Source organism: Delphinus delphis, chromosome 9 (assembly GCF_949987515.2).
Source record: "Delphinus delphis chromosome 9, mDelDel1.2, whole genome shotgun sequence".
NCBI classification, from domain to species: Eukaryota; Metazoa; Chordata; class Mammalia; order Artiodactyla; family Delphinidae; genus Delphinus; species Delphinus delphis.
In genome coordinates, this window is record NC_082691.1 from 49,689,183 (window position 1) to 49,833,361 (window position 144,179).

Genomic DNA, 144,179 nt, shown 5'->3' on the forward strand with positions numbered 1-144,179 from the left:
TCCGCGCTTTTAGCCACGGCTCGCGCCCGTCTCTGGCTTTCCTTTAAGCAGCGCTCTTAGTCTCCTCTCCTCGCGCACCATTAAACAAAGAGGGAAGAAAAAGTCTCTTGCCTCTTTGGCAGCTCCAGACCTTTCCCGGACTCCCTCCCGGCTAGCCGTGGTGCACTAACCCCTTCAGGCTGTGTTCACGCAGCCAACCCCAGTCCTCTCCCCGCGCTCCAACCAAAGCCCGAGCCTCAGCTCGTAGCCCCGCCCACCCCGGCAGGTGAGCAGACAAGCCTCTCGGGCTGGTGAGTGCCGGTCGGCACTGATCCTCTGTGCAGGAATCTCCCTGCTTTGCCCTCCGCACCCCTGTTGCTGTGCTCTCCTCCACGGCCCCGAAGTTCCCCCCTCCGCCACCCGCAGTCTCCGCCCGCGAAGGGGCTTCCTAGTGTGTGGAAACCTTTCCTCCATCACAGCTCCCTCCCACTGGTGCAGGTCCCGTCCCTATTCTTTTGTCTGTTTTTTCTTTTTTTCTTTTGCCCTACCTAGGTACATGGGGAGTTTCTTGCCTTTTGGGAGGTCTGAGGTCTTCTGCCAGCATTCAGTAGGTGTTCTGTAGGAGTTGTTCCACGTGTAGGTGTATTTCTGGTGTATCTGTGGGGAGGAAGGTGATATCTGCGTCTTACTCTTCTGCCATCTTCAGAACCCCCTCATTATAGTTTTGATTTGCATTTCTCTAATATTAGCGAAATTGAGCATCTTTTCACCATCTGTATGTCTTCTTTGGCAAAATGTCTTTTTAGGTCTTCTGCCCATTTTTTGATTGGGTCTTCTTGTTTAGTTTTATGAGCTGCTTGTGTGTTTTGGAAATATATCATTTGCAGATATTTTCTCCCAGTCCATAGGTTGTCTTTTAGTTTTGTTTGTAGTTTCCTTTGCTGTGTAAAAGCTTATAAGCTTGATTAGGTCCCATTTGTTTATTTTTACTTTTATATCTATTGCCTTTGCAGACTGACCTAAGAAAACATTTATATGATTTATGTCATAATGTTTTGCCTATGTTCTCTTCTAGGAGTTTTATGGTGTCATGTCTTATATTTAAGTCTTTAAGCCATTTTGAGTTTATTTTTGTATATGGTGTGACGGTGTGTTCTAACTTCATTGATTTACATGTGGCTGTGCAGCTTTTCCAACACTTGCTGGAGAGACCCTCTTTTCTCCATTGTCTATTCTTGCCACCTTTGTTGAAGATTAGTTGATTGTAAGTGTGTTGGTTTATTTCTGGGCTCTCTATTCTGTTCCATTGATCCATATGTCTGTTTTTGTCCAATACAACACTGTTTTGATTACTGTAGCTTTGTGCTATTGTCTGAAGTCTGAGAGGGTTATGCCTCCTGCTTTGTTCTTTTTCCTCAAGATTGCTTTGGTAGTTCTGGGTCTTTTATGCTTCCATGTAAATTTTAGTATCCTAGTTCTGTGAAGAATGTCATGGGTAATTTGCTAGAGCTCACATTAAATCTGTAGATTGCTTTGGGTAGTATGGCCAATTTAACAATATTAATTCTTGCAGTCCAAAAGCATGGGATATCTTTCCATTTCTTGGAATCATCTTCAATTTCCTTACTGTTTTACAGTTCTCAGCATATAAATCTTTCACCTCCCTGGTCAGGTTTATTCCTAAGTATTTTATTTTTTTGATGTGATTTTAAAAGGGATTTTGTTTGTTTGTTTTACTTTCCCTTTCTGATATTTCATTGTTAGTATAAAGAAATGCAACCGATTTCTGTATGTTAATCTTGTATCCTGTTACCTTGCTGAATTTGTTTATCAGTTCTAGTAGTTTTTGTGTGGAGTCATTAGGGTTTTCTATATATAATATCATGTCATTTGCATATAATGACAATTTTACCTCTTCTCTTCCAGTTTGGATATGTTTTTATTTCTTGTCTGTTTGCTGTGACTAGGACTTCCAATACTATGTTGAATAGAAGTGATGAGAGTGGGCATCCTTGTCTTGTTCCAGATTTTAGCAAGAAGGCTTTCAGCTTTCCACCATTGAGTATTATGTTGGCTGTGGGTTTGTTATAAATGGCCTTTATTATGTTGAGATATGTTCCCTCTATAAGGAGGGAAGAGTTTTTTTTTAATCATAAATGGATGTTGAATTTTATCAAATGCTTTTTCTGCATCTATTGAGATAATCATATGCTTTTTTGTCTTTTGTTGATGTGGGGTAGCACATTGATTTATGTTGAACCATCCTTGTGGCGCTGGGATGAATCCAACTTTATTGTGGTGTATGATTTTTATGTGTTGTTGGATTTGGTTTGCTAATATTTTGTTGAGAATTTTTGCATCTATATTCATCAAAGATATTGGCTTGTAATTTTCTTTTTTTGGTATTGTCTGTCTGGTTTTTGTATCAGGGTGATGGTGGCTTCATAGAATGACTTTGGGAGTGTTCCCTCTTCAATCTTTAGGAAGAGTTCAAGAAGGCTCAAAAGAAGTTCTTTGTATGTTAAGTAGAATTCCCCAGTGAAGCCATCTGGTCCTGGACTTTTGTTTACAGGGAGTTTTTTTTTTTTTTTTTTAAATTACAGATTGTATTTCACTTCTAGTGATTGATCTGTTCAAATTATCTATTTCTTTTTGATTCAGTTTTGATGAGCTGTGTGTTTCTAGAAACTTATCCATTTCTCCTAGACTGTCCAACTTCTTGGCATATAATTTTTCAAAATTTTTCATAGTATTCTGTTATTTTTTATTTTTATTTTTTTGTATTTCTGTTGTATTGGTTATTTAACCTCTTTCATTTCTTACTTTGTTTATTTGGGTCCTCTTTTCTTCTTGATGGGTCTGGCCAGAGGTTTGTCGATTTTTGTTTATCCTTTCAAGGAACTAGCTCTTGATTTTATGGATTTTTTTTTCTATTTTTAAATCTCTATTTCCTCTCTGATCTTTATTCCCTTCCTTTTGTTTACTTTAGAAAAAGAGTGACAAAACCTAATTCTTTTAGGTGGTAGGTTAGGTTGTATATTTGAGATTTTTCTTGTTTTTTGAAGAATGCCTGCATTGCTATTAACTTCTCTCTTAGGACTGCTTTTGCTGTATCCCATAGATTTTGTATTGTTGTGTTTTCATTGTAATTTGTCTAAAGGTATTTTTAAATTTCCTCTTTGATTTCATCATTGAGCCATTGGTTTTTTCAGTAGCATGTTGTTTGGTTTCCATGTAATTATCTTTTCCCTCATTTCTCTTTCTGTGGTTGATTTCCAGTTTCATGCCATTGTGTTCAGAAAAGATGCTTGAAATAATTTCTATCCTTAAATTTGTTGAGGCTTGTTTTGTGTTCTAGTATGTGGTCAATCCTAGAGAATGTTTCATATGCATTTGAAAAGAATGTGTATATATCCAAAAAAAAATCTGAAATGTCTTAATTGATATTTTTAAGTCTAACTATTCTATTGTGTAACTTAATATCTTTGTTGCCTTATGGGTTTTCTGTCTGGAAGATCTGTCCATTGATGTGAGTAGGGTGTTAAAGTCTCCTATATTACTGTATTCCTGTCAACTTCTCCCTTTATGTTTGTTAATCTTGCTGGGTAGAGTATTAATAAATATTATCATTTAGAATAGAAAGTGAGAATTTCTCAGACAAGCAAGAACTAAAAGAATACAGCAATACTAAACATATCCTAAAGGAAATAGTGAAAGGTCTTCTCTAAATAGAAAAGAAGCAAGAACCTATAGGAAAGAGAAAATAACAATTGGAAAGTAAATGACTTAAATAAGCCAGTATACAGATTTAAAAAGAAAATCAAAAAAGTTTTTGTGGAAGCAATGATAACTACAATGAAGAGCAAAAGGAAAACAAGAAAATGTAAAAGAGGACAGCAAAATCATAAAATGTGGGGGAGGAGAGTAAGAAAATGTACTTTTTTTTTTTTTTAGAATGTGTTTGAGCCTATAGGACTACCAGTCTAAAGCAAATAGATATAGTAATGGGTTAACAAACTTGAAAAGCAGGGTTACCACAAATCAAAAACATACAATAGATTCACAAAAACCAAAAAGAAAACACAAGCATAATACAAAAGAAAACCATCAAACCACAAAAGGGAAAACAAAGAAAGGAACAAAGAATACAAAATCAACTGGAAAACAAGATATATATTTGCCATTTTAAATCTATCAATAATTACTTTAAATGTCAATGGACTAAATGCTCCAATCAAGAGTGGCAGATTTGATTAAAAAACATAAAACAGAAGACTACAATATGCTGCTTACAAGAGACTCACTTTAGGGCAAAGGACACACATAGATTGAAAGTGAGGGGGTAGAAGAAGATATTTCAGGTAAATAAATGACAAGAAAGCGGGGGTAGCGGCACTCGTATCAGACAAAATAGACTTTAAAACAAAGGCCATAAAGAAAGATAAAGAAGGACACTATATAATGATAAAACGATCAATACAAGAAGAGGATATTACATTCATTAACATATGCACCCAACATAGGAGCACCTAAATACATAAAACAAATATTAACAGAAATGCCACTCTTCTGGTAGTGGCGCTGGATTCCTGGGAGGTGAGTAACCTGAAGAGAGGTAAGCCACCACTGGGGAAGGAACAATGCGCTTACTGTAAGGAGGAAGGACATTGGATTGCCATAAGCTAAAACATAAGAACAATAAAAGACGGGAGCCTCTCATATGGTAGAAAGAGAGGGACACTCTGATGAATGAAGAGGCCCAGGGGCTCCCTTGGACTTGAGGCATCTAATTCCCATTTCCCGATAGGAGTCCTGGGGAATGAGCTGATTGACTTTCTGATAGATACGGGTGCAACGTAGCCTGTGGTAGACATCAAAGTGGCACAGAAAACATCTCAATCTGTCCTGGTCACGGGAGTATCTGGAGGAGTACGAAATCATTCATTCTTACAATCTCTAGAATGCCAACTAGGAGACCTCACCCCGAAACAAAAATTCTTATATATGTCAGAGTTTCCAATCCCTCTTTTGGGCCAAGATCTCCTTTGTAGAAAAGGACAAAGAGGGGGCCAAAGAATGGGGTTTCACTCTTGATCACACCTTGCTTGGCTGGAAATGTAGTGCACAAGGAATTGTTTTGATCCCTGAGACACTCTTGGACACTGTGCTGCAGCACATTCATAATAGTACCCATTATGAGAGATGCCACCTTACATGGACTAAAAAGTATATAATGGGGTCTAACCTACAAAAGATAATCCAGCAAGTCACTCAGAATTGCATGATTTGTGCTTAAAAATAACCTGAAGACTGCTGTCAGACCTCCCCAGATGGGGATTCAACACAAAGGAACCTGCCTCACCGAGGATTGGCAAATAGACTTTACTCAAATGCCTTGAGCTGCAGGAAATTTCAGATACCTGCTAGTGTTTGGATACTTTTTCAGGATGGGTGGAGGTATATCCCACCCAGACAGAAAAAGCCTCCGAGTGATTAAAGTCCTCCTTATGGAAATTATTCCCTGATTTAGATTCCCTAACACCCTTCAAAGTGACAATAGGACTGCTTTTGTCTCCAGTATAATCAAACAGGTATCTAAAGCATTGCAAATTAATTGGAAACTATGTTCATCCTGGAGACCACAATCAATAGGAAAAACCGAGAAAATGAATCATCCATTAAAAAAGAGCATTGCTAAAATGTCAAGAGACTAATTTAACTTAGGATAAGGCCTTGACAGTTGCCCTGATATGGATCAGAGTGGCTCCCAGAAGCAAGCTTAAATTAAGCCCCTTTGAAATATTGTATGGTAGACCATTCCAGGTGTCTGCTGGGTGGGAGAATCTATAAATGCTCTAAAGACCTAGCAGTTGTCTATTATGTTAAAACTTTGGGCACTATACTAACCCCTGTTCATGAATTTGCCTCCAACCGGTCTGCCTATCCAACGGAAGTAGCCTTACATCCTTTCCGACCTGGAGACTGAGTCCTCCTTAAAACCTGGAGAGAACAATGGCCTGAACATCAGCTGACTGCAGTGTGGACAGGACCACACGTGGTATTACTTACCACACATTCATCTGTCAAGTTAGCTGGAGTAAAACCGTGGATTTCATCACACTCAGATAAAAGCAGCACCACTATCATCCACTACATGACCACTACTTCTCAGAAGTAGGGTCATTTTCGGATGATAGTCTTTAAACCCTTTAATCATCTTAAATATCTTTTAGTATCCGGAGTAAGAAAGGGAATTTACTGCCCCCACTCCCATAATTAAGCAATTGTCTGAGGACCATTTAAAGACTATGTCTATCTTTCCTTAGTAATGTGAAATCAAATATTACCTTACTCTAATTGTTGGAATTAAAATGTTTTTGTTTCATATTCTGTCAATCTATATATTCTTGCATCTATCCCACACTGATAACTGTAGCTTAATGTGTCTATACATCTAATTGTACAAGTCCTACCCCTTTCATTACTCTATTTGAACTCTTTTTTGGATAGCCGTGCCCATGTATTACTTCTCTATAGTTTCCATTTTTAATTTTGTAGTCTGTAAGTGCTCCAGCTCTGTGTCCCTTGTGTACGAATGTGTTTTGAAAGTGCTGGACCCCTTGGCCTTCAACCAAATGTTTTTCCATCATTTTTTTCTCTCTTAGTGATAGTGTTCCTAGGTGGGGGTGAGATGGAAGGAGATGAGGTAAGGAAAATGTGGGTTCCTAGTTCTAGTTTACTCTCTCTATACCAGAGATGGCTGTCACTATTTTTCTCCTGAATTACTTAGTTAAAACTAATCTTGCCACTCCAAACATTAATATCTAATCTAGTCTCATAGAGGAGAGTCTAATCCTTTTATTAGCAGCACCTTGACCCTATGACTTATCAGGCAAAACAAAACAAAACAAAACATACCTAGTTATGAAAAAGCTATGGTCAAAAGTCAAGAACTTTGACTAGATAGAAAGTAGAATAAAGAAGGTTAAGAATTAAAACAAAAAAAAACAAGACACAACTGCCAGATAGAGAATCAAACCTTTTTATTTTTAATGTATGAGGGTGTAAGCCTTTAATATAACATAAACATTTATAATATCGGAGATATTTTAAATTAGAAAATGGAAAATTTTTTCTTTCTTGGTTTACCTTGAATTTGGAAAAAAAATCTTGGGTACCATTCTTTACTAAGATATAAAGTGTCAGATATTTCCATTATGATGCTCAGTAAAATTTTATCTTTGAATCCTTTAAAGACAAAGTATTTCATTTTATCCTGTTCCATAGTCCCCAAAATTCTTCATAATGGATAAAATACCTGTATAATAGCTTTTATATTTTAGGACAACTATTCCTAGTATTACATAGAGTTCAGGTATTCCAAAATTTTGTCATATTTAGATTCTGGTACCATATTGAATGGCAGCCATAGAAATTCCACTTTTTTCTCATATCTCATTTTTACTATCACTATTAACATGAAAAGGTAAAACATATAGCGCTTTTATATTTTATAAGATTTAAAACCAGAAAAAGTTTTCTAGAATTTAGTCGTCAACCCTATAATTTTGGGAATGTAGTTGCCAATCGTTCCTTCTCTGGAAACCATTTTTAGCATAAGAAAATGAACCAGAATAAATGTTGCCAAATACATTTCCTCAAATCACAATTATCCTGAGAATGAATAAATTGAGTCATATATTCAGTTTTGAATGTCTTTGCAGAAAAATATTCAAACTGGTAAGACAGATTGAACTGCCAGTCAAAATTGGCCATCTTTATTTCAGTCTTTGAAATTAGGCTAATGGTCATTTTCTCTTAAATTATGTATAAAATTGAATCTCTTTCAATAGTTCTAAAGATCTCTAAGTACAATGCCATCTAACCTCCTGTCATATAGCAGGCTCCCATATGGTACATCCAATCTATCAAACAAAACACTGACCTGTCTATAAGATAACCCACAAAACACTTCCAGTTTATGATATCAATGGCTATATCCAGAATGTATTCTATTTTTAAAATTTAGCATAAAGCCATTCCCAGGGAATGAACTGAGTGGACTTAAGTTCCATGTCCTTGCAAAACATCATTAATTTCAGTCTTATTTTGTAAGTCCATGGATCATCACAATAGCACTTTCTGTTATCATACTAATTAACTTTATTAATATTAGCCTATATCAAACTTTAAGATCTCCTCAATCAAATCAGTAAATCATTTGCTTATAATGAACATGACATAGGTATGTTTCTGAGTCCGTTACATTAGAATTCTCAGTGTAAGCAAAATATAATTAACTAGGTGGTTTGCTGATACCTGTGCTCTCAACTGCAATAGAAAATGTCACAAATTACACTTTTCATAAACTTCCTCTATAAGTTCTCAGCCATATCTTGATATACCAAGGGAGATAAGTTTTCCTAGTTAGCCTTCTATTTTCAAAAGCTTATTTTTTTGGCATGTAATTTCTGCTATATTCAATGGATATGCTTTTAAAACTTACCATCTGTTAAATGTTCTGGTACAATTTATTCACTTAATATATATCTGAATTTCACAGCATTATCATTTTAAAAATTTTCATTAAAGTCCTGTTGAAATTTCAGGTTTCCATTTAATTAATCTGATTTTACTTATACTGGCACTCATATATACATTTCTAGGTACTGGCAATAGTTTTTAATATAGTTTATTTCACAACGGTTTAAGTAGTATTTTTAAGTAGTATTTTATGACATAGTCACATTTTGTCTGAACACAGAAGAATATTTTTGACTTCCACAAAAAGCACAATCTTTTTTAAAAATACATGGCTTTCTTAGTTTATCTTTTCATTTTCCAATTTTGAAAGAGATAGGATTCCAAAGAAATAATTCTCTCTACTATAACAAATAGTATAAGTACAATGACAAATTGCAGTTGACATTTTCCCCCAGCATAAAGCAAAAAAATGAAGAACGGTAGGACTCACAGCAAGTGAAAGCTTATGTTCTACCTGGTATGGCAAGCACTCAGGTCTGCAAGTAGTTTGCATCCAGGACAGAAAGACTCTTACCCTGCTGCGGAGTCACAGGTTATGTGCCATGTGACTATTTAAACTCACTCTTTATCTGGCTGCATAAGTGGGTAACATTATTCAAATCAACATGCTAACAGCCAAATAAAGTATATCTGTAGCCTCCTGTTCAAATCACTAAGAAGGCAGTTGGGAAAATAATTTTCCTTTTCATCATTTGCAGGGCTGCCCACCTGCCTTGTATGGGGTTAGTACTTGACAGTTTCTGGAGCATTTATTTATTAGTTCATTCAGCAAATAATTGAGAGGTATTGTTCTAGGAGCTGCGGATACCATAGAGAGTAAAACAGAAAAATCCCTGTCCTCAGAAAGACTACATTCTAATGGGGGGAGATGGAAGATTAAAAAAATAGGAAAATAAAAAGTGTTAAGTATGTTGGAACTACAGAGAAAAATGAAGCTGACTAGTACCATAATCCAGGAAAGAGCTGGTGGACTTCTGGAACAAGGTGATCACACAGGGGATGATGAAAAGTGGTTGAATTATTGAATTATGGATATATTTTGAAGATGAAGCTGAAAAGTTTTACTAAAATATAAGACAAAAAGTATGAGTCAAAAATTTTTTATTTGAGCACCTGAAGAATGTAGTCGCCATTTACTGAGAAAAAGACTGTGGGTGTTTTTGTTTGTGGCCAGTAGTGGGGAAGCTTAGTTTTGTTTTAGACTTGTTAAGTTTGAGATGTCTTTTAGATATTCAAATGGAGATGTTAAAGTACGCGGGTAGGTATCTGGATTTGAATTTTCGGGAAGAAGTTCAGACTAAAGACAAAAATTTGGTAGACATCAAAATATAGATAATGTTTAAAGCCATGTGACAATTCATACTCACTCCTTAAGTAATATCACCTAAAGTTCTGAGAACTGACCTCTGGGAAATTGTTTAGAGACTGAGGGTGTGAAGAGGATCCAGTATCCAGGACTGTGAAGGAATGGCTACTGAGGTAGGGAGAAAATGGGAAATGGTGATCTCCTGGAAGCATAGTGAAGGAGATGGTTGAAAAGGGAGGCATTAAATCAACTGCGTCAAATACTGCCCATAGGTCAAGTAGGGTGAAAACTCAGAACTCATCAATGGATTTAGCAGTATGGAAGCTCTTGCTGATCTTGACAAGAACAGTTCAGGTCTGGAGAAGATAAACGAAGCAGTAGCTTTGGGAATGCTAGAGATAGAGGAATTTTGTTTCTAAGATGGGAGAAAATAAAGCCAGAATCCGTTAGCTGATGGTCAAGCCTCTCTATACCTACTTTGTGTATAACACGTTACTATATCCATCTTGACTCTGGAGTTACAGTCTTACTGAATGAATGGAAGAAATGACAACATAATGGCACCAGGTAACTAATGCTAGAATAGTTTAAAAGATAAAGTATTGGTGTCACAGAAAAGGCGGAGTTTAAATTCTATGTTAAAGAAGTTGGATCTAGGTAGATGAAGAGTGGGAACAAAGGAATAGTATATTTGGGGAACAGTAAGATTGGTCTGGCTGGAATTCATATTAAAAAGGCATAAACATGGAGAACTTTTACCACGTGCTAAATTCTAGTTTATTATTTTAGAAGTGGCGATTAAAAGAAATAATCCATCTGTGGTAGCTATAGAATTTTTAAAAATTTGTTAAGTTTTATGTTCCTTTTAAGTGATTTTCATTATTAAAAAATTCTCTCAAATGTCTTCTATATAATAGGACCACTAGGTATTAGTGAAGTAAATGCTAATACAATCAGCTGAATTTAAATATCATAAAAGTTACTTTTAAGGATGAAGATTTTGCCTGCACATGACAAACACTTCTAGGTAAGCATAAATTTCCTTTTAAAATGTTGATCTACCCCATTTTTATGCTTTGGAATGGTATTTTAAAAAGTATTTTGTAAGTAATTGTGTACAGTATCACGTCATCTGCAAACAGTGACAGTTTTACTTCTTTTTAAATTTGGATCTTTTGTTTCTTCTTCTCTGATTGCCGTGGCTAGAACTTCCAGAACTATGTTGAATAAAAGTGACAAGAGTGAACATCCTTGTCTTGTTCCTGATCTTGGAGGGAACGCTTTCAGCTTTTCACCGAGTATGATGTTAGCTGTGGGTTTGTCATATATGGCCTTTATTATGGTGAGGTAGGTTCCCTTCATGCCCACTTTCTGGAGTTTTTCTCATAAATGGGTGTTGAATTTTCTCAAAAGCTTTTTCTGCATATATTGAGATGATCATATGGCGTTTATTCTTCAATTTGTTAATGTGGTGTATCACAGTGATTGATTTGCATATACTGAAGAATCCTTGCATGCCTGGGGTAAATCCCACTTGATCCTGGTTTATGATCCCTTTACAATGTTCTTGGATTCGGTTTGCTAGTATTTTGTTGAGGATTTTTGTTTTTATGTTCATCAGTGATACTGGCCTGTAATTTTTTTTTGTGGTGTGTTTGTCTGGTTTTGGTATCAGGGTGATGGTGGCCTCGTAGAATGAGCTTGGGAGTGTTCCTTCCCGTGCAATTTCCGGGAAGTTTCAGGATAGGTGTTAACTCTTCTCTAAATGTTTACTAGAATTCGCCTGTGAAGCCATCTGGTCCTGGACTTTTGTTTGTCGGAAGTTTTTTAATCACAGAAATTTAAGTCTTATTTCTTAATGTTAGATGTATTATAGCTCATAATATGTTCATCTCTACTTTTGAAAAATAAGTCTCGTTTATACTACCTTACGGCTCTTTTACGGAAGTTTTATAATTCTAATTCATATAATACAAGATGCTAGGAGGGATTTCATTAAAAGACCAATACAGATTTAAACGTGCTTTTCAAGCATGAGTATCTTAATATTTAGAATTTTTGAAGTTGTCAAGATCAATTCTGCAGGAAACTTGGAAACTACCCAAGTTGTTGTTGATGTTTTAATCAAGGGAAACTGTTAGGTTGAGCCCTATGAAACTGCCATTTTTGTAGGTCAAAATGATAGCATATTAGCGATTTAATATTGTTCAACATAAAAATTCCAACTTGGCTCTCAAGTTTACTAGACTGCCTCTTCCTCTCTTATCAATCTAAAGGGGGAGAGGCATTCTCGTAGAAATTGCATGTTCTTTGACAAACTGTTCTTACTGAGTCTGTTTTATGAAGGTTCTGCCCTAGGTCCTATGGTTTATTTGTTTAGGCTTAATAGTTTATATACTTTTTTTTTTTTTTTTGCGGTACGCGGGCCTCTCACTGTTGTGGCCTTTCCCGTTGCGGAGCACAGGCTCCGGACACGCAGGCTCAGTGGCCATTGCTCACAGGCCCAGCCGCTCCACGGCATGTGGGATCTTCCCGGACTGGGGCACAAACTCGTGTGCCCTGCATCGGCAGGCGGACTCTCAACCACTGTGCCACCAGGGAAGCCCTATATACATATTTTTACAAGGTAGTAAAAAATATACATAATCAAACACAGACATGCTTATCATTAAAGTTAATTTTACCAAGCTCAAAAGCTTACTATGCTCACTAACATTTGAAATAATATTCACCCATCTTTAAAATTTTAACTGGTTAACTTATCTTACAATGGAATGGTAGGATGTAAATGTTATCTTATACCAGCACCTAAAACAAATAATAGGATCCAGTTCATAGGTACAGAGAATGGTTTTAGGTGAAGGCTCTGAATTTTTAATGCTATGTTGGCTATCCATAAAAATGGGACCGTTTGACAAGGGAAACGGGGAAGGATTGGGTTAGAGTGAGTCAAGCAAGTACCTTTTGGGGCCAGATGATAGATTTTTCAACATGATTTATATTATAGAAAATTTGAGTTTTAGAGAATCTGTGGTTTTATCTAAATTTTAGCATATCTAAATATTCTGTTAAACATCTTTCTGAAGAATGGTATGATTAATGCAAATAATCACTATGTGAGTCAATGCAGAAAAAATATTAAAACATACCATAGATGCTATCATTGTGGTAACTAATACCACAATAACCTCTTATCCATAAAGACTCATTAAGAAAATCAAATATATTTTAATAACATGCACATTTTGATTTTAATTTTTATGTGCCACTGTTTTATTTTATACATATAAATTAAATGAGAACACGTGATGAAGAAATAGGGCTTACCAGTTCCAAGTTTTAGGAAAAAACTTTTTACTTGGCTATCACTATTAGAAGACATAAGTACTTTCAAAAACAAATAATGGTCATCTTTCTTTTTCAATTGTTTCATCAGGAGGAATCTTTCTCAGATGATAAAACTTACAAGCTAAATTAAAATGCACTCTACTCTTTGGCAAGCCACACCAGCAAGAATAATGTGATCACAGTACTTGGAAGTTTTTGATTTATAACTATACTATTCTCTACTTATAAGCCTGCAGTCTAGGAGGCAGAGCAATGAATCATTACAATTGTCTATCTGGGAAATGTCAAAAGATTAAGTAAGGGCAGAAGAAGAGAGGAAAAAGAAAGACCACACATCTGTTAGAGAAATATTCCTCAATTAATGGAAATATATCACTAGCACATAAATGCAGTGCTAAAGAAATAAATTTAAAAAATCTTTAACATGGGGGGCTTCCCTGGTGGCGCAGTGGTTGAGAGTCCGCCTGCCGATGCAGGGCACACGGGTTCGTGCCCTGGTCCGGGAGGATCCCACATGCCGCGGAGCGGCTGGGCCGGTGAGCCATGGCCGCTGAGACTGCGCGTTCGGAGTCTGTGCTCCGGAACGGGAGAGGCCATGACAGTGAGAGGCCCGCGTACTGCAAAAAAAAAAAACAAAAAAAAAAACAAAAAAAACTTTAACATTACTAATAAAACAATGTTTTAACTCATGGGCAGAAAGGCAGATTATCCTCTGAAGCACTGATAACTAAATTATTCTTTAACTGTCACAGTGACTTACCCATATATGCTAAGAGATTGAAAAAGTAAATTTAAGCTGAGGAAATGAATTAGACATTTGAACCAAGCATTAATGGATCCAGCTTTAAAAAAAAAAAGTTTAATTGATACTTTACAATACAAAAATAAGCATCCACAGAATGTTTATTTACTGTTTAAATTACTCCATATTTTCATATACTGTGAACAAAAAATATTTTACCCCATACACAGTAACAGCAAACAAGTGCAATCTTTCAAACATTAAAATTTATAATCAAATCTGTACAACAGATAAATAAATTTATACCTCTAACAGTTAGCTTGTAACAAAACCAAAAACATACATTGCCCAAGGTCACCGGTTTACTTAAAATTCTACTTATGGTTATACATCTCACACATAACTTGAATCTTTACTACACTGCACAAGTTTAGGTTGATAAATATTTTTTTAAAAATAGGAGGGAGTAATAGGAAATACCAAAATGGTTATAAAGAGCTTCCAAACATTGGAAATAATATACAAAATTAGATGGGGGAAAGCATATTCAATGGATCCACAGGGTAACTGGGATTACACTGGTATAGCTTAAAGAAAGGAAACAGGTGAATGTTTGGACTAGAAAGAAAAAAACGGCCTTTTTATAAAAAGCTACAACAGTATCAATGACAAAACCCTGTCATGGAGCCTAGAACAAATTTGAGACAAAGTGTACAAAGATTTTAGGCTTATATACCTGAAAACCATAGTTAGGAAGAAAACTCATGTCAGGAAACATAACAATCAGAACATGAACACAGAAGACATACTGTTTGTCATTCCACATCATTGCACATATAAGAAAACAATATTGCAGTCTTTCTTGAGTAAGAAAGTTTTCAACGAAATAGGAAGTTCCATGATGAATATAGGTGCATACAATTTTATTACCACAAATTTAGTAAATATCAAAACACTCAGTGGTGTCACTAAGCTAATTATCTGTATTTTTTACTGGAAAGGTAATTATTTCCCTGCCTTCATAGGTTAACTTAAAATCACTTATAAAAGGAAATACAGATCCAGTAGAAAAGACTTTTCACATGCAGTCCTATACAATACACTCTGCTTCAATTTTCTTCAGTATTTCACATCATATATGTACATTTCCAAAATATACAACCACATATGTTGAACAGATGTCACTGAGCTATCTTCTTGTCACACAAATTTTTATTTACATATACATTTGTATCTTCAGCTAGATGCTGTTCTCCTCCAGGTAGACACAAAGTTAATCTGAAGAGTTTAAGGTTTTAGTATCCTAATGTCTTGATTTATCTTGAACAGATGATAAGATGAGGAGTCCACAAAAAAATGCAGCTATACATGCCAATCTTTTCAACAGAGATGAGTTATCTTTAGGAATAATAATCTGTGCAAGATCATTAGTGATCTGAGAAATTTCATGTGCCACACAAACAAATATGAAAGTGCTGACAATGATGTTGAGCATAGGGTTTCCAGGTATGAGTACCAAGATACCCCTTGTGTCTGCTGCCAGCCATATGTGATACTGACAAATAAACAGCTGAAAGGAAAAATATGTCAAGTCAGATATGTTCAGAGGGTCCATGAATATATTACAGATTTTCCTAATTTAAACATATGATAGCGTAATTACGTCAGAAGGCTTTTCTAAAACCATTTAATTATGTTTCACTGTTGGCCTTGAAAAGTCTAGTGTCTAGTGTCCAGAACTCCTAATTGCTGAAGCACTGCTTCAAAGTCCCCAAGAAATGAACCACCAGGAACCTTATAACTTTAAAAACATTTCTTTGTCAGCTGTCTTCTACATCATGCAATGATATATGGACTTTTGTATTCAGACGCCAAATAAAGAATTACTGTGTGTGTGTGTGTGTGTGTGTGTGTGTGTGTGTACACGTCTGTACTACATGTATATTTGTGAATATACTTATGTATATGTGTATATGAATGGGAAATGGCATGTTTTTAAGATGTCCTCGTGTTTGTTCTGTACCAGACAAATGTCTTGAATTGCATTTGAATGTTTCAAAAGTGTATTTCAACTTCTATGTGAGTATACATATTAGAGGACACAATTGCTACTTTTGATTGTGATTACAAATGTGGTTCTACCATCACATTGCTTCAAAATATCAAAGATTAGGAAAATGCTTAAGCTACTTCAACAAATATCAACATGCTGAAGAATGCTAAATTCTATACAATCTCTCTTTTAAAGGAGACTTAAAAAATAGGACATTCAGAGACAAGATGGCAGAGCAGAAGGACCTTGCTCTCAGGAGAACATCAAAAAATTAAAAAGACTGGAATCTTCCAAAACACGATATTCTATTTCCAAAGACATAAAGAAGAAACCTGAGATAGTAGGAGGGGCAGTCTCATGATATAATCAAATCCCATACCACCTGGGTGGGAGGACCACAAACTGGAGAATAATTGTATCACAGACGTTTTCCCACAGGAGTGAGAGCTCTGAGCTCCACACCATGCCTAGGGGTTCAGCATTGGGAGGAGGAGCACCGACAGCAATTGGCTTTGAAGGCCAGTGGGGCTCAACTGCAGGAGCTCCACAGGATTGGGGGAAACAGAGACTTCACTCTTGGAGGATGCACACCAAGACCCAGGGCAAAAGCAGAGACTCCACAGGAGCCTGGGCCAGAATTACCTGCTGGTCTTGGAAGGTGGCAGGCATGCGGGGACCTACGTGAACTTTGGCTAGAGGCAGACATCTTGGGTCCTTTGACTAAGACCTGGTTGCACCCAACTGCCTATAAGCTCCAGGGCTGGAACACCTCAGGCCAAAAACCAAAAGGGCAGGAACACAGCCCCACCCACCAGCAGCCAGGCTGCCTAAAGACTTCTTGAGCCCACAGCCACCTCTAGACACGCCCCTTGACATGGCCCTGCCCACAAGAGGGCCAAGACCCGGCTCCACCCACCAAAGGAAGGCACTGGCCTCGCCCCCCCCCCCCCCCCCCAGGAAGCCTGCACAAGCGTCTAGACTGGACTAACCCACCAGAGGGGAGACACCAGAAGCAAGAAAACTATGATCCAGCAGCCTGTGGAACTGAGTCCGAAAACAGGTCAGAACTACCCTGGGACCAGCTGGTCCCTGGCCCTTGGGTGACAAGAGGGGAGTGTAGTGCTGGGACATACAGGACATCCCCTATAGAGGGCCACTTCTCCAAGGTCAAGAAACATAACTAAACTACAACATATATAAAAACACAAATAGGAAATTAAAATGAGATGGCAAAGGAATATGTTCCAGATGAAGGAACAAGATAAAAGTCCCAAAATAACAACTAAGTGAAGTAGCAATAACCAGTCTACCCAAGAAAGAGTTCAGAGTAATAATGGTAAAGACGATCCAATAACTTGGGAAAAGAATGATGTACAGAGTGAGAAGTTACAAGAAGTTTTTAGCAAAGAGTTAGAAAGTATAAAGAACAACCAAACAGAATCGAAGAATACAATAACTGCAATGAAAAATACACTAGAAGGAATCAATAGTACAATAAATGAGGCAGAGGAATGAATCAGTGAGCTGGAAAACAGAGTGGTGGAAATTATTGCCATGGAACAAAATAAAGAAGAAAGAATAAAATGAGTACAGTTTAAGAAACCTCTGGGACAATGTCAAACACACCAACATTTGCATTAGAGGGGTCCCAGAAGGAGAAGAGGGAGAGAAAGGACCTGAGATAATACTTGAAGAGATAATAGCTGAAAAATTCCCAAACATGGGAAAGGAAACAGTCACCCAAGTCCAGGAAATTCACAGACCCATACAGGGTTAACCCAAGGAGGAACATGGTGAGACAACAGTAATCAAATTGACAAAAATTAAAGATAATGAAAAAATATTAAAAAAAAAAGGAAAAAGCAACAAATAACATACAAGGGAATCCCCTCAGGAGTATCAGCTGATTTTTCAGCAGAAACTCTAGGCCAGAAGGGAGTGGCACAATATAAAGTGATGAAAGGGAAAAACATACAATGAAAATTACTCTACCGAGCAAGGCCCTCAGTTCAAATTAGATGGAGAAATCAAAAGCTCCACAGACAAGCAAAAGTAAAAGAATTCAGCACCACCAAACCGGCTTTACAACAAATGCTAAAGGAACTTCTCTCGGCAGAAAAGGCCACAACTAAAACAAGAACATTATGAAATGGGAAAGCTCAGCAGTAAAGGCAAACATACAGGAAACACAGGAAATCATCTACACACGAACATGATATCTAAACCAGTAACTGTGAGAGAAGGAAACTACAGAAAAGTAATGCAGGATATTTGAAATGCATTTGATATTAAGATATCAGAAACTTAAAACAATCATGTATAGACAGGTATATCAAAACCTCATGGTAACCACAAACCAAAAAGCCGTAATAGATATACACACAAAGAAATCCAAACATAACACTATAAAAATAGTCATCAAATCACAAGAGAACAAATGAGGAAAGGAAGAAAAAAGACCTACAAAAACAAATCCGAAACAAACATAATGGCAATAAGGACATACATACTGATAATTACCTTAAATGTAAGCAGAGTAATTGCTCCAAAGAAAGACATAGATTGGCTGAATGAATGCAAACACAAGACCAGTATATATGCTGTCTACAAGAGACCCATGTCAGACCTAGAGACACATACAACTGAAAGTGAGGGGATGGAAAAAGGTATTCCATACAAATGGGAATCAATAGCAATACTCATATCAGACAAAACAGACTTTAAAATAAAGACTGTTACAAGAGACAAAGAAGGACACTACAGAATGATCAAGGGATCAATCCAGGAAGAAGACAGAACAACTGTAATATGCACCCAACACAGGAGCACCTCAATATACAAGGCAAAACGTTAACAGACATAAAAGGAGAAATTGACAGTAACACAAAAATAGTGGGAGACTTTAACACCCCACTTACATCAATGGACAGATCATCCAGACAGAAAATCAATAAGGAAACACAGGCCTTAAATGACACATTAGCCCAGAAGGACTTAAATGCTATTTATAAGGTGTGCCAATCGAAATAGCAGTAGGATACACATTCTTTTCAAGTGCACATGGAACATTCTCCAGCATAGATCACATGCTGGACCACAAAGCAAGCCTGGGTAAATTTACAAAAACTGAAATCATATCAAGCATCTTTACTGACCACAACACAGGAAAAAAGCTGTAAAAAACACAAACATGTGGAGGCTAAACAATATGGTACTAAACAACCAATGGATCACTGAAGAAATCAAAGAGGAAATAAATACCTAGAGGCAAATGAAAAATGAAAACACAACAATCCAAAACCTGTGGGAGGCAGACAAAGCAGTTCGAAGAGGGAAGTTTATAGGAATACAATCTTACCTCAGGAAAAAAGAAAAATCTCAAACAACCTAACTTTACACTTGAAGCAACTAGAGAAAGAACAAAACAAAACCCAAAGTTAGAAGAAAGAAAGAAATCATAAAGATCAGAGCAGAAATAAATGAAATAGAGATGAAGAAAATAATAGAAAAAAATCAATGACATAGAAGCTGGTTCTTTAAAAGATAAACAAAATTGATAAACCTTTAGCTAGACTCACCAAGAAAAAAGGGAGGGCTCAAATCAATAAAATTAGAAATGAGAAAGGAGAAGTTACAATGGACATCACAGAAATACAAACGATCAGAAGAGACTACTACAAATAACTATATGCCAATAAAATGGACCACCTAGAAGAAATGGACAAATTCTTAGAAAGGTACAATTTCCTAAAACTGAACCAGGAAGAAATGGAAAATATGAACAGACAAATCACAAGCACTGAAATTGAAACTGTGATTTAAAAATTCTCAACAAACAGAAGTCCAGGACCAGGTGGCTTCACAGAATTCTAGCAAACATTTAACACCTATCCTTCTGAAACTATTCCAGAAAGTTGCAGAGGAAGGAACACTTCCAAACTCATTCTATGAGGCTACCATCACCCTGATACCAAAACCAGACAAAGACACCACAAAAAAAGAAAATTACAGGCCAACACAAGTGATGAACAAAGACAAAAAAATACTCAACAAAATACTACCAAATCAAATCCAGCAATACATTAAAAGGATCACAGAATCATGATCAGGTTGGGATTTATCTCAGGGAGGCGAGGAGTCTTTGATATCCGTAAATCAATCAGTGTGATATACCACATTAACAAATTGAAAAATAAAAACCATATGATCATCTCAGTAGCTGCAGAAAGAGCTTTTGATAAAATTCACCATCCATTTATGATTAAAAAACTCTCCAGAAAGGGGGCATAGAGGAAATCTACCTCAACATAATAAAAGCCATATATGACAAACCCACAGCTAACCTCATTGGCAAAGGTGAAAAGCTGAAAGCATTTCCTGTAAGATCAGAAACAAGAAAAGGATGTCCACTATCAGCACTTTTATTCAACATAGTTTTGGACGTTCTAGCCATGGCAATGAGAAGAGAAAGAAATAAGGGATCCAAATTGGTAAAGAAGAAGTAAAGCTGTCCCTGTTTGGGGAGGACATGAGAGTATACATAGAAAATCCTAAAGATGCTACCAGAAAACTACTAGAGCTCATCCATGAATTCAGTAAAGTTGCAGAATACAAAATTAATACACAGAAATCTCTTGCATTCCTATGCTCTAACAACAAAAGATCAGAAAGAGAAATTAAGGAAACTATCCCATTTACTACTGCAACAAAAAGAATAAAATAGCTAGGAATAAACCAACCTAGGGAGGCAAAACATCTGTATTTTGAAAACTATAAGATGCTGATGAAAGAAATCGAAGATGACATACACAGATAGAAAGATATACTGTGTTCTTGGATTAGAAGAATCAATATTGTTAAAATGCCTATACTACCCAAGGTAATCTACAGATTCGATGCAATACCTATCAAGTTACCAATGGCATGTTTTGCAGATCTAGGACAAAAAAATGTTAAAATTTGTATGGAAACACAAAGGACCTCAAATAGCCAAAGCAATCTTGAGAAAGAAAATGGAGCTGGAGGAATCAGGATCCCTGACTTCAGACTATACTATAATGCTACAGTCATAAAAACAGTATCGTACTGGCACAAAAACAGAAATACAGATCAATGGAACAGGATAAAAATCCCAGAAATAAACCCACACACCTATGGTAAATTAATCTACAACAAAGGAGGCAAGAATATACAATGGAGAAAAGACAGTCTCTTCAGTAAGTGGTGCTGGGAAAACTGGACAGCTACATGTAAAAGAATGAAATTAAAACATTCTCTAACATCATGTACAAAAACAAATCCAAAATGGATTAAAGACCTAAATGTAAGACCGTATACTATAAAACTCTTAGTGGAAAATATAGGCAGGACACTGTTTGACATATATCACAGCAAGATCTTTTTGGATCTGTCTCCTAGAGTAATGGAAATAAAAATAAATGGGACTGAATTAAATAAATGCTTTTGCACAGCAAAGGAAACCATACACCAAATGAAAAGGCAACCTGTAGAATTGGAGAAAATATTTGCAAACAATGTGACTGACAAGTGATTAATCTATCAAAAAACAAAGAATGACTTCTCTAACATGGGAAACAGTCACCCAAGTCCAGGAAGCGCAGAGAGACCTGCACAGGATAAACCCAAGGGGGAACACTCCAAGACAAATATTAATCAAACTAACAAATATTAAATACAAAGAAAAAGTATTAAAAGCAACAAAGGAAAAGCAATAAATAATATACAAGGGCATCCCTATAAGGTTATCAGCTGATTTTTCGGCAGAAACTCTGCAGGCCAGAAGGGAGTGGCATGATATATTTAATGTGATGAAAGGCAAAAATCTACAACCAAGAATACTCTACCTAGCAAGGTCCTCATTCAGATTTGACGGAGAAATTGAAAGCTTTACAGACAAGCAAAAGCTAAGAGAATTCAGCATCACCAGACCAGCTTTACAACAAATGCTAAAGGAGCTTCTCAAGGCAGAAAACATAAGAGAAAAAATGAGGAAGGGAAGAAAAAAGACCAATTAAAACAAACCCAAAACAATTAAGAAAATGGAAATAGGAATGTACATATCATTATCAATAATTACCTTAAATGTAAAACAATTAAATCAATTATTACCTCAAATGTAAATGGATTAAATGCTCCAACCAAAAGACTTAGAGTGGTGGAATGCATACAAAAACAAGACCCATACATATGCTACCTACAAGAAACCCACTTCAGACCTAAGGACACGTACAGTCTGAAAGTAAGGGGATGGAAAAAGATATGCAAATGGAATCAAAAGAAAGCTGGAGTAGCAATACTCATATCAAAGTAGACTTCAAAGACAGTTACAAGAGACAAGGAAGGACACTACATAATGATCAAGGGATCAAGCCAAGAAGAAGATAGAACAATTCTAAATATATATGTACCCAGTATAGGACCCCTCAATATGTAAGGCAAATGCTATCAGCCATAAAAGGGGAAAATGACAGTAACACAATAATAATGGGGGACTTTAACACCCCACTTACACCAATGGACAGATTATCCAAACAGAAAATTAATAAGGAAACATGAACCTTAAATGACACATTAGACCAGATAAATGTAATTGATATTTATAGAACATTCCATTCGAAAGTAGCAGAATACACTTCCTTCTCAAGTGCTCATGGAACATTCTCCAGGATAGATCATATCTTGGGTCACAAATCAAGCCTTGGTAAATTTAAGAAAACTGAAGTCATATCAAGCACCTTTTCTGACCACAATGCTATGAAATTAGGAATCAATTATAGGAAAAAACCTGTAAAAAACACAAACACATGGAGGCTAAAGAATGTTACTAAATAACCAATGGATCACTGAAGAAACCAAAGAGGAAATCAAAAAATACCTAAAGACAAATGAGAACGGAAAAAGACGATCCAAAACCTATGGGATGCAGCAGTTCTAAGAGGGACGTTTAAAGCAATAGTCTTACCTCAAGAATCAAGAAAAATCTCAAACAACCTAACCTTACACCTAAAGCAATTAGAGAAAGAAGAACAAACAAAACCCAAAGTTAGCAGAAGGAAAGAAATCATAAAGATCAGAGCAGCAATAAGTGAAATAGAGACAAAGAAAACAATAGCAAAAATCAATGAAAGTAAAAGCTGGTTCTTTGAGAAGATAAACAAAATTGATAAACTTTTAGCCAGACTCATCAAGAAAAAACAGGAGAGTACTCAAATCAGTAAAATTGGAAATGAAAAAGGAGAAATGACAACAGACACCACAGAAATACAAAGGTTCATAAGAGACTACTAAAAGCAACTATACGTCAATAAAATGGACAACCTAGAAGAAATGGAAAAATTATTAGAAAGGTACAACCTTCCAAGACTGAACCAGGAAGAAATAGAAAATATGAACAGACCAATCACAAGCACTGAAAATGTAACTGTGATTAAAAATCTTCCAACAAACAGAAGTCCAGGACCAGATGGCTTCACAGAATTCTAGCAAACATTTAGAGAAGACTTAATATCTATCCTTCTAAAACTCTTCCAAAAAATCACAGAGGAAGGTACACTCCCAAGCTCATTCTATGAGGCAACCATCACCCTGATACCCAAACCAGAAAAAGATATAACAAAAAGAAAATTACAGACCAATATTGCTGATGAACGTAGACACAAAAATCCTCAATAAAATAGTAGCAAACAGAATGCAACAACACATTAAAAGGAACATACCATGATCAAGTAGGATTTATCCCAGGGATGCAAAGACTTTTCAATATCTGCAAATCACTGTGATACACCACATCAACAAACTTAGGAATAAAAACCATATGATCATCTCAATAGATACAGAAAAAGCTTCTGACAAAATTTAACACTGATTTATGATAAAAACTCTACAGAAAGTCAGCATAGAGGGAACCTACCTCAACATAATAAAGGCCATATATGACAAACCCAAAGCAAACATCATTCTCAATGGTGAAAAACTGAAAGAATTTCCTCTAAGATCAGGAATAAGACAAGGATGTCCACTCTCACCACTATTACTCAACATAGTTTTGGAAGTCCTAGCCATGGCAATCAGAGAAGAAAAAGAAATAAAAGGAATGCAAGTTGGAAAAGAAGTAAAACTGTCACTGTTTGCAGATGACATGATACTATACATAGAAAAACCTAAAGATGCTACCAGAAAACTACTAGAGATCATCAATAAATCCGGTAAAGTTGCAGGATGCAAAATTAATACACAGAAATCTGCTGCATTCCTATACACTAACAATGGACGATCATAAAGAGAAATCAAGGAAACAATCCCATTTACCATTGCATCAAAAAGAATAAAATAGGGCTTCCCCAGTGGCGCAGTGGTTGAGAGTCCGCCTGCCGATGCAGGGGATGCGGGTTCGTGCCCCGGTCTGGGAAGATCCCACATGCCGCGGAGTGGCTGGGCCCGTGAGCCATGGCCGCCGAGCCTGCACGTCCAGAGCCTGTGCTCTGCAACGGGAGAGGCCACAACAGTGAGAGGCCCATGTACCGCAAAAAAAAAAAAAAAAAAAAAAAAGAATAAAATATCTAGAAACAAACCTACCCAAGAGGTAAAAGATCTGCACTTCGAAAACTCTAAGATACTGATGAAAGAAATCAAAGATGACACAAACAGATGGAGAGATATACCATATTCTTGGATTGGAAGAACAGATATTGTGAAAATGACTATACTACCCAAAGGAATCTACAGATTCAATGCAATCCCTATCAAATCACCAATGGCATTTTTCACAGAATTAGAACAAATTTTACAATTTGTATGGAAACACAAAAGAACCCAAATAGCGAAAGCAATCTTGAAAAAGAAAAATGGAACTGGAGGAATCAGGCTCTGTGACTTCAGACTATACTACAAAGCTACAGTAATCAAAACGGTATGATAGGGCTTCCCTGGTGGCGCAGTGGTTAAGAATCCACCTGCCAATGCAGGGGACACGGGTTTGAGCCCTGGTCCAGGAAGATCCCACATGCTGCGGAGCAACTAAGCCCGTGTGCCACAACTACTGAGCCTGCGTGCCACAACTATTGAAGCCTGTGTGCCTAGAGCCTGTGCTCCACAACAAAAGACACTGCAACAAGAAGCTGATGCACCGCAACAGAGTGGCCCCCGCTCGCCACAAGTAGAGAAAGCCCATGCATAGCAACAAAGACACATTGCAGCCAAAAAAAAAAAAAAAAGTCCCATGAAAAAACAGTATGACAGTGGCACAAAAATAGAAATATAGATCAATGGAACAGGATCGACAGTCCAGAGATAAACCCACATACCTATGGTCACCTAATCTATGACAAAGGAGGCAAGAATATACAATGGAGAAAAGAGAGCCTCTTCAATAAGTGGTGCTGAGAAAACTGAATGGCTACATGTAAAAGAATGAAATTAGAACACTCCCTAACACTATACACAAAAATAAACTCAAGATGGATTAAAGACCTAAATATAAGACCACATACTATAAAACTCTTAGAGGAAAACATAGGGAGAACACCCTTTGACATAAATTGCAGCAAGATCTTTTTTGACCCACCTCCTAGAGTAATTAAAATAACACCAAAAATAAACAAATGGGACCTAATGAAACTTAAAAGCTTTTGCACAGCAAAGGAAACCATAAACAAAATAAAAAGACTACCAACAGAATGGGAGAAAATATTTGCAAATGAAGCAACCAACAAGGGATTAATCTTCAAAATATACCAACAGCTCATGGAGCTCAATATCAGAAAAACAAACAATCCAATCAAAATATGGGCAGAAGATCTAAATACACATTTCTCCAAAAAAGACATACAGATGGCTAAAAAGCACATGAAAAGATGCTCAACATCATTCATTATTAAAGACCATCATCAAAAAATCTATAAACAATAAATGCTTGGAAAGGGTGTGGAGAAAAGGTAACCCTCCTACTCTGTTGGTGGGAATGTAAACTGGTACAGCCACTATGGAGAACAGTATGAAGGTTCCTTAAAAAACTAAAAGTAGGGCTACCATATGATCCAGCAATCCCACTCCTGGGCATATATCTGCAGAAAACCGTAATTCAAAAAGATGCATGCACCCCAAGGTTCACTGCAGCACTATTTAGAACAGGCAGGACATGGAAGCAACCTAAATGCCCAGCAACAGAGGAATGGATAAAGAAGATGTGGTACATATATACAATGGAATATTACTCAGCCATGAAAAAGAATGAAATAATGCCACTTGCTGCAACATGGATGGACCTAGAGACTGTCATACAGAGTGAAGTAAGTCAGACAAAGACAAATATATGATATCGCTTATATGTGGAATCTAAAAAAAAGGGGTACAAATGAACTTAATCTATAAAACGGAAATAGAGTTACAGATGTAGAAAACAAACTTATAGTTACCAGGGGCAAGGGAGGCATAGGGATAAATTGGAAGATTGGTGTTGACGTACACACACTACTATATATAAAATAGATAACTGATAAGGACCTACTGTATAGCACAGGGAACTCTACTCAATACTCTGTAATGGCCTGTATAGAAAAAGAATCTAAAAAAGAGTGGATATATGTATATGTATAACTGATTCACTTTGCTGTACCCCTGAAACTAACATTGTAAATCAAATATACTCCAATAAAAATTAAAAAAAAAACCATAAATGACCCAATGAAAAAATGGGAAGATCTAAATAGATGTTTCTCCAAAGAAGACTTACAGATGGCCAAAAAGCATATGAAAAGATGCTTAACATCACAATTAGAGAAATGCAAATCAAAACTGCAATGAGGTAGACCTGGGGAGAGGACTGGGGTTGGCTGCACGGAGACAGCCTGAAGGGGCTGGAGTGTGGTACGGCTGCAGTAGTGGGTGTTCGAGGAAGATGCTTGGGCCTGCCATAGAAACAAAGGGCTATTGTTAAGTGGTGCGTGAAGGATGGGGCCACCATAGCAGCTCATGTGCTGGCCCCTGCCTCACCTTATTGGCCTCCAGGAGAGCGTGCCTCAGCCGCCGCTGCCTTGGCAGGCTCCCACACCAACCGCCACCTTGGCAGGCCCTGGGAGGAGATGTCACTGTGTTGCCCACAAGCAGAGGTGGGGCTGAAACCACAGCTGAGCCCCAGGGGCCATGCAACTCAGAAAGCAGGGCTGAAATCTCTCCCCGTGGCTGTGTGAGCCATGGATTAACACCTCTGCCGCTGGCTTTGTAAATTCAGTGCCTGCGGGACATCTGAACAGATAACAGGTGCCCTGTGGCTGGGAGGTATCTGGCCTTAGCAGCTGTGGGCTTTGTGGGTGTGTGTGCGTGAGGGCTTGGCCAGGCCAGGGTGTGAACTGCCTCCATAGCTCCCACAGTGGATTCATATGTGCGAGTACTGTGGTCCTGGGACCTAACTTCAGTCAATCTGCACTGGTGGCCTTGTGAAAACAACACCTGTGGGACACCAGGGCTGATTGCTCGTATTCCCAGCATTGAGGAGGGGCCAAGGGCAGCACCAACAACAGTTTACTCTGTGAGCCCGTACAGTAGGTGAAAGGTAACACAACAGAGCACATTCACTGGTGAACAGCTCCAGCAGCCGTGGAGGAAAACTCAGTGGCTCCTGTCCCAGTGGGAGTGCTCCAATCCTGACTATCTTGCACTGTAGCTCAGAAATGCAGGTCAGAAAAGGATCTGGGGGCTTCTACTCCCAACAACTAGGGAGTAGACCTTGTCCCAAACAGGGCTGTAGCAACCACAGAGCAAAGAGGAGGCCCACTGAATATCCAGTGCAGGCTCTGGTCACCACAACATCAGTCACACCTCCTGTCAAAGGGATAATGGCCAGCATACACTGAGGAAAGAGACAGCAGGCATCCATACTGAAAAGAGCCCTTGTACCAAAAAATATTAAACCCATGCAGGCTACAAAGGGATGTTCCCACATAAAAACAGCCCTCCAAGACCACAGCATATAATTGTTTCTCCTAAACTCATAGAGCAAGAGAAATATATGTAAAATGAAGCAGAGGAACCACTCCCAATTAAAAGATCAAGAGAATTCCCCTGAAAGAACAAGCAATACAATAGACCTCTTCATTTAAACACACTCTGAGTTCAAAAAGGAGATAATGAAAATACTGAAGGAATTAAGAAAGGCTACCAACAGAAATGCAGAGTACTGTAAAAAGGAATTAGAAACTAAAAGGAGGAGACAAGGCAAATTAGAAAATTCATTTGCAGAGACAAAAGCTGAGCTAAAGGCAATGAAGAGCAGAATGAATAATGCAGAAGACAGAATAAGTGATCTGGAAGACAGAATAATGGAAATCACCCAATTAGAACAGCAGACAGAAAGCCAAATGAAAAAAAATGAAAGCAATATAAGAGACCTATGGGATAATATAAAGCATGCCAATCCACACATAATAGGGATCCCAGAAGGAGAAGAAAGAGAAAACGGGATTGAAAATGTATTTGTATTGAATGTATTCTGAAAATTTTCAGAAATCATGGCTGAAAATTTCCCAAACGTAAAGAAGGAAGCAGATTTCCAGGTACAGGAACACAAACAGTCCCGAACAAGATAAATCCAAACAGACCTACACCAAGACATGTAATTAAAACAGCAAAAGTTAAAGAGAGGATTCTAAAGGCAGTAAGAGAAAAACAAAGAGTTAATTACAAGGGAACACCCAAAAGGCTATCAGCTGATTTCTCTGCAGAAATGTTGCAGGCCAGAAGGGAGTGGCAAGGTATATTGAAAGTCCTGAAAGGGAAAAATCTGCAACCTAGGATATTCTACCCAGCAAGATCATCATTTAGAATAAAAGGAGAGATAAAGAATTTCTCAGACAAGCAAAAACTAAAAGAATACAGCAATACTATACCTATACTAAAGGAAATATTGAAAGGTCTTCTCTAAATGGAAAAGAAGTAAGAATCTATAGGAAAGAAATAATCACAATTGGAAAGTAAATCTCTTAAATAAGCCTGTACACAGATTTAAAAAAAAAATTTAAAAATTTCTGAGAAAGCGATGATAACCACAATGAGCAGCAAAAGGATGAACATGAAGATGTAAGAGAGAACATCAAAATCATAAAATGTGGTGGAGGACAGTAAGAAAATGTAGACTTTTTTTTTTATAATGTGTTTGAGCCTATATGGCTACCTGTCTAAAGCAAGTAGATACAGGAAGGGGTTAACATACTTGAGAAACAACACAATAGCAAATCAAAAACATACAACAGATTCAGAAAAAACAAAAAGAAGAGAACATAAGTATACAAAAGAAAACCATCAAACCACAAAAGGAAAAACAAAAAGAAAAACAAAGGGACAAAGAAGAAATGTAAAACCAACAAGAAAACAAAGTTTAAAATGGTAATAAATATGTATCTATCAATAATAACCTTAAATGTTAATGGACTAAATGCTCTAATCAAGACACAGAGTGGCAGATTGGATAAAAAAAGAAGAGCCTACAATATGCTGTCTACAAGAGACCCACTCTTGGGCAAAGGACACTCATAGATTGAAAGTGAGGGGATGGAAAAAGATATTTCATGCAAACAGAAATGAGAAGAGAGCAGGGGTTGCAATACTCATATGAGACAAAAAAGGCTTTAAAACAAAGGACATAAAGATAAAGAAGGACAGCATATAATGATAAAAGGATCAAGGAGAGGATATTACACTTGTCGTATATGCACCCAATATAGGAGCACTCAAATACATAAAACAAATACTAACAGACATAAAGGGAGAAATCGAAGGGAATACAATAGTAGGAGACTTTAACACCCCACGCATATCAATGGACAGATCTTCGAGACAAAAAATCAATAAGGCAACAGAGATCCTAAGTGATACAATAGAACAGTTAGACTTAATTGATATTTTCAGGACATTACATCCCCAAAAAGCAGACTACACATTCTTTTCAAGGGCCCATATGATCCTGCAATCCCACTCCTCAGCCTATATCTGCAGAAAACCAGAGAAGATACACCCACCCCAAAGTTCATTGCAGCACTGTTTGCAATAGCCAAGACATGGAAGCAACCTAAATGTCCATCAACAGGTGAATGGATAAGAAGATGCAGTGTGTGTGTGTGTGTGTGTGTGTGTGTGTGTGTGTGTGTGTGTGTGTGTGTGTGTGTGTGTGTGTGTGTGTGTGTGTGTGTGTATAGTGGAATATTAGTCATAAAAAAGGATGAAATAATGCCATATGCAGCAACATGGATGGACCTAGAGATTATTATACTAAGTGAAGTAAGCCAGACAGAGAAAGACAAGCATCATATATCACTTATATGTGGAATCTTAAAAAAAAAAAAAAAAAAGAACTTATTTTCAAAACACAAAGAGATTCACAGATATAGAAAACAAACTTATGGTTACCAAAGGGGAAAGGGAGTGGAGTGATAAATTAGGAGGTTAGGATTAGGATTAACACACTACTATATATAAAATAGATAACCAACAAGGACCTACTAAATAGCAAAAGGAGCTATACTAAATATTTTGTAATAACCTATAAGAGAAGAAAATCTGAAAAAGAATGTGTGTGTGTGTGTGTGTGTATAACAATCACAGAGAAATTTTCCCAATTTTAAAGACAACTTAATAAATATTGTAACTCTAAAATGTACCTTTTATGATTATAGTATGAATTCTTCTGTTTTAAAATGTTCTATTTCAAATAATAAAACTCAGAATGTATTTCATAACCTACTTTAAATGGATTCTGTAGATAATTTCATATTAGGTATTGCACACAAAATAATGAGTTTAAAAATTTTCCCCAAACTTCCAATTGTAAGAGTGAATTTTTTTATAAGCATCAATAAACTAAATTCCAGTACTATAATATTTAATTATGAATGAACAAATCAAAATCCTCTCAACTTGATTTCATTTTTGTCTATTTACAAATTTCATTTATATCTATTTCATTTTTTTCTCTTCTGATCTCAGCATCTTGTTGTACTTGAAAGCTTAAGACAACGTAAAGAATATTTGAAAGTCATCTATGTCTAGCCATTTAAATAAGGCTTTAAATAATGTAATGTCTAGCCATTACATTCTATAATACTGCTGTTGAAGTTCTAAATTTCTTTCCTATAATTTCATAAATAACATAGCTTTGATTAAAAAAAATGTCAGACTTACACACCTATATACTCATTCACATACACACCTGCATATAACACCTGGTTGTGTAAGACAGACCAAAATATTAATGTACCAACCTCTAATGAAATTTTTCCAAACCAAGCAAAAAATGAACTGTAAACTGAACGGGCATATCCAGGGATATTCCTTATTAGGATGAAGGCTAAAATCTAAAGAAAAAACACAGAGGCAAATATTAATAATCCGCTTATTAAAATAATTTTGCTTTCTTTCAAGTAATAACTTTATTATTTGTTATTGAACTTGATACATCGACACAATGGTTTTCTTCAACAGATAAATGTTTTTTTTCAAGTTATTTTTATTTTTTTTTGCGGTACGCAGGCCTCTCACTGTTGTGGCCCCTCCCATTGAGGAGCACAGGCTCCGGACACGCAGGCTCAGCGGCCATGGCTCACGGGCCCAGCCGCTCCACGGCATGTGGGATCCCCCCGGACTGGGGCACGAACCCGTGTCCCCTGCATCGGCAGGCGGACTCTCAACCACTGTGCCACCAGGGAAGCCCCTCAAGTTATTTTTGATCCAGAGTCTACTCTAACTGGATTTCTCAGCATGTGGTCTGTATACTGCAAACAAGTGCAGGTTTTACATAGTACATGGCTGAACAGTTTTATTTTATGTATATTAGAAAAAACATAAACTCATCTTGAAGCCCTTTGTGTAGAAAATGATGTATTTATGTAGCAAAACTTAATAAAATTCCATAATACAATTTTGTATTAATGTACTAATGTACTAATCCATAAAGTATTTGCTTTTTTAGGAGCCGCCCACCCCCATCTTTTTGCTCTCTTCAAAAGTCTCCTTCTACTGGCAGCAATGTAAACGTGGGAAAAAAATAACTAAGGAAAGATATGAGCATGTGGAGTGACTAGGAGAAGAGGTGGTAAGGCTCAGGAGTGCTTGTGTTAGTGTTATTCTATGTGCAGTCACTCTCTTCCTTAGCTCCCCTTATATTGTTCGGTATTAGTGCACTGTTAGTGGAACAACCCCCTTCCTTTCATGTCATTACAAAAATGACATCAGATATGATATACAAAGTGTTATATCTGGTTGTCTGCAGAAGTCATGAAAATGTTATATGAATATAGTACAATGTTTAAAATGTCATTATCAATTGTGTTTGGAGAGTCTGTCTTATGCTTGGTTCTACTGACTATATAGAGGTTTAAGAGGGATAAAATAGTTTCTTCATTGAAGAGAACTTAAAACCTAAAACAAGATCCTCCAGAAATCCTCCCTATTCCTCTTTGTTGAACTACTCATTTTTTAGGCCTCGGCTTAGACATACTTTCTCCAAGAAACCTGCTCTGGTATCAAGATGGGTTATGAAGAAATCCCATGTGTTTCCGAAGTATCCTGTACTTGACCATCACTACACTAATCACAATACCCTATGATTACCTGCAACCAGACGTATCTCTGTAAAAGGTAAATCTGATTTGGGTTGCCCCTAGCCTCTGCCCGCCTCCTAGGCACTGCGACATACTTCTCTCGACCCTGGGTCTCTGAGCCCTAGCCTCAATGGCCTTCATTAAGTTCCTTGAATGTGAATATGCTCTTTTCTACCACAGGGCCTAAGTTCTCACTGCCTGCCTTCATTCCTCCATTCTCAGCCTAATTTTATGAGGGAAATCATCTCTGAACCCTAACTACCTTCACTCCAACTCCAACTAGATCATATCCTGTATTATATTCCCTTGTAGCATCATGTACTTCTATTTATAATTACATGGTGATTATATGATTACTATCTCTAACAGAAGAATATAGGCTCTGTGAGGGTAGGGACCATGTCTGATTTGGTCACCACTATATCCCCCAGCATAATATCTAGCACAAAGTAAGTATCAAATATTTGTTAAATGAATTTTAAAAATTGTTAAATGGGGCTTCCCTGGTGGCGCAGTGGTTGAGAGTCCGCCTGCCGATGCAGGGGACACGAGTTCGTGCCCCGGTCCGGGAAGATCCCACATGCCGTGGAGCGGCTGGGCCCGTGAGCCATGGCCACTGAGCCTGCGCGTCCGGAGCCTGTGCTCCGCAACGGGAGAGGCTACAACAGTGAGAGGCCCATGTACCACAAAAAAAAAAAAAAAAAAAATTGTTGAATGAATGTTTACTGATCCATATGTCTATTAGACTGTAAGTTCTGTGAGGGCAGGAGCTACATGTACTTTTTACATGTAGCATGGTTCTTTTTTTTTTTTTTTTTTTTTTGCAGTACGCGGGTCTCTCACTGTTGTGGCCTCTCCCATTGCGGAGCACAGGCTCCAGATGCGCAGGCTCAGTGGCCATGGCTCACGGGCCCAGCCGCTCCACGGCATGTGGGATCTTCCCGGACCGGGGCACGAACCTGTGTCCCTTGCATCGGCAGGTGGACTCTCAACCACTGCGCCACCAGGGAAGCCCAGTAGCATGGTTCTTAACACATAGTCTCATAGTTTTTAATGATCTTCTAAGTAAAAAAGTAAATGAAGAAATTTGAATAAATAAATGATGAAAAAGCAAACAGGAGAAAAGAATTAACATTTTCTGAGTGCTTATTAAGCAACAGACACTGATCATTTCCATACATTTAATAACCACCCTTTAAAAGAGATTTTAATATCTCTGTTACAGTAGAGGAAGGTAGTCCTTAGGAAGATTAAGTAATATACCTACATTTAATAGAGTTTAATCTCAAATCTCGCTGCCTCTAAAGACTCTGTTCTTATCAAAAATTAAGAAGAAAACTTTCTCTAAATAAAGATAATTACCTGTACCACAGAAACAGATGGGTGGAGTTCATTGCACTCTGCTTTGTTTTTACAACTGCTAGCCCAGATGGAATAGGTCTAAAATAAAAAATATATGCATCAGTTCACAAAAATATATATGCCTTAAAGAGGCAGCACTCAACTTTAAAAATAGTTTTATTTATAACATTATACTTCATTATGCTATTAAAAAAGCTTCAGTAAAAACTGTCCACAGGTTTGCTCATCATTCTTTTTGGTGTGCTCAAATATCAGAAAGTAGAAAGAGGGGAACATAAGTCTGTGATTTTCTGGAAGTAGTGATCATAAGGCAGTGATGGCTCTTCCTGTCAAACACCTTATGTTATATTTTTTCCCAAACTTATTACAACTTTTAAACTTCTATTTCACTGAGATCTCAGTTATTCTTCATATTTAACATATATATATTTATATTCTCTTTAGAATTTATGTTCAATTAAAAAATAAGGAGAAAAAGAATTTCAAAAGTAAAGATTTTATTTACTAAAAACAAATGATTAAACTCCTATCTCTTAGAAGTTAATTTTCTGTACTGTGGATTTGGGAAATTTAGAAAATTACATTTTGAAACTTACCAAGAAAGAAACTACTGAAATAAATAATAGAAAATTTGAAACTTTGTTTGAAAAAAGAGGTTCACCCTTTCCTTCAGAAAGTACTTGGCGCTTCTGTAAAGCCAGATAAATGAAAGCAAACAACATCCCATGAAAGACTACCTAAAAAATAAGGAGAGAAAACCTGTTTTAAACAGCTACTTTTCAATAAATAGCAAATGTAATTGGTAAAGGAGAACAGTATGTATAAAAGTATGTAGGTAAAAAGCTTAAAGGTCCAAAGTTTCTATGAAGAACTTAAACTTCAAGAAATGAAGTCAATGATTGTTGGAAACAATTTGCAATAGACAAGCAAACATCTCTTGCAATGACACAGATAAGCTAGTTTACTCCAAGCAGTCTCAGCAGCAAGTGAAGAAATAAAGACAATTTATATATCTGGAGAAAACCATAATTCGAAAAGATACATGCACCCCAACGTTCATGCAGCATTATTTACAATAGCCAGGACATGGAAGCAACCATCAACGGGTGAATGGATGATGAAGATGTGGTACATATATACTGTGGAATATTACCCAGCCATAAAAAAAGAACAAAATAATGCCACTTGCAGCAACATAGATGGACCTAGAGATTGTCATACTGAGTGAACTAAGTCAGACAGAGAAAGACAAATATCATATGATATCACTTATACATGGAATCTAAAAAAATGGTACAAATGAACTTATTTACAAAACAGAAATAGAGTCACAGATATAGAAAACAAATTTATGGTTACCATGGGAGAAGCGGGGGAGGGAAAAATTGGGAGATTGGGATTGACATATATACACTACCATATATAAAATAGATATCTGGGACTTCCCTGGTGGTGCAGTGGTTAAGAAGCCACCTGCCAATGCAGGGGACACGGGTTCGAGCCCTAGTCCGGGAAGATCCCACATGCCATGGAGCAACTAAGCCTGTGCGCCACAACTACTGAGCTTGTGCTCTAGAGCCTGTGAGCCACAACTACTGAAGCCCACGTGCCTAGAGCCCATGCTCCGCAGCAAGAGAAGCCACTGCAATGAGAAGCCTGCGTACCGCAACGAAGAGTAGCCCCCACTCGCTGCAACTAGAGAAAGCCCACGTGCAGCAATGAAGACCCAACGCAGCCAAAAATAAAATAAATTAAATAAATTTTTAAAAATAATAAAATAAAATAGATAAATAATAAGAACCTACTGTATAGCACAGGGAACTCTACCCAATACTCTGTAATGACCTATATGGGAAAAAAAAATCTAAAAAAGAGTGGATATATGTATATCTGATTCACTTTGCTGTACAGCAGAAACTAACACAACACTGTAAACCAACTATACTTCAATAAAAATGAAAAAATGATAAAAACTATTCTGAAGACACATGATAAAATTCAAATGTACTCAACCAAGATAAAATATATTTTATATTGGTACTTTCAAGCAAATAAACAGTAACATTACCAAGAGCATACTTTGAAAAAGCAGTATATGCACATAAGAATGAAAAAAAATGGTGGATCAGAAAGCACAATAGCTTTCTTTTCTTTTTTAAAAAAATTATTTATTTATTTTTGGCCACGTTGGGTCTTCATTGCAATGTGCAGGCTTTCTCTAATTGCAGCAAGCGGGGGCTACTCTTCATTGCGGTGCATGGGCTTCTCATTGTGGTGGCTTCTCTTGTTGTGGAGCATGGGTTCTAGGCACACAGGCCTGTGTGGCATGTGGGATCCCGTGGCATGTGGGATCTTCCCAGACCAGGGATGGAACCCATGTCCCCTGCACTGGCAGGCGGATTCTTAACCACTGCGCCACCAGGGAAGTTCCAGCTTTCTTTTTTAAATAAACACTTAACATGAGCTATCATAGTAGACTGCCCTAATGAGAAAGTTGAGAATTAAAAATTATTTTATGGCAAGGCTTTAACATAGCTTTTTATTCACATATGGTTTTGAAATGCAATGTACGATTAGAAAAATAAAAATAATTTTAAAAGTAAATATTTTATTTATTAAGAATAACTGGAAAGTGCATAGGTATTAGAAACCAGGAATAGCACAGAAAAGGCACTAAGAAAATATTTGTTGAATGAAAAAAGGGAAGAGTAAAAAATGGAAGTTAAAGGGAAAGAGTGAAGAGGGGTAATTAATATTTATTCAGTGTCTATTATTTTCCAAATGCTGTGCTAGATGTTTCATATTTTCTTGGCCAATTAAGTCCTAACCAGCCTTCAAGATAAAATTCATGGAATAATCCATGACATTGCTCTCTTTTCTTTGCACACTTCTATTACAAAATCCATACTGCAGAGTTTAGCACTAATTATAAGCAGTAATCCAGAGTTTTTGTTTTTTTTTTTAGTAATCCAGAGTTTTAAACTAGATTATAAGGTTTAGAAGCCTGGTGGTATGTCTTCTTTCTCTAAAATATATCCCTCATAACACCAACATCTAGAACATATATTGGAGCTTAATAAGTATTGTGTTGAATGGCTGAAGCATATATATGAGATCATCTCTAAGTCAAAATTATGACTCAAATAAAGGTCACTTTATAGATAACATTTTTATAGTATTTTCCTACTGATATATGTACACATGCATACCCTTTCTCCACTATAAAAACAGGGGAGGGCTGGACTGCTTTGATTTACCAAATCAACATGTTTCCTTATTCCAAAACTAAATAGATTAAAATTTTCCAAATAATTTTTAAAAGTATAATTTGAAATAGCAAAAGATCACAAGGTAAATACATACGTAACGATCTAACCTCCATCTGAACCACCATTCATATACATTGCCTTTCAGTTCGAAACACTTGGACAATGGCCAAAGAGAAAAGATCTTCTCAAATGCACCCTGAGAAGAGGAATCCAGAAAATAAATTAAGATGGTACAAGTTAATACTTGCCTTGCAATTCTATTACAAACTGTCATTTTCTAAAGTTAAAATTATATAAGGGTCATTCACAATTTTAAAATTCTACTTAAATACTTCATTTGAAAATGCCATTTCATTTGAAAATAAATATATTCTACTAAAGGCTATGAAAGATGATTTAAAACATTTTTGTTAACTTACTTTCACTGCATATGAAAGGCTACTGAGACTGAAAAATAAGACAAACAAACAAACCAAGCTGGTAATTGGAAAATTATTCCATTTAAGGTTTTTAATCTAGTATACAAAAGAGTTAATATTTACTGATCAAAACACAAAAATACAAAATACTTCAGCCAACACAGTATCAATAACCTAAAGGATGATGGTTAAAGTTATAGTTTTTCTTTATCTAAATGTCCTTAATAATCTATAATTAACCATTTGAGTTAAAAGAATCCTCTGAATTAGTCACCTTACTCAATCAACCATACCCAAATTCCATTACTAGCCTTTGAAACAAAGTTTACAATTTTACTCTGGTCGAGTTAGTGAATGTACCCCCTTATTAATCTGACAGCCTGGAAAATCTGGGAATGAAGGGGCAGAAGTCTTGGGTACATTCCTGCACATTAATGAAGTCTTTCAAAAAAAAAGAGAACAAAAACCTCAATTTCCAGACTAAAGAATGAAGACAAACTCTATTAAGGAAACTCCATTATTAGACATAATGCCACAGCATAAAAAAATGTTTAACATCACAACTTTTAAAAAGGCTAATAAAAATCAAAGCAAAATATGAAAATAGTATATTTTAGGTAATACCAAATCTTTAGGTCAGAAGAACTTTATTAACAAAATGCAATATTCTCCATTTAACCGCAGAATTTAAAATGCTAATAGCTTATAAAAAAAAAATGCTAATAGCTATTAAAGCTTTTGCCTCAGAAAATTAACGATGATTATTACCAAGACTTGCAATGTAAGGTATATACCTATTATATCATATTTCTATATTTTATCTATATATATTAGAGATACATGGCCCTGTAGATCATATATCACATAATGATGTATTTATAATTTAAAAATTTATTTCTCATTAAAAATTATTTTTTGATTAATAATCAAGTATTTAATGAGCACCCATTTTGTGAAAGACACTGGGCTATGTACTTTTTTTTCTTGTCCAGTGGTCAATACTGATCCTAAGCTGGAGAAACCTTCTTAATCCTTTCTATTGAACTGTTGGTCCGTGTTCCTTTCTCTCCCTCAGATGAACCAGGGGGTGTTGGGAATTTTAATGAATAATTATCAAGTAATGTGGCAGTTACCTGGCTATTTCTTTATACATTTGCCTATTGCTTATTATTTTATATATTTCCTGCAAAAAACCTTGGAAGTCAGGCAGAAATAAATATGCTTTATTTCTAAGTATAAAAATAAGTAGGAAAGCCTATAACACAAACAAAAAAAAACAGCTTTATAGGACTACACACACACACACACACACACACACACACACACACACACACGCTTATATGGCATTTTTACCTGGCACAGCCACATACAAGACAGAGAGTGTTGGAGATGGGAGTAAACTACAGAGTATCTCACAACTATAAGCATTCAAATTACAATATTTTGTTATAAATATCATGCTGACCAAATAATATGTCTGTCTGAAGGATTGACCAGCAGGTAGCAATTTGCCATCCTGCTAAAATAGCTGAGAAAAACCTCAACCATCATAATAGGGGGACAAAAGTTTAGAGATAAGAAAATGACCAAAAGTTTTATTAAGTTAAATGTACTACATATATACAAACCCTTCACTCTGAAGCTGGTTTTATTAACAGCCAAAATTTTACTCTATGCAGTTATGGAAAAATCAAGTTAAATTTTGGTGCCATGAATAATGCACAAACCAAGTTGCAAATTCTCTCAAGAGAATTTTGATCTTCACTTAGTGTCTTATAAGAGGCATTCAATAAAAATTTGATTGATCAAAGTCAACTAAAATGGATTTTGAACAATTGCCAGAGGAAGAGCTTTAAATTGCTCTTACAACAATAACAGTGGTAACAAAAGTAGATAGGTCTCAAAAGAACCACACTGAGTAGTCAGGTACAGAGTGACACTTTTATTACAGTCATTAAAAAATGAGGCTTAAAAAAAGCTCTGACTCGTCTCTCATACTTTAATAGATTTGAAATTTACAATAAAATAGAAAATATAAACCGAAAAGACTATACAAACCTGAGAATATGCCAAAAAACATATACATAACAGCAAGAAGGCTAGTTTCAACAGTAAGCCAAAATGCCAGAAACAATTTCCTAAGAGAGAAAATGTTTAATTTACTAAGAAATGTAAACTTACATTAGAAAACACATTAAATATCTCTATTTAACATATTAATACCCTGCATAGCTCTTAAAAATAATTTAAGGCTGCCTACAGGATACAAAAAATATATCTAAGTAGTATAAATTACAAGTAGGACACGAAGAAAAGGTGGAGGGTCCTTACTAGGAATGAGGCTACAACATTAACCTGATACCCCATATACCTGCTATTTATCCACTATTTTCAATATATTTGAAAATACCTCCTAGATTCAATTATACTATTCATTATTGAAAGTTACAACAAAATTTGGAACAATAGGTTCAATGTAACTCTAACAAACACTCACGTTTAATATAACTTAGATAATACTGCTTAAGCATTAAAGTTCTAAGGAGAGAGCTTAAGAACTCCTTAGTGGACTAATTTAACCATAAGATGTATTTTAACATATGCATATTTTAAATTATGTGTTCACAGTTTATACATACTGATTATCATTTTATTAATATGCTGGGTTTGTGTTGAGGAATGAAACTACAGAGCCTGTCCAAAGACACAAATGGACTTTATTGAACCCTTTCCTGAAGAATTATTTGATATTATAATAAAGTCAACAGAAAATGTTTTTTGATATACAATATTTGATTGAAAGAGTTAAGTTAAATACATTATTAAAGATAAAAAATTTTCTTTTTCTAAAAAAGGGAGGCTTTTATTTTAATGACATGATCTTGAGGGGAAAAAGCATTAAGATAAACGACTGTGACCTCACTTTGAACATTATCAGACCTGGCTATGTGAAATCTGAAGATGACACTTTCTGGGCACTTAGGTTTCCTTAAACAAAAAACAGGTTTATAATAACTGCTTAAAGGGTTGTCTAGAATCTAAACTATATTAGTGATTTTTAAGCTTGTTTGACATAGTGTTTACTCAAAATCTCAATATATATATAAGAAATCAAATAAATCAGAACTGCCAAGATTGAAGCAGGATGTATGGCCCTGGAGCCCTGTTTGGCTTTCCTCTCTTCTGGCTCTCTCCATTCTGACTCCATACAAGATAGTTTGAAAACGGCTGCACTAGTAGATATGTAAAATGGCTTTGAAAATTTAACTTTAAAAAAGAGAAAACACATACAATATAAATGCAAACTATTGTTCTGCACTGTTATACTACTTGAACTACTTAACTGTAAAATTTTAAAAACATAATTTAAGAACAAAATTTCAAAACGTCAATGCTACACATAAATTTAACCTGTCAACATGTCTCAATAAAAATAATAGCCCCTAGCAACTGAAAAGGAACTTACATTGAAAGAATATATTTATTAACATTAGTAAGAGAGTATATTTACCGTTTGCTTTCTTTTGGATTATCTGTGGCCATAGTGCTAAAGTAACATATATGACCATGAACCATACAGTGACCAAGGGGACAAAGTAATAGAATTGATAAGGCCGATCCATTACTATACATAACACCACTACCAGGAAATTGAGACGAAATAAGACCTATTAAAAAGGAGAAGAAAATGGTTTTCATTCCAGGTATGCATGAAAAGCAGACAGATTCTGACAGAGTATAAATGTTTACTTAAGACTAAAATAACTGTACAAGTATGTTTTACTAATCCCTAAAATCACATTTGTTTTAAAATCATTGTAAAGAGTTGAATATAAAATATTTATGCATCATTATATTAACTGAATCCCAGCAAAGCACCAACCTGAGCTGTCCTTTGGCTACAACTGCCATCTTGTTAAATGCAGCAAAAGAATTATAAACCTCCTTCCTAGAGCTGCAGTTCATAAACAGAGATTAGATTACCTCAACAAAAGGGTGTCCATTTCATCTCTGTCTGATGTTGATTTACCTCATTTGGTATTAAACTGAACATTTTAATAGGTACAAAAGAATATTACTCAAATTAAAAATTGTCTTTGAAAAACAAAAGTATCTTTGGGACTTTTGTAACAGTCATTTCAGACAATGTGATGTCAAAGAACACAGAATTTGAGCAGATTAATATTAGAGCTTTATCACTTACAGTGTGACCTTAGGCAAATTATTTAACCTCTCTGAGCCTCAGTGTCTTTGTCTGTAAACATAAAGATCACAACTCAGGGTTGTAATGAAGGGTAAATAAAATAATGTTTACAAACTTCCTAGCACAAGGTAGAAACAAAAAATATTAATCCTCTTCTTAGAGAAAACATAGCATGTTTTAACAATCCCATGTAACTGTACATTTCTACAAAACTAAAGTGAATCAGCAATGTTCTCCCTTTTGCTTTTATTATACATTCATCTAAATTCTATTTTTTCATCCCTCAGTAATGGAAATAACAAAACTTTAAAGTGCTATTTCATAAATTCAAATTATCCATGGCCTTAAAATGGACATATTTATAGTTTCTCCACAGTTAGGCACAAAAGCATGTTGAAATGAAAGAAAACAGATAACCGTGCATTCCTACCTGACATACTCTATGGATTCCAAAGTCTCCTTTGATCCAAAAGTATGAGAAATGCCCATACCCTGTCTGAAATAGATACGCAGCAACCAGAACCCGAATGTGCATGTACACAGGCAAAAACTGTTGACAAAAATAAACAGGTGAAATACATGCTGACACTAACTATACCTAAATTACCATAACCAGTAAATTTAACCAAGATAATGGAGCATCATTATTACTCAGCACTGGCGCAATGAAAAGATTTATTCTCGAAAATTAAGCCTTGTAGCAGGGGTTAAAAAAAGTAGACTTTGGAATTAGAGACCTAGATTCAAATTCTGGTTCTGCCACTCATTAGCTATGTGACTTTAAACTTAAATTTGAGTTTCTAAACTGCAAAATGAGACTATCTTCTCCTTCCTCAAAGGGTCTTGTGAGGAATGAATGAGTTAATAAATGTGAGGCGCTTTGTACATTTCATCCAATTTGAATTAAATATATTATATCCATAATTATTAATCACCATATATATGCTGAATACAAGGTCACTCTGGAGTTCACATTTTCTCAAGAAGATAAAAAACAAAACAAAGGGCTTCCCTGGTGGCGCAGTGGTTAAGAATCTGCCTGCCAATGCAGGGGACGTGGGTTCAAGCCCTGGTCCGGGAAGATCCCACATGCCGCAGAGCAACTAAGCCTGTGCACCACAACTACTGAGCCTACACTCTAGAGCCCACAAGCCATAACTACTGGGCCTGCGAGCCACAACTATTGAAGTCCTCATGCCTAGAGCCCGTGCTCTGCAACAAGAGAAGCCACCACAATGAAAAGCCCGCACACCACAACGAAGAGTAGCCCCCGCTCGCCACAACTAGAGAAAGCCTGCGTGCAGCAACAAAGACCCAGTGCAGCCAAAAATAAATTTAAAAAAAAACCTAAATAATTAAAAAAAAAACAACGCCCCCCAAAATCCTACATTCTTGGCCCCACTAAATATACAGAATTTAGACTTGTAAATAAAATCATCACATGACTACTTAAAATATTTGATTATTCAGCAAAAATTACATTTAAAAAACACATGCAAGCTTAATTCAGAAATATTATTTCCCTTCTTATCTTATTTTATAAAACAATTTTATTTTACACTCCTGCATGTGTTTCATCTTCACCATGAGTTTTCAGAGCATCACATCTTCACTTCTATCTAAGCTGAAAGAAATACAACATATTTCTAATCTATATTTTATGGGAGTCACTGGAAATATTATTTACAAGTCCTAACTCTCCTAACCTTAGAACACTGTCATGTGTTCTCCCCACCACCTATTAGTCCTTTAGGTGTATAGTCACGATCTCTACAACACAGGCAGTGTACTGCTTTTTAAAATGATCTTTAACAGGCTTGTTTAGTGACATCCAACCTTTGTAATTATAAAGCCATTCTTTTAGGAATAATTACTAAATCTATGTAAACATTTTTCTGGCTTCTATTTTATAGACTCATCTGATCACCTCTGTAATTATCCAGCATTAACACTGGTTATGGCTATTTTAGTTTAACATGTCTTCCCTAAGTGATACTTTGTAGGATAAAATAATTGAGCAGATGCCTTAAACTGACTTTATAAGGCCTCAAACAAATGCATCTTTTGTATATATCCTCGAATGCATTCTTGAACACATCTTTTTCTTTTCTGAGGGATAACATTTTTTTCTGGAAGGAAAACCCCCTGAATTATAATGTCATAAATTCTTCAACATAGTCTCCACTCTAGCCAAACTGTTAGATTCTCTGTCTCCTAAACTGGTCTTTCTTGTACTTTCCTGTCACCTCTCCTTTGTTTATCTGTTCTTTATACCCTGGAACGTTCTCCTAACCACATTTTGTTTATACAAATACTATCCTCCTTTAGAGCCCTGGTCAAATTTTCCATTCTTTTACTCTCAGATGAAAGTCATTTCTCCTTTTGAGTTCCTTTAAGCACCAACAATCTATATATTAGAGTTTATATTTATTGCTTTTCATCATTAGTTCTTTTTAAATGTCTTATCTCATCATTAGATCAGAAATTTTCAATGAAGGTGTAACATATTAGAATCACTGGGATGAAAGTGGGAATACAGTATTGAAATAGCCTCAAAACTTATCTAACCTAAACCTGTATCTTTACCTCATTCTTGAATGCACTCTAAAATATTCCCTTCAAGGGCCTCCCTGGTGGCACAGTGGTTGAGAGTCTGCCTGCCGATGCAGGGGACACGGGTTCGTGCCCCAGTCCAGGAAGATCCCACATGCAGCGGAGTGGCTGGGCCAGTGAGCCATGGCCGCTGGGCCTGCGCGCCCGGAGCCTGTGCTCCGCAACGGGAGCAACAGGAGAGGCCACAACAGTGAGAGGCCCGCGTACCATTAAAAAAACCAAACCAAAACAAAAATTCCCTTCAAGTATTTGAGCACCTTTTAATAGCAGAAAACACACAAATTCCCAAGGCAATCCATACCATTTTCACATGGTCATTAATTGCTATAAAGTTCCTTTTCATGAAAAGTTGAAATCAAACTCTATGTAAAAGCTACCAAATTAAGCTGTCTAGGGCAGTGCTGTGTGATGAAAATAAACTGTGAGCCACATGGTAAATTTTTAATGTGGCTGCCAGACATTTAAACAGTTAAAAGAAATAAGTGACTGCCAGGTTCCTGGGATCCAGGGACAACTTCCCCCGGAGAACGCACAGCGAGCCTCAGGCTGGTGTAACATCACGCTGGCCTCTGCCGCCGCAGGCTCGCCCTGCACTCTGCGCCCCTCCCTCCCCACCCCCCCCCCCCCGGCCTGAGTAAGCCAGAGCCCCCAGATCAGCGGCTCCTTTATCCCTGTCCTGTCTGAGCAAGAAACAGATGCCCTCCAGCGACCTACATGCAGAGGCGGGGCCAAATCCAAAGCTGAGCCCCTGGGAGCTGTGAGAACAAAGAAGAGAAAGGGGAATCTCTCCCAGTAGCCTCAGAAGCAGCGGATTGAAGTTCCACAATCAACTTGATGTCTGTGGAATACATGAATAGACAACGAATCATCCCAAATTGAGGAGGTGGACTTTGAGAGCAAGATTTATGATTTTTTCCCCTTTTCCTCTTTTTGTGAGTGTGTATGTGTATGCTTCTGTGTGAGATTTTGTCTGTATAGCTTTGCTTCCACCATTTGTCCTAAGGTTCTATCCGTCTGTTGTTTTTTTTTAAATTTTTTTCTTAATAATTATTTCTTAATTTAATAACTTTATTTTATTTTACTTTATTTTATCTTACTTTATCTTCTTTCTTTCTTTTTTCCTTCCTTCCCTCCTTCCTTCCTCCCACCGTCCCTCCCTCCCTCCTTCCTTTCTTTCTTTCCTTCTCTTTCTTTCCTTCTTTCTTTCTTTCTTCCTTCCTTCCTTCCCACCTTTCTTTCTTTCTTTCTTCCTACTTCTACTAATTCTTTCTACTTTTTCTCCCTTTTATTCTGAGCCGTGTGCAGGAAAGGCTCTTGGTGCTGCAGCCAGGAGTCAGTACTGTGCCTCTGAGGTGGGAGGGCCAACTTCAGGACACTGGTCCACAGGAGACCTCCCAGCTCCACATAATATCAAACGGTGAAAATCTCCCAGAGATCTCCATCTCAACACCAGCATCCAGCTTCACTCAACGACCAGCAAGCTACAGTGCTGGACACCCTATGCCAAACAACTAGCAAGACAGGAACACAACCCCACCCATTAGCAGAGAGGCTGCCTAAAATCATAATAAGTCCACAGACACCCCCAAACACACCACCAGACGTGGACCTGCCCACCAGAGAGACAAGATCCAGCCTCATCCACAGGAACACAGGCACTAGTCCCCTCCACCAGGAAGTCTACACAACCCAATGAACCAACCTTAGCCACTGGGAACAGACACCAAAAACAACGGGAACTACGAACCTGCAGCCTGCAAAAAGGAGACCCCAAACACAGTAAGATAAGCAAAATGAGAAGACAGAAAAACACACAGCAGATTAAGGAGCAAGATAAAAATGCACCAGACCTAACAAATGAAGAGGAAATAGGCAGTCTACCTGAAAAAGAATTCAGAATAATGATAGTAAAGATGATCCAAAATCCTGGAAATAGAATAGACAAAATGCAAGAAACATTTAACAAGGAAGTAGAAGAACTAAAGATGAAATAACAATAATGAACAACGCAATAAATGAAATGAAAAATACTCTACATGGGATCAATAGCAGAATAACTGAGGCAGAAGAACGGATAAGTGACCTGGAAGATAAAATAGTGGAAATAACTACTGCAGAGCAGAATAAAGAAAAAAGAATGAAAAGAACTGAGGACAGTCTCAGAGACCTCTGGGACAACATTAAATGCACCAACATTCAAATTATAGGGGTTCCAGAAAAAGAAGAGAAAAAGAAAGGGACTGAGAAGATATTTGAAGAGATTATAGTTGAAAACTTCCCTAATATGGGAAAGGAAATAGTGAATCAAGTCCAGGAAGCACAGAGAGTCCCATACAGGATAAATCTAAGGAGAAATACGCCAAGACACATATTAATCAAACTGTCAAAAATTAAATACAAAGAAAGCATATTAAAAGCAGCAAGTGAAAAACAACAAATACCACACAAGGGAATCCCCATAAGGTTAACAGCTGATCTCTCAGCAGAAACTCTGTAAGCCAGAAGTGAGTGGCAGGACATACTGAAAGTGATGAAGGAGAAAAACCTGCCACCAAGATTACTCTACCCAGCAAGGATATCATTCAGAATTGATGGAGAAATTAAGACCTTCACAGACAAGCAAAAGCTGAGAGAGTTCAGCACCACCAAACCAGCTCTACAACAAATACTAAAGGAACTTCTCTAGGCAAGAAACACAAGAGAAGGAAAAGACGTACAATAACGCACCCAAAACAATTTAGAAAATGGGAATAGGAACATACATATCAATAATTACCTTAAATGTAAATGGAGTAAATGCTCCCACCAAAAGACAGAGATTGGCTGAATGGATACAAAAACAAATCCCATATATATGCTGTCTACAAGAGACCCACTTCAGACCTAGAGACACATACAGACTGAAAGTAAGGGGATGGAAAAAGATATTCCATGCAAAAGAAAACCAAAAGAAAGCTGGAGTAGCAATTCTCACATCAGACAAAACAGACTTTAAAATAAAGACTATTAGACAAAGAAGGACACTACATAATGATCAAGGGATCGACCAAGAAGAAGATATAACAATTGTAAATATTTATGCACGCAACATAGGAGCACCTCAATACATAAGGCAAATACTAACAGCCATAAAAGGGGAAATCAACAGTAACACATTCATAGTAGGGGACTTTAACACCCCACTTTCACCAATGGACAGATCATCCAAAATGAAAATAAATAAGGAAACACAAGCTTTAAATGATACATTAAACAAGATGGACTTAATGGATATGTATAGGACACTCCATCCAAAAACAACAGAATACACATTTTTTTCAAGTGCTCATGGAACATTCTCCAGGATAGATCATATCTTGGGTCACAAATCAAGCCTTGGCAAATTTAAGAAAACTGAAATTCTATCAAGTTTCTTTTCCGACCACAACGCCATAAGACCAGATATCAATTACAGGAAAAGATCTGTAAAAAATACAAACACATGGAGGCTAAACAATACACTACTTAATAACGAAGTGATCACTGAAGAAATCAAAGAGGAAATAAAAAACTACCTAGAAACAGATGACAATGGAGACACGACGACCCAAAACGTATGGGATGCAGCAAAAGCAGTTCTAAGAGGCAAGTTTATAGCAATACAAGCCCACCTTAAGAAACAGGAAACGTCTCGAATAAACAACCTAACCTTGCACCTAAAGCAATTAGAGAAAGGAGAACAAAAGCCCCCAAAGTTAGCAGAAGGAAAAAAATCATAAAAATCAGATCAGAAGTAAATGAAAAAGAAATGAAGGAAACAATAGCAAAGATCAATAAAACTAAAAGCTGGTTCTTTAAGATAAACAAAATTGATAAACCATTAGCCAGACTCATCAAGAAAAAAAGGGAGAAGACTCAAATCAGTAGAATTAGAAATGAAAAAGGAGAAGTAACAACTGACACTGCAGAAATACAAAAGATCATGAGAGATTACTACAAGCAACTCTACGCCAATAAAATGGACAACCTGGAAGAAATGGACAAATTCTTAGAAAGGCACAACCTGCCAAGACTGAATCAGGAAGAAATAGAAAATATGAACAGATCAATCACAAGCACTGATATTGAAACTGTGATTAAAAATCTTCCAACAAACAAAAGCCCAGTACCAGATGGCTTCACAGGCCAATTCTATCAAACATTTAGAGAAGAGCTAATACCTATCCTTCTCCAACTCTTCCAAAATACAGCAGAGGGAGGAACACTCCCAAACTCATTCTATGAGGCCACCATCACCTTGATACCAAAACCAGACAAGGATGTCACAAAGAAAGAAAACTACAGGCCAATATCACTGATGAACATAGATGCAAAAATCCTCAACAAAATACTAGCAAACAGAATCCAACAGCACATTAAAAGGATCATACACCATGATCAAGTGGGGTTTATTCCAGGAATGCAAGGATCCTTCAATATATGGAAATCAATCAATGTGATAAACCATATTAACAAATTGAAGGAGAAAAACCATATGATCATCTCAGTAGATGCAGAGAAAGCTTTCAACAAAATTCAACACCCATTCATGATAAAAACCCTGCAGAAAGTAGGCATAGAGGGAACTTACCTCAACATAATAAAGGCCATATATGACAAACCCACACCCAATATCATCCTCAATGGTGAAAAACTGAAAGCATTTCCACTAAGATCAGGAACAAGACAAGGTTGCCCACTCTCACCACTTTTATTCAACATAGTTTTGGAAGTTTTAGCCACAGCAATCGGAGAAGAAAAGGAAATAAAAGGAATCCATATCGGAAAAGAAGAAAAAAGGTGTCACTGTTTGCAGATGACATGATACTATTCACAGAGAATCCTAAAGATGCTACCAGAAAACTACTAGAGCTAAGCATGAATTTGGTAAATTAGCAGGATACAAAATTAATGCACAGAAATCTCTGGCATTCCTATACACTAATGATGAAAAATCTAAAGTGAAATCAAGAAAACACTCCCATTTACCACTGCAACAAAAAGAATAAAATATCTAGGAATAAACATACCTAAGGAGACAAAAGACCTGTATGCACAAAATTATAAGACACTGATGAAAGAAATTAAAGATGATAGAAATAGATGGAGAGATATACCATGCTCTTGGACTGGAAGATTCAACATTATGAAAATTACTACCGAAAGCAATCTACAGATTCAATACAATCCCTATCAAACTACCACTGGCATTTTTCACAGAACTAGAACAAAAAATTTCACAATTTGTATGGAAACACAAAAGACCCCGAACAGCCAAAGCAATCTTGAGAACGAAAAACGGAGCTGGAGGAATCAGGCTCCCTGACTTCAGACTATGTTACAAAGCTACAGTAATCAAGACAGTATGGTACTGGCACAAAAACAGAAAGACAGATCAATGGAACAGGATAGAAAGCCCAGAGATAAACCCACACACATATGGTCACCTAATCTTTGATAAAGGAGGCAGGAATGTACAGTGGAGAAAGGAGAGCCTCTTCAATAAGTGGTGCTGGGAAAACTGGACAGGTACATGTAAAAGTATGAGATTAGATCACTCCCTAACACCACACAAAAATAAGCTCAAAATGGATTAAAGACCTAAATGTAAGGCCAGAAACTATCAAACTCTTAGAGGAAAACATAGGCAGAACACTGTATGACATAAATCACAGAAAGATCCTTTTTGACCCACCTCCAAGAGAAATGGAAATAAAAACAAAAATAGATAAATGGGACCTAACGAAACTTCAAAGCTTTTGCATAACAAAGGAAACCATAAACAAGACCAAAAGACAACCCTCAGAATGGGAGAAAATATTTGCAAATGAAGCAACCGACAAAGGATTAATCTCCAAAATTTATAAGCAGCTCATGCAACTCAATAACAAGAAAACAAACAACCCAATCCAAAAATGGGCAGAAGACCTAAATAGACATTTCTCCAAAGAAGATATACAGACTGCCAACAAACACATGAAAGAATGCTCAACATCATTAATCATTAGAGAAATGCAAATCAAAACTACAATGAGATATTATCTCACACCAGTCAGAATGGCCATCATCAAAAAATCTAGAAACAATAAATGCTGGAGAGGGTGTGGAGAAAAGGGAACACTCTTGCACTGCTGGTGGGAATGTGAATTGGTTCAGCCACTGTGGAGAACAGTATGGAGGTTCCTTAAAAAACTACCAATAGAACTACCATATGACCCAGCAATCCCACTACTGGGCATATATCCTGAGAAAACCATAATTCAAAAAGAGTCATGTACCAAAATGTTCATTGCAGCTCTATTTACAATAGCCCGGAGATGGAAACAACCTAAGTGCCCATCATCGGATGAATGGATAAAGAAGATGTGGCACATATATACAATGGAATATTACTCAGCCATAAAAAGAAACGAAATTGAGCTCTTTGTAATGAGGTGGATAGACCTAGAGTCTGTCATACAGAGTGAAGTAAGTCAGAAAGAAAAAGACAAATACCGTATGCTAACACATATATATGGAATTTAAGAAAAAAAAATGTCATGAAGAACCTAGGGGTAAGACAGGAATAAAGACACAGACCTACTGGAGAACGGACTTGAGGATATGGGGAGAGGGAAGGGTGAGCTGTGACAGGGCGAGGGAGAGTCATGGACATATACACACTAACAAACGTAAGGTATATAGCTAGTGGGAAGCAGCCGCATAGTACGGGGATATCAGCTCGGTGCTTTGTGACCGCTTGGAGGAGTGGGATAGGGAGGGTGGAAGGGAGGGAGACGCAAGAGGGAAGCGATATGGGAACATATGTATATGTATAACTGATTCACTTAGTTATAAAGCAGAAACTAACACACCATTGTAAAGCAATTATACCCCAATAAAGATGTTAAAAAGGAAAACAAAACAAAACAATAAACAAACAACCCAATCCAAAAATGGGCAGAAGACCTAAATAGACATTTCTCCAAAGAAGATATACAGACTGCCAACAAACATGTGAAAGAATGCTCAACATCATTAATCATTAGAGAAATGCAAATCAAAACTACAATGAGATATTATCTCACACCAGTCAGAATGGCCATCATCAAAAAATCTAGAAACAATAAATGCTGGAGAGGGTGTGGTGAAAAGGGAACGCTCCTGCACTGCTGGTGGGAATGTGAATTGGTACAGCCACTATGGAGAACAGTATGGAGGTTCCTTAAAAAACTACAAATAGAACTACCATATGACCCAGCAATCCCACTACTGGGCATATACCCTGAGAAAACCATAATTCAAAAAGTGTCATGTACCAAAATGTTCATTGCAGCTCTATTTACAATAGCCTGGAGATGGAAACAACCTAAGTGCCCATCATCGGATAAATGGATAAAGAAGATGTGGCACATATATACAATGGAATATTACTCAGCCATAAAAAGAAATGAAATTGAGCAATTTGTAATGAGGTGGATAGACCTAGAGTGTGTCATACAGAGTGAAGTAAGTCAGAAAGACAAATACCGTATGCTAACACATATATATGGAATTTAAGAAAAAAAAATGTCATGAAGAACTTAGGGGTAAGACAGGAATAAAGACAGACCTACTGGAGAACGGACTTGAGGATATGGGGAGGGGGAAGGGTAAGCTGTGACAAAGCGAGAGAGAGGCACGGACACATATACACTACCAAACATAAAATAGACAGCTAGTGGGAAGCAGCCGCATAGCACAGGGAGATCAGCTCGGTGCTTTGTGACCGCCTGGAGGGGTGGGATAGGGAGGGTGGGAGGGAGAGAGATGCAAGAGGGAAGAGATATGGGAACATATGTATATGTATAACTGATTCACTTTGTTATAAAGCAGAAACTAACACACCACTGTAAAGCAATTATACCCCAATAAAGATGTTAAAAAAATAAATAAAATAAAATGCCTATATGAAAAAAAATAAGTGAAATTAATTTTAATAAACACATTTAATTTAATTCAATATATCCAAAATATTATCATTCTGACATATACCATGATATTTCATATTCTTTCATACTAAGCTTTTGAACTTTGTATGGATTTACCATAATTAATCATACTTAATCTCATATATATTTCACATTTACCGCACATCTGAATTCTGACTAGCTACATTTCAAGTGCTCAATGGCCACATGTGGTTAGTGGCCACCAAAATGGACAGTCTAACTCTAGAGCCATATGCACGCAGTTAATCACTTTTACATCTGATAGTTCTATGAACAGCTGAAAACAGATGTCAACCGAGGCTAACCATTCCCAATTACTTGAACCACTCTCCATAACGCATGCTTTCGAGCCCCTTCAAGACTGGGTCTGGGCCTACAATGTTGAGACTTGGTTATATTTAAACAGTAAATACAACCATTTAAATTGAATTTAAACACTATCAGAACAATTTGCCAAGTTTCTACCAATGTTGGATTATTACAAATTTCATGTAATAGTTCTCCCAAGTTTTTAAGATATTTTAAACCAACAGAAAAGTTGCAAGAATAGTACAACGAACAACTATTTACCATGCTGAACTATTTAAAAGTATTTGCAGACCATGTGTCTGCAAATTTAGACCATCATCCCTAAATATCTTAGCAAGTATCACCTAAGAAGAAAGAACAGTTTCTTGTATAGTTCTTATATTATCATTATAATACCCATGAAATTAAATATAAATAAAATAGTATCTACTGTATAATCCATATATGAATTTCCTTCATTGTCCCAGTGATATCCTTTATGATTAAAAAAATTTTTTTTTCATTTAGGAACCTTGAACCAAGAATCACACATTGCATTTAGTTTTCATTCCGCTTTAGTCTCCTTTAATTCGAATTGTTTTCCTTTTTGTCTTTCAGGAGTCAAGTATTACTTACAACAAAATTTTAGTATTAAAAGTGTATTGAGAATCCAATTTCATTAGAATTAATAGGCTGACTGCTGGTTCTCTTCTTTTTCTAGCCCCAAGTATCTTCCCTTAAGACCTTTTACTAAGGTCCCTTCATGGAAGTTATTTACAAACTCTCAAAGGAGAAAAAGCCACAATGGAACACAAAATCATCTACTGTATATACCTAACTTGCTGCACTCTCTGTATTTAATTCACAATATTTTATTCATATCTGATATAAGTTATGTTTAAAAGAATGTTTACACCAACAATTGCAATCTACCAGACCATCTGGATTATTTTAATAATTCTCTGTAATTTTTGACATAGTTTCTATTTTACTATAAAAACATGGCACAACTAAAGTCTGACATATTTTACTCAAAATAAAAAAGCATTAAGATTAGGTAATTAAAATAATCATGACCATTAAAAAGTTTTTAATGAGGGTAATCCCACAAATATCCAAGAATCAAGTCCTCAAATACATTATAACCCATGCTAATAATGCTTTGCCAGTGTAGATACAGGTAATTTTTAACCACAAAATTCTATATAAACGAACAGGGATATGTTAATTAATCATAACTGATCTGTTAATGAAAAGTATGTCCTTCCAGAATATAGATGTTTTTAAACTGTAACTTAGAATGTATTGGGATATAGTCTAAGATGTATTAGAATGCTAACTTGAGAAATAATTATAATAGAATGCCAAATTGCTTTCATCCTTTTATGATCCAAATCTTTTCTGGAATCAATGAGTTAAAGAACTGAATCTGCCATTAATTCTTTCTGATTTTTTTTTTTTTACACAGTACTATTACCCTTTATATGTCAGCAATTAATTATGTCTTAAGTGGCATTCTCTTAAAACAAAACCCTCCCCCACCCCCTTCAAATTAAACTAATCTTTCTTCATATGTCAGAGATATTTCTATGATACAATATTCATCTTTACTTTTTAGAAAATCTGCTAAATTTATCCTACAAATTCTGAACTGGGCTTATGAACTAATTCTTACTATCTTCATCTCTCCTTGCTTTGGATCTCTTTTATTGTCTTGGTTCTTCCACAGTTACCTGAATTCACTAGGTCCCCTTCAGCTGCAGTGTCACAGGAGTTTTACTGTTGTCACAAATATACATATCATAGCCATACAATTTCAGTAAAAATTATACCTCTTCCTCTGCCTTTTGCCCTTCAAACGAGCCATCCATGAAATCACCAGTCATTTTTGAAAATAATAAAGAGACTTAATGAAGAATAACGTTAGTATTTTCTAATTGTTAGAGATATCTGAAAAACCCTAGTATTATTCATCTTCTTAACTGCTGCAATGGAAATTTCAAAATACTCCTTTCTGGGCAACACTCCCCTATTATCTCAACATTGACTCAATGTTAAATGGAATCACTGATTCTATGTTAAGTTACTGTTTACAGATGTGTGCTTTATATAAGCAAATAAAGCAATAAAAACCAGTTCAGTAGTTCCCAAATTATGAAAGAACTTGTTAAATTTTTAAAACATATTTTATAGAAATCAGTTTGTACCTTCCCTATAAATAAACTTGTGTGAAAGTGGTTATTAGATATCTAGGTTTACTCTTAAAAGCTTGTTTTAAATGTATGTAGCTGTATGTTACAATTCTGAACACATTTTTTCTACCCCTACCAAATCCAAGATGTCCCCAAATCATGAGAATCCAAAGTCTAAAAGACATAAAAAGACACCTACGGCTAAGGGAAAAATGATTTTGTCTAGGTACAGAGGGCACTAGGTGAGCAAAGGAAGGGTCCTCCATCTCATGGAAGTGGTAATACTTATGAAGTATGGCACATAATACATGGTCAACAACAGCAGACCATGGGTATCTGAGTACTCTGAATACTGGGGCAAGAGAGTTCTAAGTTTTTAAACTTTAAAAATATAAAAATGGTTGGTCAAACTTCCTAACATACAGTGAAGGATAGAATATAAAATATAATCATCTAATTTGATTTCTTTTAATAGTAACTTGCCTATTCTAAATCCTTTGCAATTAAGTATCATCTAGAAAGTTTCTTGATAACTTTAGTTGTTCAGAAGGACATGAAACAATACCCTTAGATTATCAGCTGTTCCTACTACCTTAAAATTAAGGCAAAGTAAATACAAATTATTGCTTTATCTTTTAAAAAATAATTATTTTGCTTTTAAGACTATACATTCTCAAAGAGTCAGATGGTAGGAGAAAAATCGGAAGACAGAAAAACTGGGTGGGAAATAAGAAGGGTCTCCAAATGGTAGAGAATATAAAACACAAAAGAATTGGTGCCCTTAAGGAAACATTAAAGTGACATTATTTCCTATATTTTCAGAACTTAAATTCAAAATACTTACTGTACTTGCTCCAGAGATATGATAAATCAAAATCACAAGTTGCATCCAGCCTTTCCATTCATCTGTTTGTTCTCTATTTAACACTTTAGTCTGTGTAAAAGAATCAAAATTTGCTTTAAAATTCATCATGAAGCTATTATTTGGACAGTATACATTAAATATGTTAACATTTTTCTCATAGGATATAAAGCTAATGCTTCTTTCAAAAGAACGTTGGGGGAAAATCAGTTAAAGATTGTCATTTTATTTCTTGATAAAAGAGATAATAAAACTATTTAAAGTATAATATGAATTTGAAAATGAACATAAAAGAGACTTTAAATATTTACGTTGATACTTACGGTTTTATATTAAGATTACTTTTAAACTATGACAGATATGTTTGTAAATCTAAAAAAATGGCATTTAATAATTTTCTTTAAGAGAATCTTAGAATTTCAGTTAGAAAAGATCTTACAGTTCTTTTATACTTTATTGTGGAAAAAAAGCTCCTTTATTATACTTTATTTTCTCTAGAATATTCCCACTGGAAATGAAGAACTGATTAATCATCCTCATATGAAAGTTATGTCTTACAATAGAATTTATTAATTCAAATAAATGACTTATAAAGGAGTTATATTAATATTCTGAGCAATTACAGTAATACTAAAATAGGAATTCAGAATATTGTGAACAGTGCCCACATTATTATGTAAGTTCTAATTTGTGTGTACATGTCTGACTATATAAACATATAAATATAAAAAGTGTTTATTAGTATAATTATATGTTTTTAACTTATAAATGATAATAGTATCTCATGTTTGAAGACCATTACAAAATTGGGAGCACCTCAACTTTCTCCATCCTCAAGCAGGCAAAATGACACCAAGTCATGATATCTTTTTCACAGGTCATTATTTTCCAACTTTTCAACAATCTTTATGAAACTATGAACTTTCTCCAAACTGTTTCAAAAAAGCAACAGTTAAGAGTCCACTAAGTGAAGTACAGCTGCAATATTCCTTCATCCTCTTCTATATATGTAAATATTTGTATATTATGGCATGATAAATGATATTATTTCATTAATCTACACTTTGTAATGAGATGAAAAGGATAACATGAACTAAAAAGAAAATGACTCTTACCTCCTTAGTATTTTCATTGTAAAATACTCCCAAAACCAAGATGTAGATAATTGGAATAAAGAAAGTTGAATGTGTATAAAATTTGTTTTCCTTCATAAATAGATTTGCACGGTCACACATATAGAAATAAGCCATGATCAGGCCAAGTTTGCAGAAAGACTGTAAAAGTATTCCTAATGGAGACACAGGGGGATTGATAATATTTTTCTTTTCTTCTCCACTTTCCAAATCAGTACAAGGCTTATTCTTCCGATGAGCGTTATGATGAATTATATAAAAAATTAAATATCCAATAATAGATAAAGTGAAAAAACAAGCAGCTAGCTTCTGTAGGAGAGTAAGAGGAGGCCGAGGTTGACAACAGGAACCATCTACAGGCTTCAAAATCCTATTGCAATACACGTTCATAAGAATCATTGCACTCTGTGAAAAAATCAAGTTATTTCATTATTATCTTGTCAGTAATGTATTTCCCATTAGATTTTCTCCTGTGAATACTACCGTTTCAGCACTAAAACCAAAATGCTTTTGTACTTTTTGCTACCATTTCCCAAACACTGATGTAAATAACGGTATTCCTTCAATCTGTAAATAACTAGTTCAGGGTTTTTCCAACTTCTTGGGTTATTAACCGTAATGAAAAATTCATTTTATAATGTGACTCAGAACACATATATGGGAAACAATATCTACCCTTACTACTTGGAATGCGTCTGACTTTTTTCCATTCTATTCTTTAAAAAAAGAAAAAAAATGCTGATTTCATGGCTGTTAATGGGCTGTGACCTTTGGTTACAAAAATACTGACAGATGTCAAGGACCAAAGAAATTTAATTAGCAGATTTTCAATACAAAAGATACCAAGATACTTAAGATAGAGTCCCAGTCTTTAGATGTGAAAAAAGAATATAAAATAACTGCCACCAAAAATAATTCTTAGCTGACAGTATTTATAATATGCCCTTCATTTGGTTTACAGTTTATGGACCACTTAGGATTCAACAGTTTTAAGATTTCTAATTTTAAATGAGGTGTAGAATCTTCAACATGGTTTCATTATAATAAAAATATTCTAGGCAAGCTGCTAAGTATTTCTAGTTGAAGGTTCAGTCAAATCTAGTTTATGAAAACTGTATAGTTTAGGTACCCCTAGAACTCTTAAGATGATTATATTATTTAAGCCTAAAACATTCAAAGTACTCAGTTATTTAGAAAATCTCATTCTCTTAGCTCTGAGACTTCAGGAGACTCTGAGCCTGGAACTCTTGCAGATACTAGCCTACAAACTCCATCCCAAGGTTCTTAACCAGTTCCAGGGAGTCCACAAAGCCCTGAAAAAATATGGAGAACTCTGTGAGAGAGAGAGAGAGAGAGAGAGAGAGAGAGAGAGAGAGAGAGAGGGAGTGTGTGTGTGTGTGTGTGTGTGTGTGTATGCAGACACGCATTTTTCTTCAGGAGAGGAATACAACCATTACTTTTAATCACATACAGGGTTATGTGATCCTCAAAAAGGTTAAGAACAACTGCTTTATAAGAAAACAATAACTCTAAGTAACATCTATTGTACTATGTGTGAAAATTTATAATTATGCAGCTCTCTTTTGTACTTAACCTAAAATCCTTTTCCACTCATCAATCTGGATTTGTTCAGTATCTACTTTGTACATTGAATCATGTTTAGGGTATCAGAACTAGAAGGAAATAATAAAGATCATTCTACGTATTAAAAAAATGTGCTCTTCACATAAGTTGTTTTTTTTTTTTTTTTTTTTTTTTTACGGTACACGGGCCTCTCACTGTTGTGGCCTCTCCCGTTGCTCCCCTTGCGGAGCACAAGCTCCGGACGCGCAGGCTCAGCGGCCATGGCTCACAGGCCCAGCCGCTCCGCGGCATGTGGGATCTTCCCGGATCGGGGCACAAACCCGTGTCCCCTGCATCGGCAGGCGGACTCTCAACCACTGCGCCACCAGAGAAGCCCTTCACAGAAGTTTAATCTTGTAAATTTAAGGTTCAAGGCTAAGAGAATATAAAGCAGTAGTTTTCAAACACGAGTGTGCTGAGAACTTACAAGCTTTATATGAAACAAGGGATATTAAAAGAGTAACTAGCACTCACTAAATGAAGTCGCATTTCCTCCCTTCCGTAACTTTCTCCCTTAGAGTATACTAAAACTCTCACTTATATATTCAGCTAAGTGATGGAAAGCAAAATTATTTCTAGATCTATGTTTAGACAGAATAACTGCAACTAATTAAGACTGCAATTAAATTATTTGTTACATTACAGTGACATACAGCTATAACCAATTAGATATTACAGTCTGTACTGACAGACACAAGAATTCTTACAGTTTCTCTGCTTGATTCAGGAAGATGTAAGCCATCCAAAGATTCCATGATGGTTTCTTGAGCAATTAATTTGGAAACACTGAACATCTTAACATTCGATTTAGAATTTCTGGTGCTGCTATTCAAAATACTGATTGCAGCTTCATTGTAGGCATCTATCTTCTCATTAGTGATCATTTTCCTATTTTCACTTAATAGATCTTCATAAACAGGATCTGCACATGAAACATATTTTTTTAAATACCCTTAAAAATCCCTACTGGTAGAAATTATAATCATGCAAGTTAGTTAACTGCATTTCATATTTTGTTGTTAAAGTTCAGAGAATTCCAAGCACTTAATAATTCATTTTAAAATAAAGTTGGCCAAGGTTTGCAATAGATTTCCTATCCTGTATTCAATTTTTGAATCAATCCATAACCCTCTTAAGGTTAAAGAACTTTTATACCTCTTCTCTCTTAGGTACATAGCTTTCAGGAAACATTTTTATGTTCTAGCATGTCTTAAGAGTTTAAAAATTTTGGATGCTGGGTTATAGCAGGTAACCAGAGTTTAAAACTGGATTATGGAAGATGGCCTAATTAAGAATAGCAGCCAATCTTTTTTTCCTCCTGTTGCTGATTCATTTTGCAAACTTTGTTCACACAATTAGGAGGTAATGTTATTAAGGATCGAGGTCTTTTATCACTTACCATAAATCATTTAAATTTAACTTTTTCCTCACTTTAGTAATAGAAAGGTTAACAATGAGTCTGTAAATGAAATAGGGATTTTGGAAGAGATTATCACCACCGTGTTGTTTCTCTCAGCTTGACATTAAACTTGGAAACAGTCATAAGAGTTTCTGACAAACAACTTGAATTGCTAAAATACCCAAGGCATTTCATATTGTGCTAGGCATTAAATAATGGACATTCAATAAACTCCTGAAATGACTTGATCTAATGTCAACTTTCTCTTAAAGAATTTCATTACCAAGTATAAACTAGCTGGTTTGAATTTAAATATATTGTCGATTCCAAAGAATATTTACTTCCAATGAACCTAATATTATGAACCAGACAATTTTTTCTCTATTTCCCAATCACAATAAGTATACTTGGTAAGAAATTAAAAAATCAGAGGCAAACATCTTATTTGCCTTTAGGACTTATTCTCTTTGTCATACTCTGCAGCTGTTCTACCTGCTAAGGTTCCTTGGAGAATCTCTTTATTTATTATTAATTTTTTTTTTACTTATTGTATTTATTAGTCTGTCTATTCCTTAAGTTCAAAACAGGAAAGCAAATAGCTCAAATTTATTCTAATTTTTCAAACCTTATTTCAAAATTTATTCTCATAAAGTAGTAATTCTGCTTCTTGAAATAGAAAATAGAAACCTATACCTCAAAATATATACAAAATGACATTTTTCATTACTTATCCCTTACCTTGTAAGACCCAATACACATCACTAGTCTTTGCCAATTTTTCTAAAAGTGGTGCTATGGAGGTAATGTTCATTTTATATTGGGAAAGTGCTTCGTTGCTGCCATTGTGAATTTTAATAGACCACTAAGAGGAAGTAAAAATTAAACATTAATGATTTGTCACAGAAAAATTAAAGTATATAATTTCCTCTGTTGTAACAAAGGTTATTTTAAGATAATTCCCATTCTTATTCAATATTAGAATAAAGTATGGTCAAATTATTTCATGAAATATATGAAGGCAGTTATAAAAAGCTGATATAAAATTAGACTTTCAATGTATAACGTTCAAGAAGAATGTAATTTTAGATATAAAATAGTATGGACATTTACCATCAAATTTCCTAAGTTCATTCAGATCTTTTAAAAAAATTATCCATCTAATTAATAGAAATAGGAATTAAAATATAAGTATAATCAAGAATTCTATATAACATAAGTTAATTTTTTCTTAGCATGTTAAGTATGAAACAAAAATCATTATGTAAGAATACAGATAATAACTTACTGTGGCAGCTCCTGCTACAACCACATGGGGCTTTGCAACAGAATCCTGAAGAAAGAAAAATCTTTATAATAGTGTTATATTCAGTTCAGGAAATTAACGCAAGTAATATCCCTTAATTTTTTCCCTTAAATTTAAGTTCTTCTTCCATTTAAATGCATTTTAATTTTCTAGGGTTCCTTATCAGATTCTTGTTACAACAAGATGGACACCCCATGCCTAAAACCTTACATGGTTATATGACTATACAGGATGGCATGAGGCTTGTATGGCTAATTCTTTGGTGTTCTTTAAAACAAAAACAAAGACAAAAAAACACTACTGAAATCTAACACAGTCTGAATTCTGAGTAAACTGTGTAAAGCTCTAGTATATTATGTCAGCCAATTAAAAAGTATTCTTGGAAGCCTAAAGGGTATACAGTTTAAGTGTTAAATAAAATGCAGTGCTCTAAAGAAACATGATATTTTGGGAAAGCCAATCTAGTATGTATTTAACAGTAAACTGATAATTATTATAGACCATAATGTGGAAAAAAATGAGAAATTTGGTAAAGATCCTCACCTAGTGCAAATTATACTATTAATAATACTATCAGTTATATAGTACTTAGTAATTTACTAAGTATTTCTCTTAAATTAGCTCATTTTAATATAGATTCTTGCCACTTGTTAGATAGGCAGGAAGATATTATACATATCTTATTAAAAAAAGGCGATAGACTCAGAAAGGTTTATAGCTATTGCTGAGGCCTGGCAGGAACAAAGCCAGAACTTAAGTCTTCCGACTACTGGGTTCAATGCATCTTCCACAACATAGAAGATCTGATAATACAATCATGTGCACAAGAAACAATTAAAAACAAGAAATCAGAAAAAGTCCAACCCATATATAAAAATAGAAATGACAGTTACTGTCTCATTATGAAGGTAAAACATGCTCAGTGGAGAAAACTATGAAAGCAGAGAAAATAACAAAATTAATCTATTTCTCGTCAGAGATATTCCAGTTTCCAGTCTAGCATGCTCCATTTTACATTGCTCCTTTAGTGAAACTTTCCTCATCTGTAGGTGGCTCCCTTTCTCACCCTTCACAGTGGTTATCCCAAATCATTTTTTCCTTACACAGGTCCCTCCTGTCCTCCTCACTTTTGGCATAAAGCTTAATTCTCGAACTTCACAGAGAAAACAGAATTCATCTGGCTTGTGTGCTCTTGCCTTCCTTCCTCCATTCTTACAACTTTGTCCATATGCTCACCCAGTCTACCTTCCTCTGACAGGAGAGTAAACAAAATATGTTCCTATTCTGATTAATGGCTAACCCATTGCTCTGCATTTATACCTCCTCCCTTTTTACTTCTGGAGCTATATCCATAAGTTATCTTCTCAGACTCCTGAATTATCCATTTCATCCTTCTCTACTCTTCTTTCTTCCTTCAATCCACAAAATGTTAAATCACCTTTATCCTCAAAAAATGCTCCTTCAATCTCGTCTCACTCTCAAATTCTTCCCGTTCACACTCTTGACCAACAGATTACTTGGAAGAGCATTCCACTTTCACTATGCTAATTTCTATCTCTCTCATTTATGCCTCAACTTACCATGTTTTGATTTTGAATTAACCATTCATTAAAACTGCCCTCAGAGCCCATTAATGAACTCTGAATTGCCAAGTCCTGTAGTTTCATTCTACCCTGTATAGTTCCTAAAGTGACACTATCCACTTTTTAAAACTCTTTCCTTCTCTGTGTGATATTAGTTATTCTTCTTCTGCTCTTCCTCTTACCCCTTTTACTACCTCCTCTCATAATCCTTTTTATAGTTCCATTCCTACACTCTCTTCTTTAATCTATACTTGCTGCCTATTCAATTATTTCTATTCAAGTCACCTCAAATATCAACTCAACTCCATACAAAGACTCCCCAAATCCATCTAAGTAGCTCAGACTTAATGACTACTGTTCACCTACAGAATTAAATCTAAATTGCTGGTTTCCTTAATTACCTATATCTGCCACTCACCTAGAAGCTCTTTGAGAAGAGGAACTCTGTTATGTTAACCAGGGTATCAACGGTGTTTAGCCTGGTGCCTAAAATATGGCAGCTGATTTATAAATATCTGTTGGATAACAGTAGAGTTGTTTAAATTCAACTTTGCTTTTATGCCTGTAAGTCTATTTCAGTTCATAAGTATATCTTTCTAATCCACTGTTCTTCTAGAAATATTATCTCCTCTGTAAAGCTTTCTTAGATCCTCACACTACTCTAAACCACCCTCATCCTAAGTGCCTCTATCCATGGTGCTTTCGTAGTTCTTTGTGCTCAGTTCTATTGTTACCCTTCATATTATCATACCTTTATTCATAAGAAAGTCACTATCTACTAGATTGCACATTCCTCAAGGCCTGAGACTGGGGCTAATTCCCAGTCACATTCCTAATACCTAGAACAAAGCTAGTAATAGTACATACATAATAAAAATATACAACTTTGTATTCTCAGGATCTAGCAGCTTATTATGGAAATATTAAAACATAAATATATAAATACATGCATACATACATACTCTTTGATTGAAACCAATGAACTAATCAATCTCAGGTAACTACATGGCCATCTATCCAAATAAGTTGAATCTTTCCTCTCCCCCAATAATCATAAGGAGTTTTACAACAGAATCTAAAGCTCCAAAAACTAGTGTTAGCAAATTATAAGAACAGAAGATCTGAATATGCAATACATCTCCAGGTTAGTAAATAACAAAGGCTTTTTGTGATCTTGCCTGACTTATAAATTATATTACACTGATGTTTGTTTAACTGTGAATTTCTACTACTTTAATGGATATACTTTCAGGTCCAGCACAAAGGTAAAACACATGTTTAAATCATCTGAAATATACTCATAACATTATACTTCTGGACATTTAAAAACATATCAATAAAAACAAAATTATGTGAGATCCCAATTTTCCAGAAAGTTGAATTCTAGAGTTGTCTGCATGTTTGTTTTTTGAAAACTTAAACATTTTCTTAAAGAAACAAAGTTAAAAATGTTGACTAGGTTCTCACTGGATCCTACCAAAGTCTGTTTGGTTGCCGTACTAAACACTTATTGGGAAAAGAAGCAAAGAAAAGTATCATTGCAACACAAGTAATTAAGCAAAACAAGGTCAACAAAATTGAATATTGTTTTATCCATCCCAAATGCAAATACCTTTGGAAAAGAATACAGGTTTAAATAAAGGACTGATAAGGAGCTATATGGAGAGACTGTGGAAGTTCTAAAGTGGACTTGTGAGAAGTGAGGGGTTTTCTGAGGTTAACAGCATACTTGCCTTATATCTAATTTAACTCCAAACATTACGAGCCAAAACAAATTAGGCTCAACTTTTAGGTCACAAATATAATGATAAAAGGGAAGAAAACAGGATATTAAAAAAAGAAAAGTTTCCTGAAGTTATCAGTACATGAGTTTGCAGAACAAAGTGGACAAATGCTCAAGAGAATGTATATAGTGCTAGAAAGATGATCTGAGTTTGAATTAACTGAGCTACAACAGTAACAGAAAGTTTTAAATCAGTAAAGTGTGGTATAAGCATAATCACCATAGGGTTAGAATGGTGATAACAGAGGCATTGGATCAAAACTTTGTTCTCTCAGTAAAGTGATAATCAACCCAGCATGGTCGAAATCAAAAAGGCTGGTATAAAGTACAGGAGAGTGGGACAGGTGAGTATGGGGGAATGAGTTTTCAAAATGTGATTGCTCAAAACCAGCAAGGCCTATATTTTCAAATACAGACCTCAGTCCACACTTTGATACACTGTTTCATAGAACCATTAACCTCTGGATGCCACAGAAAATCCTAAAAGAGAAATGTAAGAAAAGAAGTCAAAGAAAATATTGTATGCACCATTCAAAATAAACTTTAACATATCTCTTATAGAGTACTTAAAAGTAAAACACTACCTTATCTACAATATCTTCATCTCTCATCCCATTTTGGTAAGAGTCTCACAATAGTTCTCCTTATGTCCACTTTTGCTTTTCTCTAAAATATTCCCCACATTTTAGTCAGAGTAATGTTTTAAATTTTTAAATCTGATCTTGCCACACCCCTGCTTAAGTATTCAAGGACTTTCAATCAGTTGCCCTGAGAATAAATTCCAAAGTCCTTAAAATTCCTAAGAAGTTGCAGGATCTGGCCTCTGCCTAGACATTCTGTCTTTTCTCCTGCCATTTTCCCCCTTGCTAAGTGTCCTTTTGGTTCTCATTCAGCTCCTGCAATGCTCTATGTGCTCCTTTTTCTCCAGGGCTTTGTTCCTGTTCCTTCTGCCTATAATGCTCATAAATTCTCCCCCTAAGCCTAACTAGCTTGAGGCCTCAGTTAAAACATTATTTCCTCAAGGAGAAAAACTACTTTTAATAATTCCTTGTTCTATACATTTCTAATGCCCCACTTTTTCCTTTTTGCTATCCTTATCCCATGTTTAATTGCACGTAGAAAACTATAATCACTCATACACTCCATTAGATCTAGGACATTGTTGTCTTGATCCCCATCTGTATTCTCAGTATCTAGAAGTCACCTGTGACTGGGAATTCAAGAAATTAATATATGTTCTTTTATGAACTTTGATCCTAAATACACACTGGTTTCAAATTAACGTACAAGATTATTTTTTCCTGGATAAAAATCTGAGAGACCAAATTTTCTGTTATTACACAAAATAGTGCACACATTTATGAAATTATCTTACTCTACTTATCTACTCCCAATACACTGAAACACATTTAGCACGTTCAAAGCATTAGCTGATCTGCAAATAAATTAACCAATGAATAGTTTCAACATTATAACATTTAGCTTATTGTTATATGAACTTACCACTTTAACTGATGCAGTCTTGTCTTCAAAAGGAATGTTTTCATGCTGCCATAAAAAAGGGGGAGAGACAACAGAGAAATATTAATGTGTAGATTAACTGTATGTAAATAATTCCTCCTTTAGCTGCTTTTGTTGACTCATTTATACACCATATCCCAATTAACTGCATTCAACCTGAAGGGGAAAAGACCTGCATAGACTGCCAAAAAATAAGTGATATTAAACTGTTTATATGTGATCTTCAACATCTAAGATGTAAAGATAAAACTCCAACTATGAATAAGCAGGTATGTGAAAATGCCTATGTAAATTATCTTTTTGCCAAGCTTCCCATGATTCAAATTTAATCCTAGTATTATTATCTATGGTAGAGACTGACCGCTGCCAATGTAATATGGCTAGATGTAATATGGGTCATTTCCAGGCTGAAGTTCGCAGGGAAATTCTAGTCTCTTCCTTAACCTGATACAGAGACTGATGAGGCTGAATGTCCCAAATGGTACAACTAGAAAATAGTAAAAATTCCAATAGCAAAAATCGCTGAATGACTGCATGGAGCAAAGCCCCTTGCCAAACCACCTAGGACAAGCAGTGCTAAGTATTAAGATTGTAGCATGGTTTGCTGCTGCAGCAACATCTAGTCTATTCTCACCAATATACTAGTACAGGCCCTGTCTAAACAGGAATGGACATATATGACTCTAGTTTATTGTAGATTTCACTTAGAAGACAGTAAATAGTCCAGTTGTAGAAAAAAATTAAAAATTAAAATCCAGAGACTACAAGTGTTCCATAAAAAGAATAAAAAAGAATAAAAATCCTTTCATAGTTAAATATCCGGGATGCAACAGGGGTGGTTAATAAGAAGCTAATTCTCTTCCTAAAACCAAGGTTGAAATGTTTTCATTAATTTAACCAGACAGTACTTGTTTTTATAATGAAATAAAGTTTGCTTTTATCAACAAGCTAAATTTTAAAATTCTTATTAGTCCTGCTTAAGTATCTTTTCCCAAAATGACTTTTTTAAAAAAAATTTTTTATTGGAGTATAGTTGATTTACAATGTTGTGTTAGTTTCAGGTGTACAGCAGTGAATCAGTTATACATATACATATATCCATTCTTTTCCCATATAGGCCATTACAGAGTACTGAGTAGAGTTCCCTGTGCTATACAGCAGGTTCTTATTAGTTATCTATTTTATATATAGTAGTGTGTATATGTCAATCCCAATCTCCCAATTTATCCCTCCCCACCCTATTCCCTGGTAACCATAAGTTTGTTTTCTACATCCGTGACTCTACTTCTGTTTTGTAAATAAGTTCATTTGTACCCTTCTTCCCCAAAAGGACTCTTGAGGCCATTAATTCAACAGAACTTTAAGGTATGATATATGAAAAGAGCTTTCTTGGTCAAATAAGTCTGGGAAATACTGGGGCAGAGAAAAATCATATAGGTGTTCTCCTCCTACTCCATCTTAACCTTTAACAAATTCTTAAAGAAATAGTGTGTCATGAAATTTCTTTTTCCTTTTTGCATAGCACAGTTAATTCAATCAATTCAATCTTTGTTTCCTTTATTATTTTAATATAACATTTGCTATATACAAAATAATATATCACATATATGTAAGTCACAAGGCACACTAAAAATAAATAAGTACTTGTGAACCCATGGCACAAATCAGAATGCTACCAACACATGGAATGACCTATATGGCCCTCTCCCTCTCAAATTCCGTGCTTTGCCCAAAGAGAACAACCATCTTGAATTTTATTTTGCTTTCTTTTTTATTATACAGTTTTGTCACATGTATATGCATCTTCAAATGATATACTGTTCCGTTGTGTTGGCTTTCACTTCAACTTTTAATTTTGAAAAATTTCAGACTTCTTATAGCAAAGTTAATACCCTTTACCAATGGTTAATATTTTCTACACTAGCTTCACGTGTCTCTGCGCACCACATGTATTGGGTGGGCCAAAAGGTTAGTTCAGTTTTTTCCGTTAGGTGGCTCTAGTAGCACTTAGTTGTCTTTAACTTCATTCGAAACAATTTTGTTAGATTCTATGTGACAGCTATCATATCAGCGTGCATTTAAAAAAAGACATCTAAATTGGTGAATTTTTGTGTAGCCATTTTTTTTTTTTTTTTTTGCAGTACTCGGGCCTCTCACTGTTGTGGCCACTCCTGTTGCGGAGCACAGGCTCTGGACGTGCAGGCTCAGCGGCCATGGCTCAAGGGCCCAGCCACTCGGCGGCATGTGGGATCTTCCCGGCCCGGGGCACGAACCAGTGTCCCCTGCATCAGCAGGAGGACTCTCAACCACTGCGCCACCAGGGAAGCCCCTTGTGTAGCCATTTTAACACTGAAGATGAAGAAAAAAAGCGACGTTTTTGGCATATTATGCTTCATTATTTCAAAAAGCAAGTGAAATGCAAAAAAAGATTTGTGCAGCGTATGGAGAAGGTGTTGTGACTGATCAAACATGTCAAAAGTGGTTTGTGAAGTTTCATACTGGAGATTTCTTGCTGGACGATGCTCCATGGTCAGGTAGACGAGTTGAAGTTGATAGCAATCAAATCAAAACAGTAATCAAGAACAATCAGTGTTATACCACACAGGAGATAGCTGATATACTCAACATATCCAAATCAAACTTTGGAAATCATTTGCACCAGCCTGGTTATATGAATCACTCTGATGTTTAGGTTCCACGTAAGTTAAGAGAAAAAGACCTTCTTTACCATATCTCCGCATGCAATTCTCCATTGAAATGTAATGAAAATGTTCTGTTTTTAAAACAAATTGTGACGGGCGATGAAAAGTGGATACTGTACAAAATGTGGAATGGAAGAGATCATGCGGCAAGCGAAATGAACCACCACCAACCACACCAAAGGCCGGTCTTCATCCAAAGAAGGTGATATTGTGTATATGGTGGGATTGGAAGGGAGTTCTCTATGATGAGCTCCTTCGGGAAAACCAAATGATTAATTCCAACAAGTACTGCTCCCAATTAGACCAACTGAAAGTGGCACTTGACGAAAAGTGTCCAGAATTAGTCAACAGAAAAATGCATAATCTTCCATCAGGATAACACAAGATCACGTTTCTCTGATGACCTGGCAAAAACTGTTACAGCTTGGCTAGGAAGTTCTGATTCATCTGCCGTATTCACCAAACATTGCACCTTTGGATTTCCATTTATTTAGGTCTTTACAAATTCTCTTAATGGAAAAAAATTCAATTCCCGAGAAGCCTGTAAAAGGCACCTGGAACAGTTCTTTGCTCAAAAAGATAAAAAGTTTTGGGAAGATGGAATTATGAAGTTGCCTGAAAAATCGCAGAAGGTAGTGGAACAAAAGAGTGAACACACTGTTCAATAACATTCTTGGTGAAAATGAAAAATGTGTCTTTTATTTTTACTTAAAAAACCGAAGGCAGTTTTTGGCCCACTCTATACATAGTTTTTCTCCTTTGCTGAACCATATGAAAGTAAACTGCAGACATAATAACAATTTCACCCTTAAACACACATCTCCAAAGAATATGTACATTCTCTTACATAACTGCAATACTAAAGTCCCACCTAAGAATTTGACATTGATATTATCTAATTTAATATACAGTGCATGTTCAACTTTCCCTAATTGCCCAATAATGTCTTCTCTATAGTTCTTATATTTTAATCTAGAATTCAATTAAAACCAGGTATTGTGCACCCGACTGGAGACAAGATGGTGGAGAAAAAGGACCTTGAGTCCACCTCCTCTCACAAGAACATCAAAATCACAACTAACTGCTGAACAACCACGGATTAAAGACTGGAACCTACCAAAAAAGATATTCTACACCCAAAAACATAAAGAAGAAACCCAACAAGACAGTAGGAGAGGCACAGTCATGATATAATCAGATTCCATATCCTGGGTGGGTGACACGCAAGGAGAATAATTATATCACAGAAGTTCTCCCACAGGAATGAGAGTTCTGAGCTCCATGTCAGGCCCCCAGCCTGGGGGTCCAGCATCGAGAGGAGGAACGCCCAGAGCATTTAGCTTTGAAGGCCAGCGGGGCTTGACTGCAGTCGCTCCAGAGGAATGGGGGAAACAGGGCACACACAAGGTCTTGTGAGGGCATACTTAGAGGGCACACATAAGGTCTTGTGAGCACCAGGACCCAGGGCAAAAACAGTGACTTCATAAGAGACTGGACTGGACCTACCTGCTGGTCTTGGAGGGTCTCCTGGGAGGCTTGGGCATCTGTAGCTCTCTCTGGGGTCATAAAAGCTGGTGGTGTAATATCGAGGAGTGTTCCTCTACTTGAACTCTTGCTGGAGACAGACATCTTTCTTGGGTAATTAGCATCAAGACCAGGTCCCACCTAACAGCCTGTAGGCTCCAAGACTGGAACACCTCAGGCCAAACAATCAACAGGCTGGGAACACAGCCCCACTCATCAGCAGACAGGCTGCCTAAAGACTTCCTTAGCCCATAGCCACCTCTAGACATGCCCCTTGACATAGCCCTGCCCACCAGAGGGCCAAGACCCAGCTCCATTTGCCAGTGCGCAAGCACCAGCCTCTCCCACCAGAAGTCTGCACAAACATCTAGACCAGATTAACCCACCATAAGGCAGACACCAGAAGCAAGAAAACTACGATCTGGCAGCCTGTGGAACCAAGTCTGCAAATGCAGGTCAGAACCTACCCTGAGACCAGCTGGTCACTGGACCTTGGGTAATGAGAGGGAAAGTGTACTGCTGGGACACATAGGACATCCCCTATAGGGGGCCACTTCTCCAAGGTCGAGAAACATAACTAAACTTCCCCATACATAAAAATACAAATAGAAATTTAGACAAAATGTGATGGCAGAGGAATATGTTCCAGATGAAGGAAAAAGAAAAAAACCCAGAAGAACTAAGTGATGCAGAGATAGGCAATCTACCTGAGAAAGAGTTAAGAGTAATGATTGTAAAGATCATTTTCATATCCATGAAAAGCATGGATATACAGAGCAAGAAGGTACAAGAAGTTTATAGCAAAGAGGCAGAAAAATATAAAGAGCAACCAAAGAGATGAAGAATACAGTAATTGAAATGAAAAATACACTAGAAAAAATCAACAGCAGAATAAATGAGGCAGAAGAATGGATAATTAGGTAAGTGAGCTGGAAGACAGAGTGCTGGAAATCACTGCTGTGGAAAAGAAAAAAGAATGAAAAAAAAACAAGGACAGTTTAAGAGACCTCTGGGACAATGTCAAATGCACCAACATTCACATGATAGGGGTCCCAGAAGGAGAAGAGAGAGAGAAAGGTCCTGAGAAAATATTTGAAGATATAACAGCTGAAAATTTCCCTTAACATGGGAAAGGAAACAGTCACCCAAGTCCAGGAAGCACAGAGAGTCCCATATAAGATTAACCCAAGGAGGAACATGCCCAGAAACACAGTAATCAAACTGACAGAAATTAAAAACAAAGAGAAAATATTAAAAGCAACAAGGGAAAAACAACAAATAACATACAAGGGAATCCCCATAAGACTATCGGCTGATTTTTCAGCAGAAACTGTACAGGCCAGAAGGGAATGGCATGATATATTTAAAGTGATGAAAGGGAAACACCTGCAATGAAGAACACTCTACCCAGCAAAGCTCTCATTCAGATTTGATGGAGAAATCAAAAACTTTACAGACAAGCAAAAACTAAAAGAATTCAGCACCACCCAACCAGCTTTACAACAAATGCTAAAGGAATTTCTTTAGATGGAAAGAAAAGGCAACAATTAGAAACAATAAAATTATGAAATGGGAAAACTCACCAGTTAAGGCAAACATAGAGTAAAGGTAGCAAAACACCCACATGCAAATATAACACCAAAACCAGTAACTGTGAGAGAAGGAAAGTACAAATACAGGTTATTTGAAATGCATTTGAAATTAAGATATCAGCAACTTAAAACAATCATGTATATATATAGACTGCTATCAAAACCTCATGATAACCACAAACCAAAAAACTATAATAGATATACATACAAAAAAGAAAAAGGAATCCAAGCACAACAGTAAGGATAGTCATCAAATCAGAAAAGGAGAGAACAAAAGAAGGAAGGAAGAAAACAGACCTATAAACACAAATCCAAAACAATGGCAATAAGAACATACATATCAATAATTACCTTAAATGTAAACAGAGTAACTGCTCCAACCAAAAGACGCAGACTGGTTGAATGGATACAAAAACAAGACCCGTATATAGGCTGTCTGAAGGAGACCCACTTCAGATCTAGAGACACATATAGAAGGAAAGTGAGGGGATGTAAAAAGGTATTCCAAACAAATGGAAATTAAAAGAAAGCTGGAGTAGCAATACTCATATCAAAGAAAATAGACTTTAAAATAAAGAATGTTACAAGAGACAAAGAAGGACACTACAGAATGATCAAGGGATCAATCCAGGAAGAAAAGATAACAATTGTAAATATATATGCACCCAACACAGGAGCACCTCAATACACAGGCAAATGTTGACATAAAGGGAGAAATTGACAGTAACACAGTAATGGGGGGACTTTTAACACCCCACATATGTCAATGGAAAAATCATCCAGACAGAAAATTAATAAGGAAACACAGGCCTTAAATGACACACAGATCATTGGATTTAATTGATATTTATAGAGCATCCCATCTGAAAGCAGAAGAATGCACATTCATTTCAAGTGAACATGGAACATTCTCCAGGAGAGGTCACATACTGGGCCACAAATCAAGCCTGGGTAAATGTAAGAAAACTGAAATCATAACAAGCATCTTTTCCAACCACAATGCTATGAGATTAGAAATCAACTAACAAGAAAAAAAGTATAAAAAACACAAACACGTGGAGGCTAAACAATATGCTACGAAACAACCAATGGATCACTGAAGAAAACAAAGCGGAAATCAAAAAATACCTAGAGACAAATGAAAATGAAACCACGACGATCCAAAACCTATGGGATGCAGCAAATGCAGTTCTAAGAGGGAAATTTATAGCAATACAAGCTTACCTCAGGAAACAAGAAAGATCTCAAATGAACAACCTAACCTTATACCTAAAGCAACTAGAGAAAGAAGAATAAAGAAAACACAAAGTTAGCAGAAGGAAAGAAATCATAAAGATCAGATCAGAAATAAATGAAATAGAGATGAAAACAATAGAAAAGATCAATGAAACTAAAAGCTGGTTCTTTGAAAAGATAAACAAAATTGATAAATCTTTAGCCAGGCTCATCAAGAAAAAAAGGGAGAGGGCTCAAATCGATAAAATTAGAAATGAAAAAGGATAAGTTACAATGGACACCACAGAAATACAAAGGATCATAAAAGACTACTGAAAGCAACTATATGCCAATAAAATGGACAACCTAGAAGAAATGGACAAATTCTTAGAAAGGTACAATTTCCCAGAGCTGAACCAGGAAGAAATGGAAAACATGAACAGACCAATCACAAGCACTGAAACTGAAACTGTGACTAAAAACTCCCAACAAAATCCAGGACCAGATGGCTTCACAGGTGAATTCTATCAAACATTTAGAGAAGAGTTAACACCTATTCTTCTGCAACTCTTCCAAAAATTGCAGAGGAAGGAACACTCCCAAAATCATTCTATGAGACCACGATCACCTTGACACCAAAACCAGACAAAGATACCACAAAAAAAGAAAATTACAGGCCAATATCACTGATGAACATAGACGCAAAAATACTTAACAAAATGCTAGCAAACTGAATCCAACAATACATTAAAAGGATCATACACCATGATCCAGTGATATTCATCCCAGGGATGCACGGACTGTCCAATATCTGCAAATCAATCAGTGTGACACACCACATCAACAAATTTAGGAATAAAAACCATATGGTCATCTCAATAGATGCAGAAAAAGCTTTTGATAAAATTCAACACCCATTTATGATAAAAACTCTACTGAAAATAGGCATAGACAGAACCTACCTCAACATAATAAAGGCCTTATATGACAAACGCACAGCTAACATCATACTCAATGGTGAAAAGCTGAAAGCATTTCCTCTAAGATCAGCAAACAAGACAAGGATGTCCACTCTTGCCACTTTTATTCAACATAGTTCTGGAAGTCCTAGCCATGGCAATCAGAGAAGAAAAAGAAACAAAAGGGATCCAAATTTTTTAAAAAGGCAGTAAAACTGACACCATTTGCAAATGATGTGATACTACACATAGAAAATCCTAAAGATGCTACCAGAAAACTACTAGAGCTCATCCATGAATTTGGTAAAGTTGCAGGATACAAAATTAATACACAGAAATCTCTTGCATTCCTATGCACTAACAACAAAAGATCTGAAAGAGAAATTAAGGAAACAATCCCATTTACCATCACATCAGAAAGAATAAACCTACCTAAGGAGGCAAAAGATCTGTACTTCGAAAACTGTTAAGATGCTGATGAAAGAAATCGAAGATGACACTAACAGATGGAAAGATATATTGTACCATGTTCTGGGATGGGAAGAATCAACATCTTCAAAATGACTATAATACCCAAGGTAATCTACAGATTCAATGCAACCCCTATGAAATTACCATAGGCATTTTTTGCAGATCTAGAACAAAAAAATCTTAAAATTTGTATGGAAACACAAAAGACCCCGAATAGCCAAAGCAATCTTGTGAAAGAAAAATGGAGTGGGAGGAATCAGACTCCCTGATTTCAGACTATACAACAAAACTACAGTTATCAAAACAGCATGGTACTGCCACAAAACAGAAATACAGATCAATGGAACAGGCTGGAAAGCCCAGAAATAAATGCAGCATCCATGGTCGATTAATCTATGACAAAGGAGGCAAGGATATATGATGGAAAAAAGACAGTCTCTTCAGTAAGTGCTGCTAGGAAAACTGGACAGCTACATGTTAAAGAATGAAATTAGCACATTCTCTAACACCAAACACAAAAGTAAACTTAAAGTGGATTAAAGAACTAAATGTAAGACCGGATACTAATAGGTCTTAGAGGAAAACATACGCAGAACACTCTTTGACATAAAGTGCAGCAATATCTTTTGGATTTACCTCCTAGAGTAATGAAAACAAAAATAAACAAATGGGACCTAATTAAACTTAAACGCTTTTGCACAGCAAAGGAAACCATAAACAAAATAAAAAGACAACACACAGAATGGGAGAAAATATTTGCAAATGATGCAACAGACAAGGAATTAACCTCCAAAATATACAAACAGCTCATGCACCTCAATATAAAAAAAAAAAACCTCAATCAAAAAATGGGCAGAGGATCTAAATAGACATTTCTCCAAAGATATATGGACGGCCAAAAAGCACATGAAAAGATGCTCAACATTGCTAATTGTTAGAGAAGTGCAAATCAAAACTACAATGAGGTATCACCTCACACCCGTCAGAATGGCCATCATCAAAAACTTTACAAACAATAAATGCTGGAGAACGTGTGGAGAAAATGGAACCCTCTTATACTGTTGGTGGGAATGTAATTTGGTACAGCCACTATGGAGAACAGTATGGAGGTTCCTTAAAAAACTAAAAATAGAGCTACCATATGATCCAGCAATCCCACTCCTGGGCATATATCCGGAGAAAACCTACATGCACCCAGTGTTCATTTTAGCACTATTTACAATAGCCAAGACATGGAAGCAACCTAAATTTCCACTGACAAAGCAGTAGATAAAGAAGATGTGGTACATATATTCAATGGAATATTACTCAGCCATAAAAAGGAATGAAATAATGCCATTTACAGCAACATGGATGGACCTAGAGATTAGTATTCTAAGTGATGTGAACCAAAGACAAATATCATATGATATCACTTATATGTGGAATTAAAAAAGTGATACAAATGAACTTATATACAAAACAGAAATAGACCCACAGGCATAGAAAACAGACTTAATGTTACCAAAGGAAAAAGTGGGGGGGAGGGATAAATTAGGAGTTTGGGATTAACATATACACAGTACTATATATAAAATAGATAACCAACAAGAACCTACTGTATAGCACAGAGAACTATACGCAGTATTGTTTAATAACCTATAATGTAAAAGAATTCTGAAAAAGAATATATATATATATTCACTTTGCTATACACCTGAAACTTACACAACATTGTAAATCAACTATATTTCAATAAAAAAGAAAAGAAAAAACAACACATATTGCATTTAGTTGTCACGTCTCTTTAGTTTCATTTTATATATCAATTTACTTTATCAATACACATCAAATATTATATTCGTTATTTTTTTTAGAATCTAGGTTAATTGATACAATGCACCAAATCTAGATTATAAACAGCACTGATAGTTACCCTCTTGAACATCTCTTTACATGAGTCACTTTCTGTAATAGTTCTAAATGTTCACAGACTATACAAATGTTCACCTCACATAATAATGCAAATTATTTTTTGAAGTGTTTGTAACAATGTACCCTCACTAGTGGTTTGAGACACAGACTCTCTAATACATCTTGTTAGGCTTCATATTTTTTGCCATTGTCAAACTTAATTTTGCCACTAAAGTAGGTATAAAATGCTATCTCACTATGGTCTTAATTTGCATTTCCCCTATTACTAATGAGGTTAAACAGCTTTTAGATTTACACTGGGATTTATAGTTCCTCTTCTGTGAAATGCCTGATCATGCCTTTCCTCTTTTTATTCTACTGGGTTGTCTTTTTTATTAATTGGTTCCTTTTATCTCTTGGATATATGCAACAAATATCGTCTCCCAGTTTATAGTTGTCTTTTCCCTTTAAGGTATCTTTTTTTTTTTTTTTTTTTTTTGTGGTAGGCGGGCCTCTCACTGTTGTGGTCTCTCCCGTTGAGGAGCACAGGTTCCGGACGCGCAGGCTCAGTGGCCATGGCTCACGGGCCCAGCCGCTCCGCAGCATGTGGGATCTTCCCGGACAGGGGCACGAACCCGTGTCCCCCGCATCGGCAGGTGGACTCTCAACCACTGCGCCACCAGGGAAGCCCTAAGGTATCTTTTGATGAATACATAATCTTAAAGAACGTGAATCCCGCATTCATCTTTTACTTTACGGTTAGCATTTTTTGTTTCTTATGTACGAAACTTATCCCTACCTGAGGTACCAAAGATATTCTCTATTTTTTTCTAAAGGTTTCAAAGTTTTGACTTTCACATTTAAGTCTAAATTCACCTAGAAATGATTATACTTGATGGAGTGAGGTAAGGGTCCAATTTCACTTTTTTCCATTATATAACCAATTGACTCAGCATCATTAATTGAAAGACTTTCCTATCCCTATGGATCTTCAATGGCATATCTGTTAAGTTTTTTTTGTATATGATTGTGTCTATTTTAGAGTCGTATATTCTGCTCCATTGGTTTCTTTGTTTAGGTCTCCCAATACCACATTTTCTTAATTAAAAGATGTCTAGTTAAAATAGGTCTTGATATTGGAGAAGTCCTTTCTACCTTGTTCTTTAAAGATCTCTTGCAGTTTTTTGGTCCACTGCCCTCCATATAAAATTTGGAATGAACTGGTAAAGTTCTATAACAAATCCTGTTAGAATTTTTTGAACCTATAGATTAATTGGAGAATAACTGACATGTTTACAATATTGAGTCTTCCCATTCCAGAATACAGTACATAACTTCCATTTAATTATATTTAAATTGCCTTTTAATAAAATTTCATGAGTTTTCTGCATATACACCTTCCTTAGTTACTATGTTTATTCCTATGTACTATGTGCTTTTTGTTATTATTGCACACAGTATATTTTAAATAACATTTTTGAACTCTATATTCCTGACAAGTAGATATGCAATTAATTTTTAACAGCTTTATTGAATTACATTTTCATATATTTACCTTATAATCAGCTATATTATTAAAATTTTTATTACATCTAGTAAATTTTCTATAGATTCTTTGGCATTTTCTGTGTAGATAACTGTATTATAAAATATCAAGTTTATTTCTTTCTAATCCTTACATCTTTATCTTTTTTTGGCTAAGGATCTCTAATACAATATTGAACTGAAGCAGCAATAATGGACTTCCTTGTTTTCTTCCTGAGTTTAATGGAAATGTGTCTAGCATTTTACCATTGGAACATTTACTGTAGGATTCTAGAATTTTTATCAGAATAAGTTAGAATACAAAGGAACTTACCTAACAGAGAGAGAATGATACCAATTCTCTGATATTGTCAGGACTTGGTTAATGGCCCAATATGTGATCAAAAAGATTTCATGTGTGCTTTGAAAAAATATATTCTCTGATATCTTAGTATATGCTTTAAGTATTGAACTATAAGTTCATAAAATCAGCATATTAAGTCTACTCTATGTTTACTTATTTGCTTGCACTATTATTAATTGCATGAGCAGTGAGTAATTCTCCCACTGTGGTAGAGAATCTGTCAACTTCTCACTGTAATCATGTTAACTTTTGCTTTATATATTTTAGGGCTAATTTATTAAATGCCTACAATTCAAAATCTTCCTAGTGATTTGAATCTTTTGTCACTAAAATGTATCCCCAATAATGCTTTTGCCTCTTAATCTATTTTGTCTTATATTAATACAACTTATCTTCTTTAATAAATATTTGTCTGGTAAATCTCTTCTCATTTTAAATTAAATCCTTCCTATGTCCTTTTGTTTTAGGTATCTTTTTAAGCAGCAGAAAATTCTTTTTAAAATCAATCTGAAAATCTGTGTTTAGCTGACAAGTTTAGACTACTTACATTTATTTTGATTATAAATGTTTCTATTATCTTACTTTTTGATTTCTAGCTCCCTAACACATACACATATTTTTATATACATATGAAAAGTAAACACTGATTTTTACATGTACATATAAATGTTCATATATATATGTATGTGTGTGTATCGGAGTATACATATGCATGTGTGCATGTGTATGTACATGTGTGCATTATATTTGGTATGAGATGAGTTTGGTTTTAATTTTTTTCTTCTTCTGGTTTGGAATTACCCACCTTAATTCTATCCTTTTAGTCCTTGCCCTTGGACTAAAGGGCATCATTAACTTAAGTTCTAAAGTAAGATAATACCTGGGGACTTCCCTGGTGGTCCAGTGGTAAAGAATCCGTCTTCCAATGCAGGGGATGCGGGTTGGATCCCTGGTCAGGGAGCTAAGATCCCACATGCTATAGGGCAAGTAAGCCTGCGTGCCACAACTATTGAGCCCATGTGCTCTGGAGCCCGTGCGCCACAACTAGAGAGAAGCCCACGCACTACAACTAGAGAAAAGCCCATGTGTTACAAGGAAGAGCCCGTGCACCACAAGGAAGAGCCCGTGCACCCCAAAAAAAGATCCTGCATTCTGCAATGAAGATCCCACACGCCACAATGAAGACCTGATGCAGCCAAAAATAAAAAAATAAAATAAAATAAACATTAAAGTGTATTGTGTAGTTTGTTGATGAATTAAAAAAAAAGTAAAATAATACCTTAAAGAGTAAAGAGGACATTAGAACACTTTAATTGTGGTCATCTCTCTCTGATTTATATGCTATTGTACTGTCTTTTTGTAAAGTGTAAAAAGACATTATTATTTTACACAGACACTGTTTAGATTTATATACAAGTTTACTATTTTCTTTAACCATTGTTTCAGATCATTTTTTTTCTGAATTATTTCTCTCCTTCTTGAAGTTTATTCTTTAGAAAACCCTTTAATATAAGTTTAATGTGGCAGTAAACCCTCATAGTTTTTGTTTATCTGAAAAATGTCCTATATTTCAAGAACAGAGGAATCTGTATGCTAGGGATACAATTCTAGGTTGAAACTTACTTTCTATCAGAACTTTAAAGTTATTAGTCTACTGTCCTCTGGCTCCCAATATTACTATTGATAAATATGCTGGCTCAAAGCTTAGTTTTCTACATATAGGGTATTGTAGCCACTGGCATCTGTCTTTAGGGCAACCTGAATCTCTATTGCACGCCTACTGTTATTGTTCCCATCTCTGGTTTTGCCTCACAGTTTGTTCCTTTTTGGGGGTGTGTCTCCCATTTAGAAATACATCAACAAGTATTTTTTTAATCTAGGATCTAGTTGGTTTGAAGTGGAAGAGGCCCCCAGAGTATCTACCTTGCCCTCTGGCTGGAAGTAACACAAACAGGTTTCTTTATAGCAAGACTTTTCAAGTTTTTAATATCCTAGCCTAAATTAAAACCATCTAAGAGGGGGATATGATATCTGGCTCTGCCCAAACTTATTTGACCAGAGCTTCGTACAGAACTAGTCTTCCACAAAATATAATTTGAAAAAAGAAAATCCTGCTCTAAAGCTTCCTTTTTAAAAAATTTGCCCCAATACAGAAAAGAAATAAATTCAAAAAAATATTATCTTCAATACTCCTATTCCACCCAAAGAATCCCATTACCAAGGCTAAAAAAAAAAAAAAAAAAAAAAAAAATTAACTTCACAACATGCCAGGCACAAGAAACATATTCAAAAAATAATGATACACAATCTCTGTCCTCAAGGTGTTCAGAGACAAGAGAATAAGTAAAATACAATTTGGCAAATGTTCCACTAGCAGTTTAATCTAAATAGTTTCACAATAACTGTCTCTAAGACTGTGACAAACTGTCTTTGTTTCTTTTTAAAATGCATATAAAATAACATGTATCTTGTCTGATAATTGTGGGATAACTAGGAACCGTTAGAAAATAAAAATTGGAAATGTAGAGCTCAGAAACAACGTACCATATTGTACCTACTTTGGGCTATAGACTAAACCATTACAGATTTTTTTCAACTAACTGTTGCCAAATACATTATTCCAATTTTCAAGAGTCACACTATTCTAGGCCTAGAAATACTAAAAATGTTTTTTTAAATCAGACATCTGTTTTTTAAATGTTTACTAAGTTTTTTACTTTAAACTGTAAGAATCTCAGGTCATTAAATAGTTTCAACTCTTCTGTATAATTTTGTATGTATAAATACAAGTGGAAAATACATTTATAGATACCAAATAAAATGAAAGGTTGACTTTGTTATTTTCTATTATTCAGCTTTAAAATCTATACTCGCTTTTCCTGGTAGACAAAATCTCTAATAGCCTATAGACTCTTCTCACAAGGAGTAGTTCCTAAAGAGTTACACCATTACACCATCATCACTGTGAAACTAGCTACTTAAGCTGTTAAGTCCCTGATTTTTCAACTCCTTGCCGCTGGGCAAGTTGATGTGTACAGGTAGATTTTCATCATAAATTCATGAGATATTACCCCAACAATTCTGAACTTTTTGTACTTTACTCTTTTCTTCTTGCCATTACCCACTCCCAACCACATGCAACTGAAGGCAGGGATTAGAACCTTAGATCACTTAAAAATGTACAAACAGAAAGATATGATCATTCCCTCCAAATTAACTAATTAACAAATTGATTAACAGAAAGATGTTCATCCTTGTTAGCTTTTAAAAAAAGACATATTTTTAAAATGAGAAATTAAGAGCAGAAATTTGTTACACTGTCATTTTAACTATATAGCATGAATGCCTAGTGCCAGAAAGGTTACAGAAAATTAGGTCCCAATGTACATTGCTACTTACAGTATAGATTGAAACAGTTTAACAATATAATCAATAATTTTAAAAGCATTTATATTCTTTAAACTAGTATTTGCATTGTAAAGATTCCGTCCTAAGGAAATAATTTAAAAAGCAAAGTTTTCACACAAAAATGTAATAAAAATGTCCGTTTTTAAATAGTAAAATAAAAAAACTAGAAAACTACAAAAAGTTAAGAAAGGGAAGATTATATAAAATCACATTATATCCATTCAATAATATGTTGCCATTATGAAGATGTGTACATTGACTGTATAATATGGTAAACTGTGATATGTGGTGGGGATAGAAGCAAGATATAAAATTGTACATGCTAAACTATTACAATTTTGTTTCCAAAAGAGTCTGAAAAGAAATATGTCAAAATATTAAAAGGAGGATAAGGGATATTTCTTCTTTGTTCTTTCTACAATTTTTAAAAAAGTTTTCCATGGAAAGGATTTTAATATTTCTGAAAATGAAAAGTTTAAGTCAATGAAAAGCTTGCCAATACCTTACCCACCACTTCTTTTTCTTATGTTCCCCATTATGGCAAATTGTCCCTGTTTTCCCCCTCCACCTTTCCTAAAACCAAAGTAAAATTTTATAGTTCCTTTTGTTAATGTGAAAGGGCACATTCCTCCTATAACTATTCAGTTGGCTAACTTCTAAAACAATACGCTAATGAAATGAATAGACAAAATTTACCTTATTTCCTTCTTCTTTAAATTGGGGATTAATTATTTTTACAAAAGAGTAAAACAATTGACGAATTCTGGAATCTCCAATAAATGCAATATGTTTATCTACAAGGCAGTTCTTCGCTTCACTGAAATCAACAAAGACATCAATTAGAATAAGGAAAATCAGCATACTAGCACTTTTCAAAGCACATAATTTGTGAAGAAAGTAGTGCAGCATTATTACATACACAGTTATGTTGCTTTAGAAATAGGTGGCCAGGTTTGTTTAACCTACCAGTCCGTGTATGATCGACTAACTCTCAATAATAACAGCCCTCATCTAATAAGTGTTTCAGATGTACTCTAACCATAGTAAGTGCTTTATATCCGTTGTCTCAGAATAACTCCATGAGGTAGCTATCTAAGTCCCAAAGCAAGAGTCCTTCATTCACGGGCAATTGCCCTGGGCCTGGTTATCTCTCACCTGAGATAAAGCAGATTGTTCCAAAGCTTTCCCTAATGCTTTAGAGCGAGAATATTCCTTTGGACTCACCTCTAACTCCTACCCTGTCAGCAATTCTCTACCATCACATAGAGAGGTACCATCTATCACTTTCCCTGATTCACCAACACTTTTCTACCAGATATTAAGACCCATCTTAGAAAAGAAAACAAACAACAAAATGAAGAAACTACCTGATTTTGTACTTATGCATCATACAGCTGTGAGGTTGCCAAACTTTCTCTCCAAGAAATCTGCCACTTGAGAGAAGGTATTCACATGAATCATTTCCTATAGTAATTAAACACAATAATGTTGTAAACAATAGTTAAATTCTTATATGTTGGTTATTTGACCCCATTTAAGCCTTTGAGATGAGGGAGTACAGAGTTTTCTATACTTCACTATACCCTCTAGGTACATATCACTCATCCATGAGAAGCAAATGTTAATATATTAATATTCAAGAGGATAAGAGCCACTAATGACAGATTCTTTACCTAGAAAATACTTCATCCCCAAAGCTACATTCACTGCTTTGGTAGTTCCTTCTGCTTCAGGTTTTCCTTCCAAGGACATCACCTTGCCTCAAACTAGCCTTTATATCTGTTTATCACTCCTACTTCTAGTTGGGAAAGAAGAGTTTAAGGGATAAAAGAGAAGACTTTGGAAATGACTTCCTATTCGACTATTATAGTACTCAGTGCATTAGCATATCTGGAAACCTAGTAAATACTGAAGTATTTTATAAATCTACTCCCTAATTTTCACAGCCTCCCTGGAAGTGGGGTATCCCTATTCTGTAAATGTGCCAAGGAAGACTTATGCAAGAACTTCTGAAAAAGCTCAATAAAATTTCATCCTTTTGCAATCTCACGAAGATAAGACTTAAAACTATGTTAGTCAAATGGTGGCTGAAGATACACATGATCAGTACCAGTAATGAATGCTGTTGTTAATATTTAGCCCCTCCACTTCTCTCGATTGTCTCTTGCCTCCGTTAGGATGACCAACCAACTCCTCCCAGTGCGGTTGGGACTGCCACAGTTTTAAACAGAAAATTCCACATCTGCAAAACCCCTCAGTCCTGTGTAAACTGGGACAGATGGCTACCCTGCTTCCTTTGGCCATTTTACCGTACATTAGCTTAATGTACATGGTCAATGTACGTGGTTAAAAAGGGGACTGGAGACATTAAAAAAGTTCAAATATGTCAAATGGATGAGGGAAAAACGAGATGTGTACATTAACTGTGGGGTTATGATAAAATACATGTGTTTTTAAATTTGATCTCTAGTTCTTTATTAACAGTCAACAGCGATCTCTATTTGTTTTACAAATAGTTAAGGTCAGGATAGGGCATCTGGTAAAAATACTACAGAACAAAATGGTGGGGATAGGGAAGACCCAAAGATATTTAAAGTAGAAGAACACATCTCTTTTCTCAATCCAGTTATCCATTTATCTGGTCAACATACAGATAACGGTGATACAAATACAAGACAGGTATGTATAAATAATGAAAGTGTTGATACCACAGTGTCATAAATTCTAAAACAGAACAGGAAGGAAAAGTGAAAATACTGCATTATTCTGTTGGTGAAAAACTGGATAAGGAAAGTAGAATACCAATTATTACATTTTTGCAGTTACATATGTGGCCTGAGCAGTTTTTTCTGTATTTGAAAGATTTTTTAATAACATCTAAGGAAACTATAAATAATCAGTTAATTCTTTCCAATTCTTAAAAACTAATTCTAGTTCTAAAAAATTACGCTATATAATCAAGGAGGAGTAAAAAAAAAGGACTAAAGGAACACACAATTATTTCCTAAAAACAGCACTCCTGCTGCATTCTTTTATAATGGCCATATAATAAAATCCTATTAAAAATCTAGTAAATGTTTAAAATTTGGATGAAAATTCCATATTTATAGCACCTCTACCTCTTTAAATACATCTATTAAACTAAGTGAAAAGTTAGTAACCCATCTATTTTCTAAAAGTTATATGAAGTTGTAAATAACTGGTATTAATTCTGTGAAGTTTTTCTTCCTTTTCTTTCTTCTTTATCCCTTCTTTTTTTTTTTTTTTTTGGTGGTGTTGTTACTTGATTTTTGTTTTTTAATAGAAGCCTAAACAGGAACACACGTTGATCAGTCTTCAGTGTGTGGGACTATACTCTTTGTTAACCATGTCTATGAAGTACCATACCAACATCTTAAAATAACCAATTTTCTCCACCAAAAAATGTGTTTTAAAATGCCAAACTCTTCTTCCTCTCTTCAATATTACTACTCAGACATTATTTTTCAGTAGTTCAGCTAGTAGAAAACAAAAGCTCTAATCTCAAGAACCCACATTAGAAAAACCTCATAGCAAAACAGATTTGAAGTTGTCACTAACCAAAAGACACTATAAACACAGTACTGTAGAGACTACTAGTCTTTCCAGGGAAGAAGTTCTTAACCTGGTAGTGAATGCTAGTTAATGGTTACTCTTCATAATATATTTTATATTGCAAATTAAAAAAAAAAATCCTTGTATCTGAAATTAATAGTCTCTGTATCACATCAGTTAAGGTCCATTCAAAAGACAGAAACTACACCAGCTATTTTAATAGAGAGAATGTAATATGATGAACTATTAGGAAAGTAAAAGAATTGCTAATTAGATAACTGACAAGGCAAGAGGAGACTGGCTTTTATATATCTGTCAGCAAAATAATGGAAGTAGTAGTAATAATAAATACTATTATTATCTGATTTTAAAAAATTAACCGGATCTAAAAAAGAAAACTCCACAAAATTCCATACTCTAAAACTAGTTCTCTTTTCCTGGGAAGGAAATATTTTTAAAATCAAATCACTAAATGTAAATCTAAATGTTAAAATAAGTTAATGTGCCACATTTTTATTATGTATACTAACTACATGTAAACATCTGCTGGCACATTATTTTCCTTTCAAAATTTACCCAGAAGCACCCCAAACAAAAGAAAAAAAAAACAAAACGCAGTCATTGTTTTCAATTGCTTCATATAATTTTGATAGCTACTTTAATACAACCAGCGTGAAATGAAAGTTGCCAAGTGCTCAGATAAATCAAGCTACGAACACAATTAAAAAAAAAAAAGCAACTAAAGGGATAGAATTATCTACTTCAACTATCTCCCATACAAAGATTATCTAGATGAATAGCTGTCTTCCTCTTCATTGTTATCTTAAGCATAAGCATTCTGGTTTGTCAACCTAAAGTCTGAGGTTTTCATGCATGATTTTTCTATAATAGAAAAATACTAAGAGCAAACAAAATAAGTAAAAAGACAAACAAGTTTTAAAAAAACTGAAAAACAAAATAGAACTAAAGAAAACATCTGATGTGCTAAATAAACCGTAGCTTTTATTTTCCTTTGAATAGAATACCTCTGGCACATTGAAACTTTAGACTTAATCATCCTGCCAAGGCTGTGCGTTTCTTACTATCCACCATGAAAATACCAGATCATAGAGTTTTACAATATGATCTGCAGAATATTTTATTTGCCTAAAATTCAGCAAGTTATACTTTCGTCTGCGCTGAAAAATCACAATTTACATTTTTCTTTAGATAAGCTAGGAGTGCCTCATTACAAGTTGTGTCATGTAGATCAGGATCTTTCTAGCAGTCAAAGAAAGAAAAGGCTGAGAGACCTAGAGCTACTTCTTTCTTGCTTTAACTTCTGAAGTTTTGAACTTATTTTTCTCCAAAACATGCAATAATATTTAACATTTAACATTTAATATCCCTAGTGATAGAAAGGAATTAGATTAGAATTAGATTTCAACAAAATTAAGACGTTTGAAGCAAGTTAACTTTATTAAAAAATTCAAATTCATCTAGGTTGGAACTACCCTTAAGGCTACAGATACTGGCTTCTTGTCAGAGAAATGATGTTTTTAGTCTGTAATCACAGTATTAATGGACATTTTGTGATTCAGTAATGTTAAAATTTAGAAAAAATAAAATTAAAAGAATATTTTTTAAAAGGTCATTCTATTATATTTTGTGAAAATAATATTAAGAATGCAACCCCCCCCACAAAACTCTACCTTCTAAAGTTGAGATCAGAACATGCTATTAGAACACGAAATTAAATTAAAACCAAAAGAACGAAATGCAGGGAGGAAAAGAGAAGGAAATGAGGACTTTGAAAATCTATTTCTTCAATAAGTGTTTATGGAGTTCCTACCGTGTGTTAAGCTCTGATGATTTAAAAGATGAATAAAATACCCTTGGAAGCTCAAAGTTTGTGTGGGGCTGTCAGATACAAATTATTATAATACAAAATGATAAGGATGTACTAGTTACTGTAGAAACACTGAATTCCTAATTCCTACTTCTGTGCTGGTGACATCCGAACCAGGACTTGAAAGAAAAATCTGTACTTTCTTTCAAGGAGAGAGACAGGTCATTGCAGGCAGAGCAAATCAGATATCTGTGAGATATGCAAAAGGGCAAAGCATATTTGGACTGTGAGCCTGGAGTTCCGGAAGAAGGAAGAAAGATAAACGTAGGTAATAAAAAGTAAGCTTTAGTACACACGCAACTTTTAGAAAATCACCATTTACTGGAAAAAGGATAAGAAAACTCTTGTCTGGCACTGTGAGGCTGAATTGGTATTTTTAAATGGTTTAACCCATGTCCCGCTGGAAAATGCTTTCTCACTCCACCTTTTATACATCACCACTGTCTAAGAGGCTCTGAGAAAAGCAGAATATAACATAATGACATGAGGCAGACTAACTGGGTTTTAAATCCTAGCTCAGTCAGATTAACTGTGTATCTTTAGGCAACTTAACCTCTCATGCCTCATTTTTAAAATGTAAAAAAAAGGTTAAAATGTAAATAATACTGTAATTAGCTGAATCTAAGACCACTGATTATAAAATACACCATTATTTTAGATAACAGTAGGAAAAAATGTTATCAATTAAACTTTGACATGCAATCAAAGTTTTAAAAACTCATCTTGATTACAGAGATGCTAAAAAAGGTGGGGGAAAGAAGAGGGGAGGATGAAATCTGGTAATTGTATCTACCTCATTGACTGGTTGTAAAGACAAAATGAGTTAAAAGATGTAAAACCTTTAGTAGAAGAGCACCCGGCATATAATAAGTGCTCAATGATAGCATGTAGTTTTGCCAAGCCTTACTTCCTGTAGTGTGTAATGTTTTACTTTCTGTAGTTCGTAAAGCAAGAGATACTGAATATGTGTATTCCAACTGCATTCAGTCTACCTTGCCTGAGGCAAACTCATAAGCATGCATTGAAGATTTTAATATATAGCCTAAACCTCTGTATCTAATATAAGGTCCTTTCTTATTCTGAAAATTTATGATACTATGATTCAAGCGTATGGTTATCCTTGTGTGAAAGGCACTACATCTGACTCAGTTTCACACTGCCAAAGCATGAGGTTGGCTAAAAAGTGCCTGGTAAGATCGTTATTTTCCCCAAACTGTCTCTGGCTCAAGTTCTTGACATTCAGTATGGGCATGTACACACACCAGGTGTACTGCTTCACACTCAAGACACTAAAGCACCTACGAAAGCTGATGACTAGCTTCTGGAGGAGGCTTTATAAACAATCCCAGATTGCTACACTGACTCATAAGTTTCCATCTGACATTCTATTTTCCCTGCTAATGAGAGAACTTGAAAGGATGAAACATATAATCTAAATACAATAATTAGGGTCCAAGCTTATCAAAAGATAAAAGCACAGTTTTAAAAAGGGAGGTGAGGGGCACTAGATGTTTACATTTAGGACCATAGCATCACAGTTATAAAATTTATCTCCACTACCACATAAATAAAATTGAGTTAGATTACTGTCGTCTTATACCAAAATAGCATAAAATGATAGCAGTCAGAAAATTTTCTTTAAAATTACCACAAATTAATGCATCAAATTGCTAGTTTTATTTTGTGTATATAAGTGTTGGACTTGTTACAGCAACTGCAGATGAAACAAAGTCTTACCAGGTCATGTGGCGGTGATCTATAGGAGGCTGGAGAAGAAAGGCCAAAAGGGTATAAATAATTTATCTTTTTCAATCGATTTAGTGTATTTATATAAAGGGCTATTCGTCCAGTATGGTACTAGAGTATAAGAATTTTAATTCTCAAGCATTGCAGAAACAAAACAGCAGAATTGATCAAAATGTCCTTCACTTTGAAAGATTCCCTAAAATGAGAAGAGTTCAGATTCCAGTGGCCTCTTTACTGGATATTTTGCCAAAGTAGGTGTGAAGTTAAACTGGAAATGCGTTAAATGCGCACCTGTTACACATTACATCTTGACCAATTAATCTCACAATCACCAAGAGCTTTCCAGATAATGGCTTCGATAATACTAAGAACCAAATAAAAGATCCTATCGTTATTAATTTCCCTCAGCCTGTCAAACTCTAACCTAGTAGCATTTTTACAGAGAAAATGAAAAAAAAAATCAATCAACAAGGACAAGTAAATGCCCCTTATGACTGAAGAATAATTCGTTCTGAAACAAGGAGGTCGTATTTCCTTTTCCTCTTTACACCAGTCTCAAAACCCACACCGAAGACCTCCTCTCAAACTGCTTCCAACTTGTTTTCATAGCCCAACTCAACTCCTGTCAACCTGTAACTTCTTTTCAAATATCTGCCCCAGTGGCTTTACTCTGTAAAAAGTGTTCAACCAGAACGCTTTAAACGTTTCTGAATCACAAAGCCTGGGTGACACCTCCTCCACTTGGCCAAGAGCATCTTTTGCCAGCTGTCACCCGGCGGCAAAGGAAAATGGGGCGGCCCATGCCGCTGTCAAACAGCTTGGCCCCGCTGTTCCAGGGCAGAGGCCGGATAAAACAAAAGCTAAAGAGCTGATCCCCTAGGGCGCAGAATGGGTGACCCTACTTGGGGCGGAGGTGCCCCATTGCAGGGCGGCCTTGGCCTTCACGCGCCCGGGGGTGGCCCCGGAGGGCCGCCTGCACGCCTCCTGCACGCGAGCCCCGGGCCTGGCGCGTCTCCCCCGGCGCAACCCGCGCAGGAGCCGGGACCCCAGCAGCCACTGGGCCAGGCCCGGGTAAGCGCCCCCGTCCGCAGCGCAGGCTGCTCGTGGGGCGCAGGACCATGGGCTCTCTACCCGTGGCCGCCTGTACTGGGGTCCGCTCGGTCGGTCGGGGGCGCCTGGCCCGCCACCTGGGGGCACCTCCTCCCCCGCGGGCTGGGCGCGCCGGCGGGCGGCCGCGTGAGCGTGGGCGTGTGTCGGGCGAGGGGGGCTGCCTCCAGCCTCCGCGTCGCCTCCTCCCCCAGCCGGCCCGGACAGGGGGAGGGCCCGCTCACCTCGGTAGCGGCGGGAGGCGAGGTGGCACAGTGCGAGCAGCAGCACGGCCACCAGCGCCAGCACCTTGGCGCTCCTCACGCTGAAGTAGTGGTTGATCTCCCGCTTGCCCAGGTTGTAGGCCAGAGCCGCCATCTTGGTTCCTCCATGACAACAGCGCGCGGCGGAGCGGGGAAGGGGCGCCGCACAGGGGCAGCACTGGAGCTGCCGCCGCCACAGCAGCCAGGCGAGGAGCGGCCGCCAGTCCCCGCGGCCGCCACCCGCGCCGCCCGCCGGGGAGCCTGACCCCGCGGTGCCCCCGGCCTCTACCTGCCCCTCCTCGGCCGCGACCGCTTCAGCGGCCTCCCCCCAGCCCCGCCGCCGCTGCTCCGCCGTGCCGTTTCCCCAGGCGCCCTGGACGCCTGTCTCCTCCCCTTCCTCCTCCTCCCCTTTAGCCTCCTGTCTTAATAGCGGCTGCGCCTGCGAGGGGTGTCCGGATGCCGGGTGCTCCGGGGTCACGGGCCCCAGACGGACCTCCGGGGTCACCGGGTCACGGGCGGCGGCAGGCGGCGGCAGTAGCGGCAGAGACATGGGGATGTAAGGAGAGGGGAGCAGGGTTCCACCCCGACCCGAGCGCGAGCCTGGGGCTTCAATTAGCTTACTGGCCGCTACCTGAGCCCAGGTGGGGGCAATATAAGTACTGTTCCGGAAGACAAGTACACATCACTCCACTGCCTCCTTCCGCAACACACCTTTTCGTGAACTTTCTACTTCCCGAACCTGCCCAGCAGGATGCGAAGGCCACCCCAATGTCACCGGGGCTTATCGTCAGGCTATCTGGTCAGTCTGGCTGCCCCCCAGGCTTGCCAAGTGTAGAGACTGCTGGTAGCCTTAGCACCCAACCCACGGGTAAGACCAGTCTTAACTCTTAACTCGTTGCTTTGAAGCCCATTTCTCTTGCAACTTGAAAAAAGTCCTCGGTTTGCCCAGTTCCAGTGGGTGAAACTCTACCAAAGTACAGAGTAGAAGGTACAAAGAGTACAGAGTAGAAGCTTAGCTTAGTGTAGGTGTTGGTGAGAAAAGAACCCCACTCTTAATTTTTGTTTACACAAGGGTTGGCTAGGATGGGCCAAACATGAAAAAGCGTCTCAGGTTAGTCATTCCTGCTCCCGGAGTTGGTTAATGTTCCGTGGTTTTCAAAACAGGCAGCACACCTTTGCCTTGGTTAAGAGCTTGTTATTCCCTCATGTTTTGTTTTCTCCTTTTGGTTTCTCCCTTGCTGCCTTCCAGGTGGGAATGGTTATTTACATTGCTTCCCTTTCTACTTGTTTAGAGTGAGTTATTGATTAGTTAGGGTGTTTTCAGGTGTTCTTTGCAACTTTCCCATTTAGCCATTCCTGAACTTGTGTTTATAGGCCCCTTTTAAAATGATAGAATGTTAGATATGAAGGGACTGTACAGATCTTGTCATCCCAATTTTTTCATCTAAGGACTCTTTTTATTATGTTTTTATCCGTGGACCCCATATCTTGAAAGATTTTGTCACTTAAATGAAATCACATACATCACTGTCATGGATGTAATGCTAATAAGCAATAAAGCTAAATAAGTGTACAAACACTAGGCACTGTTCCTTGGAAATGGTCGCTTAATTTTGGCTGTCATTCTTCTGATCCAAGGTTCCACATGCTGGAAGAATTAAATCTGATATTGTAAAAAACAGATAAATAACTCTGCTAACAGTATATGGTCTACCAATCACATCCTAGAAATTTCTATGATGTCATCAACAGCAAATTAGAATTTCTGATTAGCGTATGATAACCAATGTTAGCCTGCAGGGTTGATTTAATGCCTGCCAAAAGTAAAGAAACTTGACATTTTATTTAATTGGAATTTCCAGAAGGCTTTCTGAAATGTTGTAAATAGCTTGTGGACCTCCTTCCTTCCCACTAGTTTAAAGCTAATCCCTCTCCTCTGCTCTGAATCTCTTTCTGTCCCCCTTTCTTGGGGGTGTTGATGACTCCATCAGTTATCCCCATGTCAATCATCCTCTCTCTGTGTCTTCCTTAAACTTTCCTTTCTCTTGGATGTTTCCCTTCCACCAATAATTTTATCTTGTTAGTGAAGCTCATCCATGGACTGTGTTTCTGTGTGTTTACCTCTCCATCTCTTTCCTTCTCTGACAAGTTCTAGAAAGAATAGTGTTGTCTTTTCAGCCTTCACTTGTTCCACTTCTATTCTCCCTTCTAAATAACTCTCAAATCTGTTGCCTCCTCTCCATTCCCTGGTTGTTGCCTTGGTGAAGGCATGATTTCTTGCCTGAATTTTTTACCCCTTAAAATCATCTTCCTCAGGTTTGGCTCAAAAATTCAATCTTACAGCTCCCTGCCATTCTCTAACCAGACGGAACTTTCTTAAACTCAAATGTGATGATGCTAAAAACTAGTTAGTGGCTCCATGTTTATTTGTCTATCCCTAAACCGTCCAGAATGTTAACTAATGCTCAGCAGGTTACGTCAACCCTAATAATCTGAGAAAAAGAGAAACCATTTTATAGGAAGTCTTTCAACCATGCATTACTTAAAACAAAGCAAAACAAAAACAGACAAAACAAACAAAAAAACCTGACTACACCTTATTCCTTCCCTTCTTCTTCTTTTTTTTTATTAACCAAACATCTATTTCCTATTGTACCACAGGAGGTCATGGGGATAAAGAAGACAGGAAAAAGGACTGAAAAGGACCAGCCAGCACAATAGGAGGAGCTCAGTTTTGAGGTGAGAATCTTTTGGTATAAACTGTTCCTGCTCCACTGTGTCCATTTCATTACTGTTTATACTGATGGGATTTTAAAATTTGGGTATAATTGACATATAACATTACATCAATTTCAGGTGTACAGTGTGATTTGATATTTGTATATATTGCAAAATGATCACCACAGTAACTCTAGTTAACATTGGTCACCATGCATATATACCTAGTTACAGAATTTTTTTTCTTATGATGAGAACTTTTAAAATCTACTCTCTTAGCAGCTTTTGAATAAGCAATACAGTATAATTAACTATAGTTCATTTCTGACTTGAAAAATTCTTCCTCTTCTTTCCCAAAGCTGTCTCTTTCATCTGTGTCCTTGATTGTGTCAGTAAAATTTCATTTGAGAACCTGGTATCATAAGTTTCCCTTCTTTATTTCTACCTTCGATTTCTCCCTCTTCACTGTTTGCCCAACACGTAAGCTCAAATGCTTCCTATTTAAAGCACCTTCTTTAATTCACCACACAATCTGTCTTCTCCTTTAACTATCAGACTTCTTGGAGGAACAGTCTATGGTTACTGTTCCGATTTTTTCTGGTTACTTATTGGTTCTTTAAATACTTGAAAACTGACTTCTGCTCCTATTCCGTTACCTAAACCACTGTTTCAAATGTCAACCACATCCTAAATTACCATATCCAATGTCTTTATCTTAGCTTTATCCTTCATGACTGTGCAGCATTGTTGACATATTTGCTTTCTTAAAATCTTCTCTTTTGACTTCCATACCACTACACCCTCTGGCTCTCTTTTTTTCTTTCCCATGCATCTCCAAGAAGAGTCAGTCCTCTTGCTTTTTCAAACCCTTATATGAAAGTGTTTGCCTGCTTTTCTTCTTGGGAAACCTACACTACAGCTACCACACTGCATCCATGCATGTAACCTGGATTCCTGTTATGTGCTCCAGACCTCTTTCATGTACCTCAGAAACTGCTTCATTGAGTGTCTTGTGGTACCTCACACTCAGTGTGTTGGAAACCAGTTTTATTTTCCTTCCAAAACCATTCATCTTGTTATGTTTACCATTTCATTCCTTGCCACCACTATCCTTCAAGTCATTTCTACTACTCTGACTCATCTTCTTTCTCCTCTGCCATATCTAAAGTATGGGTTTCAGTGGGGAGGTGTGTTCATAAGGTAAGCCAGTGGATAGTGAGAACAAATTACCAAAGCTTCTATTTATAGTTAATTCCTGTTAAAAAATGATTAAAGAAGACATTTTAGGTGATACAAACTTTATTTAACACTTCATGAAGTGGATAGTCTCCTTTCAGAGAACAATAAAATGGGGTGGAAGCTTTTATAGGGTAAAGAATAAAGAAAAAGGAAGAGAAAAATAGAAAATATCTGGTTGGCTGAGGCCACATAGTCATCCTTGTTTGGGATGAGAAGAAACAAGGAAATAAGGATAGAGCTTAGAGTTGGCTTGCTGTTTGGGGGTTGGCTGACTGGATATACTGCATTTCTGCTCAAGCAGAGCATTTATAGAGATATGAAAGTTTTCTAAGTTTTGGTTTGCTGACATGGCATGACTAAGCAGGAGCAGATCCATCATGAGCCCAGCAAGTTATTTCAGCATTCCTAGATACAATAAAATAAGGCTTCATTAATATTTAATATAAGGACCTCCCCTGGTACTCTGACTTGGTCTATATGTAGAGTCATGTCAAGTGCACTTGAAGAGGAATTCTGAGGGGAGAGTGGGAATTCACACATGGGGGAGAGAGATGAACAAGAGCTCCCTTATTTGTTGACTTTCAGCACACTGTGCCTATGAGCCTATCAAATGGATTCACAGATTGTATTATCTACTCTTACTTCAACTCACAAAATGGACAGTGGCTTTAAAAATCCCCATGGGGGATGTGAATTGAAGATTTTCTAACCATATAAGCACTATCAAACAAGAAGAATATACAGCATGGAATCTTCTCCTAAAATAAACTCTTCATCAGCTGCATGGTTAAAAAAAAGAAGTGTGTGTATATATCATAATATATACCTGACACAGATTATATGCAGATTATATAACATACAAATATCATCCCTGACATACATATATGAACAACGTAAATCTGTAATAAATCAGGAAAAATTACGAAATTATCGAGATTAGTTGAAATAAGAATTTACATCCACTCATTGTAAACTATGGATCTTGCTTGTAAATGTATAGTGCTTTGAGATGAGAGTTACTACAGATATGAAGCCATCAAAATTAACAAGCCATTTATAAATTAAGCATCTGAACATGAATTAAACCTCTCTCTTTGAGAGAAAAAAATTTGTGAATATGTATGACTGTTTCAGATTACATGGATTAGTTCATTGGTAGAGCAGTGCATATTTTATAACTAAATAAATATGCTCTAATTTTTAACTGATATGAATGCACAGTCAAAAGCCGAGAATCACTTAGTGAATAACTGTATTCTGTTCGTTAACTCTTTCCTCAAAACTCTTTCCTTCTGCCCAGAATGCTCTGGTTTAGGCTCCAACCTGATCATTGCAACACATTTCTACTGGCCTCCTTACCTTTAACTTCTCACTTTTTCAATCCCTTATTAACCAATTGCCTCTAGAATTATTTGTCTAAGGCTTTATTTGATCTTATAATTTCCCTGCTTGAAAACTTTGGTGGTTCTCTACTGCAACAAAATGAATTCCCAGCCTCTTAAAACGTGTAAGGTTGTCTGTGATTTGGCCTAAGTCTCCATTCCTTCTCTTTAGTTCTCATTTTATCCAACCATGCTAGAGTACAAGCCAGGAACGTTATATATCTGTTGCTTTTTTTCTTACTATTCCCTTAGCTTGAATACTTTTCCCCCTGTACCTCATATGCTACTTATTTAAAATCTTTCTTCTTTTTTCCCCCCTCCAGCCTTAATAAGGTATAATTGACAAATAAATTGTTTATAGTGTACATCGTGATGATTTTTCACACATACCCATACTTTGTGAAATGGTTACCACGATCAGAAAAACTTTCTCCTTTAAAGACCTGATACATTTTGCCTCTTCCATGAACTAAGCCCCATGGCTCCTTGTGGGAATGTAACTCTTTCCCTCCTCTGATTTGTCACGGTACTTTGTTTCTGTCTATGCTAAGTATGCCTTCAACACAAGGCAGCACCCAATCAGAACAGATACCTTCCTTCCTTGTGCATATTGTGTGTATTGGGAAACTATCAGTTCTTTTGGGACATATCCCACTGTGCCTTGTAATCTACTCAGTTATTATGTTTATCTTCCTCTTCTTCATTCCTCTCCCTCCAGATTTTATGCATTGGGGCACAGGGAATTAATACTTTTTGTATTATTTGTAGGGAAAACTTGTGAAAGACTTAGAAATAGACCAAGGTATTATGGTTGTCTTCAGTGGGAAACTGGGCATTGTCCAGATTATCAGATTCTATCGGGTCTCTGAATCTTTTATTGTCTTTGAGTTATTTTACATTGCTGTAAGTTATATAATACTTATAGTAATGCAAATGATTCTTGTCCATAGAAATGCAAATTGTATCTCATTGGGATTCAGTTGATTATTGCTCTATGGATACTGAGCAGTTTTGAAGTTTTACATTTGTTAAGCAAATTTATTTCACCATTCCCAATGCCCATATATATGTGATTCTTTGAATTCTCCTTTGAACCAATTGTAATATCTTTCTGGTTCCCTCGTTAATTAATGAATTAAATAAAAGCTTTGACACATGTTCATTTTATATCTGTATGAAAGTCATGCCATATACTCTTCTAAAAATTATCTTTTAATACATGAATATGCCTTGAACTGAATAAATATTAATATTTCTTAGGTTCAGATTAAAGATCATTTAATGAAAAACACTGGAGAAAATTGAGACACTTTTCTTCCTAGAATTTTTAAGATTGTGGGATAGAGAAATATTTTCCAAAGTGAATTTGACTTGTTTGAACAAGTGAACAGTTTCCTCTACAAGACTGAAAAAACTTGTTTTTATTACCATGAATTTGAATATTGGCCTTTGGATTTTTTGATCAAGTATACCCAAAACAAAACAAAACAAAACCCAAATATCTGATTTGTATGTACTCAAATGTCAAAAAAACTGATACAAAAGAGTAAGAAATTATAAAGTATTACTCAGTTATTTTATTATATGCTTTTAGTTTAGTTTTTTTTTTTTAATCTGGAAGATTTCACCTTAAAACATGATACAGAAATCTCAGTAATCATTTGGAAGTTGTATAAAGTAAAAGTTTATACATGATATTATAGTCTTCAGTATAAGAAACACATCCTGAATTCACAGTCTGTTCACACCTGTCCTTCTTGTCTTCAGATTGGGAAACACTTGGGAGTCAACCTTAGGTCTCTGGTCCTTTCTGTCTAAATTCTCTGCTTATCCCAATTGTATTCTGCTTCTCCCACCTTTTCAGCTTCTCTTCTATCTACTTTCCTTCTGCTACCAATTGTAGTTTTTCCCAAGTATCTGTACTTTTGAGAAAGCTCTTCACTCCCTACCCTCATTCACTTTACTGTTTGGACAAAGGTGAAAGCAGAAGAGATGGAGAAAAAAGTGGACAGATTAGAGACAGATTTTAGTAATAAAATGGACAGAATATGCTGATGGAGTTGCATGTGAGAAGATAAGGGAGAAGGAGAATCAAGGGTGACTTCTGTTTCTGGCTTGAGCAACTGGTGGCTTCAGGGACCGCTTACTGACATGGGAAAGACTGGAGTGGGGGTAAAGCTTGGGAAAGATTATCCTAACAGTTCTTCAGTTTCTTCTTGTTTACATCAAAATATGTTTAAAAATTAAAGCCCAGACAATCTAATACCTATTTAATTTTCACATGTGAAATTCTGCCCCACCCTGCCACCCTCAGTACCCTTTCTCCAAGACAGAAAAATGCATCTTCCACTTTATTCCCAAATTACACGGGTTTTTTTTCAGGTGAAATCAACATTTCCTATCAACAGTTAACAAATCAAGGGGGGAAAGGGATAATAGTATAGCAATTATTTTGCCCTGGGTCTTCCCCAAGGGCTGAAACAAATTCTCCTTTCTGTAGAATAGTTGTTTTAAATTAGCTGGAAATTCACAGTTCACAGCTTTGAAAAAACCCCTTAAGGAAGGCAAATATGAATATCTCCCATTGTTTCTAAGGTGAAGGATGTTAACCGGTGGTCAGATCAGAGTTGCCCAACTTGAAGGGGAGAAAAAAATTCTAAATGACCTGTCTGGTTTCACGCAGCCCTCTGGCCCAAATGGTACTGACATTTTCATTAAACAGGTTAAGGAAAACAATAGAGGTTAATTGACTTAGTGGTGTTTCAGCTGAAATGGCCAAAACTGCCCAAGGCCTCAGGTAAGTCTAATGTTGTTAGCAGCATCTTGGCCTTCCACTTTATACTCTGTCACCTTTGAACGATCTAAACAAATTAGGATCGCTTTTTGTATAACACTGTGTATCTCACAGGGATGTGTGAAAATGTATTAGGTAATGTCTGTAAAGCACTTTAAATGATTTATTCTTTAGCCAGTTTTTCCTGAGGGATACTTTGTCTCACACGCTTCTAATTGCCATCTAGCTAGATGATAAAGAGCAATCTTCAACTGAACACTTAGTGGGTTGCAGGAGGTGACTCACAGATCTTTTACTCTATGCACACAGAACATACATTTCCCATCATGAAATTCTGCCTTTCTAACTAGCGTATTTTTGGGGGGTGACATTTAGATATCATTTTCGGTTTGCAGAAGTGGCAGGTATAGCTTTGTGGTCATTAGTAAAAAGTTTTTACTACGGGGGTAGAATAATGTAGTAAAAAAAAGCGTAGGCTTTGAAAGAACATTCTGGGTTTGACACTGGGCTCCACCATTTACTAACTAAATAATGTGGCAAATCGTTTCACCTGTTGAACTTCAGCTTTACTTTTTTTTTTTTTTTTTTTTGCGGTACGCAGGCCTCTCATTGTTGTGGCCTCTCCTGTTGCGGAGCGCAGGCTCCGGATGCGCAGGCTCAGCGGCCATGGCTCATGGGCCCAGATGCTCCGCCGCATGTGGGATCTTTCCGGACCGGGGCATGAACCCGTGTCCTCTGCATTGGCAGACGGACTCTCAACCACTGTGCCACCAGGGCAGCCCCAGCTTTCTTACTTGTAAAATGAGGATAATAAGACCTATCACTCAAGGTTGTTTTTATGACTAAATGAGTAATGTATAGTTTTTGACACTTAGGTGATGCTTAATAAAAGATTCTTTTTTCCTTCGGAGTTCACTGTCACTGGTAAATTCACCAGAAGTTTTCCTAAATTTCCTCTCTACTGGTTAATATGTGTGTCATGGAGACTGGGTGTTTAATTAATAGAAAATAGCCAAGTCAAACATAGATACATTCCTTTAGATAATTAAATAATCCTTGGTTTAGTCTGTTAAACAATACTCTGGTATGATATTGAAATGTCCTGTCATCCACCTTTTGCCTTATTTACAAGTTTTAAATAATTTTGCTTAACAGTCCATTCTTTTGATGGTAAATAATCTCTAGAGATTTATTTATTTATTTGTTTGTTTAAATTTTTAAAATTCTTGGCTGTGCTGGGTCTTCATTGCGGTGCGTGGGCTTCTCATTGCGGTGGCTTCTCTTGTTGCGGAGCACGAGTTATAGGCGCACGGGCTTCAGTAGTTGTGGCTTGAAGGCTCTAGAGCGCAGGCTCAGTAGTTGTGGCGCACAGGCTTAGTTGCTCCACAGCATGTGGGATCTTCCTGGACCAGGGCTCAAACCCGTGTCTCCTGCACTGGCAGGTGGATTCTTAACCACTGTGCCACCAGGGAAGCCCCTCTAGAGATTTATTTTTGATCACACACACAAAAGGCTGGTTTCATTATGCTTTGGAGTGATTATTTACACAGTTTAGCAAAAGTTATTAACCGTCCGGGTATGCCTCCTTGAGCGTTCAGTACTGAGCAACTGTAGAGCCCAAAGAATTAAATTCTGCTGAGTATTGTCATTAAGAAGTATAAGATTCAATAATGTAAAAGGATCTATTATTTTTTTCTATCCCAAGATTAGGAAACCAAGCCCAAGAAAATCTATGCACCAGGATTTCATCTCATTTCTTATAGATTCTGGTGAACTCCTTTTCACTTCAAGTCCCCAATATGCTGAGGTTCCTGGCCAGCCAGTAAGTGATGTTGCTTTTGACCTGTGAGGCTTTAACCATAAAACAGGTACCAGGCTAGTTTTTTCAGGTGGGATTTGTAGGCATTGCTTTCACATATAAAATACAACACTTACTTGTTAATGATGGGATTTCCTTATCTGATTAAATGTCCTTTATTTTCCAATATGACTCCCAGGTGTAACCTTTTATGATGATGTCAAAATCTTCTCTGTTGGGGTGCAATACACAGTTTTCTAAATAAGAATTCGACACCTGGTGAAATGAAGACAGCTTCTTTTTAACCCTATGCAAGTAACTTTGGAGACTCATTAAAGATATTTGGTTATAAATTCTGAAGGAGACACTGAGAGTTAGGAGCCATTTTTTTAAATGTTTCATTCGTTGTTGAGAGTTACATTTGATGTTGAGAGTTAGAGATAAATTACCAAGTAGAGGACTTCTTCATCAAGCATCAGAAAATAGGCAGTTCACAAATAAATGCCATCAGTATTCCAAACCAAATAACTATAATTAAAATTTCCTTATCAATTTATTTATTTATTTATTTATTTATTTATTTACTTTTGGCTGTGCACGGGCTTTCTCTAATTGCGGCGAGTGGGGGCTACTCATTGTGGTGGCCTCTCTTGTTGCAGAGCATGGGCTCTAGGCACGCAGGCTTCAGTAGTTGTGGCTTGCAGGCTCTGGAGTGCAGGCTCAGGGGTTGTGGCGCACAGGCTTAGCTGCACGCAGGATCTTCCCGGACCAGGGCTCGAACCGGTGTCCCCTGCATTGGCAGGCGGATTCTTAACCACTGCACCACCAGGGAGGTCCCCATTTAGTTTTATGTATTTATTTCTTGTTCTACTGCATCTTGGGTCATCAGCCTTCTTTCACGAAGTCATCTCCTTCTGAACTAAGAAGAGTCCTGAAAATCCCAAGTCATTCCCAAATATATCTGACAATTGTGCAAGCAATGTTATCTTTATGCTCCAAAGTTGTTACTCATGAGGCTATTCATTGAACTATCAACAATTAAGAGTATACGGGGTATGGTCCTTTCCATGAAATTCTGAGATCTTCCTTTGTAGAAGATTAAAATTTTAACCTGTGAGCCTTTTGACAAGCACTAAATGATTAATATATTGTGGTAACTAACAATGTCAAACCTGAAGACAGTAAAGTTCTCTATTGAATGCAGTACATAATTTTTTGTAAGAATTTGATCAGTGTTTTTCCTGAGAGTAAGAACATATTATGGACAAGAGCACTGACAAATCTCCAGGGCCTTCCAATTCATTTTATAATGTGTACAATCTCCAAAATGTATATGTAAATAATATTTTATCTATAAAATTTACCCTTTAATTTGACCACTCTTTTGATCAGTGCTTACATTAGAGTTGAGCTAATCTAGAAATATAAAACATGTCAAGAAAACAGTTATTTGGGGTATCACCTCTTTTATAAGGCAAGAGAACAAATCTTCATGAATTTCCAGGGACCTTAAGGGAATTTCAAAGAAGTTTTATGTGTAAAGAAAATCCTGAAAATTTTATTTTTCTGAATGTAAGATATGATTGTGGAAAAGCAAAATCAAGAGAGTTACTTTAGATCATTTATTAAGACAGGATCAGGTGTGCCTGAGAAACAGTAAATTGGCTACCTGTTAATCAAAGTGACAATACAGTATTCTAAATAAGAAGGTAACACAATTGAAAGGAATTTTAGCTTTTTCAGAAATGAGGAACTTTATGTTTTTGTTGCTTAATAATAAAGTGCTTGACAAAGTTGTCACAAAACACAGAAAACAGTTTTGTTAGGATATGGAATCCAACATGCAAACAGATCACACAGAATGTAAAAGAATAACTATTTACTACCCCTTGTTAAGAGAAGACAAAAGAGTTCAAGATAAACTGTCATTTTAATATATAGAAAACCAAATTCGAGATTTGCATTAATATCACATTTAGCAGTAAAGGGTTCATGAGCTCCCTGCCCTACTTTTTAAATTATCTTATAAATAAACCCATCAAAACGGAGTGAACCTTGTCAAAATTTGAGTCCATCTCATTGCTTCTTTTCAGGCTTATTATTTATAGCTTGAGGCAAATACAATTTTTCCTGCCAATCTATAATTTTCTATATTTATTCAAGATTTGTCTTACACAATCCTTTTTCACATTCAGGAAAAACCAGAATCTTTAAGAAAAGACTACTCTCCTTTCCTTGAAAACAAAAATACATTCCATTATCTTGCATTCATCATTGTACTTTTCTGCTACTATTGCTTTAGCAGTCTTTGATTACCGGTATGATTAATAACTTTCAGTCAAATTAATTAACTTCTATTTCATAGAGGAAACTAGAAAGGAGTGTAGAAGAATCTGTCATACACAGTAAAACAACAAAACTCATACATACACACATAAAACCTTCTATGGTCACATACATCCATTTTTCACCTTTTTAAGTGAGCAAAATGAACACAATCATTATCATGACCAATAAATATATCCACGATAAGAAACACACATGCACACATACACACACATATACACACATATATAAAATATGTTGGGTGACCACATTTCAGATTTATATTTCACTTAGAAATCATCTAGGTATCCAAGGTTCTGCATTAAATAACTTGATTTAAGAATAGTCCAAGGTTTTACTACTAGAGCTAACCAATGAATTTGGTAAAGCTGCCAGATACAAAATTCATACACAGAAATCTCTTCCATTCCTATACACTAACAATGAAAAATCAGAAAGAGAAATTAAGGAAACAATCCCATTTACCATTGCAACAAAAAGAATAAAATACCTAGGAATAAACCTACCTAAGGAGGCAAAAGACCTGTACTCAGAAAACTATCAGATCCTGGTGAAAGAAATCAAAGATGACACAAACAGATGGAGAGATATACCATGTTCTTGGATTGGAAGAATCAACATTGAGAAAATAACTACACTACCCAAAGCAATCTACAGATCCAGTGTAATCCCTATCAAATTACAATGACATTTTTCACAGAATTAGAACAAAACATATTACAATTTGTATGGAAACACAAAAGACCCTGATTACCCAAAGCAATCTTGAAAAAGAGAAATAGAGCTGGAGGAATCAGGCTCCCTGACCTCAGACTATACTATGAAGCTACAGTCATCAAGACAGTATGGTATTGGCAGAAAAACAGAAATATAGATCAATGGAACAGGGTAGAAAGCCCAGAGATAAACCCACGTACATATGGTCACCTTATCTTTGATAAAGGAGGCAAAAATATACAATGGAGAAAAGATGGCCTCTTCAATAAGTGGTGCTGGGAAAACTGGACAGCTACATATAAAAGAATGAAATTAGAACACTTCCTAACATCATACACAAAAATAAACTCAAAATGGATTAAATACCTAAATGTAAGGCCAGGCACTGTAAAACTCTTACAGGAAAACATAGGACACTCTTTGACATAAATCGTAGCAAGATCTTTTCTGACCCACCTCCTAGAGAAATGGAAATAAAAACAAAATCAACAAATGGGACCTAATGAAACTTAAAAGCTTTTGCACAGCAAAGGCAACCATAAACAAGATGAAGAGACAGCCTTCAGAATGGGAGAAAATATTTGCAAATGAAGCAACTGACAAGGGATTAATCTCCAAAATATACAAACAGCTCATGCAGCTCAATATCAAAAAAACAAACAACCCAATCCAAATATAGGTCGAAGAACTAAGTAGGTATTTCTCCAAAGAAGAAATACAGCTGGCCAACAAACACATGAAAAGATACTCAACATTGCTAATTATTAGAGAAATGCAAATCAAAACTACAGTGAGGTATCACCTCACACCAGTCAGAATGACTATTATCAAAAAATCTACAAACAATAAATGCTGGAGGGCTTCCCTGGTGGCGCAGTGGTTGAGAGTCTGCCTGCGATGCAGGGGACATGGGTTCGTGCCCTGGTCCAGGAAGATCCCACATGCTGCGGAGCGGCTGGGCCTGTGAGCCATGGCCGCTGAGCCTGCGTGTCCGGAGCCTGTGCTCCGCAACGGGAGAGGCCACAACAGTGAGAGGCCAGCGTACCGCAAAATAAATAAATAAATAAAAATGCTGTCTCGAGAGGGTGTGGAGAAAAGGGAACCCTCATATGCTGTTGGTGGGAATGTAAATTGATACAGCCACTATGCAAAACAGTATGGAGGTTCTTTAAAAAACTAAAAATAGAACTACCATATGACCCAGAAATCCCATTACTGGGCATATACCCTGAGAAAACCATAATTCAAAAAGACACATGCAGCCCAATTTTCATAGCAGCACTATTTACAATAGCCAGGGTATGGAAGCAACCTAAATGTCCATCAACAGAGGAATGGGTAAAGAATATGTGGTATATATATATGCAATGGAATATTACTCAGCCATAAAAAGGAATGAAATTGGGTCATGTGTAGAGATGTGGATGGACCTCGATACTATCATACACAGTGAAGTAAGTCAGAAAGAGAAAAACAAATATCATATATTAACGCATACACGTGGAATCTAGAAAAATGGTAGAGATGACCTTATTTGCAAAGCAGAAATAGAGACACAGACATAGAGAAAAGTATAATATTGCTTATATGTGGAATCTAGAAAAATCATACAGATGAGCTTATTTACAAAGCAGAAATAGAGACACAGACATAGAGAACAAATGTATGGATACCAAGGGGGAAGGGGGGTGGTAATAATTGGGAGATTGGGATTGACATATATACACTACTATGTATAAAATAGATAACTAATGAGAAACTACTGTATAGCATAGGGAACTCTACTCAGTGCTCTGTGGTGACCCTTATGGGAAGGAAATCTAAAAAAGAGAGGATATATATATGTATACGTATAGCTGATTCACTTTGCTGTACAGCAGAAACTAACACAACATTGTACAGCAGCTATACTCCAATAAAAATTAATTAAAAAAAAAAGACTAGTCCAAGGTTTTAAAGTTAAATAAGGATCTTGGTTAAGTTGACATATAACAACTTAGAAAATCATTTATCAGAATTATAATTTAAGAATTTATTTAGACCATTTGTATTCACATAGCTTAATTATTGGGACTGAGAACTGAAATTCCCTGTATGAATTTGACTTAATATTTGTTCCAGGAAATTCTTGCCCAGGAATAGAAAACTGTAGCCAATCAACAATTTCACTATTTGCTTCAGGAAATTCCTGAAAAGCAATTTATCCATATAGTTTGTCCTTCTGGCCAAACAGCTCTATCTCCTGTCAGGATAATAAGATTGTTAACTTCACCAAATAGGTAGCTCATTAAAAAATTTACTTATCAAGACTCATGTCAAGAAGCTGACTTTTCTTTGTCCCTCAATCCTCAACTATTATGTCAAGGACTGTCCCCCATCACAATTAGTTTTCTTATCTTGACAAACCTGCCTTCAGCCACTTAAGCCCAGATCCCCAAGCCCTTCCCCAATCTCCCCATTTGAGACATTAGTAGAATCTCTCAAGGTAGTGTTCTCCCTTAACTGCAGTAGGCCTAATAAAAGTAGCTTTGATTGATCAACAGAAACTCTGAGTTAATCAATGTGTATTGCTGTAAGCTGAGAAGTTTGTGCAATTATTGTTATGCAGCAATAGTAAACTAATAGGACCACATTGATAAAACCAGGGAACAATTATTGCTGTCTTCAGACCAAAAGTTATTAAGCCAGCCTAGTTTGTAAAAGATTAAACTTTATTACATGAACTTACGTTTCATGCTGACCTGCTTCTGATCCTGAGCTTATGTTTGATTTCTTTATTTCCTGAGAAATTTGGGAATATTAGAGTTATATAAGTGCTTATTTTTCTTTATGAATCAATTAGAATGGAGCTATTTGGATTTGAGAAACTATTTTATTTTATTTATTTATTTATTTATTTTGGCTGCGTCAAGTCTTAGCTGCAGCACGTGGGATCTTCATTGAGGCATGCGGGATATTTTGTTGTGGTGCGTGGGCTCTTCGTTGCGGCGCAGGGGCTTCTCTCTAGTTGTGGTGTGTGGGTTTTCCCTCTCTAGTTGTGGCACGTGGGCTCCAGAGTGCGAGGGCTCTGTAGTTTGCAGCATGCGGGCTCTCTCGTTGAGGCCTATGAGCTCCTTAGTTGTGGGGCGCAGGCTTAGTTGCCCCGTAGCATGTGGGATCTTAGTTCCCAGAAAAGGGATCAAACCCACATCCCCTGCATTGGAAGGCAGATTCTTTGCCACTGGACCACCAGGAAAGTCCCAGATTTGAGAGACTTTATAATTTAATTAATTTATATATTCTAGAGATAGGAAAACATCAAACACAATGAGAGGTAAATATTTTTCTCAATTACAGATAAACAGACTTGCTAAGAGCTTGCAGCTTTAATTCTACAACCTCAATCATAGATTAACATTAAATGCAGAACCATAAACACTAAAGCAGATCTCAAGGGATGTTGTACTTTCAGTGAGCATAAAGTGTTTTCTTGACTGAGTTGTGTTTACATATAGTCAAACAAAGGCTAACAAACCAGATTCTTTATCATCTCTCACCTAACTAATCCCCATTATATTCTGACAGAGATCACCTAATGATTAGATCATAAAACCAAATTCCCAAATAGTCCTGTCACCAATGAGGAAAAAATTGATTGTGCATAAACATACACAAGATGCCTTCCTGACTATGAAATCAAGACTGTCCCAGTGGTCCAGTGTATCCACTGGTCCATGGGTCCAGCTGTGGAGTTAGACAAGACATGAATAGATGAATAGACTTGGCGAAGAACCAGAAAAAAGATACAAAAGCTTCTATGGTTTACTCAGAGAACAATGATTTAGCCTGTTTTGGTATCAAAGAGTGGGGAGTAGGATGGCCAAAGGGGCTATATTAACTGATGACCTTGAATGTTAAAAAGTGCCATTGTGGGGAGGACCTTCAAGTTGGGGGAGGAGTGAGACATGGGGATCACCTTCCTCCACACAAATACATCGATAATACAACTACATGTGGAACAACTCATACAGAACACCTACTGAACGCTGGCAGAAGACCTCAGACTTCCCAAAAGGCAAGAAACTGCCCACATACCTGGGTAGGGCAAAAGAAAAAAGCAAAAACAGACAAAAGAATAGGGACGGGAGGTGCACCTCTGGGAGGGAGCTGTGAAGGAGGAAAAATTTCCACACACTAGGAAGCCCCTTCACTGGTGGAAACGGGAGGTGGGCAGGGGGGGAAGCTTCAGAGCCACGGAGGAGAGTGCAGAAACGGGTGCAGAGGGCAAAGCGGAGAGATTCCCTCCCAGAGGATCGGTGCCGACCAGCACTCACCAGCCCAAGAGGCTTGTCTGCTCACCTGCCCCAGGTGGCTGGGGGCTGGGAGCTGAGGCTTGGGCTTCGGAGGTCAGATCCTAGGGAGAGGACTGGGGTTGGCTGTGTGAACACAGCCTGAAGGGGGCCAATGTGCCACAGTTAACTGGGAGGGAGTCTGGGAAAAAGTTTGGAACTGCTTAAGAGTCAAGAGACCATTGTTTCGGGGTGCGCAAGGGGAGGAGATTTAGAACACCGCCTAAATGAGCTTCAGAGATGGGCACGAGCCGCGACTGTCAGCGTGGACACCAGAGATAGGCATGAACCACTAAGGCTGCTGCTGCAGCCACCAAGAATCCTGTGTGCAAGCACAGGTCACTATCCACACCTCCCCTCCCGGGAGCCTGTGCAGCCTGCCACTGCCAGGGTCCAGTGATCCAGGGACAAGTTCCCCAGGAGAACACACGGAATGCCTTAGGCTGTTGCAATGTCATGCTGGCCTCTGCTGCTGCGGGCTCGCCCCACATTCTGTACCCCTCCCTACCCCTGGCCTGAGTGAGCTACAGCCCCCAATCAGCTGCTCCTTTAACCCCATCTTGTCTGGGCAAATAACAGACACTAGAGGGCGACCTACATGCAGAGGCAGGGCCAAATCCAAAGCTGAACCCCAGGAGCTGTGCAAACAAAGAAGAGAAAGGGAAATTGCTCCATGCAGCCTCAGGAGCAGTGGATTAAATCCCCACAGTCAACTTGATGTACCTGCATCTGTGGAATACCTGAATAGACAATGAATCATCCCAAAATCGAGGGGGTGGACTCTGGGAGCAACTGTAGACATGGGGTTTGCTGTATGCGACTGAGTAGTTTCTGATTTTTATGTTTATCTTAGTATAGTTTTTAGCACTTGTTATCATTGGTGGATTTGTTTATTGGTTTGGTTATACTCTTTGTTTTTAATAACAATTTTTTTAATTTTTATGATATATATATTTTTTATTTTAATAACTTTATTTTATTTTATTCTTGCTTTCTTTTTTTCTCCCTTTTCTTCTGAGCCGTGTAGCTGACTGAGTGTTGGTGCTCCGGCCGGGTGTCAGGCTTGAGCCTCTGAGGTGTTGCTCATGGCATGTGGGATCTTCCCACATGGCATAGTTGCTCCATGGCATGTGGGATCTTCCCGGACCAGGGCTTGAACCCGTGTCCCCTGCATTGGCAGGCGGATTCCTAACCACTGCACCACCAGGGAAGCCCACTATACTTCTTTTTAAAAAGGTAACATTACAACTTAATATGAATATAAAAATGAATAGATGTTAAAGATTTAATTTAACTCATTAATGCGGAAACTGGTGAGGTATTACAAGTTCAAGGGAAAATTAAAAAAAAAGATATTTGCAAATCAGGAATATTGAAATAAATGTGCAAATCAAAGTAATACTGGCCTCAGGGGTGGCGGGTGGGAAGGAAGAAAAGTTAATTGACTCTCTACCAAGCAGAACTTACACATTTATAGACAATAATTATTGTGCATTGTTATCAGTTACAACTTATAGAGCTGTAAAGTAACTCAAGAATAATGAAAGAGTAGAATCAGATAGTTGGAAAGGTGTGATCGAAATAATACATATTCTTTTACACTGAAGCGTAATTTTTTCTCTACAGTGCACTTGACTGGCTTAATAGTGGGAAAGAGGCAGGGCAGATTTGAGAACTGCTTTAGGCTTAAAAACTATGCAACTGTTAGTTGTTCAGATGTCGTGAGTGGGAAGGAGAGGTCAAAGGTCATTGATCACACGTGTGGTGTTTGCCATAGTGTTTAGTGGTTGCTTCATGTGGGCCAGAATAATAACCTGCAGGGTGTTGGGGGCAATGAAGGGAAAAGCGAGGAAATATTTTAAGAAGGGATCATTTTAGAAACTCAAGCTTTGTGATGGTAAAAAGGGGTCTTTTGGTGGTGAGGGGGAGGGTTGCCATACACTGAATTATCATTAGACCCCCCCTTTTAAGGTCACATCAAATAATCATGCAACCTAAGTGAAAGTGGTGTGCTTACTCTGCGTGAAAGCTCCTGGGTAAGTCCTTTGGTTTTCTCTTTGGGGATTAGAGTATATTGCCTTTTTTGGTGCACTTGATCAGGAATCATTTGTGGACCTACAGAAAAGCTTCAAGAGGGAATTTAGGAAAGTCCTAAAGGGAACCATGGGAGACATTGCTCAGTACTTTTCTTTTTCCCCAGTGTGAATTTGATAAGAGAATATTCTGACTAAGGAAAAAAAAGTGGGAGGAGGAACTGAAGAAATATTACCCTTTCTTCTAAAAGTTTGTGGGAAAAGGCAATTATATGACCAGGAATCTTTTTCATATTTAAAATATGAAGAACACTAGGTTCTTTGTTTATAGCTATATTACTGTTTGCTTAGCTTAAGGTCCTTTGAAACACAGTTTTATATCCAAAATCTGCTCTAAACTAGTCAACTTGCTGTTCTGGTTTCCCAACATTTTAAAATTTCACCTTAAATTAATATATCTTTTCTGTTTACCCTGTGTATGAATATGAGGTACTACATATTTTTGTTCCATGTTTAAGGAAGGTAGGAAGGGAGGGAGGGAGCAAGGACAGTAATGGAGGAAGAAGGGAAGAAAGAGAGAGAGAATAAAAAGGAAAAGTTGGGGGGAACCCTGATTCTCATGGCAGTTTGATCACTAGCTTGTTACAGTAGAGTTAGTCTGGTCACTATTGTAGATCTAGGATCTCCTTTTCTTGTTTTGAGCACTGAGAAGTAGTAAAACCCCCAAACCACAACTTTCCTTAAACTTCATTATTTTTGCATTTATACCATCAATCAATCAATATTATTCAGTGCCTCATATGTACCAAGTCATATACTGGAGGCTGGGGATATGGTAGTGAATTAAGGCATCCTTGCCCTGTTCAGTGTTTTGCTCTCATGGGAGGAACTAAAAAATAAACTCACATAAGTAAAATAAAGTTTAGTACAGGATGCTAAGTAAAAGAGACCTTTTTTGTTACTCATATCTTGATGACTTAGGAGCTAAATCTGAGGTTAAAAAATGTGTTGAGTGCTTCAGATTCTAAAGACAACAGTAAAGAATTGGGGACAAACACCCCATGGAGGCTTGGCCAGCTCCCCTTTCTTCATTTCCATTCAGTCTCTCTTAGAGGGCAGTAGAGAGGGATGGAGAGAGAAAAAGCGAATCAGCTCTCTAAAGTGAGAGTGCTTGGCATTTTCTCCTCTTCTGCTTGGTGGAGTTGAGGAGGTGTCTCCTAAAAGTCAAGTGAGTGTTTGTTAACTCCAAAAGCTAAGTGAGAGAAGCTGCAAGAAAGCCACCCATAGAGGTTGGGGGTATCTGCAGGAAAGTGAGACTGTATCTTATTTTCTATTGGATCATCAGCTTATGCATGTACTTGCTGATCAGCCTCTATGCCATTTTAACATAGAGGGAAAAAAACCTGGAAACAAATGACAGAACAGAGAGAGGAAGTGGCCTGTCCTTGAAACTTTGCATGGCAAGGATATGAGAGTTCTGCAGTTCGAGTAGACACTATAAACTGTGGATGGACTTGAGCTGACCTTCTCTTACCTCACCTGGTGAGTAGGTTTTGACACTAAGAGTTTTGTGGTGTACCACTAGGGCAGGTGCTGTGGGAAGGTTGGAAGACATGAGCCAGGGTGAGACTGTCTAAGTGAAGGATCTCTCTGGGTTTTCTGAAGAATCAGCAGTTGGAGGCTTGCTGCAAGCAGAACATGAAAGGCCGGGGGGTCTTGCCCAGAGAAGGCTCAGTGACCAAGAGAGAACCGTTGACAGGCACCTGGTTATGTAAGATCTTGGCTATTTTTCCTATTTTTTACCTTTTCATCCCCAATTCCGGAAGCCCTAATATTGGTAGGCATGGAGAGGAATTGAGAAGGAACATGCTGAGAAAGAGAATGAGACTGAGGTTTAAAAATGAACTAGACTAATTTTTAATAACTGAAAGTGACCAAACATCTTTGAGAGCTGCCTGAGTTATTGTTAAGAGGCAGGAAAGGAAAATTGAACTGTGCAAGGTTGAAGCCAGTGATTGGAAAAAAATAAAACTGTTTCATGCTCATTCCTCCATAGATTTCAAACTATAAATAAACTGATTACAAATAAGTGGGATAATTTTATTTGGTATTAGTGCTGTGAAGGGAATAGAGTAATAAGTAGAAAGTAATTATGAAGATGGGAGTGGGTAGGAGGCTACTTTAGCTGTGGTGGTCTAGGAAGCCTCTTCGGGTTGAGAATTTCCATGATGAGAGAGAGCCACTCATTCCAAACTCTGGGGCAAAAGTGTAAAATGACCCAAGGTAAGATCAAGAAAAATGGTCAGTATGGCTGGAGTTTAGTTAGTTAGATAGGCAGTGATAGAAGATACTTCTGGTAAAACGGGCAGAAAGCCAAGTAACAGAAGGCCTTGTAGGCCATGGTAAAATATTTTGATAGCAATTTTGCTTTCCTCAAAAAATTTTCACACAGTTTCTTGGCCCTCCCCTCTTTGTAGAAGACTCTGAATTTGTTAATATAATTTTATTTAATGGGTCACACATATCATATAATTCTAAATACTTCTGGTCTCAGAGGTAAGAAACTATTAAGATATCTTACATTTGTTCTCTTGTGACCACAATGCTACTCCTATATCAAGCTAGTTATACAAAATTCATTTATGCTATTTGATTTTTCATCTCATGCAACTCTGCATTCCTGAGGATTAAATTCTTGCCCATCACGGGAGTGCACATACTTAAGTAGTTATAACTGACGTCTGGATTCTAGATGATATATCTGTTTGCTCTAAGACTGAAATGATGGGTCCAAGTGTTGTTATAAATAATTCATATTAATCATGCCCAAAGAAAGAAGAACAAACTATTAATTTGCTAGCAAATAGAAAATGTGTGGAAAATTATGAAAGCATGGCAGCTAAAAGTTCTGCTCTTTGATATTTATGATTTAACTCCCAGAAGAGTAAACCTTTCCTCTTGGACTTAGCTATAACCTCCAGAGATGGAAATCTCTGGCAGGAGCAGTGCGTGTTGTCTCTCATTAGAGCCAGTTCTTCCATAACCACGTTAAAGAATGCATAGACTGCAAGGGACGTGTGCTCAGCCCTCTAGCGGCAATGTTCCTGGCTTCTTCTTTAATATGAATTACACCATCTCTCAGTATAATCCTTAAACTTCTAGCTCCTACACTTATGCAAATAGTTACTCTGAATCCAACATGATACCTTTTCGTTAATCCTGGATCATTAAGTATTGCAGCTGTTGCATGGAAGAAACTGAGAGAAAAATTTCTGTTCAGTATGGAAATAACTCTATAAAGCTCATGACAAAGGAAGACTTGTGAATAGTATATCAGTTATTTCAGTCATCATTATAGCAGTATATTTCCTTGGGTTCTTATGGGAAATTACTTTCTTTGGCACATTCTTGGGAATTATTTCCTGTGTTCTGTTAGCTCCGTGGGATGATGTCCTAAAATGACGGATGCAGTTCTATTGTTTTGTTAGAGTGCTCTATAACTGCTCTTAGGGCATGTTATATTCTCTTTGTCTATTATCTGAGAATATGACTCATAGTTTAGTATTAATGTTTTCCAAAAAAAACCACTTAATGAACAAGAGGGAAGCTTGTTCTGGTGGAAAGAGTAATAAACAGCAGAGCAGGTAATCCTTGTTCTAGTTGGTGATTCCACTGCTAAGTATATGACCTGTGGCAAGTTACTGTAGCTATAGTGTCTGTTTCTTTATAACTTATTTAAAAAATCTTCTTTAGTTTATGTTTTCTATTATTGTAAGATTTTTCAGCATTTAGTAAATATTAACTCTGTAACTAAAAATCCTGTTGGGGAGACAAAATTGAAGTACAGAAATTATGGAAAATATATAATCAATTACTGACATGTATGTTAATAAGGGATATAGGTTGCAAGCAACAGAAGTCCACTGACTAAGCAAAAACTGAAGTTGTTTCAAAAGCTATCAGGGACTCTCACAATCAGTTGGAGGCTAGGTAGGAGACCAGGCTTGCGAATGGGGAGGATTTCAGGTAGCTCTGAAGAGCAAAGAAGCAGGAAGTACAGTCTTGTCAGGATTCTGCTGTTATGTTGACACCCTGTATATGATTATCAACCATTTGTTTTGTTCTTGCCTCACTTGTTCATAGTGTAGGATGAAAGCATTCAATGGGCTGATGTGCCCACCCGCAGGCGGTATTTAGAGATGGGAGCCTGACAGGCCCCAACAGTTATTCTCCAACTGTGATAATACACAAAGAAGGGAAATCATTTCCTAAAAGGATGTTAGAGTGCTATTAAGAAGTAGAATGGCTAATGACAAATGTCCCCTATGTATTAAATTGCAGAGGCTAGAGAAACTAGTTCAGTTTACACTGGAATGATTGAGAGACTTCGTGAAAAAGGCTGGATAAATAGAAGTTGAGATGAAGGCCATAAAGGGAGATTAAAAATTCTTCACCAAAGAAAGCAACAAACAAACAAACAAAACAAAGAAAAACATATGAAAGCCACCAAATTCAGTCTGTGAGACTCTCAGTATTGTTTCTAGTCAGCTACATTGCATCTTTTAGTTCTCAGAGGGGCTTTCTGGTTGGTCACTCATGGGAAACACAACAGCCTAACCGTTTGCATTCTCTAAACCTAGCAAAATTGTATCTTCACATCAGAGATCACTCTCACTCATTTTCCAAAGCTACCCTAAAAATGCATAGTTACATTCCCCAGGGCACTCAGCCTCCTCACCCATTCGGAGGAGATGTCATCCCCTACATTATTAAAACAATAAGCACAGAAGTATATTTAAAAAGAGCTAATACAAGAGGTCAGAAATCATATACATTTGTTGTGGTTATCATTTATTATTGTGTAACATTTTTTCTTCTCCCTTTTTACCAAGACTTTGTGGATTAATTGGAATAGGGTGGTTTATATCATAACATTGCTTGTCGTTTCTAGTGACAGAAGCATACATAACTCTTTCCACAAGACTCCATTGTTGTGCATGGCAGCAGCCATCCCTTGATTAACCAGTCTCAAAGACTGTTAATGACCAATAGGACTACACCTAAGACTTCTGTGGCTAAGGTGTTTAAGTTAAATTTTAACTCTCCTTTGACCGTAATATGGTTAGATCTTATTTCATTTTTCACAGAGAAAAATGCAACTTTTTATGGTAGCAACATGAGAACAAGTGAAGACCCCACTTGTCTCTGTCTCCTAAAACCTATTTCAAATATAACATTTTCGTGACTATAAACTTGGGGATACCTCTGTGCTGGGCACACAATTAGGGACTCAATAAGTATCGGTTGATTTAATTCAAATTTACACCTGGAAACCGATAGAGAAGTGCTGCTTCCTGTTGGCTGTCATGAAATTACATTACGGTTGTTTTTGATAGTCCTGTAAAGTAGAGCTCCCACTTTTCCCCAGAAATAGTCAGAAAAGCAAACAACTCTCTAGATAACATGGGTAAACATGAATAAAATATATTCACAGTATCCTACGTTGATGATGGATGTGCAAATCTGTCTGCTCTTAGATGTTCAAGAAAGAGAAGAAAACCCTTGTATTTCCTTATCAAAACTGGTGAAAGTAAACAAGCAACCATGTAAATTGGAAAAAGTCTGTAAGTCTGGAATATTTTTTAAAAATATCTTTTATGTATTAGCTTGTTGTTCTTGGTGGCAAGAGGATGGCAGTGATTATTGACTTTCCCTTGTTTAATTTCGTTTTTCTCGCTGAAAGTGATAATTGACAGTTGACACAAGTGGATGAGAAAGCAACGGAAGTGCATTTCCTCCCAATTAGATGTGAAGAATATGTGCTGTTTGTGGTAAATTTCTGCCCATAAGGCTGGCTAGGATGCCAGGAGTTAGTGGGATGTTATGGTTAACACTGGTGCACAGAAGGAATAGAAATGTGCAGACAGACCCAGTCTGTGAGAGGTGTGTTGTCAGGGCCAAGCCAGCAGCTGGCTTTGTAGACACCTCACAGAACCCTGTGCGGGGGCTTTATTTTGGTGAATTTATCACAGTAAGTGATTTGGCCCTGACTTGTCTAGGCTTGAAGCCCTGAAGCTTTAGTCAGCTCAAGAAATGGATGCATTTCTCAGTGCTGGTTTCATGTAAACCATGTTTACAAGGTTGATATCCAAAATTTAGTGCCAATTTATTAATTTTTAATGAGAAGTACAGTTGTCACACTAGTCAGAAAACCATAGTCTGTGATCGGTCCATTCTTTTTCTGTAGATAATTGAACATGAGATGTAAAATTATAACCTGAAACTTACTTGATGAATGTGAAATCAGAACTAAGGGAATTGGTTAGATAAACATTTCTTAACTGTTAATGCATTCAGAACACAGTCAACTTAACTGACCTGAGAGCTTTTCTTCTCTCTTTTATATCTCTTGTTATCAGTCATTGTGTCCTAAGCTTAACCACTTAAGGTTCATATTCCCTCATTTCCCAGTCTCAGGGAAAAACTGTGATCCTTCATGTACTGACTTCAGGGGAGTTTTACTTTAAACTTTTACTGTAACTGGTTATCATTTATAAAGTATAAATTAAGATTACAAGTGCAGTTTTTAAAATGTGTATATGGGCAGCACATAGAAATCACAAGCATTCTCAGAATACCTGAGAGTTTAACAAAGTTGAGTAATACTGAGAAAATGAGTTGACTGTTATCCACTGTTAAAGAAAGCTAGGAAGGGATTTGTCCAATGGCAGACTAGAGGAGAAACAGCAGATCTGAAGGACAGAAAAATTCTGGTTTCTAAAGACGTGTTCTGTGGTGAGAATACCTTGTCATGCCTTTTTATGACCTGGACAAAATAGCCATTACACCGTCCATGTAACTCTCCTTGGAGTCTACCTCCCCACCACCACCCCCGCCCTGCCATATACATTATTTTGGCCTCAAAACTGTTAGGAAAGTCATATTTAATATGCAGTTTCAAACCTTTTACCCCACACTCACCTTAATTTTCCCTTACCTGTTCAGTAAGGTCTGGTATGAAGACAAAGAAAGTAAAGGAAAGAACTTGAGGATTGCTCAATGTCCATTTCCACATTTCCCATCCCCGGATTCAGAGATCCTTGTGGGACAAAATCCCCTGAAGAGGCCTGTAGTCTAGGCCTTCACTAGCACTTGGGTATACGAGTATCGTTGTGTTTTTTTTTTTTTTTCCCGGTACGCAGGCCTCTCACTGCTGTGGCCTCTCCTGTTGCGGAGCACAGGCTGCGGACGCGCAGGCTCAGCGGCCATGGCTCACGGGCCCAGCCGCTCCGCGGCATGTGGGATCTTCCCGGACCGGGGCACGAACCCATGTCCCCTGCATCGGCAGGCGGACTCTCAACCACTGCGCCACCAGGGAAGGGAAGGGCACGTATTTTGAAGTCACACAGCCTTATATTTGAATCCCGTCTTATCCCTTACCAATAGAGTAATGGTGGACAAGTTACCCAGCTTTTCTGCTTTAGTCTCATCAGTATAATGAGGGAAGAAGACATCTAGGTTACAGTATTTATTATGACATCAAATGAGATCACATGAACAAAGTGCCTAGACCACTGTGGTGTTCAAATGCTAGTTTCCTTCTTCTTCTTAACCCATGATGTTTAATTGTAACCAAGTGAAAAAAGAGGACTTCGGGGATAATAACCTTTTCATTCTAGTTGATTGAAAGTTTCTCTTCCCGTAATGTGATTGCCCTGGTAAAACCTAGAGAAGAGCTCTTTCACGCCTTGTCTGCAGACATCCCTGCCGGCAATCTCTTTTCCTGATTCGCTTAGTGTACTTACCCTCGCTATGATCACCCATAAGAGAGGAGATTGGTTCAATTTGGCAATGAGGAGGATATTTCACTGTCCCTCAGTGGCAGTAATGACCCTTCTGCCCTTGGGGAGAGAGATAATAGGGGCTACTGAGTTGTTTGAAAGTTTTGTCTGTATAGTTTTGTCCTTTTCCACTTTTGCCCATTTGATCTAAAGCTGCTTCTTTTTTTCTTTCTTTTTTAATACTTGATGACATCCAAGGCTGGGGTCTGGAAGTGGTTCATTTCATATATTGTTATATTCTCATTTGTTTTTTGGATCTTTCAAGTTGGGTCCAGTTATCGTAGCTTTTTCATTTTTTTTTAGAAGTAAGCAACTTGTGGACCCTTTGGTTCTTAGACTTCTTCACCTTCTGTGTGTATTCTAAACACCATAAATACAATATTATAGTGAATCAACATTTTCACCAAGGAGAACCAAATCTAACCTCACTAAAATTGTTATGCAGATGTGAGAGCCAACACTATGATTACCTGCGGGCCCAGGGCATGAAATGAGAATAGGAAAACAAGAGTATAAAATAAGGCAGATTGTTTTCCAACAGGAATATAGACATATAATTTAAATGGTTTTCAACTTGCAGACACAGCCTAGATTTGACTATATCTGGGTTGGCAAGGGACACAATGAATGCCTTGTTTCTTTGACTAACAATGAAAACATTTCATTAAAAAAGTACATTTTCAACAGTGATGTCCTAGACTGCAAATCCAATCACCTAAACAGAAGATATTTGGACAGAATATGGTTACTAGGTACCTATAAAGAAATCTAATTTGGAAAATGCTGATTACTTGATTTTCTGCAGTTACTAAGGAGACCTCAAAGAATATATGTTTGTAGTTGAATTTAAGTTGCAGAAAATTCTGGTAAAGTTTTTCAAGTTGTTTTTAATACATTGAGTGAATCAGAGGTGAGAAATGTTCTAAATCAATAACCAGCGTTCGAATGTGACTTTTATATAATTTCTCAAGAGGAATTCTAGGAGACCCAAGGCATTGTAACTTCTAGTCAAGCCCAGACAACTTGCCACCTTGTTCTCTTAAGAGATGGCTGAACACATGGGAATGACAAAAAGCTACCCACTTGGGAGTCTATTGATTTTCACATGTTATTTTCCCTTCTGCTTGCCTCTCCGACTAATTTCTCACCCCCTGCTATTTCTTTCACTGCCAGCATGGCAGAGAAAAAGAAAATGTGGTTATTGGTACACATTGGTGGGTATTGTACATATTGGAACGTTGAGTAAGATTTTCTATTTCCATTTAGAGTGCAAGAGTGCATACAGAGCAAGGGCGTTCTTCTACCGTCCTAATGGTCTCTGGCCAGAAAATGACTGATATCCAGGTGAATTTAGAAATTGTTATTTAGAATGACCTTTAAATGTGTTGCTTTACAGGTAATTAGAACTTAAATTAGATTTCAGAAAGCCAGCAAAGCGAGGTGGTAAAGGAATAAGCTCTGGAACAGAATCTTGATTCTACATCTCATTAGGTATATAACTTTGGGTAAACTACTTAACTTCTTTGTGCCTTAGTTTCTTCATTTGTATAATGAGGCTAATCCTAGTATCTACCAGGTAGGCTTGTTGTGGATCAAATATATTGATATATAAAGCATTGCGAACATGCTTGGATCATGATAAATACAGTTTAAGTGTTTGCTATCACAGGTCCACAATCCCTTATTTGCAATTCTAAAATTGAAAACCTGAAAAAAATTGGCGCATATTGTAGCAAACTCATTAAGTGGTTAAGATCTGACTGAAAATTATCTGTAGCAATTTATAGGCTCACTTTACCCCACTTTGTGTAAATACAGTTGTCCCTTGGTATCTGCAGGGTATTGGTTTCAGGCCCCCCTGCAGATACCAAAATTCCTAGATGCTTAAGTCTCTAATATAAAATGGTGTAGTACTTGCATATAACCTACACATATCCTCCCATATACTTAAAATCATCTCTAGATTACTTATAGTACCTAACACAATGTAAATGCTATGTAAATAGTCACCAGCCTGCGGCAAATTCAAGTTTTTTTTTTGGAACTTTCTGGAATTTTCTTTTTTTACGAATATTTTTAGTCCGTGGTTGGTTGAATCCCCAGATGCAGAACCCGTGGATATGGAGGGCCTATGTATTAATGAATCATTAATTAATGATTCTTTATTAATACATATTAATTATGTATTAAAGTCATGACATAGTCATGACTTTCTTAAATCCAAGACATTCTGAATGAACTTTCCTTTTCCATGTCATCAGAGGAGACCTATCTGACATAGAGACCAATTTGGTTGCTTCCTCTTACCCTATGACTATTATATCCTACTTGTTTCTATTCTCTAATTCAGTATATTAGATATTTAACAAAAATACCGTATTTTTTGACTAAAGCATACCTTTTTCATACTTTGTGTACCAAGAAACTTTGATGAATAAGTTGTGATGCTATTGTCCGTACATAGACAAACATCCAAGTAAAGGAGTTTGTCATCGAGTTGTGATTCTGTTTCTTGCAATGATGTCACACACTACACTGTTACACATGGACTTAAATTCAGATTTCAAATATTCACTTAACTTGCTCTCAAAATGATTACATTATGGGGCTTCCCTAGCTTAATTACATACTTACCAAAGAATTTATTCTCTTTAGCTCAGTCCTTTCAAATATATTTGAGATAATATGCTTTATTTTGATAAACGATTCATACACACCTGAAAAGAATGTGAATTCTATTGTGTTGGATGGAGTTTTCTATGTAGTTCAATCAGGTCAATTGTGGTAACTGTGCTGTTCAATTCTTCTATATATCCTTACTGATATCTTTGTCTGCATTGATCGTTACCAAAATTTTGTTAATATCTCCAACCATAATTGTGTATTAACTATTTATCCATTTAGCTCTGTCCAGTTTAGCTCTTAAAGCAATACATATGTAAAGCAATATGTATTGCTTTACATATTTTGATGTTCTGTTACTAGGTACATACAAATATAGATTATTATAAAACACTTTTGAATTGACTATTTTTTAAAATCATATTTTCACATCTCTTTATTTCTAGTTATTAATTTTTGCCTTAAAGTTTTCCTTATCTTATCTATCTATAGTTACAACCCCCCTCTTTTGGTTAGTGTTTGCATATAATCTCTTTTTCCATACATTTCTTTCAACTTTTGTTTCCTAACATTTAAGGTCTTGTAAGCAGTATATAGATTTAAAACAAATCTATTTGAATAATTTTGTCCTTCAATTGAAGGATATAGTCCATTTATATTTGATATAATTACTATTGTATTTGTGTTTAAATTTACTATATTAGGCTTGATTTTATTTTATTTCTCCTTGTGTTTGTTTCTTCCTTTTTCTTTTATCCTAACTTACTTTGAATTAATAAGTATATTTTATTATTCTCTTCTACTTCTATGCCTGATAGTAATGAATCTAAAATATTCCTTTGTGGTTAATATAGAAATTACATCATGCATTCTTGAATTATAACTATGTATATTAAATTAGAATCTACCTTGAATTAATGTTTTTACTCCTTTCTGGACAAAGTAAGGATCTCATAAACATTCTCCATTAACTCTCACTTTTTATGCTGTTGTTGTTATATGTCTTAGTTTCCATATATTTTAAATCACATAAGTTACTTTAAAAAAATCAACTAATATTAATTTAAATTTACTTACATTTTGAACTTTTGGTGCTTTTCCTTAATTCCTATATCACAAGATTTCCAGCTGGATCATTTTCCTTCTAACTGAAGAACTCTTGCTAGTATGTCTTTTAGCATATATTTACACATATATTTACATTGAATTCTCTCAGTTTTGTTTTTGTTTTCAAATTTTAACTTAATTTATAACAGCTTTATTGATATGTAATTTACATACCATAAAATGCATCTTTTTAGAGTATGACAATTCAGTGTTTTTTAAATTATATTTATAGAGTTGTAAATATACTGTCTAATTTTATATTTACAGAGTTGTAAATATCGTCTAATTTTAGAATATTTTCATCACTCCTGAAGAAACCCTGTACCCATTATCAGTCCATATTCCATTTTCTCCCTAGTCCTTGGCAGCTGATAATCTACTTTCTGTCTCTATAAGTTTGCCTATTTTGGACATTTCATATAAATAGAATCACAAAAATATCACCTTTGTGTGGCTTCTTTCACTTAGCATAATATTTTCAAGGTTTATCTATATGAGCATGTATAAGCACTTCATTCTTTCTTATAGCCAAATGCTAGTCTATTGTACGGATATACCACATTTAATATTTTTTAAATAATTTTTACTGGAGTATAGTTTATTTACAATGTTGTGTTAGTTTCAGGTGTACAGCAAGGTGAACCAAGTTATACGTATACATATATCTACTCTTTTTTAGATTATTTTCCCATATAGGTCCCACATTTAATATTGATTCATCACTTGATGGACATTTGGGTTGTTTCTGCTTTTTGGCTATTATAAATAATGCTGCTCTGAACATTCATATACACATTTTGCTATGCACATATGTTTTCAATTCTCTTGGGTACATACCTAGGAGTGGAATTGCTGGGTCATGTATTAATACTATGTTTGACTTTTTGAAGAACTGTCAAACATTTTCCCTAAAGTGGCTGGAAGATTTTATAATCCCATCAGAAATGTATGAGGGTTCCAATTTCTCCACAAACTCACCAACACTTGTTCTTGTCTTTTTCTTTTAGCAATTCTAATGGCTTGGAGCTGGTTTCTCATTGTAGTTTTGTATTTGACTAATGATTTTGAACATTGGGAGCTTATTGGGTATTTGTATATTTCTTTTGGAGAAATACCTTTTGAAATCCTTCGCCAGTTTTAGAATTGAGGTATTTGTCTTTTTATTGCTGAGTTGTAAGTGTTCTTTATGTATTCTTTATATATATCAAATACATGATTTGTAGATATTTTCTTCCATTCTTTGAGGTTTGTTTTTTTTTTTTTTCATTTTCTTGGTGGTGTCCTTTGAAGTGCAGATGTTTTAATTTGACGAAATCCAACTTATGTATTTTTTTTCTTTTTGTAACTTTTTTGTCACTTGTGCTTTTGGTGGCATGCCTAAGAAACCATTGCTAAATCTAGGTCTTGAAGATTTATGTTTTCTTCTAAAAGTTTTATGCCTTTAGCTTTACTTTTAGGGCTACAATCCATTTTGAGTTAATTTTATATATGGTTCAACTTTATTCTTTTGCACGTGCATTTGAGGTTGTCCCAGTGCCACTTTTAAAAAGATTGTTCTTTTCCCATTGAATTGTCCCCATTGAATTTTCTTTCTGACTTTTCATGTGGATGTTTCCTAGTTATTCTCTTTCAGTTTACTAATCTTTACTTTGCCTTATCTGCTATTAAACTCATGTATTGGATTATTAATTTCAATTATTATCTTTTTCATTTATACAATTTCTGCTTGATTCTATTTAGTAGATAACTGTTTTCTTGAAAATTTTCTATCCTTTTCTCTGTTTTAAAGAATACATTATCTAATGATAACTCCAGTATCTGCATCATCTTTGGTTCTATTCTCAAATTTTTCCTATTTTTATATGTTCCAATTTCTTGTTTTCTCTAGTAATATTTGATGGAATATTGATATCCTGAATGAAAAATTACAGGGGTCCTAGGTGATGATGTCTTTCCCCAAGATAATTTAATTTAATGTTGACAGGAAGAGAGAGATATGGCAGATCATCTTGATCTAGCTGAAGGTGGATTCTCTACTCTGATTGGATTGGTTTTGTCCTAATTTGTCTTCATTCTCAGGACACAGTCCTTATTTCTAGGGTATACCTTTTCTATGGTCTCTAGTGCAATCATGAGGGTTTTTCCTACATCCCCTCTACTTTTTGAGCCCTGAATTATGTTCTACATGTTCTCAGTACTACCATACTGCCAAGATCTTTGCTTAGCTATTTGGCATACTACTCATTTTGACTAGGTTTCTGGGAGTCTTGCTTTGTGTATGTGCGGTTTCAGAGCTGGAAAACTCTTTGCAGGGAAGTTGCATGCAGAATTTCAGGTACACTTTTTTTTTTTCATGTGCTTATTTGTCATCTATATTTTCTTTTTTTTTAACATCTTTATTGGAGTATAATTGCTTTACAATGGTGTGTTAGTTTCTGCTTTATAACAAAGTGAATCAGTTATACATATACATATGTTCCCATATCTCTTTTTATGTGCTTTCTCATTTTCCTCAAGTCTTAACCGCATTAGCTACCCTCAACTCTGAATTCTGTCTCTTCAGCCCAGTGAGAGTGTTACAAGCAAGGTTTGTCTTTGTGTTTAGCCTCTGTTTCTCTGCTGCCAATCTGCAGGTGTCTTGAGGAAAAACACAGTGCAGAGGCTCACCTCAGTGTGCTTGCCTTCTCTCCAGGACTGCTGCTTCTCATGTTCTGCCTACCATCAGTATTTTCTAATGTGTCAAACTGTTGTTTTATGCATTGTATGATTAATTTTGGCAAGAGAATTATTCTGATATATAATTTTCTATAATAGCTGGGAGCAGAGTTTTCCCAGCTTTCTTTGGAAAAATATACATGGAAAATTCCTACTTTTTACTGTAATATAGTTCTGTCACATCAGCAAGTAATATTTTTTAAAAAATCAGATACTTTCCTGGTGTTATAATTCAGGATTTTATTTGTGATTGAAAGCCTTGGCATTAAATAAATCCTAAGGAGAGTGCCCTAAAATTATATACGAGTGCTACAACATTTACACAGAGATATGATAATTCAAAATTTATAAAAGCAGGCTGGGGTTCTTTGTGTTATATATAAGAGACTTCAACATATGTGATGTGTAATAGGTTAAAGAAAACCTTTTTATACCAATATTTTGATCCATAGTTAATATGTCAATTATCCTTAGCATTTAATTCACTGTATTTTTGTTTGTCTTAGAGTGTAAAGCATATTTCAAGAATGACAATTTGAGTGGCCCAAGTCTCTTTAAAATGTCTTTAATAAAATTTGAGCTACTTGCTATATTTTCTCTCAATAACCTTTTTTTGAGAATTAACAGAATCCTTCTATTGATCTTAGTTCTACCCAGAAATATTACAGTACATATAAATATATTTATTGATATTGCTTTTGATGACTATCAAGATGTTTCTTCTGCTGAATATTATTTTTAAAGTAATGATTGACAGAGTATTTTTCTCTCTATCCTTGCATAAGTTTTTGCAAACTGTAAGTATATCTATTAAGTATCAGAATAGGAGCTAATCATTTCTGCCTACGCACTGTCATTGATACTTTGACAATTATCAAAAATCTTGACATTTTATTGTAATCCACATGAATGATGAACATTTCCTTTAAAACAGAATCTTCAGCTTGACTTGGAGAATTGAGGAAATAGCTGTGACATTTAAAAAATTGTATTCAAGTAATATTTGTAATGGGGAAATTTATGACTTCAGGATAAGCAAAGGAGATTACTGTCTATATATTCAATGTAACATTAGAGCCTTTGGGGATTATCCGAACCTTTAGGGATATGCAACTTTGTCTCTAACTAAGCTATTTTACAACTCTGTACAGAGTGAAGTTAAGTTGTAGAAAATGTATAACAACGCAAATAATTCTTGTCTGTAGACATGCAAAAAAAATTCTGTCTAATGGAAGGAAAACATTTTTCCTCCTATGGGAAAACCAGTTTTGCAAATTCATCTCAGTATTACAGACTCAAAAGTATGTCTCTTTGAGGTCCCCTTTTAAACCCACCGAAATGGGTCCCTCATGTAGTTAATGAGTTAAATAACATCTTTGACATGTGTTAATTTTGTATTTATATGAGAGACATTTTATCTTCTTTTGAAAATTATCATCTAACCTAATGCTCCCTTGGGCTTGTCATTTATGGAACCTCTTAAGGGAGAGATGAATTCATGTGTGGATGGAATTTAGGCAGATTTGAATGGGCATAATGATGGTCGATGAAAGTGTGAAAGACAAGAGCTTGCTTCTTTCTCCAGGCTCGAGATATAAACCCACTCAACACAGGAAATCGGTCTTTAAGATTACAGAGATTTCTCAAGGTTTTGTTGTTGTTGTAGTTTGTTTACTTTAGTAGCGCCTATACAAAATCTATTTTTGCATCAGATCTGTTACATACACTGCAATTTTTAATATGATTTTTGGTTGTACTCTTTATTTCAAAGTCTGGTTTACTTCTTTACTTCAAAGATTGGTTCAGTAACTAAAACTGCCCACACTTTTAATAATAACTACCAATAAAGAGGAACGTGAATTATTATATATTTACAAATCATTCAGATGTAGGACAGTCTCTTAGGCCACTTACAAAATAAAATCTTGTTCATTTCTGTACCCCGTCACCGGCAACCGAAATGCAAGGAGTGATTTCCCCATCATTACTACTACACTAATTGTCCAGGATTTCATCTCTCCTATATTGGGTTTGAGAGGGCCTAAAATATTATAATCAGGAGGATTTCCTCCATGGGTTATTCAAACAGTAAAATCCTATACCCCAGAAGGCATCATCACTGCTCAAAATCAGTAGGTGAACCACTGGGCCCTAAAGTCCTTTCTTGTTGCTCAAGAGAGGATCAACTGGATTCTCACTTGTGAAGGCTCCTGCTTTCTCAGCTTCCATTCATCATCTGAGCACTTGAATAGTGCTCTTGGCAGTGGTCCTTAATTAGGTCTACCTACTTGTTTCTTCCCAGGTAGCAAGCTCTCTTGGGCTCCAAAGCTCCCAGGGTCCTTCTGGTACCCCCTTTCATTTACTCACCTCTTTCCAACTTCCTTTTTGCCAGGGATAGGGGGAAGGTGGAGGGAAATCTATTCCTCTCTATTCAGACTTCCTTCACAGGCACTTTTTCTTTCCTCGAATGTAGTTCTTCTGTTTTTCTTTCTCAATAAATTTTGATGGCTCATTACCCTTAGAGGCTGAATCATTAACAATCAAAATATTAGTTCTCTTTCTTAATATTCAAACCCTGCCTCTAGGCAAGGGAAAATATTTGCATTCCATTATTCTCCGCATGAAAGGAAAGAAAGAAAAATTAAATAGTTTGTATATTATAATAGTCATAAAATTGGAGTCTTGCCACAGAAAAATATTTGATTGGGATGCATTTAGGAGGTGGAAAAATAGATATTAGAGCTGACAAGCTCCCTTCATTATGCTTTTTCTTAGGTTCAGAATACAGAAGAAATACTGTACCAGTCTACAGTCCCTTTAGAAACCACTTGAGATTTGATGTCTGTTTTGGAGTTGAAAATTTTTTAGATTTTAGAATGGTAACATGAACTCATATGAATTTATTATGTAACTTCTTCCAGAGGGGCCTGGGGCAGTACTGATTACTCAGAAATTTTTTTTCTTTTTTGCCACCAACATATGAATATTCACACTCTGTAGAATATAGTCTTTAAATGGTCTCCTGTCAATTCAGAACAGCTTTTCCTATAAAAAATTTCAGATCAGATTATGTTTTGATGCCAAACAAATTAAAAAATTACTTCAGATTTTTCAGCGCTTTCTGGATTTTGCAATTTTGAATAAAAGATTTGGGCTTGTATTTCTTCAATTTTAAGGTGCCATCAATTTAAAATGCACTATCCATTTAATGATAGTTTTGAAAGCCAAAAAATAAACACTCTATTTACTATTATTTCATGTGTTTTTACTTTTCTTTTTTGCTTTCTTAGTTATATATCCCTAATTTTATTGTATTGTGGGTAGTGAGCATGGTGTGCATAATATTAGTTTTTTGGTTTTGTGTGTGTGTGTGTTTGTTGAAACTTCCTTTGTGGGTAGCTTGTGGTTATTTATCATAAATTTCTTATTTATATTAGAAAAGAATGTTTATTCTCTGAGTGTGTGTGTATATGTATTCATATAGATGTATACATATATATACTACACTGATGTATATGTATGTATGTGTATGTATATAAGTGTATAAGTAGATACACATGTATATATTTATATTTATTAGCAAATGTGAAGTTATATTATTCAGACATTGTCCATACTTATTTTGAATCTGCTTGATCTATTGCTATCTGAAACAGGCATCTTAAAAATTCCTACTATTCTTATAAATCTGTTAGTTTCTCTTTCAAGTTCTGAGTATGTTTTCTTCATTCTGATACATGTTATGTTGATTGCGGTTTTATATTTTATGGCTTTTGTATGAATGACATCATTCCCTCATTTCTTAATGACTTTTGCCTTCAATTCTTTTTTTTTTTTAATCAGGCACTATCAGGTTTCTTTTTATTATAACTAGCCTGGTATTTTGTTGTTGCTGTTTATAGAACTTGATTAGTTTAAATCTATTTTTGAGAATTTAATCCATTCATATTTATTATAATTACTGATATGTTTAGAATTATTTCTGCTCTCGTGTATTGAATTTTCAATTTATTATGATTCTTGTTTCTTTCCCCCCCATTTCCTCTTATGTTACATTAAATAAGGGGTTTCCCATTTTTTTCTTCCTGTTACATTTTCTTCCCCAAACTGAGAAATAAGGCAGAAGGGAATGAAGCTTATCCTTTCATGTCATACTAGGGGATACCAAGGACCATCCATAGATTATTTAATAATATATAGGAGTGTACCAGTGCTTAACTTTGCTCTTTACTATTTGATTAGAGTCTGGACACTTTGAAGTCTTGTTAATTTGTAGATATCCTTCCATTAGAAATGATAACTCTACCCATTTTTTTTGTCCTGGAGGACACTTTGTATTGCTAAACTTTACTTTTCAAAAAGGTAAAATTATGTCTCACATAAAAATGGTTACACATCAAAGATTTTATTCAACTTATTTATTAATGAGGGACCCAAGAAGATATCAAAACAAGTTCAAAAAACATTTAGGGAGATGTGTATTTATACCTTTTTAATAAAACGTTGTTAGAATAAAATTTCTGGGTTATATATAAAACTGGTTAATGTTCTACAGTGCAACAAACCATACCTTTGAGCTTATGTTTTCTAACAAAAGAAATTATTTACCTTTCCACTTGGGGGGAAAAATGGGTTAATATGTAAATTCACTGATCTGGAACCTTTAATCAATAATAGTGAGTCAAACAAAGTATATTTCTCTAGATTAGGGCTTGATAAACTACAGCCTGCCAGGCAAATCCAGCTCACTATGAGCCAAATTCAGCCATTAGTTAATGTATTGGCAGGGCGGTATCTGTGGCTGCTTTAGTGTGACAACAAAATGGTTGAGTAGTTGTGAAAGACACCCTGTGGCTTGCAAGATCAGGAATATATACTCTTCAGTACCTTACAGAAAAAAATTGCAGAACTCTGTCTTAAATAATCCTTGGGTAGATCTTTGCACTTTAATAACATTGAAAGATGTGCTGCCTTATTTCCAAGTTCTGAATGATTTTTCTTAATATTGCCTAAAGTAAAAATTTTTTCTAACATTTTTTGATTACTTACAAATAAACAGTTTATAAATCTTTGATGTGTGTTCTTTCTGTATTTCTATGAAAGTCATGTTTTTAACTTTTTAAAAATAAATTTATTTATTCATTTATTTAATTTTTGTCTACATTGGGTCTTCGCTGCTGCACACGGGTTTTCTCTAGTTGCTGAGAGCGGGGGCTACTCTTTGTTGCGGTGCGCGGGCTTCTCATTGCTGTGGCTTCTCTTGTTGTGGAGTACAGGCTCTCGGTGCGCAGGCTTCAGTAGTTGTGGCACATGGGCTTCAGTAGTTGTGGCACACAGACTTAGTTGCATGTGGGATCTTCCCAGACCAGGGCTCGAACCCGTGTCCCCTGCATTGGCAGGCGGATTCTTAACCACTGCACCACCAGAGTAGCCCTGTTTTTAACTTTTTGATGTTGACCCTGATCATGTTGGTCTCCACAATATTTCTCCATTATAAAGTCTTCATTTTCCCCTTTGTAATTGTTAGGTAGTTTGGAGGAAGATACTAGATTATACCAATATCCTGTTCTTCATCAAACCCAGAAGCCTTAGTATCCATTGACTACCCCCACCTGAATCAATTACCGCTACGATTGTTGCCATATGGTAATTTTCTATTTCTGTTTTTCAGCATCTGTTAACAGGAATTCTCCTAAGAAAGAGTTTTCCTCTTATCGCCCCTTTTATGTATGTGTATATGTATCAACTCAGAGATTTCTGTTTTATTCACTGGGTTTCAATCAATTTCTATCATTATTTTAATGCTCAAATTGTTTAAGATTTGGCCAGTATGAGCTTCTTCAAAGCTGGCACTTATGACTTTTGACATGCCCAGTTATTCTTCTGATCTGTAACCAGACACGTTATCCATTGTGCAACTGGCCCATGCCCTGCCCAGTTATTCTTTAAGTACCTTCTTATATTCTGGCACACCAAGATATTCCAGGGTCATCTTGTACTTTTCTTGCGCCCATCCTGGAATCAGTTTTTTCCCCAAGGACCTTGAGTTCCTTTAGAGGAAGATGGAATCTTGCAACTAAAATCTGGGCACTCACTTATGCTCATTGTTAGTTACTAGGGTGTCATTGCTTCTAGACTCTCTCAATAGAAGGTACAAAATATACACGTGTGTATAAACATGTACACACATATTATGATATATACATATCTATGTCTACATACACACATATTACGATATATACATATCTATGTCTTTATATATCTACCCATAGAAATATATAAAACAAACATGAGTTCACATTGATATCTCCAATTCCAATTTAACAGCTCAGGCCTCTTTCTAGCCTTCCTCCTTTTCATATTTGTAACTCACTTCTCCAACACTGAAAAATCTAGCTCCCATTGTCTTTAATATAGTTACTTCTTTTCTCAGTCCTTCTGTGTATAACTAATCTCCTGACCACAGGAGCCATATGTTTGGCCTTTAGCTCCATCATCAGCTCTTCCTCACTCCCCTTTCCATCCTCCCCCGTCATGCCTACTTGGCCCTTGTCTCCATTGCCACCTCCTTGAATCTGTTGCTTGCTGCATGGCCCAACCACCTCTTCAGCTCCAGGCCCACTACTGCCTCCTGTGCCTTCTGCCATGCTACCATCACCAAAGAAAGAGAAGTGGAAGAAAGGAAACCAGTTAGGTAGAGGAAGAAGAGGAGAAATAGAGAATTTTCTTCTTATCCTTCATGGTCTGAAATTTTACTCTGATGTTTCTAGACCTGGATTTTTTCTTATCGAATTGTTTTTCTGGTAGCATTTGATGAACTCTTTTGACAAAAGAATCCTGTCACTTAGTTCTTAGAAATTCTTTGCCTCTATTTCTCCAACCATAGCTCTTCCTTTTTGTCTTTCTTCTCCTCTTAGGGAAATTCTTTGTCAGATATTAGAATTTCTGAATCTATTTTCCTTGTCTCTTAAAATTTTCTCCAGAGTTTACATCTCATTACCTCTGTATTATGTTCTGGAAGAATTCCTCAGCAATATATTCCAGCTCAGCAATTTACTCTGCAGTAGATCCAATATGTTATTTAGTCTATTTATTAAGTTGTATATATTAATGAGTGTATTTTTCATTTTAAAAACTTTTAACTGATTATTTTATTACTATTCTTGTTTCATAACCACTTGTTTTTATGTATTTTATTGAATTTCCTGTTTTATTTCTCCTATAGTATTAAGTATTCTTTGAAATCCTTTCTGTTAACTCATCTCCTCAGGTCAAAGTTCTTTCTTGTGAGTTTAAAGACTGAGCTTGTTGACAATTTTTCATGGTGTTGCCATGGGATTAGTAAATCTTATTTGGACATTTATCTTCTGTGACAGAATTCTTCTGCATATATGCCAAGCAGTGGCAGTCTCCTATGTGGTGTCCAAATTGACTTCCAGTGGGGATGATGTGTAAGTCTCCTGATACTGCATGACATGGCTATAGCAAGGGCAGTATTTTCTTTCAGGATGGCTGTCTTGACTTCCTAGCTCAGCAGCTGTGACATGCTCCAGATATAAAGGCCCCAAAGATTTCCTGCCTATAATGACTTCCAATTGCGATGGCTTCCCACACAATGGATGCCTCTTAAACTTATGCCTGTGATTTTGGCTCACTGCTATGGCTGCCAGTCTTTCTTTCAGTGACACCTCACAGTTTCATGGCCACCAGGAGTTCCCTTTCTTAATAAGAATCAATTTCTTTCTTTTCTCTCTTCCTTCCTTCCTTTCTTTCTTCTTTCCTTTTTACCTTTCTTCCTCCCTCTCTTTCTGCCTCCCTTCTCCCTCCCCACTTCTCCTCCTCCTTCGTCTTCTCCTCTCCTTCTTCTTCTTCTCCTCTCTCTCTCTTTCTCGTATTCTCTGGTTTTGTTTGTTAGTCTGCATCTTAGACCAGAATCTATAAATGAAGTTTAGTACCTTTATGTTAATGAATGTATGTAAACAGTGACATTTTATGTCTTTTGCTTCATAAAGTCTGAGTATAACTCTTCTTCGTATTCAGAGTCTAAAGGCTTTTCTGAATCGTTCTCATCAATGGGCACTCATATGTAGCACCATATGGAAAAGACACTTCCTAGGATAGTAACTTCTTTAGTATACTTAGGATTGATACACTGATACTATAACATGCAAGAGCACTGGGATTTTGTCTGTATTTCCTGTTTGATTAAACTCATATTTTCTTTTTATCTTTAATTGACTTAAGTATTTCTAGAAGTTAAATAGCTTCTCTTGAAAGTCAGTCAAAGATTTTTGACAGAGAGCTATTTGGGGGCCTAACTGTGGTTCTTTCTAAGGATGTATTGTTTGCACCAATCTCTCCTGGCTTTGAAAATTTGATGATCTATTGAAAAGATTTGGCAATTTCCAACACCTTTAACTGCATTACTTAACTTCTGCCAGGTATCTTTACCTTCTTCTATCACAATACTATTTCATTTCAGTGGTGTTTCATAATGTAATCATTTTTTTTTTTTTTTTTTTTTTGGTCGTACACGGGCCTCTCACTGTTGTGGCCTCTCCCGTTGTGGGGCACAGGCTCCAGACGCGCAGGCTCCCCAGCCATGGCTCACGGGCCTAGCCGCTCCGCGGCATGTGGGATCCTCCCAGACCGGGGCACGAACCCGTGTCCCCTACCTCAGCAGGTGGACTCTCAACCACTGCGCCACTAGGGAAGCCCCATAATGTAATCATTTTGAAAGCAATTTAAGTGAATATTTGAAATCTGAATTTGAGTCCATGTGTAACAGTGTAGTGTGTGACATCATTGCAAGAAACAGAATCACAACTCGATGACAAACTCCTTTACTTGGATGTTTGTCTATGTACGGACAATAGCATCACAACTTATTCGTCAAAGTTTCTTGGTACACAAAGTATGAAAAAGGTATGCTTTAGTCAAAAAATACGGTATTTTTGTTAAATATCTAATATACTGAATTAGAGAATAGAAACAAGTAGGATATAATAGTCATAGGGTAAGAGGAAGCAACCAAATTGGTCTCTATGTCAGATAGGTCTCCTCTGATGACATGGAAAAGGAAAGTTCATTCTAAATAGCTTAAGAAAAAGAATATATTGACTCATGTAACAGAAAATCTAGGGGTTTGATACAGGACTTAAATAATTTCATGACCTGGTTTTGCCATACTGTATCTCTTCATTCTGCTATCCCCTGTGCTTTCTTCATTCTCAGGCTGGCTCTAGGCCTAACTCCTCCAACGTTCAAGTCCAGAGGAAATGGGAGAAAGTGTCTTCTCTGGCAATTTCCACGTAAATCCTGGGAGCCACTGTAGTGGGACCAGTTTGGATCATATGGTCCCTGACCTAATCTCCTGGGGGATCTTTTGCTCTGATTGACTAGGGATCAGAATGGCATGCCACCCAAAATGCACAGCTTGAGACTTGGAGGGTAGATAAACAGTTGCCAAGGAAAACTGTGCAGTTTAACTTAAAGCAGCATGAGATGGATATCAGGTAGTTAAGAACAACAACAAAATGTCTTACAGGTATGGTTGGATAGCGAAGACAGAGAAAATAGGAGAAGAGGCTAAAAACGCCCACCTTTAGCAAGTAAAGGTGTCTGTGAGTTTCTATTTGATTACAGAATTTATCAAATTATGAAGATTTTTAAAGGTCTCTGGTATTCTGTCATCAATCTTACATATTATTTCTCTTCTTATGTATAGACTAAAGAAAATTTATTTAGGATCAAACTAAAAAAAGAAAGAAATGAAATATAAATATATAGGAGTTAACTAGAAAAAGTAAATGTTTCATTAATCGATCCAAGTACACTTAAGGCTCTATTTATTATGATGACCTGGAAAACTTTAATTGCATTGCTCCACTTGGCTCTGGTGTGTAGGTAAATAGTAGTCAAAAATAGTTTGCTAGCAAACTAGAGGTAACCCAAACTATATTGTTTGCTGTTCCCATAAATCCTGGATACTGTGCTCTGCTTCTGGTCAGAACTCAATTATTCTTGTTTACTGACCTACCCAGTAGTATAAATATGTGCAAAATATGATTGCAGTATGGTATTCTAGCCTCAAAACGGATTTATTACACCTTCCTCTGAGAGCTTAACACAGATAAAAATAGAACAGCAAGAAAATAAGCAGCCACTGCCTTTCATAACCAACAACACTCTTTGCCTTTCCCTTTCACTCTGCCTCCTACACCCACACTGATGGAACCGGATAAACACATAGAGCTGAATTGTTCTCCCTTTGGGTCATAACATCATAACTATGCTTGAATGTTATCTGTCTGTCAGCTTTACTAAGGCTTTTGCAATAATAAATGTAAGTTGTGGTCTGTCTTAAGGGTATTTGCATTATGAAAGGAAATTCTTGAGGACTGTAAAGAGGCCTTAGGATCAGTAACTGGAATTGTGGGAAGAGAGTTTCTTTTGGGGGGAATGCCCTGTCTCCACATTTTTGGTGGAGCAGCAAACATAAACCAGTTGTTTTTCATAGTGTTTCTGGTTATAGATTTAACCTAGCTGTCTCCAAGCGCATCCACTTCTGGGCATGTGTGTGTGAGTGACCTAAAGATACTAGAACCCTTCCCTCTTCCAGTTCATGAGAGAATGAATAAATAAAGACTTGGCAGCCATCTCACAGAGGCTGCTGACACCTGCTCCGGACAAATCCCAGGGCAATGTGCTTTCTATCTTCATTGCGTGTTCTGCGTGAAGGACTAAACTGTTTATCCTCCATCCAGCTAAAGAGATTATATTTCATGGCCAGCTGGTTCCCTTTGAGGCTGACTTTGGCTCCTTAAATATGATACTTGTCTAGATAAATGTTTAAGTTATTTAACAAAGGACATAAAAATCACTTTTTCTTGGTAGCTTTTTTTCACTTTTCATTAGTCTAATAGAGATTATTCATGTTTGCTGACAAATTTTGTTTTATTCCCCCTCCCCCAAGAACAGTATTAAAAAGACTAATATTTTATTACTGTAGAAAGAGTTCTTTCTACTTTATCATTATTCATAGCATTGTCCTCCTGAGGCTGTGAATATGATCATAATAGGTCTAGAGTTATTGGCTTTCATTTAATATAAATATTCTCAACTAATTTTGTGGGGAGGATTTTTTCCTTTTGGGGTATTTCCCTTTGGTGGTATGTAGTACTTTCCACACTCACCTCTCCCACTAGACTTGTGTGCTTGGGCTAAAAACCTTAAGTCATAATAAAAAAGATGTTAAGAAGTATACCTGCTTCCAAAGATCCACAGACGTTTTCCAAACCCTGCAGTGAATACCCATAATGTCTATTGCAGCGCATTACCCACAATTTGCATTCTGTCTTGCTTGTTATTTGAGTGAAAAAGATGTAAATAGTTTGAATTATCTGTGTTACTATCCCCAAGTCAGAAGTGGATCATAATATCAACACTTTTCATAAATCTTCTGTTATGGTTTTTTTTTTTTTTTTTTCGGTATGAGGGCCTCTCACTGTTGTGGCCTCTCCCGTTGTGGAGCACAGGCTCCGGACGCGCAGGCTCAGCGGCCATGGCTCACGGGCCCAGTCGCTCCGTGGCATGTGGGATCTTCCCGGACCTGGGCACGAACCCACGTCCCCTGCATCGGCAGGCGGACCCTCAACCACTGCGCCACCAGGGAAGCCCTGTTATGGGTTATTTTGATGTTTATGCTGCTCATTTTCGTGGAGCCCTAACCTGTCAGTGTGGGCTGGATCCTCGTGAATGCAGCGGACTCAGATGTGACAAAGATTCAGGCTGTTTCATTACAGCCAGTTTGCCTGTTTTCACATAAAAAAGGGAGCGTAGAAGTATAAGTCCCTGAAGATCAGAAAGCAGCCACCATGAACTAAGCTAAATGAGACACCTTCGATTTTTTTGGGCATGACTGAGAAACCAAAGGTGCAACAGCTGTGTAGGGAGAAGGCATAGCAGAATGGAGTCATGTTATCTAGGTTTAAGAACCAGATCTTCCCAATTACTAACGTGTACTTTTGGATAAATTACTTAACATCTCTAAGCCTTAGTTTCCTTGCTTGTGAAATGGAGATAATAATAGTATCTAACTCATAGGGTTGATGTGAGGATTAAATGAAATCATACTAAGGACATGGAACAGAGCCTGGCACTAAATAAATACTCAATGAATGTGAGCTGTTAAGTCCTGTCTGCCGAAACTACTCCTTGACTCTGAACTACTAAAGCTCTTGGAATCTGCAATGCCCATTTTGGCACTTGATCATGCATTAATTCATCTATCACCATCTATTGAGTAACTTTAATCCCCCTTAGATTGCTGACTATGGCTCACAGCATTTAAGAGAGCAGATTGCCTATTTTAGTGCTGTTTGCATTAAACTGATCTCTAATAAATATTTACTCAATGTTCTAGGTCAATACTAAAAAAGCTAAAGGACTGTGGTACCCTATTAATGGAGAAAAGGTGCCTAGCTTATAGAAGCCCTGCTTTGTTCCTCATTGCTAGAATATTGGGTTTAATTATGGGAATCTACACCCTGAGAATGACACTGATAACAAGAAGCAAGTAGAGAAGAGTCTAGAAACCTTACACTATATGAGGAATGGTTGAAAGGAATGGATGGTGCAGTGGATGAGAGTGTCTCCTTTCTTGATATTAGGTGCTATTGGAGAGGATGGCCGTTTTTTAGATTTTCATTTATAGTCAAGTTTTAATATGAGTTCCTGAGGTTGAATTGGGGGTAGTTACCATCAAGAGTCACCCATTTTAGAAGCCCTTACTCTTGAAGCTACTATGGCTTTGTTTCTAAGTCAATTTTATTGTCCTTGCCATTTATTTTTTCCCAAATAGTTCTCCCTAGAGGTTCTTAAGTCTTTATGAGCTCCTTGAGGGAGTGCCTACCAGTTTGCCAGAGGGCTTCAGCATTGTTGAATCCTGAGTCAAACTCTCACCATGCCTTGTCCCCTAGTCTTAGTAGGCTCTAGAGCAGTGGAATAGAAACAGGTAGAAAATGGGAATTAACAAACTGTAGATAGCCGAGGGGGGTTCAGAGGCAACTGGGTTGAACAGAGTGGATTCAGAGCTCTGTCTCAGAGCATGTACTTGGTTTGAAGATCAACTCTACAACTGTGCTGCTAACCCTACCCTCAATTTTAGACTGCCCTATACTTTGAGGATTCACTCTCTGTCTCTCTCTCAAGTGATTTTGCTATTAAATTTATTTTAAATTACCAATGCAAAAGACCATGGTGTTTTCTATAAAATAAAAAATTTGCCATATTTATACTATATTTGGTTTGGAGACTGAGTGTATAAATACGTGGATCAAAACTATCAGTGAAAGCGCCCAAAACTGCTCTTTCTCATGATCTGATGTTTGGGATTACTGAATTTTGCACTTAGAAACCAATTACTTTGATTTTATGTTCATTTTTGTTTCTAAAATTGGAGATAAGTGCAATTTCAGACTGTTATTTGCAAGTATTTCCCCATGTGGATTTTCCTGCCCTTGCAAGCTTTCTACTATCCTGACTGCCTTTAACTATAATGGTGGCTCAGCTGTGTGTTTTGGATGTTTTGCTAACAATTCAAACTTGCTGTTTTCCCATCACAGTTATGTTCTCCATTACTTTTCATACTGTTTTGTTTTTTAGCAATAGCTGCAATTCATGTAATTGTAGGACATTTGTTTGATATAAACTCTTAGTCCTATCTGGAAATATTTAAAACACTGTGTTCTTTGGGAGCACATGAGGAATAATATTTTAACACATAGCTTTTATTTTCACTGAGCTGACATTAAGCCAAGGTAATTTTGTTCCATGTTGTGTAATGTTCTCACTTGTGATTAGTCCTGCAGGTTTCTCATTTTCTTTTTTTAATCACAACTAAAGGGCAAGAAACAGCTGCTGGAGTTACGGTTGTCAGACATTTTAGGTAGTTTTTCCCTTTGCATCAAACAGTTCTGTTGAAAATACTAAACTGTGTATATGTTGAGATTGCCACCCGCTGGTGAAATAGAGAATTTCCATTTTAATGAGTAATTTAGGAAAACTTATTTGTTTTCTGTTTCTAGAGTATGAATTTACATTTTTAGGTTTAAAAAAATATATTTTAAACTTTACTAGAAGAATAAAGAATTTTATTATTATGGAACACTTTAAAGCTCTACTGGCAAAATTTTAAAAGATCATCATTTTGAAACCATTTAAAAATCTTTATTTACATCTCTCATAGCCCCTACAAAGGGGAGAAGAGAGAAAAAAAATCTCAGAATTAAATATGCCTAAGTGTTATCAGTGGTTGCTGTTGAGTACTAAGATTAAGAGGGATTAAAATAATTTTTGTTGCTTCTTTACACTTTTATTTAGTAACATTTTTTTTCTACAGAAAGCTTGTATTGCTTTAAAAGAAAATATAAATCTGAAGAGGAAAAATAACTATATGTTTGTATATAAATCGAAATGTAAGTCTTATAACAGCACTCTATAGTGTTTAAAAAAAAAAGCACTACCCTAAATCAATGCCACATTTAACTAAAAAGATACAAAAGGAACAAAAGCCTGGAGATTGAACTGCAGCTTTCATCACTCCACTAGCACACATTTTAAATTCAAATGCATACATAAGAATTTATTATGAGATAAAGATGCCATTTCAAATTCATGTGCAAGGATGCTTGGTTACCTTACATCATTTACCAAATACATTCCAGATGTGAAAAATTAAAAATATACAATGAAATAAAATTTTAAATTAAAAACATATAAATTAATATTTAGGCTAAGCAAAAAAGCAAAAGAAAAAATTATAAAGGAAAATATTGGAAACTTCTGTGTATAAATACAGAAAAGCAAATGATAAACTGGGAAAAATATTTATAGTGTATAGAACTGACAAAATAAATAAGACTTTAAAAAAAAGGCCTATGAGCATTTGAAAAGAAAATTAACCTCATTACTAATCAAAGAACTATACATGTTTTTAAAACTGAAAAATTTAGCTATAAAATGGCCAAGATTTAAAAGATGTTGTAGTACTCAGTGTTTTCTGATAGATGTTTCCCTTTCTGATAAAGCTTTCAAATATCTGGCATGTTAAAAGTGTGTTGCTAGGTACATGAAAGATGATACAGACAAAAGTACTCCATATTATAAAACTATTCTGCTATTTAAAATTATTCCTTAAAACGATGTTTAATAACACGGAAAAATGCTCATATAGAATTTAGATTACAAATAAGGTTTAAGTAATAAAACAATTTTATCTATATCTATCTCTCCAGAAGGATGTTATTCCAAAGTTTTAATAGTGATTATCTATACTACCAGAATTATTGGTGATAATTTCCTTCTTCATTCACTTCTGTATTTTTAAATTTTTTAAAACAAAAAAATTGCAAATGTATAAAATTCCTTTAAAATTAGGGTACAAAATAATACATGTAGTTTTATTACTATTTTAATAAAGATAAAAATATGTTATATGTATATTCATAATTCATACATGTAGATTAAAATTATTTGAGAGTGTAATAGTGTAACCACACAATTATTTGTATGGTTATTTCTATGATTGTATTTCCTAGTTAAAGGTGATTATTGTCTTCATCATTCATTTTGTAATAATTTTACTACTGATAAACAAAAATGTACATTTCATATATATATGCACATATATATGTAATCTTTAGGAAGATATTTATTGATGTGGAAAATATTCATGAAAACTTTAGTTTAAAAGATGAAAAACTATGTGCAGTATAAGTAGTTTGTTCCCAAATTGATTGAAGTAGAAGCCTGTATCTATTTTATTCATACATGTATATGAATAGATTTTTGAAAACGTGGAAGGGCATGTCCTAAAGTTTTAATTGTGATTATCTATAGTACAATGGATATAGCTGATAGTTTCCTTCTTCATTCATTTCTAATTTTTTAACTAGAAACAGTAAAGTATTATAATACATACATATCAAATATGTACATTGATTTGTTTTCTTTAAGTATGTGCAGTTTATTTTGTATTGATTTTACCTCAGTAGAGCTCTTAAAAGTATATAGTAAAGAAGTGTGCTGTACTATAAAAAATACATACAACTCTTATCTTTTCTTTCTAAAAAGAAAATTTAATATTTAAAAAATTCAGAGTGTTCACATTTTACTGGCTCAATGTTTATTTCATCCATTTATAGGTGTATAGAATACCCAAGACTTTTAAAAATATCTCTTCACTGGCATTTGGCATAGTAATGAATCAGCATTTTAAACCAGTTTGCACAAATTTGGATCTGCACATTCTTTTCTAAGGTGGGAGGGTGTGGGGAGGGGGGTAGAATATTTCCACTTACCAAGATATGTTAGTCCCTAAAAGGAAATTAACATCATGTGCAAGGAGCTGAGTACTTTGTGGAGACATTCAACTATTATTTCATCAGAAGAAGGTAGCTTCTTATGTTTAACAAACTTAAACAAACAAGCAAACATGATATGACTTTTCAGAGGGAAACCACTTACCCAGATATTAGAATATCTCATTAACACAAGCTTGGCTTCAGCAGTAATTTTATTGATTATGTGAACTGTTAAATAGTCCATCCGCAATGCAAATGTAACTTTAAAATTAAAAACCTCACATCAGTTTATTTTCCTCAAGCAACTTCAGAACTAAATTAAACCCTTGATTTGATGCAGCCATCCTTTTCTGATAAAACTTTCAAATATCCGGCATCCTAAAAGTGTGTTGCTAGGTACGTGAAAGATGATACAGACAAAGGAAAACACTGTCTCAATCATTTTTTAATAAAGGAAAATATACAGCTCTCCTGTGTAGCTGCACACTACCTGACTGGCAGGCAATACTAATATATGTCCAGGTGTACGATGATGTATCTGCTAGTCTCGCTGAGCTGTATGGAGACCTTTTACACAGATGCTTCTGTGTGACAGCTGGCTGTGTAGTCTGTTCTGCCTTACTTGCAAGGCTCTCACTCTAAAACCCTAGCAGCTAATTTTAAAATAGTAATGCATGGCACAGGCCTAAAGAATGAATGAAAATACTTGTCCCTGAGGCATGTCATACATTGATTATAATAAAAATTGCTTAATTATTTATTAGCAGTTGCTTTATAAATTACTCACTCTGGTTTTGCTGAAGGGTATAAACTGTGAGATGGGAGAGAAGAGCTAGAGAAGTAAAATTGTCAGGGGACACCGTGGTTAAGGGTTTCATAGACCACACAGATGCCTTTTGACTTTATCCTGTAAGTACTGTGAAAACAGAAATCTTTTAACAGGGAATTGAAAGGTCAGATTTGTATTTTCTCTGTGTGATGGAAGATGGATTTGAGGGGGACAGGAAAAAAGACAGGTAGTAGTTAAGGTGAAAGACCATGAAAGCCTGAAGTGAAAGGTTGCAGCACAGGTGAAAAAGAGTGGAGGAAGCACCAAAATATTTAAATGGTAAAGCATGTAGGAAAAACATTTAGAAGGATTTTGTTGTTGAGTGAATACAGGGGCCAGAGGTAAAGCCGAGGAAAGAATTGAGTTTTCTTCTTTATATAACTGGGTAGATAGTAACATTCTTAACTGATACTGAAATGACAGGTGCCGATGTCGATTAGAAGGGGAAACTAAGTGGCTGGTTGACCTACTTTCCTAATGGATACATGCAGTCACTCAGAAATTTTACAAGAGCAAATTGTATGGACAGACATACAATAAACAATGACAGCAAAATTGCAGACAAAGCCCTCTGACTAAATCACAGAAAGCCAGGAAAACATAAGAACCTTTTTATGATGCTGATGTCAGGGATGTGGACAAAGATGGAACAATTAAATTGCATTAATTGTATTTGTTATGTTTCAATGGTAATGATTTTGCTTGCCATAATAATGAGCTCTGTTATAATAGGCATTTGCCTTGCATCTCACCTATTCATTCATTAGAATGAAGTTTTATTTTATTCTCTTTTACAAAGTAAATACACAATAAGATCAAATAAATTTTGATGATTGCCAGCAGATGGTGAGGGGTTCAAACTCAGACCATCTGATCTTTCGCTTTTCAATTCTTTCCGGCTGTTCTTTCTACTTAATTACCTTCCCCTCACTTCCTAATCCCTTCCATGTAATTTTACACCAAGATGGGGTCTAGCACTATCTATTAATTTTCCACAGCCTATACTGCTTTCTGATAAGATATTCGGTCTTTGTAGCTGTGTTGCTAATGTATCTAACAGTCTGGTTTTAGCAGAACCTTTCAATCCTACTTGAACCATGTCTTTGCTCAATTTATTAATTCAATTTAATGTTGAGAATTTAAAACTTACTGTTTGATCTCATTTCACATCTGACACAATGGATCAACCACCAGTAATTTTACGTAATCAAAGAACTATTTTAATTGACCTGTCTTTTAAATCCTTATCATATGAGTCATTTATTTTTTTCAGTCACTGAAACAGCCTTACTAGAGTGATATATGTGTTTCAGTGAGAAATTTCCTTTATTACATGAGTGCATCTATGCATCTTTTATGAATGAAGGAGAGAAAGTATTGCTGTAATAGGTGTTTTAATGATATTTTAGGGAAACGCATAAAGGATAGGAATTTATGGAAGCTCAGAAGGCACCTCCTAAGGTAATTTACTGTAGACTATGAATATTTATATAATCCATGTCTAGATAGAACCCTTCTTTTCTTTTGACAGGTACGTTTGAATGTCCAGTTCAACATAGGAGGCTGTTGTATAGTTCTGTTCAATAGTCCCTAATAGCACTGCTTTACTGAGGTGAACTAATAGAATTCTGTTTGTTGATTGAAATTCCTGAATTATAAATGTGTTCTTCTGTTTCTGTCATGTTTAGCAGTAGTTTGTTTAACCAAATCCTTGTTCTTTGGATACAGAAATTGCACACCAAAAACTACATATTGGAAAGCATTTGTAATAAAATAAGACTTAGTTTTAAAGATATCATCTACGTTTTTTGAGTATCATTTAAAAATAATCAGTTTTCTTCTGATAATGCAAATATTAAATGTTCATTTACATTTTTTTGAAAAATTCAGAAAGAGAAAGGAAAGAAACCTGACAATACTCAGGTCTCATTAAGGGTGATGGCTATTAAGATGTTTACATATATCCTTTCTGGATTTTTTATGCATGTCTTTATAAAATGAAAAATTTTAAACAAACTTGGACTTATATAATATTTATGTAGATAGTCACTACTTTTTTAAAAAGTATTTATTTATTTATTTGGTTGCACCAGGTCTTAGTTGCAGCAGGCGGGCTCCTTAGTTGTGGCATGTGAACTCTTAGTTGCGACACGCATGTGGGGTCTAGTTCCCTGACCAGGGATCGAACCCGGGTCCCCCTGCATTGGGAGCGCGGAGTCTTAACCACTGTGCCACCAGGGAAGTCCCACTACTTTTAACTTATGTGAATTTTAGTCTGCCTGTGTGAGAGAGAGAACAATTTAAATAGATTTTTTAAATTTCCTGTTCATTTTGTTCATGAGTGTATGCCCTGGAATAAGCATGAGATAGGGGATAGGAATTTGCTATTTCCTCATTCATTCTCAATTTCTCTGTCTCTTATAGTATGTGCATCTTGCTACACTGACTATGATTCTAATAGTAAAAATACACATTTTCCTACAATGTGGTCAAAACTTAAGCCAACTGCTTTGATGCTCAATCACAGAAACAATTATCTATTCTGATACTAAAAAGAAAAACTGTGTTGAAGTTATAGTATTTGGTGTCCAAACTGGAGATTTTCAAGGGTAGTCTTAACCACATGAGATTTTTTTTATCATGTGCTGATTTAAAACCTATCTCCTGTATGAGATGCAACTTCACTGTAATCTACTTGTTTTAGTATATGGTTATTAATTTTTTCTCATATCATTAAGTATTCTTTGAGAACATTTTAAATAACTGCAATGCAATCCATTATATGGATGTGCCATATCTACTTTAGCCAATCCACTATTTTTTAGATATTTGATTACTTTCCAATGTTTTGCTGTAAATAAGGCTATGATGACTGTTGCACCCAAGATATGATGTGATGGTCAGTCATTATTTTTGCACAGGTACCTACTGCTGTTGTAGTGTCTTTCCTTCAGGCATTTTTAACACTTTCATGCTGGTGAGATATAGAAGCTAGGGGAATGTGACTTTACAATAGT

The 144,179-nt window shown here is 36.3% G+C and overlaps 1 protein-coding gene across 3 annotated transcripts; it reads right to left on the minus strand.

Annotated features, from left to right (window-relative positions):
• Window positions 1–13,581: 13,581 nt before the first annotated feature.
• On the minus strand, window positions 13,582–90,680 carry CASD1 (CAS1 domain containing 1). 3 transcript variants are annotated; one of them, XM_060020515.1, is made up of 18 exons: window positions 90,312–90,556; window positions 83,141–83,237; window positions 82,470–82,590; window positions 66,104–66,148; window positions 65,018–65,080; window positions 61,217–61,261; window positions 60,670–60,793; window positions 59,240–59,454; window positions 56,892–57,314; window positions 55,759–55,848; window positions 42,264–42,383; window positions 41,141–41,297; window positions 39,688–39,767; window positions 37,305–37,406; window positions 34,538–34,678; window positions 33,942–34,019; window positions 31,242–31,334; window positions 13,582–13,794 (listed from the first exon to the last, which is right to left on the minus strand). In XM_060020515.1, the coding sequence occupies exons 1-18, from the start codon at window positions 90,442–90,444 to the stop codon at window positions 13,597–13,599; spliced, it is 2,325 nt and encodes a 774-aa protein (XP_059876498.1). In that variant the 5' UTR covers window positions 90,445–90,556; the 3' UTR covers window positions 13,582–13,596. The 3 variants fall into 3 exon arrangements, with proteins under 3 accessions (XP_059876498.1, XP_059876497.1, XP_059876499.1); XM_060020514.1 differs by lacking the exon at window positions 13,582–13,794 and adding an exon at window positions 14,013–15,489 and having other exon boundaries at window positions 90,312–90,680; XM_060020516.1 differs by lacking the exon at window positions 13,582–13,794 and adding an exon at window positions 14,013–15,489 and having other exon boundaries at window positions 88,972–90,427.
• Window positions 90,681–144,179: the final 53,499 nt, after the last annotated feature.

Excerpts from the sequence above, each read along its gene's own strand:
- CASD1 (XM_060020514.1), bottom strand. The coding sequence starts at position 90,444 with ATGGCGGCTCTGGCCTACAACCTGGGCAAGCGGGAGATCAACCACTAC. Across the intron at positions 42,384-55,758 it reads ATATCTCTGGAGCAAGTACA|TTTTTGCCTGTGTACATGCA; the intron begins GTAAGTATTTTG and ends TTTTGTCAACAG. Across the intron at positions 37,407-39,687 it reads GTTTTTTGGCATATTCTCAG|GGTGCATTTGAGAAGATCTT; the intron begins GTTTGTATAGTC and ends TCCTCTTCTCAG.